This window comes from Xenopus laevis, chromosome 4L (genome assembly GCF_017654675.1).
Source record: "Xenopus laevis strain J_2021 chromosome 4L, Xenopus_laevis_v10.1, whole genome shotgun sequence".
Classification (NCBI taxonomy): domain Eukaryota; kingdom Metazoa; phylum Chordata; class Amphibia; order Anura; family Pipidae; genus Xenopus; species Xenopus laevis.
Window position 1 is genome coordinate 13,482,080 of NC_054377.1, and position 133,613 is coordinate 13,615,692.

The 133,613-nt window shown below is 39.7% G+C and overlaps 2 protein-coding genes and 1 long non-coding RNA gene across 3 annotated transcripts; 2 read left to right on the forward strand and 1 right to left on the reverse strand.

The window, feature by feature from the left end:
- Window positions 1–7,783: 7,783 nt before the first annotated feature.
- On the forward strand, window positions 7,784–54,459 carry LOC121402870. The gene is made up of 18 exons (XM_041589592.1): window positions 7,784–8,091; window positions 11,650–11,779; window positions 17,679–17,750; window positions 18,479–18,550; window positions 21,373–21,408; window positions 22,415–22,489; window positions 26,081–26,119; window positions 31,913–32,048; window positions 33,656–33,735; window positions 39,095–39,223; window positions 39,931–39,990; window positions 40,774–40,878; window positions 43,761–43,871; window positions 46,561–46,680; window positions 49,717–49,909; window positions 50,566–51,597; window positions 52,499–52,602; window positions 54,244–54,459. The coding sequence occupies exons 1-18, from the start codon at window positions 7,991–7,993 to the stop codon at window positions 54,418–54,420; spliced, it is 2,772 nt and encodes a 923-aa protein (XP_041445526.1). The 5' UTR covers window positions 7,784–7,990; the 3' UTR covers window positions 54,421–54,459.
- Window positions 54,460–56,901: 2,442 nt separating this feature from the next.
- On the reverse strand, window positions 56,902–78,406 carry eif3m.L (eukaryotic translation initiation factor 3 subunit M L homeolog). The gene is made up of 11 exons (XM_018257448.2): window positions 78,249–78,406; window positions 75,520–75,652; window positions 72,937–73,075; window positions 72,640–72,763; window positions 70,959–71,053; window positions 68,869–68,952; window positions 67,642–67,741; window positions 66,112–66,193; window positions 59,014–59,157; window positions 58,288–58,348; window positions 56,902–57,204 (listed from the first exon to the last, which is right to left on the reverse strand). Exons 1-11 carry the CDS (start codon window positions 78,288–78,290, stop codon window positions 57,084–57,086), a joined length of 1,125 nt encoding a protein of 374 aa, XP_018112937.1. The 5' UTR covers window positions 78,291–78,406; the 3' UTR covers window positions 56,902–57,083.
- Window positions 62,374–63,396, forward strand: LOC121402930. The gene is made up of 2 exons (XR_005966868.1): window positions 62,374–62,905; window positions 63,063–63,396. It is a non-coding gene; the product is annotated as an uncharacterized LOC121402930 (long non-coding RNA).
- Window positions 78,407–133,613: the final 55,207 nt, after the last annotated feature.

Sequence of the window (133,613 nt, forward strand, 5' to 3'; positions counted from 1 at the left end):
TTGTCTTGCTGAAATCTGGCGGCTGAACTAACACTCCCAAGTGCCAGGGAATAGAATGAGCAAAGCTGTGTGTTTAGCCAGCCCCAACTGAAGCCTTGGCTCCTGCATGTTTATCTTTGGGGGGGGGGGAGATCTATCTACCTTTAGTATACAGTAGGTATGGGATCTGTTATCCACAATGCTTGGCCCCTTGGAATTTCTGTAATTTGGAGCAAGGTTCTTTAAACGGCACGTAAAGGCAAAAAATAAAATCCCATTTTTACTTTCTTTAATGAAAAAGAAACCTATCTCCAATATACTTTAATTAAAAAACGTGTACTGTTTTTATAAAAAAAACCTGACTGTATGCAGTGAAATTCTCCCTTCATTTACTGCTGTGGATAGGAAATGTCAGACAGTCCCTAACTGCTCTGCAGGGAAACAATCATACTTATGAACAGCAGGGGGAGCCCCCGCCTTACTTCCCAGCCATGCAGAACTCAGCTTTGTTTGTTTCCCTGTAGAGCAGTCGGCGAATGTATAGAGATTTGTATTGGATTTTATTTTGCCTTTACATCCCCTTTACTGTTTCCAACTCCAGCTGCAGGGACAAAGATCATGGAGCCAGATTTAAACAGATAAACTGGGATTCTATTTGGAGAAGTATTTTGCTGCAGCCACTGCTTCTGCAGAGTTGGAGAAAGTTTGTATTAAACAATACAAAAACTATAAAATCCACATTAGATTACATGACAACACAGGACCCAGTGCAGTCTGTATATTCTGATTATTAATCAGTCTTGCTGTATCGGCTTCTGGCAGATATTATTTGACTTGTGCTGTTTTGAGAATTTATGACGATCCCTAAGCAGCCCAGACCGCACTGAGCATGTGCACAGTCTTGGTCTTGCAAAGATGTATAACAAAGTTACAAGATGGTGACCCCCTGTGGCCAACTTTGAAAGCATAAATCATGTTTTTGATTAGGCTTGTGGTGCAGTAAGTTCATGTTTATGTTTAGTATACAAAATACAGCATTTCTAACATTATTCTATTTTAGACTTTACTTCCCCTTTTAAGGGCACCTATAAGGGGAGTCGACCAATATGATGTCACATTCCTGCGTATAATGAGTGAGCTGGGACCAGTAAATAGCAAAACATTTTTTTAATTAGTATGCTATGAAAAAAAGACACCAACACATATTAAACTTTAAAGTTGCTAAGTCTTTATTAACAAATAACTTACCAAAACTCCGCTTTCGCTCCTCTTCAGAAAAGGTGATCGGCGATCCATCGTGCGGCTCTCCATTTCTCCTCCCTGCCTTCCTTATAGGAGATAGCCAGGGAGGAGAAATTGAGCGCTGCACAACGGATCATCACCCTGTCGCCAGGGGTGCTTCGCCAATGAGGCGAGTTGAGGCTGTCGCCTCAGGCGGCAGCGCCCCACTAGGTACCAGGGGCAGCAAAAATGCTGCTCCTGGTACTTTAAGAGCGAATTTCTGGGGGAGGGGGGGCAGCAGCAACTGCTGCTGCCTCAGGCGGCGGAGGGGCCAGGATCACCCCTGCCTGTCGCCATTTCTGAAGAGGAGCGTAAGTGGAGTTTCGGTAAGTTATTTCATGATAAAGACTTGGCGATTTTAAAGTTTAATATATGTTGGCGTCTTTTTTTCGTAGCATAGTAACGAATTTTTTAAAACATTTTTTTTGCTGTTACTGGTCCTTTAATATTTCATGAGCTTTTAGTGGACTATAGGTATAGAGATCTAAAGTAAGGAAAGATCCCTTATGCAGAAAACCCCAGGTCCTGAGTATTCTGGATAAATCCCATACCTGTACCATGCAATTGTATAACGTTTTAAAGTTTAATATGTGTTTATTATGTTATAAAGTTTAATATGTGTTGGGTCATAACATACTAACACATTTTTTTAGAAAACTTTTGCTGCTACTGGTCCTTTAAATAAAGGTTTTGCCTCTAATAAGGATTAATTATCTTAGTTGGGATCAAGTACAAGCTACTGTTTTATTATTACAGAGAAAACAGAAATAGTTTTTAAAATTTGAATTATTTGATTAAAATGGAGTCTATGGGGCAAATTCACTAAAATCCGAAGTTGCGCTCAGGAGAAGCGTAAGGTTGCGAAGTTGCGCTAGCGTTAATTCGCCAAGCAAAGTTACGCTAGCGATGCTTAATTTCCATACGGTGCCAAATTGAAGTTACAATGGAGGAATATGTAGCAGCACTACACAAGCCTGGGAAACCTTCAAAACAGCAAATAAAATTTTTATTTTGCCCTACACATGTGCCCACTGTATAGTTAAGTTGCCATGAGTTGGGAAATGTAGGGGGGAAGAAGGGGAGCCCCAAAAACTTTTTCGATCTTTTTCAGCCTATCACCCATAAAAAAGAAAAAACGCCAGCGTTTTATGGGACTTAGAAAAACTTTTAACTTTTTTTGAAGCAATCCCTATCTACTCTATTGCGCTTCGCCTGGTCTGAGGTGGCGAAGGAAGTCTGGCGTAAAAGGTAGCGTTCAGAAAAATTCGCGCGTCAGTGAATTTGCGTAGTTACGTCCGTTGCGCAAATTCGCCAGGCGTAAGGGTGCGAAGTAACACTTAATTACGCCAGCGTCCGTTAGTGAATCGGCGAATTAACGAAAATGTGCTACGTTAGCGAATTAACGCTTCGTCCTTTAGTGAATTTGCCCCTATGGGAGATGGCTTTCCTGTAATTCATGGATAACGGGTTTCCGGATAAAGATCCTATATCTGTATCTTTATTTAAATATATCCAATGATCAATCTCTCTATCTGTATCTATCGTTGAAGAGCATTTGTCGCTACACAGCAGTGCAGGGTCCAGTGAGAGTCGGAGTCGTGTATTTTATGAGCCCCTGCACCCCGCAGAAGTGACAAATTGCCGCATGCCATGTGATTAAATGCATATTAGCGTTGGCCCGGGGCATTTCATCATTACAATCTTTCCTTCATCACATTACGCCCACCGGACGGCCATATAATTTATAAGATAATCCAGACGTCACTTTGTTGATTATAGGAATTGTTCCCCCCCCCCTTTTTTTTTATGGATGGTGTCCTTTAATTTTGCCTTTCATGGATTATAAAATCAGTTAATATCTGGCGGAGTGAATGACTGGAGAAGCCCCGGGGGTCACCGTGTCATTTGTGATACTCCGGGAACCCGAGCAGCTTCATTTCTCCTGGCACATGATTGATAACGCTATGGCTTCCATTACAGGATCATCATGATGAAACCCTCCCACTGAATCCACGCATGAGGGGAACACAGAGACCCGGCTACAGGTCACTCAAAATGCCTTTAAATAATACAAGTGTCATTCGTTATGTCTTATGAACCCACCGGCCTAATTCTGCAGCCCCTATAATTCTTATACAGCTCCTCGCCGTGCATCATGGGTAGCCTCGGTTGTCTTTAAATCATTGTGGCAAAAATTACACATTTTAATCGATTCAGATTCAAGTTAAACATAATCAAAGGGCGATGATGATGACAGAACCCAGCAAATAGAGTTGCATTAACATGTGCCAGACAACACATTCTGGGTATTGTGTCATTTCTAGGGATGTAGCGAACGTCGGAAAAAAAGTTCGCGAACATGTTCGCGAACGTCCGGACAAAAATGCGAACGGTTCGCGAACGTTGCGAACCCCATAGACTTCAATGGGAAGGCGAATTTTAAAAGCTAGAAAAGACATTTCTGGCCAGAAAAATGATTTTAAAGTTGTTTAAAGGGTGCAACGACCTGGACAGTGGCATGCCAGAGGGGGATCAAGGGCAAATATGTTTCTAAAAAATCCATTGTTGACACAGCGCTGCATTTTGTGCTGTAAAGGGCAGAAATCACACTACGTCACTCAGGTGGTGTTTCTGGAGACGGTATTATTATTGATATTTAGACAGAATGTGAACAAGCTCACACAGCTAGGTGGCAGTGGTTTGAAGAACAGATGCAGATGAGAGATCAGCAGCAGGACAGACAGCTGCCCACAGCAGCTACATACAGAGCACTGCAGTAGAAGGTAGATTACTAGCCAGCAAAGCTACCTAACCTGAAATGTCCCTCAAATCCCTGCAGAGTTCTGTCCCTACAATACAGAGCAGTATCAAGTAGATTACTAGCCAGCAAACTTACTATCAACTGTCCCTCAAATCACTAACAGCTCTCTCCCTACACTAGCTCTTGCAAACACACACAGGCAGAATGAAAAAACGCTGCAGGGCTTCAGTTTATATATGGAAGGGGAGTGGTCCAGGGGGTGTGGGGGTGGTCCAGGAGGGAGAGCTTCCTGATTGGCTGCCATGTATCTGCTGGTCTGGGGTGAGAGGTCAAAAAAAAGCGCCAGGTAAGGCGAACCCGAAATGGCGAACGTCGCGCGACGTTCGCGAACATTCGGCGAGCGCGAACAGCCGATGTTCGCGCGAACAAGTTCGCCGGCGAACAGTCCGCGACATCCCTAGTCATTTCATCTTTAGTGGCTGCACTTACTATTATTATAAACCTGTATTTATATAGCGCCAACATTTTGCGTAGCGCTGTACTAAGCCACTTATGTTTAGATAATAGTCACCGTCTGATAAAACGTTTTTTTTTAAACCGTAGCTGCTGATCCTCTCTCTCAGCTGCACCCTAGCAAGGTGGCGGGGAAAGGTTACCCTCTCTGGTTTTCAGAAGGTCAAAACTGGCTGCCCAGAGGTGTAACTAAAAAGAAAGCAGACCCTGTGGTTGTAGGGGGGCCCAGAAGGTATTTAACATCTATTGGTAAAACAGGACAACCTCTAGATATGTTGGGGGTAGTGATATGCAGGTAGAGAATTTCTCGACCCGCACCCGACCCTAATCTGCCCCCTCTCAATCCGCACCCGGCCCGCTGCTGCCCCTCTATTCATAGACCTGCTTTGACCAGCAGTGATGTCACAAAAGGGGCGGGCGCAAGTCTATAAATTTTGGTGCCAGAAGTGTTAGGTCGCGGGCGGGGAGAGGAGGAGAAGAGCTCGACCCGGATCTGAAGATTTTGTGCAGGAGTCGGCCCGCACCTGCCCAACCCGCAAGATTCAGGCCGGCCCACAGCACACTAAATTATGCTGTGGGGCCCAGTAACATCTGTTTATGCCACTGTACCTGCCCAGTTATCCAAATTAGGAAAACCAGGCAGGACTTTCCTAGATTTGTATGGTTGGTCTGTCCTGTGATGTCACTGCCCTCCTGCCGGTCCCAAGCTCATGAAGTGGAAAGGTGGCTGCCGTCTGTCCGGTTTAGAAACGCCTGCCTGGTTTTTCAAATTACGAAAACTGGGCAGGATTCACATGGCGAATGGCCAATTGCCACCTCCCCTGATGTTACGACTCCGCCCCAGGTGCATCACAACCCCACTTCCATTATGACACAGACCAGCCCCATGCCTAGAGTTTGACGGGCCAAAAGGTGGCAACGCTATTCCATGTCCAAATGATTGATACGCAGGCAAAGCTGTCAACCTTTGATGATGTCGTATCGGGGGATCCCCAAAATTTTCTGGAGAGGTAGTGATGTCAGGCACGTACACACAATTCACCATGTAGCTACAGATTTTATGCTGTTCATGCACACGCATATTGCTCTGCTGAAGTCACTGGGGCTCATTTATCAACACTGGGCAAATTTGCCCATGGGCAGTACCCTATAGCAACCAATCAGTGATTAGCTTTTTAAAGCCAACTGTAAGAAGAACAATTAATGCAGCGATTTGATTGGTTGCCATGGGTTCCTGCCCATGGGCATATTTGCCCACTGTTGATAAATGACCCTCACTGTGTTGTACACAGCAGATTTTTGCCCAAAAATCATCCATGAAAAATCACCAGAAATCGGGGGGAATGTTTAGGAGTGATGGGACACTGGGGTACGGAGTCAGGGGAGATCCTTGCCCTCTGTCGCCCTGAGGCTGAGCCCCACCTCTCCCCCCCCCGCACTCATCTTTTTGGCACCTAGGGGGGTTGGGGAGGGTTCCAGGATGCTAGCACAGAGAAGCTCTTAAAGGAGAAGGAAACCTAGTCGGCGCAAAAACCCTCCCCCCCCTCCCGTGTGTTGCTCACCCTCCCTCCTCCCCCCTGGCTTACCCGTCCCGCTGGGCAAATGCCCCTAACTTGTTACTTACCCTTCTGCGCAGGTCCAGTCTACGGAGTTCACCGACGCCATCTTCTTCCAAGCGATCTTCTTCCTGCTTTGACTGGCGCATGCGTAGTAGGAGCAATTCACCAGTATGGATCTACTGCGCATGCGCCAAAAGTCACGAAGTGAAATCGGAAAACTTCATGACTTTTGGCGCATGCGCAGTAGATCCGTACCGGCGAAATGCTCCTACTGCGCATGAGCCAAAACGCCGTTCAAAGCAGGAAGAAGATCGCGTGGAAGAAGATGTCGTCTGTGAACTCTGTGGACTGGACCTGCGCAGAAGGGTAAGTAACAAGTTAGGGGCATTTGCCCAGTGGGACGGGTAGGCCAGGAGGGAGGGTTGGCAACACACGGGAGGGGGGGAGGGTTTTTGCGCCGACTAGGTTTCCTTCTCCTTTAAAGTAACCAGGAGCTGCATTTTTGTTGCCCTTGGTAACCAGTGCATACCTCCCAACATTTTGGAAATAAAAAGAGGGACAAAAAAGTTGCTGCGCGTAGCATGGCAATTTTTTTGATCACTCCCATTTTATGGCCACACCCTCTACTTAGCATGTTCATTTTACAAAATTTTGCAGGTTATAAAAGTTTGAACATATTTCTGTGGTTTTTTTCCAGTTATTACAGTTTTGCTAATGAAGGTGAATTGCCCTTTAAGCTGTGAGTCTAACTTCTCCCACGGGACCTGTTATCTTATATTGTTACAATTACTTATCTGCTTATCTAGATACATTTGAATTGTATCTTCTGTTGTGGCTGTTCTGAGCTCTCTGCCAAAAGCCAATTAAGTTAGAAACATTGTTTCGTTTTCTGGCTGTTCTGTGCATAGAAAAATGGGACTTTCCAGTACAAATGAGGGACTGCAGGTTGAGCTGTCAAAAGAGGGACTGTCCCTCTAAAAACGGGACAGTTTGGAGGTATGCCAATGGGGTGCAGCTGTCTGGGGTGACTTTCTGAATTTGCCTCATTGTCATGGGACAGTCCTGAACTTGACAGCTCAACCAGCAGTCCTGGATTGTTACTTATATGTCCCGACTTTCTCTTTGATCTGCACTGAACAGCCAGAAAAAGATACAAAGTTTCTAAAACATAGTTAAATAAGAGGCTTTTGGCAGAGAGCCCAGAATATGTGGCAGGTGCATGTAGATACAAGTGTAACAATTTAAGATAAGCAGAGATACAATACTATTTAAGATAAGCAGGTCTCTTGGGGAAACTGTGACTCGCAGCTTAAAGGGCAAGTCACCTTCATTAGCACCTTCATTCTGTAATAACACAGAAAAACCACAGAAACTTTCCATAACCTGCCAAATTTTATAAAATGTATATGGTAATTAGGGGGTGTGGCCATAAAATGGGCCTGACCAAAAATTCTGCTGCTCAGCAAATCTTTTTGTCCCTCTTTCTATTTTCCACATTGTTTCTGAAGTGAAAGTACCTGTTGATTTAAACGAGAGGATGGCTCGTGAGCAATTTCACTGTATTAGGGTTGCCACCTGGCCGGTATTTTGCCAGGCCCGTCAGGTAAAAAATATGGTTGATCCCAATGTTATTAATAGGGAAAAAAAGATAAATATGTAGGATTTTTTCCAGAAAAGGTGGCAACCCTAATTGTTTCTGAACACATAAATAACACAGACACACCTTCATCTTTATACACAGATTAAGGCATAAATAATATAAACATTATGTTAACTGTCATTCACTCCCTCACTCTACGTCCCACTGAGCCTTTACTGCTCCTCAGGGGCCTGTGGTGAAGCAACACTAGAGTCTTACAGGAAGTGGTGGATTCACAGGGCCATGTGACCAGGTGTGATGTCATGTAGGGGAGTGGCTATAGCTGGTACCGGTTCTAAGGACCCGCCCTCACAGCATCACTTGACAGGGAAAGTTGTTCCGTCCAGTGAAAGGAAGGGGTGAGTTGTGTGTGTGGAGACTTGTGGTATCTCATGAGTTGCTTCTCTCTTCCCTACAGAAAAACCATTAAAAGTCCGAATGGCTCCAAAAATTGTCCAATAGGATCAGCACATCTTCCATTGACTTCTACGGGCCCTCGACTGCTTTTACTTGGAGAAGTTTTGCTGAAGGGTTTTTTTTGTGGTTTTTACACTAAGGGGCAGATTTATCAAGGGTCAAATTTCGAAGTTGAAAATACTTCGAAATTCGACCATCGAATTTAAATACTTCGAAGTTTTTTCAGCAAATTTAGCAATCGGTCGATCGAATTAAAATCGTTCGATCGAACGATTAAATCCTTCGAATCGAACAATTCAGGATTTCAGCGATCGCTCGAAGGATTTTAATTCGATGTGTAAAGACTTGGCAAACGTTTGTAGAAGGTCCCCATAGGCGAACACAGCAATTCGGCAGGTTTAATTTGGCGAAGTATTGAAGTCGAAGTTTTTTTTAAAGAGACAGTACTTTGATTATCGAATATTCTAACTATTTTACTTCAAATCGAATTCTAAGTAAATTCGAAATCGTAGTATCCTATTCGATGGTCGAAGTATCCAAAAAATTACTTAGAATTTCGAATTTTTTTACTTCGAAAATTCCCTCTAATTCACTTCGACCCTTGATAAATCTGCCCCTTAATAAATCTTGCATGAAAAAAATGGCACTCACCTCTTCAGTGCCGGAGGGGGTCGGGCAGTCCACGTCACGCCGGAGGGGTTTGGGGCGGTCCATGTCACTAATGCAGAGAGCGCAATTGCACTAGAAGAGCCGAATTTCCAGGTTGAAAAGCGGAAATTTGTCTCTTAGTTACCAGGAGCGGCATTTTTGCCACCCCTGCCAACCCTATTCCTATTAGCATCTCAGATATTTAACACACAGCTTACCCCAGATCCGGAAAATGCTTATAGCTGGCCATAGACGCAAAGATCCGATCGTATGAATCATCGTACAATTGGACTTTCCCATCTCCCGACCTGCCACTAACCATTCCGATCAGCCGATGTTCTGCCCCTGACAGCAATCGTACGAAAGTTATGTCTGACCAAAGCTAGTGACAGTCTCCCACTGAAAATCATACGATCGGCAATACACACAGAGATATTATCAACAGCCGACAGAAATCTTTTAACCTGTCCGATCGACCAAACGACTGATCTCCGCTGGACGAAAAATGTCGGGACTCTCCACACACGGTCAGAAAATCGCACAAATCCTCGATTCTTACAATCAGATCTTTGCGTCTATGGCCAGTTTTACTCTGCCTTCCCTCTATGATACTCACTAAAATGCAGAACAAACTACTATCCCAACTTCTAGCAGCAACTAGATGAACAATAGCGTTTAAACTGGATATCACTATCCTTGTCAATAGCACAAATGAAATCCAGAGTGGATCACATACAATTAATAAGAGCACAAAAAAATTCTGCTGTGTGTAGTGCGGAGATGTGCGGAGAGTGCATTTTTTAACCACACCCCATTTTGTGGGCACACCCCTAAATACCATGTACATTTTACAAAATTTAGCAGGTTATGGAAAGTTTGAACACATCCAGTGTCGGACTAGCCCGGCGGGACACCGGGAAAAAACCCGGTGGGTCCCAACCCTTAATGGGCCCTGGACATTAGTCCCAGTGGGGCCCCGGTGCCCCCAGTCCGACCCTGAACACATTTCATATTTAGGGGCAGATTTATCAAAGGTCGAGGTGAATTTTCAAATGAAAATTTCGAGATATTTTTTGGGGCCCATTTACTTAGCTCGAGTGAAGGAATAGAATAAAAAAAACTTTGAATTTCGAATGTTTTTTTGGCTACTTCGACCATCGAATGGCCTACTTCAACCTTCGACCTCGAATTGAATGATTCGAAATAAAAATCGTTCGACTATTTGACCATTCGATAGTCGAAGTACTGTCTCTTTAAAAAAAAACTTCGACCCCCTAGTTCGCCACCTAAAACCTACCGAAGTCAATGTTAGCCTATGGGGAAGGTCCCCATAGTCTTTGCAATCTTTTTTTGGGTCGAAGAAAAATCGCTCGATCGATGAATTAAAATCCTTCGAAATCGAACGATTCTAAGGATTTTTCGTTCAATTGTTCGATCGAACGAATTGCGGTAAATCCTTCGACTTCGATATTCGAAGTTGAAGGATTTAACTTCGACAGTCGAATATCGAGGGTTAATTAACCCTCGATATTCGACCATAAGTAAGTTTGCCCATTTGTGTACTTCATCTAGGGAATAGGTCAAATGCTATTCGAATTTGAAAATTTTTTAAAAATTACAATATAGAAATGTATCATGTACTGTCTCTTTAAGAATTCGACTTCGAGCATTCGCCATCTAAAACCTGCAGAATTGCTGTTTTAGCCTATGGGGGACCTCCTAGAACCTATTTGGAGTCAATTGGTGGACTTGAGGGGTTTTGTTGGAAAAACTTCTAATTGAATGCGCTATTCCTTCAATTCATATGATTCGAATTCGGACAAATATAGACCTATTTGATCGAAAACCGACCTATTCGACCAAAAAAAACATTTGACTTAATTTCAGTTGGTCTTTTTGAATTTGAATTTCGACGTTTTTTCAAATCGAAATTCGACCCTTGATAAATATGCCCCTTAGTGTTATTACAGTTTTGCTAATGAAGGTGAATTGCCCTTTAAGCTGCAAGTCTACCAAGAGACCTGCTTATCTTAAATAGTTACAACTTGTATCTTTGCTTATCTTAAATAGTTACAATTGTATCTTTGCTTATCTTAAATAGTTACAAATGTATCCAAGGGCAGTGGAACACGGGATGATTTGCCAGCTGCGCTTTTTTATGCGCAGCTGCGGGCAACAAATCTCCCGAAAATGCCTCTCCATTGCCAGTAATTGAAATCGCTGGTAGTATGTCCAACTATGCACAATAATCTCTAAATTGCCCAAAGTTGCTCAATTTCTCTGGGGATACATGATGTAAGGTGAGGCATTGTCATACCTCCCAACATTTTGGAAGTAAAAAGAGGGACAAAAAATTTTTTCCCGCACGTAGCGCAGCAATTTTTTGACCACACCTCTTTCTGTGGCCACACCCCCTAATTACCATGTTTGTTTTACAAAATTTGGCAGGTTATGAAAGTTTGAAAATATTTCTCCTTATCTAAACTGTGTTTTTGTGTCTCAAAATTGTTACAAAGTATCTTATTTGCACCTGTTAGCTGTTCTGGGCTCTCTGCTAAAAGCCAATTAAGTGAGAAACTTTGTTTCTTTTTCTGGCTGTTCAGTGCAGAGAAAAGAGGGACTTTCCAGTACAAATGAGGGACTGCGGGTTGAGCTGTCAAAAGAGGGACTGTCCCTCCGAAAAAGGGACAGTTGGGAGGTATGCATTGTTAAAGACAGCTGTAAGGGTCAGGAGTATAAAATGAATAAAAGAATGTTTAAATAGTATATGGAACTGAGGAGAAGTGTAGCAGAGACACACAGTGTTATATACAACTTACCTGACGGAATTCTTCTTATCTTTTTATATAAAGGCAGCAGATTTCCAAAATGGACGCCACTCCTTACACCTTTCAAGCATCCTCCGAGACAATGTTTGCCAGCCAGCTTCTAGAATTTAAAACAAGTTTAATTGAAGCTGCTGCAGAACTTCATATGGGACGTGTAGGTATTTCTTTTAAACTGATTCACTATTCCATGCAGTGAAAGTATGGGGAGGAGATCAATAATAGTACAATTAAAATCATAAATATTCTGTAATCGGCCACTAGGTGGAGCCTGCAGTGGATACAGTTATAACTTGGCTAAAAGCATTGGAAAACAGCAGTGCTGCAAAGGATCCAAACATAAAAGAAATCAGCACTGTCAGCATTCTTATTAATCCTGTATAGATAAACTACAAGGAGCCAGGGATTATACACCATTTTGTTCTGCATTGGAGTTGGGAGCTCTCTGGCTGTAAAATATAAATTGTTTATTATATATCTGCTTATCTGTGGCAAGTGTATAGTTCATAGCTCCTTTTAATCAAAAGACATATACATATACTATACATATATCAGCACTAAAAGCACTTCCATGAAGTCAAAGTATACACTGAGTGGGTTATTTACTAAATCTAGAATTTTTCTGGGTGGGCTTTTTGGGGCAAAAACTTGCATTTTTTCGAGATTTATTATACCCCAATGCTGCAGAATCCGAAAAACCGCCATCTCAGATCCGTCGAGGTCTTGTATAAAGGTGGCCATGGATGTAACAATTACGATCTTTCTTGGAAAAGATCTTTCCAAGAAAGATCGTTCATTTCAATACACACGTGTAGAGCTGAATGGTCAGATATACAAGTAGAAACAATACAATTCTAACTATATCTGACAATTTGGCACTAACAATGGCCGATGTGTGGGTGCCGATCAAAATTTTCCATCCAGCCCGATCGACGAGCCGACCGATGTCTAAGTCTTCTGCCGATATCATTCGGCTCTTTTCCCACCATACACGCCTTCTATATCGTACGATATTATCTGTGCGTCTATGGCCACCTTAATCAAAATGAACCCGTTAATAGTGCTGCTCCAGCAGAATTCTGCACTGAAATCCATTTCTCAAAAGAGCAAACAGATTTTTTTTATATTCAATTTTAAAATCTGACATGGGGCTAGACATATTGTCAATTTCCCAGCTGCCCCAAGTCATGTGACTTGTGCTCTGATAAACTTCAATCACTCTTTACTGCTGTACTGCAAGTTGGAGTGATATCACCCCCTCCCTTTCCCCCCCAGCAGCCAAACAAAATAACAATGGGAAGGTAACCAGATAGCAGCTCCCTAACACAAGATAACAGCTGCCTGGTAGATCTAAGAACAACACTCAATAGTAAAAACCCATATCCCACTGAGACACATTCAGTTACATTGAGAAGGAAAAACAGCAGCCTGCCAGAAAGCATTTCTCTCCTGAAGTGCAGGCACAAGTCACATGACCAGGGGCAGCTGGGAAATTGACAAAATGTCTAGCCCCATGTCAGATTTCAAAATTGAATATAAAAAAATCTGTTTGCTCTTTCGAGAAATGGATTTCAGTGCAGAATTCTGCTGGAGTATCACTATTAACTGATTCATTTTGAAAAAAAAAAATTTTCCCATGAAAGTATCCCTTTAAGTCAATGGAAATGTCCCTATTCTATGTGTCTGCCCTGGGAAATTTGAAGAAGGAAGCCGATCACTCCATGTTGCTCGCTGGAAGAACCCCAGGACTGGTGCAATTTTCTGTTGATAGGAGCACTGACCTGGGGTGTGAGGTAAGTATATATAATAACTTGGAGTGCCTAACTTTTGGCACCCCCAATTAAGTAAGCCTTTCCTTCTCCTTTAAACATGAATCTCTGACCTTGAATTTTGATAAATCTGCCCCTTATGTCATAGAAGATGATCTGATACAGTAAGTCGACCTTGAATAGGTACGAGTCCTTGTGCTAATTGCTGAAACTTTTAATTGAATTTGTTGGAAATATCTTTATAAAGATGATAGTGTTTGGTGGTCATTTTCGAGAGGTCTGGGAACAGAGATTTCAGGGCAGAAAGCGTAACAGGTTTTGAGTGAGTGTAATCGAATACAAGTTTCTTTTGTAGGAGGCTGATTGAAAGTTAAACAAATAAATACATCTATATAAAAAACATTCATCATATTAGCCTCTGCCTGTTTTCTGTTCCTTAATCTTTTAGGGGTCAGTAACTAAGTGTCCTGAACTCCTGATCAAATCCCTGGCCACTTTGTTAATCTACAGCCTGCAGCGAAATGTTACAGGATGGCTGATACTTCTTAAAGGTTAAAATGGACAAAATAAACATTGAAAAACTCCTCTTTTTATTTTTATGGAAGTGTTTTTATGTAACAGTTTTTATGTGGTCCCAGGGCATATAATAAAAATATAATTTAAAAGCCTGAGTTGCTGTGTTCTTGTTGCTAACCTTCTTGTAATGCAACGCGCCTTTATTCAAAAGGGACAGTTTATTTATTCACATAAACGTCCAAATTATTATTGTCGTCTATTTATAAAAAGGCGACATATTGTGGAGTTCTGTGCAATAGAATTTGATGTTAGTCAAGGATCCCAATCAAGAAATGTAAAAATGTATATAATCATTTGAAACAAGGGCTGGGCAAGACACGTGGAAAATAAATAGGTCTTTGTAACTGTGTTTTGTAAATAAAACAAAGAGAATCCTTACACATATGAAAAAACACTCACTTTGGTTTTGTATGAAATTGCTATTGTATCAGGTATTATTTCATGTAATTATATGAGAACTCACCCTATGAAAAAGCACTTGCTGCGTAATTGTAGCTGGGCTTCATTGGAAAAAGTAAGGCCCACACCTTGTACATGAAACGGGTCAGGACCATGGTGCGAAATAAAATACATTTAGAGGCCTATTTATTAAAGGGATCCTGTCATCGGAAAACATGTTTTTTTTTCAAAACGCATCAGTTAATAGTGCTACTCCAGCAGAATTCTGCACTGAAATCCATTTCTCAAAAGAGCAAACAGATTTTTTTATATTCAATTTTGAAATCTGACATGGGGCTAGACATTTTGTCAGTTTCCCAGCTGCCTCTGGTCATGTGACTTGTGCCTGCACTTCAGGAGAGAAATGCTTTCTGTCAGGCTGCTGTTTTTCCTTCTCAATGTAACTGAAGGTGTCTCAGTGAGACATGGGTTTTTACTATTGAGTGTTGTTCTTAGATCTACCAGGCAGCTGTTATCTTGTGTTAGGGAGCTGCTATCTGGTTACCTTCCCATTGTTCTATTGTTTGGCTGCTGGGGGGGAAAGGGAGGGGGTGATATCACTCCAACTTGCAGTACAGCATTAAAGAGTGATTGAAGTTTATCAGAGCACAAGTCACATGACTTGGGGCAGCTGGGAAATTGACAATATGTCTAGCCCCATGTCAGATTTCAAAATTGAATATAAAATAATCTGTTTGCTCTTTTGAGAAATGGATTTCAGTGCATGACAGTATCCCTTTAAGGGGCAGATTTATTAAGTTTCAAGTTCTGTTTTCCTAATTGTCAGTGATTATCTGACACCCAACTCCTGCACGAAGACAGAACGAAGAGAAACAGATGACGAGAGAGCGATAGGGAAGATGATGATTTCAGAAACGATGCAGAATATTTAATTGATTGTATTTAGAAAGTTTCTTATGTCAGTATGCTGAAGTTTATATTAAATTTTCATTTTCGCAATAGTTCCCCCTTTAACAGGTATATACATAAGAGGACAACAGATTTCTTTCCAAGAGTATGGGATCTTTATGGCAATGGGACATTGAACTCATTATCACTTACCATGATGCCCTCCCTATGCACTGGGATCTCTACAAATTGCCACTTACTCAGAACAAGCAAAACTCTTGCAGTGCAAACTTATCTTGGTACGGCCGGCCATTTTTTGCATTAGTTCCCCTTTAAATATACCAACATCTGCTCTTGTGTTGTGCAAGGAGTTGTAGTGAGCAAATAACAAACACCGTGGCTAAAAAGATCCCATTAATCTTATTTTTCCTTGTAATCCATCTGCAGAATGGGCAGTCTGCATCACTGTAGCTCAGGTCAAGCATGGCCAATCAATCAGCCCTTGTATTCTGTAGCCCTGAATGGCAAAATATTGGGCGTCCCTGCCCGCTCAGCATGTTTGTACAAGATACAATGTTAATTGCTTAATTCATTCAAAAGCCAAGCCTACGTAGAAGTCCAAATACTTAGCAAATTACTCAGAACTTACTCTGTAATTAGTCATAAAACCAAAGAGGGGGTTAGCATAACACATGTAGGAAACTGCTAAAAACAGTACGGGGGAGCCCTCCATCCAAAAAATAGTTACTGGTTAACTATGGCCCAAATAATAGTGACTGTTTATGGAATCTTAAAGGAGCCCCTCCAGAATCCAAAGTTTGCCAGTCTGGGCCTGTTCTCTACACGTATCAACCTATGGCTGGCATAAAGCACAGGTTTTCCTAAATGCTTGGAACCTGGAGGTTTATGGATAAGGGGTCTTACTAAATTTTGATCGCCATACCTTAGGTTTGCTAATAAACATTTAGAGGCACTCAGGGGAGGATTTACATAGCGGGCACTCCTAGGCACGCTACCATTCGTTGCCACTGTCCCCTCCCTTTATTTGTGCAAATTTTCATCATCGGGACCTAGGGTTGCCACCTGGCCAGTATATTACCGGCTTGGCCGGTAAAAATTAGGCTTGATGCCAATGTTATTAATAGGAAAAAACAACAAGAATATAGGAAGGCCGGTATTTTTTTCCAGAAAAGGTGGCAACCCTATAGCGACCGGGGCAATGGGGATTGGCGCACAGGAAATTAAAAAAATGATTGTATCTCCTGCACATCCCCAGAGTGTTTGAACCAATGTGGGTGTATGCTGCCCCCCTAAAATTCTGCCACCCTAGGCCCGGGCCTTGATTTATGTGAGTTTTTTTAAACTATTTTAAATTCGAATATACTTGAAATTCGATTGGGGGTTATTTAATAAGAAAAATCGAATATCTAAAACTCACACAAATTCTACAGACTCGAAAACTAGAATCTAATTTGAATCGAATTTGACCAAACTCCGAAAAAAATGCTTGGGACCTGTCAGGAAGGCTACTAACATGTCCAAAATGGTCCCTGGCTGGACCTCTCCCATTGACTATTACATGAACTCGGCAGATTTTAGGTGGCGAATTATCGAATTTGAGTTCTTAAAGGTCCAGAGTATGATAAATTCTGAAATTCTAATTCGAATAAAACCGGAAACGAGTTTGGATAATAAAAAATATTAAAAAATTCATATTCGAATTTTCGATTCGACCCCTGATAAATCTGCCCTGTAAACATAAAATAAACCCAATAGGCTTGTTTTGCCACCAGTATGGACTCCTGTAGTGTAGCCAGGGTCGGACTGGCGCAGTCGGGGCCCACCGGTATGTGAACTTTGGGGGCCCCCGTGCGCATGTGCAAAAGCTTGTGCGCATACGTCAGGCCCAACTCGCGCATGCATGTGCAAGTGGCGATCAAACAGCGCCGCACAACTTTTATTTCCGTTCGGGGGGCCAATCTAGGACCGGAACTGGGCCGGCGGGGGCCCAAGAGGGCCGGGGCCCACCAGGTTTTTTCCCGATTTCCCGCCGGCCCACTCCGACACTGAGTGTAGCTGCAATCAAGTACAAGGTTCTGATTTTTTTAAAGAGAAAAGGAAAATTATTTTTGTGCGATCCCTTATCTGCAAACCCGTTATCCAGAAAGCTCCAAATTCCGAGAAGGTCCCGTATCATGTTTTATGGTTACAGAGAAAAAGGAAATACTTTTTTAAAAGTTGTAATTATTTGCGTAAAATGTACTTGTACTATGAGAGATGCCCTTTAATTCAGAGCTTTCTAGAGAACAGTTTTCTGGATACGTTTTCTGCTCATCACACATGCAACATTCAAAGTTTCTTTAAAAACATACAATTGAGGTTAATAGTATTGATCTGTACTAATTCTTAATTATTTCTCACCAGTCTGCTAAAATTCAGTATGAAGAACAAATGAGTAAAGTCATGATGGAAAAACAAGATCTTCTGTGGCAAAATGTATGTATGCTAAAGGGGTTATTTACTAAAGGTCAAGTTGTGTTGTGCCCAAAAAAGTTTTGAACTCTAACATGGGCTAGACATATTGTCAGTTTCCTAGGTGTCCCCAGTCATGTGACTTTTGCTCTAATAAAATTCGGTCACTCTTTACTGCTGTACTGCAAGACAGTATCCCTTTAAGTACATTGCAATGTTTTCCCTATGCGATGCGATTCATTTCAGGATTTGGCTGAATACTCAAAGAATGGCAAAATAGTGGATTCTGTGTATCCGTAATCCTTTCACTTTTCTCAGAATCTCTTAAGTTATGCAGTATAGAGAAATATCAGCAGTGTAACTGGGCCTCCTGCAAAAAAAACTTTGGAGGGGCACAGCGCACAGAGATCCCTACTTGGTCCCTGCCGGCCCACTCCCCGCCTTCTGCCCACCCACTCCCCACCTCCCTCCAGTTTCTTAATGTTGCTGCATCCTCCCTCTCCTCTGGCAGTTAGATTTTACAGTGTTAAAAGCCCTAGATATTAAAGAAATAAAGTAATGATGGATTTGACCTCTGCTCCTGATCTCTTAATTAATAGTTATCTACTGGTAACACTTTACTGGTCTGCTGCTTGAAAGCAAATATCTGTCAGGTTGCTGCGGGTTACTAGATCCAGTACAAATGGTGTGACGACGTATATATTTTAGTAGGCCATTAAGACTCAAATGTGCTCTATTTGGTTTGTTGTCAGGAAACTTTATCAAATCAGACAAAGAACCTGGACAAGCAGCACACAGAAGCGGTGGATGCTTTAAAAAAACAGGTACATGAGCTTATAAAGATTTTTAAAAATACATCTCTTCTATTTCACTTCACTTGTGTATCTGCCCTATGAACATAGAATGGCGTCCAAGGCCATCGATCCCACAGTTCCACAATACCCCTATGCCCGGTGATGAACACACACCCCCATGCTTGTCACTGATTGTGTGCAAATTAGCAGCCACTTGCTCTTCCAGTCTTCCACTGGTTCTCCTGGTCAACCAGGGCCCAAATTAGAGGTAAACATATAGACAAATCAAGTAGTTGTCTAGCTCCTCCCCCCACATTGCTCCAAGGCGCATACTTCTTCTGCTTACCCCTAGTTCCACCTATAAATTTGAACATTATAGTTTCCAAAATGGTCCTTGGTAGGTCATTGTCTTTAGGAAGGGTCTACCTGGTGGTGGAGGTCCACCAGGCCCAGATTTGTGGAGAGGCCACCAAGGCCCGGGCCTAGGGCGGCAGGATTTTAGGGGGCGGCATGCTTCCCAACCACACCCACATTGGTTCCAAAAACACTGGGGATGCACAAATGATACAATAATTTTGTAAATTTCCCGTGCCCAATCCACATTACTCAGGTCCCGATTATGAAAATTTGCATGAATAAAGGGGGGGCACGCGTGATGAACGGCAGTGGGCCTAGGGGCGCCCGCTATGTAAATCCGGCCCTGAGGTCCACACTTGATTATTGAGGTCTGAGTCAGTGTAGGTGCACACTAGAGGTTTTCAGTGGGCACAGACAAAGAAACCAACAGAACATGGCAAGTTCAATGCTTTTATTTGCCAGTGCCATAGAGGTACTTGTTACAAACATGTTCCCAAAATGTACTAGATGCTTAAAGGGGTTGTTCACTTTTAAATTAACTGTTTTATTTTTTATGATGTAGAGAGTGGTATTTTGAGACAATTTGCAATTGGTTTTCATTTTTTATTATTTGTGGTTTTTGAGTTATTTAGCTTTTTCTTCAGCAGCTCTCCAGTTTGCAGTTTCAGCAATCTGGTTTCTAGGGTCCATATTACCCGAGCAATCATGCATTGATTTGACTAAAAAACTGGAACATGAATAGAAAGATGAGTAATAAAAAGTAGCAATAACAATACATTTGTAGCCTTAAGGAGCATTTGTTTTTGGAGATGGGGATGAAAGTGACAGTGAAAAGTAAGAAGAAGAAGGCAAATAATTTAAAAACTATAAAAAAATAAAAAATGAAGACCAATTGAAAAGTTACTTGGAATTTAGAACAAACTAAAATTTAAAGGTGAACCACCCCATTAAAGGAGAAAGAAAGCTACCAAAGCAGTTTATTGCCAATAGATTAGCCACAGTAGTGCAAGCTATAACATTATAATTATTCTGCAGAATGCTTAACCATAGCTGAATAAACAGCTCTAGAAGCACTTCCTGTTTGTTTAGGATAGCAGCTGCCATATTAGCTTGCTGTGACATCACTTCCTGCCTGAGTCTCTCCCTGATGCTCATAGCTCTGGGTTTAGATTACAACAATGAGGGGAGGAGGTAGGGGGAAAGGGAGCAAACTGAGCATGCTCAAGCCCTAGCCCTGGAGTAGGGATGTCGCGAACTAATTCGCGCGAACATCGACCGTTCGCGTCCGCCGAATGTTCGCAAACGTTGCACAACGTTCGCCAATTTGGGTTCGCCTTAGCTGGCGCTTTTTTTTGCCATTTCTCCCCCAGACCAGCAGATACATGGCAGCCAATCAGGAAGCTCTCCCTCCTGGACCACCCCTACACCCCCTGGACCACTCCCCTTCCATATATAAACTGAAGCCCTGCAGCATTTTTTCATTCTGCCTGTGTGTGCTTGGAAGAGCTAGTGTAGGGAGAGAGCTGTTAGTGATTTGAGGGACAGTTGATAGTAACTTTGCTGGCTAGTAATCTACTTGATACTGCTCTGTATTGTAGGGACAGAAGTCTGCAGGGATTTGAGGGACATTTTAGGTTAGGTAGCTTTGCTGGCTAGTAATGCCACCTAGCTGTGTGAGCTTGTTCACATTCTGTCTAAATAATAACAATAATAATTCCGTGTCCGTAAACACCACCTGAGTGACGTTTTTCAAGCAGCAATAATATATTCCGTATCCACTACTGTATACGTTGACCTTGCAGGCATTGTTTGCCCAGTCTTTAACCAAGTGCCACCCAGCTGTGTGAGCTTTTTCACATTCCGTGTCCAGAAACATCACCTGAGTGACGTAGTGTGATTTCTGCCCTTTACAGCACAAAACGCAGCGCTGTGTCAACAATGTATTTTTCAGATACATTTTTGCCCTTGATCCCCCTCTGGCATGCCACTGTCCAGGTCGTTGCACCCTTTAAACAACTTTAAAATAATTTTTCTGGCCAGAAATGTCTTTTCTAGCTTTTAAAATTCGCCTTCCCATTGAAGTCTATGGGGTTCGCGACGTTCGCGAACCGTTCGCATTTTTGTCCGGACATTCGCGAACATGTTCGCGAACATTTTTTCCGACGTTCGCTACATCCCTACCCTGGAGGTTTAAGCTGAAAACAGGAAGTCTGATACAGAAGCCCATGAGTACACAATAGAAGGAAAGAAATGCTGTGTTTCTTTTGACAGAGGACCCAAAGCAGCTTTACTTTGTGCTTGTAGCCAGAAACTAATTGGTAGGTTGGGCAACAAAAGCAGCAAAACTTTTTTGAAATAAAAAAAAGCTAAGACAAAAAGAAAACATTCTGTACTATTTAGTCTGGTCCTGGATTCTCACCTACTTCTATTATTACTTTTCTGGCAAACAACTGTTATCCTTTATAAATAATAAAGTTTTAAAACTTCTCTTTTAGTTTCAGGCAAAGATGTGCGCTGTTGAACAGGAGAAGGTACAAAAGTGATGTAACGGTTGTATATATATTAATAAGCCCTTTGGCTCTCTTGTCTATGTTTTTAATTTGTATATCCTTTGATTTATTGCCATTCATTGAGACGTGCATCAGTTTTTATTACAGAAATGAATCTGTCAGTTTGCAAACTGGGTAAAAACCTTTCGTGACTGTTGGTAAAATCTTGGTCACAGTCAGGAGAGTTTTAGGGCTCTTACACAGTAGCGTTCGTTTCGGGGGGCGGGCCCTGGTGCGTGACGCGCAGCTGGGCCCCGCCCCCCTCTGTGCGGACGCATTTGGCCACATTTTCAATGGCGAACGGACTGCCGGGGGGCCCTGAGGGGGTGCGAGCCCTGGCCCGCTCGCACCCCCTGCTCCCCCGGTAGTTCTGCCACTGCTCTTACAGACGAGCGTTTTTACCTGCGCTCCCCTGCATTCCGTTTTTCTGCATTCAGCCGCAGGGGAGCGCAGGAATAGACGCATTACATTTTTTCCAATGGGGCTGTACTCACACAGGCGCGTGTAGGCGCCGAACGCAGGAAAAATGCAGCATGTTGCGTCTCAACCTGCGTTCAGCGCCTACACGCACCTGTGTGAGTACAGCCCCATTGGAAAAAATGTAATGCGTCTATTCCTGCACTCCCCTGCGGCTGAACGCAGAAAAACGGAAAGCAGGGGAGCGCAGGTAAAAACGCTCGTCTATAAGAGCCCTTATACTCAATTTGCACATTTCTTAAAGCCTTTCGGCCTATGTTGCATTTATCCAAGCATTTTTCGGCAAATCCGAGCAGCTGAAAGCTTTTATATTGTGTTTGAACCCAGTAGCAGATCTGAACTACAATCCAAAATAGCAAGTTCCCCTCCAAAAATAGATCATTGTGTTAATTGTAATGGCAACTTACCAAACTGGTACATAATTCTGCCCATAAATTCTATTACAAGGTTTGGGAAAAGTCACACTTCTGCTCTTATGAACTTAAATAAAATATCATATTTTTTCATAAAGGGGCAAATTCAACTTGCTGTAGAAGCTAAAGGGAAAGAAATTGGCAGCTTGAAAGAAGAATTGAAAGCATTACAGGTAAAATATTTTGTTGAAAGTCTCCCATTACTAATATCATACTGTTACAGGTATAGGATCAGTTATCCGGAAACCCGTTATCCAGAAAGCTCCGATTTATGGAAAGGCCGCCTCCCATAGATTCGATTTTATCAAAATTTTAAAACATTATTTTCTTTTTCTCTGTAGTAATAAAACAGTACCTTGTACAGGTACAGGACCTGTTATCCAGAATGCTGAGGACCTGAGGTCATCCGGATAATGGATTGTTCTGTAATTTGGACCTTCATACCTTAAGTCTACTAGAAAGTCCTTTAAACATTAAATAAACCCAATAGGCTGGTTTTGCTTCCAATAATTACAGTATATCTTAGTTGGGATCAAGTACAAGCTACTGTTTTATTATTACAAAGAAAAAGGAAATCTTTTTTTTTAAATTTGAATTTTTTGGATAAAAGGGAGTCTATGGGAGGCAGCTTTCTGGATAATAGGTTTCCGGATAACAGATCCCATACCTGTACTTGATCCAAACTAAAATATAATTAATCCTTATTGGAAGCAAACCCGCCTATTGGGTTTATTTAATGTTTACATGATTTTCTAGTAGACTTAAGGTATGGAGATCCAAATTACAGAAAGATCCCTTATGCAGAAAGCCCCAGGTCCCGAGCATTCTGGAAAACAGGTCCCATACCTGTATTACAAACACTGCAGAACCAACATATTCCCCAATCCTGTTCAACTTGGGGTACCACATATACAAAGAATGCTTCATATAAAGACTTTATTTACCCCGTTTATAGATTCTTAAAATCTACAGCCCCCTCAGTAGTTATCTTTCTGAATATACCAGGATGGGTGGCAGGCAGGAGTAAAGTCTCCTGCTAACAAAGCATTTCAGACCCCAATTAGTGCAGGTCAAAGGTGTTGTTCACCTTTAAATTCAATTTTAGTATGATCTAGAGAGAGAGATATTCTGAGACAATTTGCAATTGGTCTTCATTTTTTAGCTTTTTAGTCATCAGCTCTCCAGTTTTCGATTTCAGCAGTCAAGTTGCTAGGGTCTAAATTACCCTAGCAACCATGCACTGATGTGAATAAGAGACTGGGATATGGATGGGAGAGGGGCCTGAATAAAAAGATGGGTAATAAAAAGTAGCAATAACAATACATTTGTAGCCTTACAGAGCATTTGTTTTTTAGATGGGGTCAGTGACCCCCAATGGAAAACTGGAAAGAATTCAAAAACTAGAAAAAATTAAGCCCAATCGAATTGGCCATTCTAAAACATACCAAAGTTAACTTACAGGTGACTCGGTCCGGCAAGGGCACACCTGGAGATTTAGTCGCCCAGTGACTAATCGCCTCTTCTTTGGGGCGACTAATCTCCCAAACTGCTTCCCCATTGCTTCCGTCTGCTTCAATGAAAAAACGCCTACGCCAATGCACTCGCGGCACTTCGCTTTCCGAAGTCGCCTGAAGTTTCCTCACGAGTAAACGACTTTGGAAATCGAAGCGTCGCGAGTGCATTTTTTCATTGAAGCAGCAGAGTGCGTTTTTTCATTGAAGCAGACAGAAGCCATGGGGAAGCAGTTTGGGGAGATAAGTCACCCCAAAGAAGAAGCGATTAGTCTCCGGGCAACTAAATCTCCCCGAATCTCCAGGTGTGCCCTTAACTTTAAAGGGTGGTGAATTTTCCAGCCTATTATCTACAATAATACAAGGATATTACCTGTCAATTCTTAATCGATGCCAACTGATTTTTCTTGATTTTTTTTAACAAAAATATTAGCAGAGAAAATCCAATTATTGAATCTCTGAGAACGAACCAGGAACCACCACAAATACAAATTTTTCTCTTGAATTTATATGTTTCAATTCTCCATTTATCTCTACTGTAATTCCACCCTCTTCTATGTTTAAGCTGAACAGATAGATAGGACAGTTAATGGTATGCAGTGCATTTGATTCTTATTAAAATTCTTTAACCTTCACCCCTCCTTTATCATCTTCTTAATGCCGGCTGCATTTTGGAACCAAAATAAATTCCTACTCATCGCTGACCTTATGCGAGGGATCAGTTGGGGTTTGTTTTGCCTTGTTCAGCCCGTGACACAGCAGGAGTGATGTATTGTGCTCTCATGGTCCACTGCTCGTGATACATGGACAGATGAGAAATTGAAAAATACTATGTAGAGTTAAGGAATGGCATTTCATTCTAAATGATACTATGAACCAAGAGTCAAGAAAATCTCACCACGAAAACATATAAAGCTGCTAAATTCATACTTCATTCTTACAGCTTTCACTTCTTTTTGTTTTAAATAAACATATAACGCTGTTCTCCTGTCATTAAAGGAGAAGGAAAGCTACCAAGGCAGTTTATTGCCAATAGATTAGCCAAAACAGTACAAGTTAGAACACTATTTTTATTCTTTAGAATGTTTTTCCATACATGTGTAAACAGCTCTAGCCATTGTCTCTGTTTGTTTAGGATAGCAGCTGCCATATTAGCTTACTGTGACATAATTTTCTGCCTGAGTCTCTCCTTGTTCACTCATAGCTCTGAGCTCAAATTACAGCGGGGAGGGAGAGAGGAGCAAACTGAGCATGCTCAAGCCCTAGCCCTGGAGGTTTAAGCTGAAAACAGGAAGTCTGATACAGAAGCCCATGTGTACACAGAATTGTGTTTCTTTTGACAGAGGACTCAGAGCAGCATTACTTGTTTTACTGGTGTATTTTTACAGACCTTTCTGATAAAGCTTACTTAATTTTCACCTTTCCTTCTCCTTTAAAGCTTTCTCTCCATCTCTTTGGTTCCCTCCACTGGGTTTAATGCTGGAGATAGAGAAAATGGACCCCCAAATGCAGAAACAAATGGGTCTCTTCCTAGAGTTGGGATGATTAAAGTAATCAGGCATGTGTTCACTGTAGGTACCCCACTACTGTTATTTTATAAATCCCTGCACCCCACATGAAAAGGAGGTTATCAGACTATTTGAAAAAATTGGGGAAAACTTTTTATAAACCCAAGTTGCTGAGCTACATTGATCTCATGTAATATTTTCTACACAATTCCTTAAAATGATGTGCATCTATAGCTGTCCATAGTTTAAAGGGGTGGTTCGCCTTTAATTTAAATTTTAGTATGTTGTAGAATGCCCAATTTTAAGCTACTTTTCAATTGGTCTTCATTGTTTATAGTTTTTTTTAATTATTTGTCTTTTTCTTCCGACTCTTTCCAGCTTTCCAATGGGGGTCGCTGACCCCATCTAAAAACAAACGCTGCGTAAAGTGACAAACGTATTGTTATTGCTGCTGTTTGTTACTCATCTTTCTGCTCAGGTCATATTCCAGTCTCTTATTCAAATGAATGCATGGTTTCTGGGGTAATTTGTACCCTAGCAACCAACCAGCTGAAATTGCAAACTGAAGAGCTGCTGTATAAATAATAATAATAATTCCAAAAATCACAAATAATAAAAATTGAAAACCAATTGCAAATTGCAAAGTCTCAGAATATCACTCTCTACATCATACTGTAAGTGAACTCACAGTTAAATTAAGCAAGACAATATTTTATTTTGAAAAATGTGATTTGTTTTCTTGCAGATGCTAAATTCTAACTTACAGAAGAAACTACATGAAATGGTGAGAAGCTTCCTAAAATGGAATTCTGTTAAATGCTGTACTATTGCTATAAAACAGGCTCCTATTTGACTAGATAGGAATCGACTGGCTCTTAGGGGTAAATTCACTAAGATTCGTAGTTGCGCCAGACGTAACTTCGCCGCACTTCGCCGCACTTCGCCACATTTCGCCACACTTCGCCAGGCATAGTTTCGCCAGCGCTCCGCAAATTCACTAAAATCCGAAGTTGCGCACAGGGGTAGTGTAAGGTTGCGAAGTTGCGCTAGCATTGATTCGCTAAGAGAAGTGAAGTTACGCTAGCGATGGTAAATTTGCATACGGTGCCAAATTTCAGTGGAGGAATACGTAGAATCACTACAAATGCCTGGGAAACCTTCAAAACATCAAATAAATTTTTTTTTTTGCCCTACACATGTGCCCACTGTATAGTTAAGTTGCCATGAGTTAGGAAATGTAGGGGGGAAGGAGGGGAGCCCCAAAAATGTTTTCGATCTTTTTCAGCCTATCACCCATGATATAGATAAAACGCCAGCGTTTTTTGGGACTTAGAAAAAATGTGAACTTTTTTTGAAGCAATCCCAATCTACTCTCTACTCTCGCCTGGTGTAAGGGTGCGAAGTAACACTAGCGAATTTATGCCAGCGTTCGTTAATGAATTTGCAAAGTAACGAAAATGCCCAACGCTAGCGAATTGACGCTAGCATTCGGCGCTTCGGCGCTTAGTGAATTTGCCCCTTAGATGGGCCAAGGTCATAGAAGTGGTTGGAGTCATTATTACAGGGAAAGGTTTGGGATAAGCACAACAGGATAAAAATTAATGAAAATAAAAGTTTATGGACACCCAGGCTTGATAAAGAGTCAATATAGGCTGGAAACAGTGCTGGTATTTAGCCATGATGTATCAATAAAAGCATCTTATTCAACCAATTTATTTTGAACTCACCAAGGACAAATCTCAAGAAGAATGTGAGAATTCCCTTTTAGATGCAGAAGACCTCAAAGAAGTTTCTTGGATAGACATCCACAAGGCCTCTAGTAAAATTCATGGTGTTCCCTGCATGTCAAAGATATCAACAGATTGATACAGTAATGACCAGCCATGACTAGTTGCATTAGAAAACTATACACTATTAGAAATTAGTATGTCAAAAAAGGTAGACCCTATATCTAACATAATCGACCCTAAACCAGCCAGTGATATTAAAATAAACTCAAGGTGGGGAGGTTACACTGAAGGAAAAACGAGCAGATCTAGAATCTGCCAGCACACATCCAACTGCTTGTACAAGGAAACAGCAGATTAATTTATTAGCATGGACAGACTGCCATAAGTAGACATCTTTGAGGTGGAGTTGGAGTTGTCCATGAGTTGATCAAAGTTGGTCATACAAGGGCTGTCCCAGGTTGCTGATTGGGCTATGCTCAATTGAGTTGGCCTATGTATGGAGCTAAAACATGGCCCAATTATTAATATCTTTTTGTGGCTCAGTCAAATATAGATCATCTAACTGGAAAAATCCTATCAGGAGCTGGATGTGGTCTTCTCCAAATGGAATGCAAATTCCATATAATCCACTAATGTCACAGGAAACAAATGATCAGTTTGGTTAGGGCACCGCTTTGAAGTCCAAATTGAGCAAAGACGGCTAATTTGGCCCACTCACCAAACAAGCCGGTCTACCTATGTACTGCTAAATTCGGGGCAGATTTATTAAGGGTTGAGCCATCACGTTTATCTTGATTTTGACTAAAAATAAGTTCAAAAAGTGACAAACAAATAATGAAGTCAACCATTTCTTTAATTACACAATTCTAGGACTGGACTTACATTCTAAATTCTACAGTTGAGGCAGTAAATCAATATAAAAAGTGTCCAACACGAGACTTGCGCATCTCCTGAAAAGAAAATTGACATAAAAACAAGTCTACCCATGAAAATCCCACGGTGTGTCTAATCTCTTCTGGTAATGGAGAATGTGCACTGATGTAGACACACTGCCAAGCTTGATTGGATTGACGCTGCAGCTCTGGAAGAAAGAAAAACGATAATATTTTTGTACTATTATAAATAGGGATTTTTAATTAACAAACTGAAAATGAGACGTCCCACTAACATGGGGACTGAAAATCTTAAACGCTACAGTGATCTCTGGCCAAACAGGACGATACTGAATACTGTGACCCGAATGAACTTTCAATATTAACATGAGAAACAATCTTAACAATGACAGCGGTGCAATCCTTTCTCACTCACATAGAAGTTACTGACTCGATTCCATTTTTCACGTTGACCTTTGATATTGAGTCTTTGGATCTTTATGGTCTCCTGATGTAACCAGCCTCAGCGTTGATGTCGTCTGGTTTTGTCCCTTGTCAGTTGCTTTAACTGGATTAACCATAACTATTGACGGCAAGTGGGATGGGTCAATTTGACCCGCTTCGATTCGGCAAAAATTCATCGCCGGCGAAATGTCGTGACGGCCACTAAAGTCTATGGGTGTAAAAAATCTTTTGACGCAGGACGCCATACAAGTCTATGGGCTTCATTTCTGCGGCGAAACAAGGTGAAAAAATGTTATTGCCAACATACTTTGAAGGAACTTTGCCTTTCAGTTGGGCTAATGAGAATGGACTCTGTCCTCAACTGGACCCAAATGACATGACCTGAATGCAGATTTACATAGTAAAAATAGCTGTAGGATGGCCATACTTAAAGTCACTAAAACGCAGATCTTTTCCTGAATAGGAAACCCACGCAATGGACCAAAATCTGGCTGATCTGATGTTTTTTTTACATCACAGTTCAGACACATAGACCTTTTTGAAAAGGACAACATCTTTAAGGCAGTTGAGAACCACTTTTCCACTCATCCTGATTTGTATCCAACTGAGGCTCAGTTAGACATTGGTCAGGGAAGACCATTGTAGGAGCGTTTGGAAGGCCATTGTTGGAAGGTCCATGTATGGTGAGCAGACCCTGTGCACGTGGCTACTAGCCATATATGCACTTTTTTATGTTGCTTCTAGTACTCTGTGTGAGGACAGCATACTTCCATCTTGGAATAGTCCAAGATGTTGGATCCAAAAAAGAGGTTGAGCTTCAGGTGAATGGAAGAGGATGGAGTCTGAACCGGTCAAGGGAACATCAGAGCTTAACTGAGAATGTGTAGCAGGGGGCATGGACTCAATTGTCCCTCGTTTGATAGTTCAGATGTTGGGAGGTACAGCATAGTGCTTCTGGTGATGTGTGGCTTTCTATTGTTTTTTTTGGTTATGTAAGATATGTCTTGCTTCATGAATGCCTTCTCTGTAGAATGATTGCCTGCATAACCTTTTGTGTGCAACTGATTTTGGAAATATCTAATAGAATGAGATTGCCTGCAGCTGTTTCAATATATGGCACTCCATATACCTGGGACTAATTCTCTAGGCCCACACCCTAACTGGACTCACTGACACTAACTAGACTTGCTGACCCGCACATTATTGTCTTAATCATGTTAATAATCACGTTAATAATCACAGAACTTTAAGGGGTTTATTTACTAAACTCCGAATGCAAAAATCACGAAAAATTTGTGATTTTTTTTAATAAAATCGGACTTACAAATTTTTCAGAATTTATTAAAACCCTATAGATGGAAAAGTCTGAATCTGAAAATCCGACATCACAGACCTGTCGAAGTTGCATATAAGTCAATGGGAGAAGTCCCAATGATTTTTTGATCTGTGCACTGGGTTTCGTGCAACACCCCAAAGTTTTCGGGTGAAAATTCCGAAAAAAATCGTGAAAATCGGTTGAAAAAATCCACAAAATCGTGAAAATCAGATTTTTTCCTGCAAAGCAAATTTTCGTGAAAATGTAATAATAAATAAGCGTAAAAAATTAGAGCGGAGAGTTTGTAGCAGAAAATATTAATATAAATTCTGACTTTGATAAATAACCCCCTAAGTGTTGGATCTCTAAATAACGTAAAATATCCAAATTATACTATAATTTGATTCACACTAGGGCAAGATAAACATATTCTGAACATAGCATGGCTGCATGAATAAATACACTTTCCAATGAAACTGTAATCAGTTTCATTGTATTTTTGGTGCAGGAATGTACTCCACTGTTTTTCACTGTGTAGTGAGAATTGTGCTTTGTAGGAAGCAACTCATTTCCTAGATGATGTAATTGTTCCAAATACTGTATTGCCGGTTTTATTACGTAATTAAAACTTCGCAAAATGAGACCCGCTCTCGAGAGCCGGAAGTCATTTTAAATGACTTGTTATTTCTTTCCTTATTATGATAATCCATTTATTGTCCTGTGTTTAATTTCATACCTTATAAAGCTTGAAAAATGTCTGTTGTATATTCTGCTCTGCTCTCGTTGTTGCCCATTTTGATTACAGTCATCTTTTATTGTGTGCTGATGTTTATGCATGTTAAGCACTTGCAAATCCCAGGTACATGAAAAACAAAATATATGCCCTTTAAAAGAAAACTTAATAGAAAAGTGAAAGTGGTGCTTATTAAATGGAGGTAATTAGAATGAGAGTACAGTGTTATTTTAGAGCATATAAGGCAGACCTGGGAACTTGTAGCTGAGCTGATTCTGAGATCTACAGAGCAAAGAGACTTCTGCTGGAACTGCCCATCTAAAGGTAGATAGGAAGATCACCATATACCACCATATTTGGCCATCCAAGTAGACTGATCCCATCAGGTCCTGACTGAGAATTAAAATAGGCCCTGGCATTTCAGGTACACAGAGGCCCAATGAGCCCACACAGAGGCCCAAACAGCCCCACCAGCCTACTAAATACTGACTTTCTATGGGATCTTATAGCAGCCCCTCTGGCATTTGCCAGAACCCACAGATTGCCAGTCCGGGCCTGGATCCCATCATGTTGTGTAGAGCTGCCAGCCAAGGATTCCACCAATGGGTCTTCAGCCAACGGGATTTTCCAGCCTGCCTGACTGATAGTTCTATTAAAATGTCAATCAAGGAGGACATCGTTAGGACCCCTACACATGCCAGATCTGCCAATGTATGGTCAACCTTATTTAGAACACATGCAGCCAATCTGTTTATAGAAGGACAGTCAGATATAATATCCGAATTACGGAAGGTCGTCTCCCAAAGGCTCCGTACACAGTTTCCTTTTTCAGTGTAATAATAAAACAGTAGCTTGTACTGGATCCCAACTAAGATATTATTAATCCTTATTGAGGGTAAGATAATCATAATCTTAATCATAAACATAATTGTGTGTTTTTAATAGATTTAAGGTATGGAGATACGTGAAAAAAGTGGAAAAATGCGTATTTTCGCCGCAAATCCATGCCTGCCGAATTAATTCACCAATCGCTAATTATAAACTCTCCAGGGCAAAGTCAACTATTGGTAGACTTCCCTATCAAAGTGATATCCCTTCTTCCCCTGAGTATGACAGCGATTAGGCACTCCTGTATTTGTCTGTAATCTCTGTGTTTGGCACTGTCTCTTTTTGTTTTTCATGTTCAGTGATTTTGCAGTTTTGCATTATAACTTTTTAAAATATAAATAATAAAAGTTGGCTTTGAAACAGATGACTGCATTGCAGGTTGTTCAGTACCACCATTCCATTTTGTGCAACAAAGGATCACTCCTAAAATAGGTTCTTATACAATTTCATGAAACAATGTTATAAGATGTTGTAAGGCCAATATCCCTGCAAGTTTTTTTTAGTTTGTTTTTCATAATCCTAAATGTCATCTCTGTGTTAATCTAGTTTGTATTCATTTGTTTTTTGTACACAGGAGCAGAAAGCTCAGTTGCATATGGTGGCCAAGGAAGATCACATTAGGCAGCTCTCTGAATTTGAAAGATGCTATGCCAACATCACCTGCCAGTTTGCAATCGCAAAAGATATGCATGAAAAATTGGAGCAAAATGGTAATAATGCAGTATGTTTAACACTATTAGAGAAAGTGGAAAAAACACGGGTGGGGAAATTTTATGTCACCATTAGACATGTAAACCATCATGGAGGCCTATAGGAATATGCATCATAAAGTCTGCGTCAGGCACATCTCCTCCCTTTTGACCTCAATTACACTGGAATCATGGGGGAAGACGTGGGTACAAAAACATGGCAATCCCCCTTGATATTGGACTTAATCCTCTGCACTTGGCGACAAGGATTTTTAATGGAGGACATATACTGAGGATTGAATGGTTAGAGGAGTACTATATTTAACCATTAGAAGTCAGTAGATGATTCATTGAATGCATGATTAAAACAAGCTGTACATGTAATAATTGCAATAAATTGTTAATATGGGTTGGTGCGGGTTGGGGCCGACAAAAATAATCAGGCTGTGGGATGGTGTGGGCCAAGCTCTTCCATTTGCCATTGCACCCTCCCTGCCCACGACCTAACAGTCCCCCACCTTCCGTTTTAAGTTGTGACGCTCCCTACCCTGCCCCCTTCAGAGATGGTGATGGGTCGGACGCAGGTATAAAAGGAAGAACGGAACCACGGGTGGGTCAGGTGCGGGTCTAGTTGAGTCCTGTTCAGTTGGGTGTGGGTCGAGAATTTCTCGACCTGCACATCACTAATGGGTACAGGTATGGCACCTCTTATCTAAAATGCTTGGGACCTGGGGTTTTACTGATAAGGGATCTTTCTATAATTTGGATCTCCATACTTTAAGGGGGTTATTTAATAAAGGTTGAATTTGTGAGGTTTTTTTTCTACCTCAAATAAACTCGCAATTTAAACAAACTTGAAAAAATACAGATGTAAAAAACTCAATTAAATGCAATCAGGGAAAAAACTGGAATACCTCGAATTTATCGAGTTTATAGGCTAAAAAACCTTGAATTTATCAAACAGCGTAAAACACCTGAAAATTATGAAGGCAGAAAGCATCTTCAAATGGTTAAAGGGACCTCTGCTATTGACTTTTACATAAATTTAACAGGTTTTAGCTGGAGTATTTTCAGATTCGGCTTTTAGCAGCATTGGGTTCATAATAAATCTCAAAAAATTTGAGTTTTTTAGTGAAACCAACCTCAAAAAACATAAATTTGTAGAAAAAACACAACTTGACTTTTAATAAGTAACACCCTAAGTCTACTAAGAAATAATTGAAATATTAATTAAACCCAATTCGATTGTTCTGTATCCAATAAGGATCAATGCCTATGATTAAGGGAGTGATTCCCGAAACACGTAGAATCCTTGCATGAGCTTGGAATAAAAGTATATTCCATGTACCGGAGTGCCGTCCTTCTTTCTTGGTGTCTAATTCAATTATATCTTAGTTGGGATCAAATACAAGGTACTATTTTATTATTACAGAGAAAAGGGAAATAGTTTTTAAAAATTAGAATTACTTGATTAAAATTGAGTCTATGGGAGACGCCCTTCCCATAATCCACAGCTTTCTGGATAATGGGTTTCCAGATAACTGACCCCATACCCATAATAATGTGCATTTTATAGCTTCAGTTATTAATTTCAACCTTTAAAATGTTTATTTTTTTATGACATGAAGTACAGGAAGCCATACAGCAGAATCATAAACTGATGTCTGAAAATAAAGAGAAAAATTCAGAGTCAGATCATCTAAGAGAGGTATGTCTGATCTACGTGGACAATTAAACATGGGCTTCTCGTGGATTTGCTTAAATGTATGAGATGCCAAAGATTTATATGAAGGACCCTGGGCCTTTAATCCACTACTGTTGTGCCATAGCCAACATGTGACCAGTGGCAGAACTACCGGGGGAGCAGGGGGTGCCAGTGGGCCAGGGCCCGCACCCCCTTAGGGCAGCTCGCGCACCACTCAGTTCTGCGGTCGTTTCCGGCCGTACGGAGGGGGGCGTGGCCCAGCTACACTTCCCGCCCCCCTCTAGTTACGCCTCTGCATGTGACTGGCAGGTAGCTGGCAGCTAGTGATGAGCAAAACTGACAGAAAGTTTGCAAAACAGTGAAAATTTTCCTAGTGGTTAAGAGTTTTTTGTTGTGGTTTTTTCTAACGCCAAATTAGAAAAAAAAAACCTTCTTTGATTTTCTTCTTGTAGCAAATGCCGATGAGTTGTTTTCTATTGTGTATTTGATAGTCAGCGGGCCTATTTCTCTAACCAAATGAGTAAATTTGTGGGTTTTTTTGCTCGAAAAAACATTTTTATTTCTCAGCAATTGCAGTATCAGAAAAAACAAATTTGCTCAACCCCACCAGCTATAGTTTATTGAGATTCTGCATCGTTTTTTTGAAGTTCAGCATTCAGTAAATGTTTTGCTAAATATACTAAATACAATTTTGTTTTCCATTCTGTATGTTATTGCACTGAAAATCTCAGTTACTGCTGACCCCAACCTTCTTATCCTAGAGGCGATGAATTTGCTGACATTTGTGGCTAAATGAACGATAACCCAGATACTACCATGGGTTATTTTTCAAACAAAGAAACGATAAATCTCCGTTTTTTTAGGTTTATATCAAAATATAAATGAATCCCTCGTAATTAGGCAAAAGCCTCCAACTCCGACTTTCTTAAACTTTTCTGAATTTTTTTAAAGATTTTTTTTTTTTGTAATCGGTTCCATAAAAATGTGTTTTATTGACGCAGCCAACTAAAAAGCTTACATTACTAAGCAAAGCTTTATGTTTATGAATTTTCAGCCACTAGACTATCTCCATTCTAGTTTATATCATTATTTGAGTTTGTCCAGAACAGTTGAGCCACAGGTCCATGATAAGATGGAATTCCTGTTTTGCAGAGAAAAGTTAAACAGACCTAAGTTTGTGGCTAGATAAAAACTATTACTCCGCTAAATGCTTGCTTACCACTATGGCATTATTGAAGAATTCTTGATACTATCGTCAAACGGCATTCATAAGTTCTGCTGTGTGTCTAGGAGAACGTCAGAGCACTCAAGGAGAGAGAGATATTAAACAGACTACCCCTGCAAGTGAAGAGAGAGAGAGGGGGGGTTGCAGAAGAAAAGGGCACAATATTTATGGTTGTGGAATCTATAACTTATAAAAACAGATGAAAGTGTATTCTTCATTATCTTGTTTGCCAGAGAATGTCATGCACATATTTCTAAATTTCCAAAAAAAAAAAAGAAAAAAAATCCCCTGTGTTTATATAAATAAAACCAGGGCCCTTCGCTGCTTCCCTTTAAAATGACGTGCCCTTGATGTGCATGATTGGTCATCAGTTTGGAAATCGGGCTGGGAATATTTTCATTTCTCTTCTTGATAAAATAATAAACGAAAAGGTTTGAAACTCAATGAAATAATGGCTGCTTAAAAAATATCAGTTATTTGACATTGTAAAAACAAGGCGAAATTGAGCAAAGGCAAACTAAAACCATCGCAAGAACTGTATGTATGATGTGTGCAGGAATTTAAATGTGCGGCTTCCTAGACCAACGTGGTGTTTTAGGATTCACTGAGCAATAATATTTATGACCATCTGAATCAACGTTTAAAAAAAGCAACACGGAAAGGCAGAGAGCATGCAAGGAGAGGAGACCGAGGGATAGCATTGCTGATAGACAACACATGTTTGAATGCATGGCTTTTTGGAGCATCAATATCCAACAATGGACATTTTGAAACAAGCTGGGAAAGATGTCTATAGCCAGATCCGCGAATAATTATCTCACGTGGCCCTTCCATGTGTGGCTGGAACCAATGCCTTTTGACAGATCCATGAATAAGTATCTCAAGTCGCCCTTCTTTGTGTGGCCGGCACCATAGATGCTGTTAGTTTTGGCACTAACCATATTGCAGGCCTCATCATCCCATCCCCAACATTTGATCAAAAGTATTCCAACAGGGCAATTTTTACGCCTCAGGCGTTTATGCTCCAATTTTCAGGAATTTGTAAAACAGTCTTGCGGTCTGAGAGATGGACTACTCTCGAGGGGTTATCACCTGTCCATACTCACCAAAGCGTTTGAGAAAGCTTCAAAATATTCGCATCAACCACAATTACAACAACCAGGAGCAGCACTTTGCAGACTCACCTTTAGCCCTCAACTTTCCAGTATTAAAAACATTATCAACAAACACCTGCCCATATTACAGACAGACGATAAACTTAAAATCATTTTGGGTGCAAATTTGTCACCAGAAAAAAGTGATACGCTAGGGAAGAGTTTATCACAAAGGGGCCGATTCATTAACTTCGAGTGAAGGATTCGAAGGTAAAAAGCTTCGAATTTCGAAGTTTTTTTGGGCTACTTCGACCATCGAATGGGCTACTTCGACCTTCGACTACGACTTCGAATTGAAGGATTCGAACTAAAAATCGTTCGACTATTCGACCATTCGATAGTCGAAGTACTGCCTCTTTAAAAAAAACTTCGACCCCCTACTTCGGCAGCTAAAAGCTACCGAAGTCAATGTTAGCCTATGGGGAAGGTCCCCATAGGCTTGCCTAAGTTTTTTTGATCGAAGGATATTCCTTCGATCGTTGTATTAAAATCCTTCGAATCGTTCGATTCGAAGGATTTAATCGTTCGATCGAAGGAATAACCCTTCGATCGTTCGATCGCAGCATTTGCGCTAAATCCTTCGACTTTGATATTCGAAGTCGAAGGATTTTAGTTCCTAGTCGAATATCGAGGGTTAATTAACCCTCGATATTCGACCCTTCATACATCTGCCCCCTAGTGTGGTTTGTGATAAGAAAGATCAAATCCCCACCTGGCTGTCCCATCAAATCAAATTTATTTTAAACAAGTTGGCCAAATTTCAAATTTGTTATGAAAACTTTAATTAAAAAAATAAAAATTGACTTCTACACGAAACAGACAGATTTTAGATGGAGAATTTTTATACTCCAGTTTTTTGTTGTTATAAAATATTTGATTATATAAAAATGTAAAATTCAATTGTTTGAAACTGAAATTTCAATTCTCGATTTGTGCCACAAAAATACTTGATTTCTTGTAAAAAAAAAAAAACAACACAAATTTGATGTAAATAAATCTGCCTGTTTGTGTATAAGGAATTATTTTTTCATTGTTTTATTACTATTGGGAATTAAAATAATAACATTGAAAAATGGTCCCACCATGAGGCCCCCTTTGTCTCTAACCTAGTCTTTAAATCATATTATCTTTTATTTATAAAGAACTCAGTGCTTTACAAACAGTGTTCAGCCCTTCAAATCAGTCACTGTCCTGTAGAAGTAGGAAATCCAAGCAAACCACATCCACAATGTCACAAAGATAGTGTTGTAGTCGGAAGATAACCAGAAACCTCAGACCTGAAAAGCAACAACATTTATAAAAACATGGTATAAAAGCTGAGAACTTTTGCACCCTAGATTTTGTTTGTTAAGGAATGCCCTTCAATAATTTGTTTTCCCCAAGAGCTGAAAAAATCAGTGTTGAAATGAGCCTACAAATATGCAAAATTTTGCATGGACAGCTCCTAGGCCAATGGCACACAGCTTCTGACTGCCACTGGGCGTGGTTAAAATGTCCGATATTAACTTGCTTTTGAATTTCCTTGTTCCCTTCTTTGCTATGGGAAGCAGGTACAGGTGATTTGAGGGTTTATTATACCCCAAGGATGGAAAAAGTCTGAATCTGAAAATCCGGCATCTCAGACCTGCCAAGGTTGTATATGAGTCAATGGGAGAGGTCCCTCTCCTATTTGGAAGTTTATTTTCAGGCCAAAATCTGAAAAATTCAGCCTTTTCCAGGGAAAAAGTCTGAAAAAATTGAGCGATTTGAGGAAGAAATCTAAGAAAAATGGACAATTTCGGATTTTTTTTAATAATAAATAAGGTTAAATCGTGGATTCTAGTTTGCGCTGACTTTTTTTGTTGAAATTATCAGAAAAATTCAGATTTTGATAAATAAGGCCCCCTGTGTGCCATAGCACAGCACCCACCAAGTATCCCAGGCCAATACATTGTTTAGAAATGTCAGCTCACGCCTAGATGCTTATTTATCAACATTCAAATTTGCAAATTTTAGGGGCAGATTTACTAAGGGTCGAATTTCAAAGTTAAAAAAACTTTGACCCTCGAGTTGAAATCCTTCGACTTTGAATATCGAAGTCGAAGGATTTTTCACTGAATTTAGCGTTGGAACGATCAAAGGAAAATCGAACAATTCGAACGATTTTATAGTACGATCGAAGGATTTTCCTATGATGTACAAAGACTTAGAAAATAGTTGTAGAAGGTCTTCATAGGCTAACATAGCACTTCCGCAGGTTTAATTTCGCGAGGTATTGAAGTCGAAGTTTTTTAAAGAGACCGTACTTCAATTTTCGAAGTCGAACGATTTTACTTCGAATCGAACGATCGAATGGTCAAAGTAGCCTATTCAATGGTCGAATTATCCTATTCGATGGTCGAAGTATCCAAAAAATTACTTCGAAATTCAAAGTTTTTTAACGAAAATTTTCTCAAACCTTAGTTAATCTGCCCCTTAGAGTTTGTAAGTTTTTTTAAATTCTAACAAACTTAGATGTTTGCATATTCATTAGAAACTTTGATCTAAAAACTTTTGAACAAAACCAATCTTTGAACAAAACCATGACAAGTAACTTAATTGAATCAGATTCATATTCTATTTATCAGTTTTAAAGGTTCGGCAAACTCTCAAAAAATTTAGAAAAATATGAATTGTAAAAAAAAAGTGCTTAGGCATAGGACAACTCCCATTGATTTCTACAAATGCTGAAGTTTTGCATTTTTGGAATTTTTATGCCCTTATTGAACATTTCTAAACCATACAAACCATACATTTGTAAGTTCTAGTGCAAAAAACTTCAAATGGCTATAAAAATTTTAATTTGATGTTAATAAATCAGCCCAATTTTTTTTTTTGGCTCATTGCAGGATGCAAGCACCCCACAATGATTTAATAGGGATTTAAGCTCTTCTTGTCCTTCAAATATAAATATTTATGAAACAGTTTGGAATTAAAATAAAAAAAAGTATTTTTTTTTTTCAAGGAACTAAGGGAAAATTCTGTTGAGCTGATGAAATATAAGGTGATGTGCGAGAAACAGGCAGATGAGGAGAAACACATCCTTACTGAAAAAGAACAGCAACTGAGAGAGCTACAAAACAAGCTTTTAATGGTACAACTGGGCCAATTTCTTTAGTCTTAAATTCTGTGCATTTGGCAAAAGTCACGATAAGCGTTTTTTTTGTGCACAAGATTTGTAGTCTAAGTTATTTGTAGTCTATGCAGACTAGGGAGCAGATTGGAAAAACTTGCTCCAGTAAAAAAAAACTTAGATTTCTCATATTTATCATTATTTTGTCACATTTCCCAATATGTGAAAACATTTGAAAAAATATTGTTGAGTTCTCATTATAATCCCACTGAATCCCATCCGAATTTATTCGCTAGGTGCGAATTCATGGTGAATTTCCGCGTTTCGCAGCAGGCGAATAAATTTGCAAATTTCGAAAATTCGCCGGCGTCAATTTTATTTTTGACGCCAACGAAAGTTTGGACACCAGCAACAGTTCTGACGCCGGCGACAATTAAACGGATGCCCATTGACTTTAATGTGCGTCAGAAGTCGCCAGCGTCAAATAGTTGCCACCAATGGATTTTAGTCATCGGCGATTTGTCGTAGGCGTTAAATTCACATTTCGCAATTTTTTTGCCCATTTCAACGATTTCGCATGAAATTCACGAAATACGTGGCGAAACGGGACAAATTTGCCCATCACTAATGAACACTTTATTACACAATATTGTTAAAGCACCATGACATATCACACTGGGGACTTATTTGATTTTGTGTTTCTTTCCTTTTGTCTCTTTCCTTTTAAGGAAACTGAAGTAAACAAAAAGCTCTCAGAGGCCAATCTTAGTCTCAAGGATGAGAAGCAGGTAACAGTTTCTACTGTTTGGGTAATTTACACTATTTATTATATTATAATCAGGTATCTATAGAGCATCAATATAGTTATGTCATTGTATGGATCTATTTAGAAGAGGGGTTCTGATCTCTTTCCTGAGCAGAGCAACATCAGAACACTTCTCTGTTTTTCTTCTGAACGTATATCACTTTGACTGGACAGTTCCAGCAGGTGGCAGTGTGTTATTAAATTCATTATACTGGCAGTTAATAAAAAGTTAAATCGCTCTGAAACTGAAAAATTGCAAACGTGCTTCCAAAAGCACCCTAAGCAATGCCTCATTCATTTTTTTAAAGGAAAACTATACCCCCCAAACAATGTAGGTCTCTATAAAAAGATATCGCATAAAACAGCTCATATGTAAAACCCTGCTTCATGTAAATAAACCATTTTCATAATAATATACTTTTTAGTAGTATGTGCCATTGGGTAATCATAAACTTTAAAAAATAAGGGCCGCCGCCTGAGATCGTACGATTCACGGGTGCACACAAACAAACCATACATGTTAGGTCACATGAGCCAATTAACAGACAGAGTTGTGTCTTTTCCTCCCACACTTCTTCCTGTTACAGTTAGAGCTGCAGTATTTCTGGTCAGGTGATCTCTGAGGCAGCACACAGACCATCACCAAATGGTGGCTCAAGGCAAGAGATGTAAAAGGGCAATATTTACTTAATATTATTTACGCAATATTATATTTTAATCTGACACATGTTCATTTGTATTTTTCCTTTACATGCCACTTTCTTAGGAGGCGTTAAGATCATTATTTAATATGATGGAGCTAATTCAGAGGTACTCTCAAACCATCCAGCACTTGGAAATTCAACTGACTTCAGTAGAAAAAGACTATCAGGTTATACTGTTTATATCTGTGCCTCTTATGCGTTGGTCGGGAATATTAAGCGGGTTATTTACTAAACTCTGAATGCAAAAATCCCGAAAGATTTTTTAAAATTTTTTTTATAAAATATGACTTTTAAAAAATCATGACGTTTTCAGAATTTATTATACCCCGAGGATGGAAAAGTCTGAATCAGAAAATCCAGCATCTCAGATCTGTCGAGGTTGCATATAAGTCAATGGGAGAAGTCCCAATGATTTTTTGATGTGCGCTGGGTTTTGTGCAATACCCCAAAGTTTTCAGAGTTTATGGGCAAAAAAGCATAAGAAATCTGAGTTTCTGGGTGAAATCTGATTTTTTTCACAGCAAATTTTTCGTAAAAATTTAATAATAAATAAGCATAAAAAACCCGAGCGGATTTTATCGGAGTTTATAGTAGAAAATGTTGAGATAAAATCGGACTTTAGTAAATAACCCCCTAACGGTTTCCAAACAGTAGTCTGAGGGCCACCATCAGGGTGACATAGGTGGGACAGTCGCTCCGGATCCAGTGGATTTCAAGTTTTAAGGGGTTCATGGGAAGTTAGGGGGAGCCTGTCCTCCAATGTTTTTTTAACTGGGGGGAACCCTTCCCACCAATGGATTTGTTCACTAGAGCTTTGTGAATTTTTTGTCCAGTTTTGCTCATAGTTTTAAGAAGCCCCTGGGAGCAACAGCATTGAGTTTATATATGAATTCCTGCTTTATATTCCGTATTTCATAGTGTTCTTTCCCCTTTTGACTCATGTTTATGTATCTCCGACATAAAGATTGAAGTGTGATATTTCCTTCCTACAAGAGGCGGCTGTAGTTCACCGGTCTGTGGCAGGAGTAAATGTACATTTTTTTTTAATAATTATATTTATTGAGTTTTTCCAAGTAAATGTACATATTTATGCTTCTTACTGGTAGGCCAAAGATTAAAAGAACTTTTTCTAACCGAAACGATTCCCCGCTTGACTGGTTGCTCTGAAGGAAAGCCAAAAAATGAAGGCCATAAATACAACGGATCTCCCTTTCTATGCATTGTCATCTATTGTCTGCTAGCACATTGCTTACATCTCGTATTCGCTGAAATGAGTTCTGTGCCAAGGATTCAAGCCTTTCATCCTTTTCCTCTATTAAAAGGGCTGTTCACCTTTGAGTTGACTTTCAGTATGATGTAGAGAGGGATATTCTGAGACAATTTGCAACTGGTTTTCATGTTTTATTATTTGTGGTTTTTGAGTTATTTAGCTTTTTATTCAGCAGCTTTCCAGTTTGCAGTTTTAGCAATCTTATTGCTAGGGTCCAAAGTACCCTAGCAACCATGCACTGATGTGACTAAGAGACTGGAATATGAATAGGAGAGGCCTGAATATAAGATGAGTAATAAAAATAAGCAATAACAATACATTTGTAGCTTTACAGAGCATTTGTTTTTTACATGGGGTCAGTGACCCCCATTTCAAAAGCTGGAAAGAGTCAGAAGAAAAAGGCAAATACTTCAAAGACCATATAAAAGAAAAGTTGCTTAGAATTAGCCATTCTATAACATACTAACAGTTAACTTAAAGGTGAACCACCCCTTTAAAAAAAAAACATGATTTAGTGAAAATAATTCCAAGGAAACCTGAAATGGGTGTGCTATCGACTCATAGGGCTTTATTTACTAAAATCCAAATTTATCTCAAATTTTATTTAAAAAAAAAAAAACAACCAAACTCTCATGCTCAATTTGATCTTATTAATTAATAAAATAACCCGAATTAAACGGATTGCGGAAAAACTCGACAAGACCGAGTGAAAACTGGAATCGCTCAAATTTTTCAGGATTCTTTCCCCAAATCACCAAAAACCTTGAAAAAGTCGGATTTTCGGGCAAACCCCCCCCCCCTGAAGATCCCGATAATTTCAGTTTGAGATACAGTAGGTGCCTCTCCCTTTGACTTATACAGGACCTTGACAGGTCTGAGGTGGTGGATTTTCGGATTCAGGCTTTTTGCAGCATCAGGGTAGAATACATTTTGAGTTTTATAGTAAAAAAAAAAACTTGAATTTTCCGACTATATAGTTAGGGCGAAATTCACGAAATTCGCAAAATGGTGAAAAATTTGTGAAACGTGAACAATTCCGACACCAGCGACAATTCTGGTGCCAGTGATAATTCCAATGCACATTAAAGTCAATGGTCGTCTATTAATTGTCGCAGGGGTCGGAATTGTCGCAGGGGTCGGCACTGAGTCAAAAAAAGTTGCCGCTGGCGAATTTTCATGGCGATTTCGCAAATTCGCCCATCACTATATATAATAATAAAAAACCCCATAAAAAAACCCCCATAGAGAATGATCTTCATAGAGTAAAAGCAGGAATAATGGTCTCTCCTTGGGCTTCGTTGTACATCATAAGGAGAGATCTTCAATCTAAGGCATCAAGAGCAAGACGTAAATCTTGGATGTAGTCGTTCCACTCAGCATTCTGGTAATAAGGACAGAGAAATAATTTCAGCTATTACCCTCTTTTCCCTGTTCTTTCCATTATTCTAAGGCTGCACTGCGCTACATTTCAGCTCCCAGCCCAGGCACCTCATATTAGTTTTCTCTGGACATTAAAAGGCACGCAGTGAATCTGAGTAATGGCAAGTGTTTTTATATCCTTTTATAGCCGTTTCTTTTCTGTAAACTCCCCCCTGTTTGCTGTTCGCTAAACTATAAGCACCTTTCTGTTAATTTATGAAAATGATTGTTGATGGCGCATTATCACTGATCTGTGTGGCACTTCCAGCATGTTAGAAACAAAGGTCCAAGCTACATAAAACACATCAACATTCATTAATGTACTATTGATTATTTTTTGGATAATTAATTTTATTGCAGGCCCTGGAGAGAGATAATGAGCTGCAGAGGGCGAAGGCAAAAGAAAATGAGGAAAAGTTCCTGGCTCTGCAGAGTGAGCACGAGAAAGCCCTGGAAATGCAGAAGAAACAGGTAACGCTACCAGGCTTTATACAATTTTCCTAAAAATGGCCACTATGGAAATGAGTTTTACTACCTACTCCTCCGTAAACAGCAGGGGTCATTTATAAACACTGGGCACCTGGGCAGTAACCTATGGTAACCAATCAGCTTAATAATATTATTTAATTATATTATTAAGATTATTATTATTATTAGTCTTTTAGGGGATTATATATCATTATTTATTTAAGTCCGAATGACAAAAACTCGAAAAATTCACTTTTTTTTTAACTATAAAATCTGAATTTGTAGTGGAAAAAAACCCTCAAATCTTTCGGGATTTATTATACCCTGAGGATGGAATCCGAAAATCTGGCATCTCAGACCTCCGAAGATTTCATGGTTTTTGGGCAAAAATCGAGGAAAATGGAAAAAATTTGTATGACCCAAATTTTTCCAGATTTTTTTTCGAGTTTTTTCCCCGCACAGAATATTTTCGGAAAAATGTCTTAAATAAATGGAAAAATCTGTGCGGATCTGGTCGGAGTAGTTTAAAGAAAATACTTTTCGGAATTTATTAAACCCAAGGGTGTTAAAAGTCTGAATTAAAAAGTATTCCAACTCAGACCTGCCAGGTTCATGTAGAAGTCAATGGAAGAAGTCCCAAAGATATCCTGACCTGCTCTGAGTTTTGTAATCCAAAGATTTCGTGGTTTTTGGGCAAAAATCTAAAAAATTAGCATGATTTGATTTTTTCAAGAGATTTTTTTCCAACACAGGAATTTTCAGGAAAATGTATTGGTAAATAAGGTTAAAAACCCGTGCGGGTTTGGTCGGAGTAGTTTTCAGAAAATACGGATTTTGATAAATAACCACCCTAAAAAAAAGCTAATCACTGATTGGTTGATATGGGTTACTGCCCAGGAGCAAATATGCCCAGTATTTATACATGAGCCCCAGTGACTTTGCAGAACCAGGAAGTTCTTGCTTAGTTCAAGAAATAATATATTGCCCTAATGCTACAATGGAAATGCAATAAATGGTCTCAAGTCTCCTGCTTGTCTTGTAACCAATAGCAGCCAATGACTAGGTAGCGTTTACTGATCGACTATTTGAAAACAAGCATTTGATTGGTTGATGTGGGTTTCTAGATGTGGGCAGACTTTGTGTTACATTACAACCAGGAATTAGTAGAGCAGGCACTCAAATGAAGGCAATCTTCCCCAGGCAGCAGAATTCAGTAAAAATATTTATGTTATTAGCCTTACGCGTTTCATGTTATACACACTTAGTCATAGGCTAGTGTCCCTAGCAACCATGCATTGATTTGAATAAGAAACTGGAATATGAATAGGAGAGGCCTGAATAGAAAGATGAGTAATAAAAAATAGCAATAACAATAAAATAAAATATAAATGTGTAGCCTTACAGAGCATTTGTTTTTTTTAGGTGGGGTCAGTGACCCCCATTTGAAAGCTGGAGAGAGTCAGAAGAAGGCAATTTATTCAAAAATTATACCAAATAAATAATGAAGACCAACTGAAAAGCTGTTTAGGATTAGCCATTCTATAACATACTAAAATTTAACTTGAAGGTGAACCACCCCTTTAAGATCTGCCCTATCATTAGTACAGAACATCAATGCACCTATGTGTTTTTAGGTAGCCATTGTCTCACCCTTCGGGGCAAATTCACTAACCTGCGGAGTTGCGCTAGCGCAGACTTCGCCACACTTCGCCAGGGCGCCGCTAATTCACTAAAATCCGAAATTGCGCTCAGGGAGGCGAAAGGTAGCCAAGTTGCTCTAGCGTTAATTCGTCAAGGTCAGCACAGTTACGCTAGCGATGCTTAATTTGCATACGGCGCCAAGTTAAAGTACAATGGACGTATATGTAGCAGCAAATACATTACACTACACAAGCCTGGGAAAGCTTCATAAAATAAAACAGAGTTGTTATATTGCCCTATACATGTGCCCACTTTATAGTTTAGGTGCCATATGTTAGGAAATGTAGGGGGGAAGGAGGGTACCCCCAAAAAAATGTACGATCTTTTTCAGCCTATCACCCTTAAAAAAGGAAAAGACGCCAGCATTTTTTGGGACTTAGAAAGAATTTCAACTTTTTTTGAAGCAATCCCTATCTACTCTATTGCACTTCGCCTGGTCTGAGGTGGCGAAGGCAAGTCTGGCGCAAGAGGTAACGTTCAGTAAAATGCGCAAGTTAGTGAATTAGCGTAGTTACGTCCCATCGCCATAGCACAACTTCGCCTGGCATAAGGGTGCGAAGTAGCGCTAGAGTAGGTCCACTTCGCTAGCGAATTTACGCCAGCACCCGTTAGTAAATTGGCGAAGTAACGAATTGACGTCACGCTGGCGAATTTGCGCTAGCGTTAGCCGCTTCGCCCTTTTAGTGAATTTGCCCCTTCATGTTCATCATCTGTCGGGAACCTATATTATTCTTTAAAAAACATAAGTTATGATAAATAGCTTTTCTTCACACTTACAGGGTTCTATCAGAATGGGAAAATATTTTATGATATTGGGTATTTAAATATTAGTGTACCAGCATGTCTTTGGCCTAAGACCTAAAGATAAGATGACACTGCCTAGTAGCGTCTGTAGGAAGAGATATCTAAACATGCACAAAGCTTTACTGGAGATAACCTTAACCTTTCTGGCTCACCCATCCCCAACTTCTGTTTTGTGTATTGATTTTAGGACGAGACTGTGACACTTCAGACTGACACAAAAAGTAACGAGCAGGAATCAGCCAATAAGAAACATAAAGACAGTCCTGAACTTGAAAGTGAAGATATGAGAACTATTGTATTGTCACAGGTAATGTCGTATGTTTGTAGGTAATACATTTAGGGGGTTATTTACTAAACCTCAATTTTTATCTGGTTGGGCTTTACATTTTTTGAGATTTATTTTACCTTAATGCTGCCAGAATCAGAAAACCAAGCACCTCAAACCTGTTGAGGTCATGTATTAGTCAACGGCAGATGTTCCTATCTCAATTTGAAGATACAGTATCCTAGCCCGACAATAAGAAAAATTCAGGGTTTTTGGGCGATAACCCGAAAACAACCAAATGATTCGGGAGTAAAGTCCGATAAATTTGTACGATTCGAGTTTGTACGATAGAGTTTATTCCTGACGCGAGTAATTATATTGATAAATAAGATACAATTGTAGATGGGAGTTTGGTCGAGCTTCGTTTAATAAAAATAGGAGATAAATTCGAGTTTTAGTAAGTAACCCCCATAGTAGATATAACTTCAAGTACTGATGGGCTTGCTCATATTGAACTACAGAAGGAGTTTACACTAAGTGCCTGTAAAACTCAGCTTAGTGTAGTAGTACCTGTAGTATATAGCACAAACAATAATAATCGGTAAGGAGAGAATCCAATGGGATGCAGGGCTCTAAATTGTTGCAGTTACTCTGTACTCAAAATATTTTAAGCAATATAAGGGGCTGTTCAACTTTAAATTGACTTTACCAGGCCCATTTATCAAAGTCTGAATTTATGTCATTATTTTCTGAAAAATACTCACACCAAATCCACACAGGTTTTTTTCCGCTTATTTATCAATACATTTTCCAGAAAATTTTCTGTGCAGGAAAAAAACCTGAAAAAAAAGCGAATTGTTCACATTTTTTGGATTTTCCACCCAAAAACTCTTTCTCAATTTTTGCCTGAAAACCACAACATTTTCGGATTATTGCAGGAAACCCAGCGCAAATCAGGATATCGTTGGGACTTCTCCCATTAACTTATATGCAACCTTGACAGGTCTGAGATGCTGGACTTTTGGATTCGGACTTTTTCCATCCTTGGGGTATAACAAATCCCGAAAAAATTGTGTTTTTTTTCCACTAAAAATTTGGATTTTATAGTAAAAAAAACATTTTTGGGGGTTTTGGCATTCTTAGTTTAATAAATAACCCCCTTAGTGTGGTGTAGGGTGGGATCATTTGAGACAATTTGCAATAGGTTTTCATATTTTATTATTTGTCAGCTTTTTCTACAGCAGATTTTATTTGTCAGCTTTTTCTACAGCAGCCCTTCAGTTTGCAGTTTCAGCAATCTGGTTGCTAGGGTCCAAATTACCAACCTAGCAACCATGCATTTGATGTGACTTAGAGACTGGAATATGAATAGGAGAGGCCTGAATAGAAAGATGAAAGATGAGTAATAAAAATTAGCAATAACAATACATCTGTAGCTTTACACAGCATTTGTTTTTATATGGGGTCAGTGACCCCCATTTGAGTCAGAAGAAAATGGCAAATAATTAAAAAACTAAAAAAAAACAAATAATGAAGACCAAATGAAAAGTTGCTTAGAATTAGCCATTCTATAACATACGGTTAACTTAAAAATGAGCAACCCCTTTAAGGCAAAGACTTCCAGGTGGAGGTTAAAGGGGTAGTCGTCTTCAAGTTAATGTTTAGTATGTTATAGAATGGATAATTCTATGCAATTTTTCAGTTGGTCTTCATTATTTTTTCTTTTTTTTTTTTACAGTTTTTGAATGAATGGTCTTCTCTGTAAGGCGACACATTTAGGGGGTTAATTACTAAGCTCCGAATACCCGAAATTCTCTGAAATCCGAAAAATTTGTGATTTTTTTATTATAAAATCTGACTTTTAAAAAAATCACAAATTTTTTGGAATTTATTAAACCCCGAGGGCTAAAAAGCCCGAATATAAAACCACGGCATCTCAAACCTGTCGAGGTTGCATAAAAGTCAATGGGAACAGTCCCATTGATTTTTGGTTGTGTCTGGGGTTTCGGACAATTTCACGCTGTTTTCTGAGCTTTCGGAGGAAAACTCCAAAAAATTCGAAGTTTTTGGGGAAAAATGCACGAAAAAATCGTGAAATTCAGAGCTTTCCCCGCAAAGCAAATTTTCGGGAAAATGTAATAAAAAATAAGCGCGGAAAACCCGAGCTGGTTAGATCAGAGTTTGTAGCAGCCGATATTGAGATAAATTGATAAATAACCCCCCTAATTGTTATTGCAAATCTTTCTATTCAGGCCTTTCCTAATAATAGTTCACTCTCCCATCAACCATCAATGCATGGCTGCTAGGGTCATTTGGACCCTAGCAACCAGAAATTGCAAACCTGAGAGCTGCTGAATAAAAAGCTAAATAACTCAAAAGCAAAAACCAATTGCAAAATTGTCTCAGATTATCACTCTCTACATCATACTAAGGGGCAGATTTACATAGGGTTGAATATCGAGGGTTAATTAGCCCTCGATATTCGACTGCCGAAGGTAAATCCTTTGACTTCGATTTTCGAATGATTTACCGCAATTAGTTTGGTCGAACGAAAAATCCTTCGAATCGAACGATTCGAAGGATTTTAATCCATCGATCGAGCGATTTTTCTACAATCAAAAAAAAGCTTAGAAAGCCTATGGGGACCTTCCCCATAGGCTAACATTGCACCTCGGTAGGTTTTACTTGCCGAAGTTTTTTTTAAAGAGACAGTACTTCGACTATTGAATGGTCGAATAGTCGAACGTCGTAGTCGAAGGTCGAAGTAGCCAATTCGATGGTCGAAGTAGCCAAAAAAATCATTTGAAATTTGAAGTTTTTTTTATTCTATTCCTTCACTCGAACTAAGTAAATGGGCCCCTAAAAGTTCATTGAAAAGTGAAAAATACCCTTTATGTCTAACCAGCTCTAGTAGCTAACTGCAACCACAAAGCCATTAGTATTTACTGCTATTTTATAGCACTAACAAAGTGCATCATGTGGGTAAATGAACTGGTTCAGAGCCTAATATTCAACAACGAGGTTTACTCTCCCTTTAAAATGATGAAAATGACTGGCCTGTGTGTGTTTTGTGCTAAGGATCAACCGCATCCCTCCTCAATGATACCTGACTTGAAAGAGAATCTATGTAAATCGGAATATCTGCAATCGGAAAATACAGCCGAGCTTGCTCAAGTTAAGAGCATGGAAGAAATCCCATTGGAAAACTGTTCTTCAAGCTCTACTGCCGTGAAAGAGATCTTGGCCAAAAAAGCGATCGCTTCACTTTCTGGTATGTCATATCACTAATTATTGCTGCATTAAAAAATTGCTTTATGTATAACCTGTGTACATAATCATCAAGTACAACAGAAATAAAAACATTATTGGAAAAAAAAAAAAAAAAAATTAAAAAAAAAATTTCAGTCATTTCTGTGCATGTCAAAAGTTTATTTCAGCATGATAAATAGACAACTGTGAGAATTGAGAAACATAACATCTGAAATTATACAGGTATGGGATCCGTTATCCAGAAAACTCTGAATTAAGAGTAGGTCATCTCCTATATATTATATCCAAATTCTCTACATTTTTTTTTATAAATCAGATTTTCACGTTTTTTGCGGATTTTTCCATCCGATTTTCACGATTTTTTCGGAATTTTCAGCCGAAAACTCTGAAAACTTTGGGGTATTGCACGAAACCAGCGCACATCAAAAAATCATTGGGACTTCTCCCATTGACTTATATGCAACCTCGACAGATTCTGACTTTTCCATCCTCTGGGTTAAATAAATTCCAAAATATTGGTGATTTTATAAAAATTCGGAGTTTAGTAAATAACCGCCTTAGTGTTGGTGACCAAATGGAATTCATTCATCTCTTTCGCTTTCCTTTTAATAACCTCCTTTATTACTGTTGCTTCAGCTTTATTCATTTATGTTTAAGATCCCGGCGATGATCCGAATGGATCTCAACGTGTTTACAACAAAGGTCTTGGTGAAGAACAAAAAGATGAATTCAACTTCAGCAAAGTCAAGTTTCCAGCATCTCAGGACTTTGCAAAGCAATCGTGTGAGGTTGAATTCATGGAAGAAACCCCTACAAATGAAATCAATGTGAAATCAGCAAAAGTTCCCCCAGACAATAATAAACGTCCAAGTCAACCAGAAGACTCCTGCAATGATGTATATGGGGATGATAGGAGTAATATGGTGCATAATGCGGAAAATGGAAGAAGCGTAGATTCACAATTATTTCCTCCGTTAAAAAAAATACTTAGGAGTGAGAATTTTTCAGCTAAAGCAAAGGTTACGTCTGGAAAAAGCATAAGCTGTTTGATCCAGGCTGGAAATCCTTATCAATCACACGCTCAGAACTGGAGCCCACCAAAGTTCCACATGGTTTCTAGCAGGAGTCTTGTATATAAACAGTATCAGAAAGATCTTGAAGACGAAAATCCCACGGTGCTCTTTTCTGATATTCCTGCAGCTAAAGAGACATGCACAGATGATAGGAACACACTTATTAATGAGGAGAACCCCAATAAACAAGTGTTAAATGTAGAGGAGAGTCCTTTGACCCCGCCAATAACAGTTCAGAAGGAGGAGAATGGAAATTTGCAGAATACTCCGGTTTATTCGCCTAAGAGTCACAGTTTGTCAACAGATGGACCCACAGTTGGTACCGCAAGAAGAAACTTGGATAATTCAGAGCATGGAGACACATTGAAATCAAATCTAAGTGAAACAAATGAAACTTTGGCAAGTGGGTATAATTCCACTGCTTGCCATGAAGTCAAAAATGGTGAATGGGGAAATCCCAACCTTGTTGGGGAGGAGACAAAGGAGTCCGTTGTTAGTTATAACGCCCAAGAAACGACTGGTGGGAATGTTCCAGGGGAATCCTGTCCAACATTAGACAGCGGAAAGTCTAACAGCGCAATAAATACGTGTTCTGGAGAAATACTAGAGGAAACAGGTGAGCGCAGTCAGTGGCAGATTAATTAAAGGGGACCCGTCACCCAAAAAAATAATTCCAAATCCTATGTTATCACATTAGTCAAGCAAAATGAACTTAAATTACACTGTATAAATTATTTGAATCTTGTTTCCATCAGTCTGGGAATTAATAATTACAGCAAGCAGGCAGGAGCCATTTTGTGGACACTGTTATCAAAACAAGCCTTGTATCATCTCAGAATCTTGTTTGTGCACCAGAATGGGGGACCTGATGTCCATCCCCATGTCCTGGCTACACAATTAAACGGTGAAGAGAATGGGGGAATGTGGGGAGAGCAGTGACATCTAGGAAGTGCTGAATGGAAAGTGAAAGTAATTGCCTGCCCCGCCTCTATGCCTAAGTCATAGAGGAGGGGCAGGCAATATTTGATTGACAGCTGAGATTTTTAAATGAGTTTCCATCAGCTATGAACACTTAAATAAAAAAAAGAATTTGGATTTCATACTTAATTTAAAAAATACTTTTATATACAGCTTTTTATGTCTGGGTGCACAGGTCCACTTTAACTCTCACATGTTTAGAAATATACAATTATTTTAAAAAATTGAATTTGTAGTTCAAGCTGTGCTTAGATTTTCTCCTAGGATTTTACTATTTGGATATACAAATGAGGGTGCAGATTGAGTTTAGCACTTGCTCAAAGATATAAAATAACATTTTAGCACCTAACCGTTATTCAGAAAACAGAGAATCGGTTAAATGTCAGTATAAAGGTGCACAGCCCTGTGACTGTTTCTCGGTGCATTTTGCCCACCAAGACTTATCCAAACAGTCCATTTCTGTTCTCTCTCTGAAATAAAAGTATAAAAAATTAGAAATTTACAAAAATTATTTTATCTTTTTGTACTTATCCTTTTAGATATTATGAGACCTCCGGCTGACGCTTCAGCCTTACGTGATCATCCCACTCTCAAGAGCTATCACAGTGCAGAATGGAGTGCGGTTGCTCAGATCTATCAAGATGTAAGCCAATCAAAATCATTTGGGCCATCTTTAGTGACTTAAAGGGGTTGTTCACCTTTAAATTAACTTTTAGTATGATGTAGAGAGTGATATTCTGAGATAATTTGTAATTGGTTTTCATTTTTTTTTTGTGTTTTAATTATTTAGCTTTTTATTCAGCAGCTCTCCAGTTTGAAATTTCAGCCATCTGGTTACTAGGGTCCAAATTACCCTAGCAACCATGCATTGATTTGAATAAGAGACTGGAATGTGAATAGGAGAGGCCTGAATAAGATAAGTAATAAAAAGTAACAATAACAATACATTTGTAGCCTTACAGAGTATTTCTTTTTAGATGGGGTCAGTGACCCCATTTGAGAGCTGGAAAAAGTCAGAAGAAGAAGGCAATTCATTCAAAAACTATTAAAAATAAAAAATTAATAGCCATTTTATAAGATACTAAAAGTTAACTTAAATGCAAACCACACATTTTACATCTATGCAGATTCAGTCTTTTATAGTGTAAATTAGTAAATTTGCATTAAAATATTATAGGAAACATGGTTACATTTGTATGAACAGTATGGAAAATGTTTGTAAACCACTGAAAAATGTCTTTTCAAATCTGTTCTTGCAGAAGAATATACTTAGATGTAGGAAATAGGGATTCACCGAGTCCACTATTTTGGATTCGGACGAACCCACAAATCCTTCACGAAAGATTCAGCCAAATGCCGAACCAAATCAGAATTTGCATATGCAAATTAGGGGTGGGAAGGGGAAAAAAAAAATGTTACTTCCTTGTTTTGTGACAAAAAGTCACGCAATTTCCATCCCCACCCCTAATTTGCATGTGCAAATTAGGATTCGGTTCGGCTGGACAGAAGGATTCAGCCGAATCCTGCTGAAAAAGGCCGAATCCTGGCTGAATCCCGAACTGAATCCTGGATTCTGTGCATCCCTAGTAGAAAACTTAGGAGATCATATAGGATGAAGGTTTTTAACTTATCCTTAGTAAATGGTGGATATTAGTGTGGATGGGAGGACAATAAAATAATGGAAGGAGTAAATCCAAAGGGGGATAATTCACCTTTAAATTAACTTTTAGTAAAACGTATAGAGTGCAATTCTGAGATATTTTGCAATTGGTCTTATTTAAAAAAATTATTTAGCCACTTTCCAGTTTGGAATTTCAGATGAATTCTCGTTGCCAGGGGATAATTTACCCTAGAAACTAGGCAGTGGTTTGAATGAGAAACTGGAGATGAATAGGCGAGGGTCTGAATTGACTTACTTCCCAGCCATGCAGAAGCAGCTTTGTTTGTTTCCCTGTAGAGCAGTCAGTGACTGTGTAGAGATTTGTATTGGAAAGATAAGTAATAAATAGTAACAATGGCAATACAATTGTAGGCCCACAGAAAGGCAGAAGAGGAAAGCAAATAATTAAAAATAAAAAACTTAAAAAAAAACAATTGAAAAGCTGAAGAACTAAGAACAGGACTTTTCATAACATGCTAAAAGTTACTAGGCGGTGCATTTTAAAATGAATGAATCCGTGGCATATTCAATTTAATATTTCTATGAATTGGGCAAAGACTAAAATTCTCTCCACACTTTATTTCGGACAAAGTGATGTTGCATTTATCACCCGTCTCTTTTCAGGTTTCCAAAAGGCAGCCTCCAGCCTCGCCCGAGTTACCATCGGAGGGAAAAGTGGGCCGATCCTGCTCCAAATTACAGGATAAAGTCAGTGAGATTGAGAAGCTGTTATTTACCCAAAGACTCAGCGGAGTCATGAAAAGAAAATTAGCAGAGGACATACAAATGGCTGGGGAATAAGTACTTCCTGTTAGTTTTTCTATATTATTTTAGCTCAGGCTGAACTGTCCAATCACAATCTGCTCCTGTAGAAAATGTTCTATTTTTGGGAAAGTGGGGTTCTATTTTTGGGGGGTGGGAAAGGTGTTACATTTATTTATTTTTTTTACCTTTCCCAGACAACTTTGTTCAATATTTTTGATTACAAAAGTTACTTTATTCAAAACATTCACGGCAACCCACATAAAACAGCATCTATACAAGTATAGTCCATACCCGCTGTTGTTACGAAGAAACGTTAAATGCTTGTTTCGAACATCATTTCCAAATGTTAAACGTATTAAATACTTCATCCTGATAAGTGGAAGCCATGTTTTGACTGCCGGCCCAAATGTGTCGTTTCTGCCAAATCAATGGGTTATACAACATTGACATGAGCCTACAGTATATTGCACCCGTTAAACGTACAGTATTGTTATTTCAATAGTAAAGGGGTTGACACTATGGGGCAGATTTATCAAAGTGTAAGATTAGAACTCGCCATAGAAAAACTCACTCACTTTCTATTTATTCCTATGGGATTTTTAGAATCGTATTTGATAAATAAAGTATTAAAAATCCCGTAGGAATGAATAGAAAGTGAATCTCACACTTTGATAAATCTGCCACTACTCCGGTAATCCTCCAACATCATCTATTATTTGCAAAGTGCGAACAAGCACAGACCACGGACACATGAAATGACCAAGTGCATTGGAATTTGGAAGTGAAAGGGGGCAGTTTTGTTCGTCACTTCCCAGCAAGCCCCCCGTAAACCAATTGATCATGGGATAGGAGTGTACACATTGGACTACAATTCCCAGCATGCTCTATAAACAGTACATAACAGGAGGCGCTAATAAAAGTTGGCTATGCTTCCCAGCAAGCCCCATGAACCAAATGATTCAAAATCAACTTGTTTGGAAACTGTGCCATGCAAGTGAGTCATCTGGTGTAGGACTGTCTTAAAGGAGAATTCAACCTGTAACATAAAAAAACCCTATCCTACGTAGACTCGCCTCCCCCCCAGCCTACCTGATACCCCGGGGCAAATGCCCCTAATTTTTTACTTACCCCTCGGTGCAGATTCTGTCCTTGGGAGTTCACGGCCGCCTTCTTCTTTTCTTCGTTAATCTTTGGACGCAGACCGTCGTTTTTGGCGCATGCGCAGTTGAAATAATATTTCAGTCCCTAACAACTGCACATGCTCCGAAAGTCACAAAAATTTCCTAAAGTCATGAAAAAATTTTTGGGACCAGAAAATTACTCCAACTGCGCATGCGCCAAAAACAACGGTCTGCTTCCGAAGTTTAACGAAGAAAAGAAGATGGGGGCCGTGAACTCCCGAGGACAGAATCTGCACCGAGGGGTAAGTAAAAAATTAGGGGCATTTGCCCCGAGTACCAGGTAGGCTGGGGGGGAGGCAAGTCTACGTAGGGTAGGGTTTTTTTATGTTACGGGTTAAATTCTCCTTTAAGACAGTTCTACACCGGATGATCCACTTGCATGGCACAGTTTCCAAACAAGTAATTATTTGGTCCATGGGGCTTGCTGGGAAGCATAGCCTACTTTTATTAGTGCCTCCTGTTATGTACTGTTTATAGAGCATGCTGGGAATGTAGTCCAATGTGTACACTCATATCCCATGATCATTTGGTTTATGGGGGCCTTGCTGGGAAGCATAGCCAACTTTCTAAAATAAAAAAGTCCACCATATCCAATCATCCTCCAATTTGTATAAATTCTTCAAGTTATACACTGGATTATACAGCATGCTCAGAAATGGAGTGCAATGTGTTCATCCATTCCCAATTATTTTGTTTAGGGAGTTTGCCTGGAAACATAACCCAACTTGGTATTAGTTATCAGGTTAGATCAGTTATTCCCTTATTTATAGAGCATGCTGGGAAATGTAGTTCAGTGTCAATCATGATTTCCCATTATCCTTTTGTTTATGAAGTTGCTGGGAAACATGGTCTGCATTCATTCATATTTTGGCCCAAACCATATGGGAGCTTCGTACATACCCACCAAGGGAGGACCAAATCCCTGGCCAGAAGCTTCCTTTGCCTGATGGAAATATTCAGACTTTAGTCGATATCTGGCTGAACTTTTGGACAGGGAAATGCCTTGGTCTGGTCTTTCTTTTTTGCGCCTGTGTTTACTCTGCAAGAAAATAACCGAGCATTCTCTTACTAGGAGTAGAGTAATAACAGTCTGCAATCTCTAGTAACCCAAACAACCAATCAGCAGGAAGCTTTTAGTCTGCCCTCCAGAAGAAAACATCAGTTGGTTTCTAGACTGGAGCAAACACTGCGGCTGTCATTTTGGTGGGAATTCCATTTAAAAGGTTTGGAGAAAGCAGAGTACGTAGCTGTAGCATTCAACGGGGCACATTATTTACAGGATATAAACCTTTCAGTAAATACATATTTTTTTAAAAAAACACACACAATAGCCAAGTTATATTTTTTTGGTTTAATTATTGGATGACCTAGAAACAATTTCCTTCCATCGTAAAGTTGAACTGCGAATGGGCTTTGTCCGACATAACTGGATCCAGAAGAGGTAAAACTTGAAGGATTTTATAAAGCGTCCCAAAAACTGCTGTTTTTTCACCGGATTAAAAAAAAAACGAATTATGATCAAGCATCAGAGATACTGTAGAGGCTGTTCTTCACTTTGTTTAAGTTCAGCTTCCAAGTGTTGAGAGTGTCGTACAATTGCTGCCACTGCTGCTTGCCGAAGGTCCTGTGTGTGCTGTGACTGAGGAAAAACAAATATATCTGTGTTAAAATATGGCCCCTCTATTTTTTAGAACATGGCTAGGCCCGTAAATAGCCTGGAGAAGCCCAAAACACATGAATTAATCAGGTCTGCAGTATGTCTGCTAAGTCTTCCTAATCTCCTGTACAGGTACAGGACCTGTTATCCAGAATGCTCAGGACCTGGGGGTTTTCTGTAGAACAGATCTTTCCAAACTTAAACCTAAATAAATACATTATCACATTATTTCATTCAAATGTGAAACTAATATCCAGGCACGTGATTGAACAGAGATGGAGAGAATCCGAGAGAGAGAGAGAGAATCCGAGAGAGAGAGAGAGAGAGAGAGAGAATCCGAGAGAGAGAGAGAGAGAGAGAGAATCCGAGAGAGAGAGAGAGAGAGAGAGAATCCGAGAGAGAGAGAGAGAGAGAGAATCCGAGAGAGAGAGAGAGAGAGAGAGAGAATCCGAGAGAGAGAGAGAGAGAGAGAGAGAGAATCCGAGAGAGAGAGAGAGAGAGAGAGAGAGAGAATCCGAGAGAGAGAGAGAGAGAGAGAGAGAGAATCCGAGAGAGAGAGAGAGAGAGAGAGAGAATCCGAGAGAGAGAGAGAAGAGAGAGAGAGAGAGAGAGAGAGAGAGAGAGAGAATGAGAGAGAGAGAGAGAGAGAGAGAGAGAGAGAGAGAGAGAGAGAGAGAGAGAGAGAGAGAGAGAGAGAGAGAGAGAGAGAGAGAGAGAGAGAGAGAGAGAGAGAGAGAGAGAGAGAATATCCCTCATTGGTTAAATCGCTCCCTGGCGGTTATTGCAGGCACACAGCTAATTAGCATTCAAGCCATTACTGTGCCCATTAAGTGAAATGTGCTGGAAAATAGGACATTTTCATTAAATAAGCTAATCACATTCAGGCCTGGGCTTTAATAAAATTATGATAAATAGCCAGTATTTAACTACAGGCACAGGATAGGAACCATCCTCACTTCTGAACACATTAAACCCATAAGATTACGTGAAATAATTAAAACCCGATAAATTGTTTTGCCAATGTGCTGCGGGGAAAAAAAAAACAATATGTAGAAAAGCTTTTACCTGACGACAACCTTCTTCTGCGTCTGGTCGATCTTGCAGTACACCATCTTGGTTTTTACAGCTGAAGGGAGAAATAGATATGAGGCTTTTTCATTTGTCTGGGTTATGATTCCAAGAGGCAAAGCCAATGGGTTACAGTAGTATTTCTGCTTATCAAAGACTGGAAGTATATGTCTGATGCCCACGCAATAAGCCATTGGAAATATCATATACAGGTACAGGATCCATTATTTGGGAACCTGTTATCCAGAAAGAGCAGAATTACAGGATCGCCATCTCCCATAGACTCCATTAAAATCAAATAATTAAAATTTTTAAAAAGGATTAACTTTTTCTGTGTAATAATAAAACAGTAGCTTGTACTTGATCCCAACTAAGATATAATTAATCCTTATTGGAAGCAGAACCAGCCTATTGGGTTTATTTCGATTTTACATGATTTTCTAGTAGACTTAAAGGGATACTGTCATGGGAAAAAATGTTTTTTTCAAAACACATCAGTTAATAGTGCTGCTCCAGCAGAATTCTGCACTGAAATACATTTTTCAAAAGAGCAAACAGATTTTTTTTATATTCAGTTTTGAAATCTGACATGGGGCTAGACATATTGTCAATTTCCCAGCTGCCCACAGTCATGTGACTTGTGCTCTGATAAACTTTAGTCACTCTTTACTATCTATATATATATGTCCCCCAATGAAAAAGAGATACAAGAGAATGACTTGCCATCTATAATGAACGCTTCCACCTCGTCTGCGCCGATCTGCAGCTCCTGCTGGATAGTATCAAATGAGATTTCCTTGTTGTCCACGGCCATTCCCATAAAGGTAAGGAGCCTCATCTTCTCCATGTTTTGCTCGTGAGACAGACCTGCAATATATGTAAAAAAAGGGGTTGAGTCAATTTTTAGTATGATGTAGAGAGTGATATTCTGAGACCATTTGCAATTGGTTTTCATTTTTTATTATTTGTGGCTTTTGAGTTATTTAGCTTTTTATTCAGCAGCTCTGCCGTTACAGCAATGTGGTTGCTAGGGTCCAAATGACCCCAACAACCATGCACGGATATGAATAAGAGACTGGAATATGAATAGGAAAGGCCTGAATATAAAGATGAGCAATAAAAAGTACCAATAACAAAACATTTGTAGCCTCAAAGAGCATTTGTTTTTCGGTTGACTGAGCTTTCAGCTAAAAAAAAAAAAAATACTCAAATTGATCAAGTTTTCGGCAAAAAAAACCCGAAACCCGAAAAAATTTATCATGAAGGCTACACACATTTTCAAATGGTTCAAGGGACCTCAACAGGTTTTAGATGGTGTATTTTCAGATTTCAGCTATTTCCAGCTTCGGGGTATGCTAAATCTTGAAAAATTCATTTTTTTTTAATAAAAAAAAAATAGATTTTTGAATCTAAAATAACCTTCAACGCTCTAATTTATAAATAAATCTGCCCCTAAATGTCCAGTTGCCTTTGACTTAAATCTACTAGATACTTATAAATTGTGACCTGGATAAATGAGAATCTTCAGACATAAAGCAATGTGTTAATTAGCAGTAATTCTAATGAGCATTCATTAACCGGCACAGAAACAGCGGCCGTAACTCAAGCCAATGAGGTGCATCGACGAGGTGTGGTCATGTGGCTTCAAAATTAAAATGATCAGAATCAATTAGCGCACATTAATTAGCGAATTAATAAAAGGAGGCGCATTAACTTCCTGTTGGAGGGGGGGAGTGAGTTTGTGCATGGGATAATGGAGTTAAATGTGAGGGCGTTTTTGATGACAATAGTGGTCTAGCAATTGAAAAGAAGGGGGGGGGGAAAAACGATTGGCGTTCGGAATGCTTGCCGACTTCTTACACACTCGTAATTTAAAAGGCAACTTTATTTCAGTAGATTAAAACCATTAATCCTGACGCGTTTCGTATCTCAGATACGTAGTCATAGGGGGGAAAAAAAAACAAACAAAGTGATATAGGAGGTGCCCGTTATTGTTCCTAGTCTTATGCTATTTGTCATTTCTAAAGGTGCAAAGTTTGGCTGGAAATTAAAGGAAAACTATACCCCCCAAAATGAATACTTGAGCAACAGGCAGTTTATATCAAATTAAGTGACATATTAAAGAATCTGATCAAACTGGAAAATATATTTAAGTACATTTTGCTCTTTTACATCTCTTGCCTTGAGCCACCATTTGGTAATGGTCTGTGTGCTGCCTCAGTGATCACCTGACCAGAAATACTGCAGCTCTAACTGTAACAGGAAGAGATCACCTGACCAGAAATACTGCAGCTCTAACTGTAACAGGAAGAAGTGTGGAAGCAAAAGACACAACTCTGTCTGTTAATTGGCTCATGTGACCTAACATGTATGGTTTGTTTGGATGCACCGTGAATCCTACGATCCCAGGGGGCGGCCATTATTTGTTAAAATGCCAATTTTCTATTTATGATTACCCAATGGCACATACTGCTAAAAAAGTATATTATTATGAAAATGGTTTATTTACATGAAGCAGGGTTTTACATATGAGCTGTTTTATGCAATATCTTTTTAGAGAGACCTACATTGTTTACGGGGTATAGTTTTCCTGACAGTGAGCCGATCCTGTAGAAAACTAGTATTAGACCTGTAAAGCACATAAAAGGCCAGACTTAACCAATTTAACAAGTTTTAGCTCGGCACGGCCATCAGAACCTTATTGTGGAATTAAAGGAACGCATCATTTAACATCACATCTGTTTAAACATTGATTCACCTCCAAATTAGACCACTTCTTACTGCTTCCGTCCTTTGAAGCCTTGTATCCACAATTAAATATAAGGTAAGAAAAAGGTCATACGCAGAATTACTGCAAAAATTCCAGGTACTCTTTTATTCCACTACATGTTTCGAGCTGGCGCTCTTTGTCAAGTGTTACAAAATCTACACAGTTGTGAACATTTAAACCATTAGCCCCTCCCCTTCCATTCATGGTGCAGGTGGCAACTGCTAAGGGATCCAATTTTGTTTGCCTAGCCACCAAATAGATTCTGTCCATATTAAAACAGATCAAGTGAACAAACATTTCCAGTGAAAAAGATATAAAATATAAAAAGTGTATAAAAAGTCCCGTTTCGTGCGTCTCTCCATCCTCCTCGTTTCCAGTGTAAAAGTTCATAATTAAAAGTCCACATTTGTACCTAAAAAATGGGAAAGAGGATAAACGGTACAAAATACACTTGCGTCCCTGGCACTGCCTCGTGAAAGCCTGCCTAGAGTAACCTTGCCCTTAATTATACAAAAAATTGCAACCACATCGCTGTAACATCAGCAAATATAAGGGAAAAATTCTCTTACCCTTATGCCTTGTTGCAAAAACCATTATTCAGAATATTATTTTTCTGTTATCTAGAAGAAAGGAAGAGTGTGTTAAATACATCATGTATAGTCGCAACTATTAAGTTTCAAGTAAAATGTTGCAATATATTCAATCCTAGCAACATTGTTTAAAGAAAACTACTCACACTCCAATAGTCGTTTAGACCTTCTGGTTTCAAGCTATTCAGTTTTTTAATCCACCTGGCTTCTTGTTGGAGTAGTACCTTGGTTAAACTCCCCCCTCTTTCGGGTCTACGTACCACTTCCAATACCTGCCATTTTAGTTGGGCCTGATTGTGTACTTTGTCATGAAAGTGGTGAGATACTGACGTGTCTGTTTGTGTGTTAGGTTTAAAGTTACGAATGTCAGCCTTATGTTCTTTAATTCGCTCTTTCACTTGCCTGGACGTTTGACCTACGTACACCATTCCGCAGGGACACTTTAAAAGATATACCACCCCCGCCGTATCACAAGTGGCATAGGAATACAACTTGTATTTCTTTCCAGTGATGGGATGGTACACTGTGTCTCCTTTGGTCACAGACGAACAACAGACACATCCCATACAGGGAAAGGTACCTTTCTTCGAACTCCTTAATAACCAAGATGTAGGAACTATCCTACATCTTGGTTATTAAGGAGTTCGAAGAAAGGTACCTTTCCCTGTATGGGATGTGTCTGTTGTTCGTCTGTGACCAAAGGAGACACAGTGTACCATCCCATCACTGGAAAGAAATACAAGTTGTATTCCTATGCCACTTGTGATACGGCGGGGGTGGTATATCTTTTAAAGTGTCCCTGCGGAATGGTGTACGTAGGTCAAACGTCCAGGCAAGTGAAAGAGCGAATTAAAGAACATAAGGCTGACATTCGTAACTTTAAACCTAACACACAAACAGACACGTCAGTATCTCACCACTTTCATGACAAAGTACACAATCAGGCCCAACTAAAATGGCAGGTATTGGAAGTGGTACGTAGACCCGAAAGAGGGGGGAGTTTAACCAAGGTACTACTCCAACAAGAAGCCAGGTGGATTAAAAAACTGAATAGCTTGAAACCAGAAGGTCTAAACGACTATTGGAGTGTGAGTAGTTTTCTTTAAACAATGTTGCTAGGATTGAATATATTGCAACATTTTACTTGAAACTTAATAGTTGCGACTATACATGATGTATTTAACACACTCTTCCTTTCTTCTAGATAACAGAAAAATAATATTCTGAATAATGGTTTTTGCAACAAGGCATAAGGGTAAGAGAATTTTTCCCTTATATTTGCTGATGTTACAGCGATGTGGTTGCAATTTTTTGTATAATTAAGGGCAAGGTTACTCTAGGCAGGCTTTCACGAGGCAGTGCCAGGGACGCAAGTGTATTTTGTACCGTTTATCCTCTTTCCCATTTTTTAGGTACAAATGTGGACTTTTAATTATGAACTTTTACACTGGAAACGAGGAGGATGGAGAGACGCACGAAACGGGACTTTTTATACACTTTTTATATTTTATATCTTTTTCACTGGAAATGTTTGTTCACTTGATCTGTTTTAATATGGACAGAATCTATTTGGTGGCTAGGCAAACAAAATTGGATCCCTTAGCAGTTGCCACCTGCACCATGAATGGAAGGGGAGGGGCTAATGGTTTAAATGTTCACAACTGTGTAGATTTTGTAACACTTGACAAAGAGCGCCAGCTCGAAACATGTAGTGGAATAAAAGAGCACCTGGAATTTTTGCAGTAATTCTGCGTATGACCTTTTTCTTACCTTATATTTAATTGTGCATCATTTAACATGTCTGCCATTGGCTGCAACCCCCGGCCGAAGGGGGCAGGAATAATAATAATAAAATAAAAAAAACGCAATATGGAAAATGTAATTTTAATGCATTCAATAGCTGATGGACCTCTGCTCCTTTGAAACAGTCAATTACACATGAATGGGGGAGTGTTGGTGTGTTAATGACTTCTCCCTTTTCCCTTAGTGTGTAAATAAAGGAGCTGCTGACAGTAACATTCCATCACACACGTCCCAGCCAGGAACAAAATGAATGGGAAAGAGAGTAGGATAGCGGCCCTAGTCTTGCCCTCTCTATGGATAACGTGTGTGATGTTCTGCTGGTAATACACAGCTATAGGGTCTGTTATCCTGAAATATTAAATACCTAAAAGAAAGGAACTGCCAGAAGAGTAAGGGCAGAGACACTCAGATTCGGGGAGATTAGTCATTCAGCGACAATTCTCCTCTTCTTCAGGGCGACTAATCTCCCCGAACTGCCTCCCACCGACTAGAATGTAAATCGCCAGCGGGATGGCACTCGGAGCAATTCGTTTTCTGAAGTCGCCTGAAGTTTCCGCGACGGTTTACATTCTAGCCGGCGGGAAGGCAGTTGGGGGAGATTAGTCGCCCGAAGAAGAGGGGAATTGTCACCGGCCGACTAATCTCCCCAAATCTGAGCTTGTGTCTCTGCTCTTATTGGGGTCGCACAATCCAATCATTGTTAGTGCAAAGTACATTGTGCGAAGAAAAAAAAGGAAACAAAAAAAAAAAGGGGAAAAATCACCTAAATTCATGTGTCAAATTAATCGTCACTCGGATAAATTACATGTATGAATAACAATGAATTTTAAATTGTTTAAAGTGATTTTACCCCTTTTTTTCTTCATACAATGTACTTTACACTAACAATTATTGGATTGCGCGACACCAATAACTCTTCTGGCAGTTCCTTTCTTTTGGGTATTTAATATTTGTTATTTATGGAGTTATGGAGCACGTCTATAATGTTGGACTTCTAATTTGGCAAAGGTGATGTGTTAGGAGGTGAGGAAAATACAAATATCGTAGATTTCAGTTATCCGGAAACCCATTATTCAGAAAGCTCAGAATTATGGAAAGGCCGTGTCCCGTAGGCTCCATTATATAGTGAATAAAGTTCCCCCATCTTGTAAAATATAAGGATATTATAAGTTACTGAGGAGTTTCATGACCATATAAAAGTACGAGGCCGAAGGCCGAGTGTTTTTATACAGGTCATGGAACTCCGAGGTAACTTATAATATCCTCATATTTTACAACTGGGGGTACTTTATTTATTATAATACACAAATTTCAGTGAGTCATGTGACAGAAATGACATCAGAACTCACCGTTTATAATGATATAATTTACAGGATATTCATGGCTTCTGTGTATTATATAGTGAATAAAGTACCCCCTCTTGTAAAATATAAGGATATTATTAGTTACCGAGGAGTTTCATGACCATATAAAAACACGAGGCCAAAGGCCGAGTGTTTTTATACAGGTCATGGAACTCCGAGGTAACTTCTAATATCCTCATATTTTACAACTGGGGGTACTTTATTTATTATAATACACAAATTTTAGTGAGTCATGTGACAGAAATTACATCACTACTCACCGTTTATAACTGATGACATCACTACTCACCGTTTATAAGGATATAATTTACAGGATATTCATGGCTTTTGTGTATTATAATGAAATAATTCACATTTTTAAAAACGATTTCCCTTTTCTCTAGGATAAAACAGTAACTTGAACTTAAAGGGGTTGTTTGCCTTTAAATTAACTTTTAGAAGGACGCAGAGAGTGATATTCGGAGACAATTTGCAATTGGTTTTCATTTTTTATTATTTGTGACTTGAGTTATTTAGCTTTTTAATTCAGCAGTTCTTCAGTTTGCAGTTTCAGCCATCTGGTTGCTAGGGTTCAAATTACCCTAGAAACCATTGATTTGAATAAGAGACTGCGATATGAATAGGAGAGGCCTGAATAGAAACGTGAGTAATAATACATTTGTAGCCTTACAGAGCATTTGTTTTTTAATGGGCAGATTTATCAAGGGTCGAAGTGAAAATTCGAATTCAAATTTCCGAGATTTTATATGGTCAAATTCGACTAGGAAATTGTTAAAATTCGATTTGAGTGTTTTAAAAAATTCTACTTCGATTTTCGAGATCTATCATCCTTTGAATTAGACTATTCGCCACCTAAAACCTGCCGAATTGCTGTTTTAGCCTATGGGATGACGTCCTGGGATCAATTTGGAGTTGTTTGCAGCCTTCAGAGTTTTTTGTGCAGAAAAAAACTCGATTTGAGGTTTTGGGTCGGTCCTATTCACCCAACATTGAAAATTCGTTTTTTTTTTTAAATAAATTTCGATTGGTCGAATTTAAAAAAAAAAAAAAAAAAAAAACTCCCATAAACTTGAAATTCGACCGTTGATAAATCTGCCCCTGTATGTCCAATAGCGATTTATGTAATTATCTCTACATTGTTTACCTTTCTAAATAGCAAAACAATGCAGCAAAGTGGCCCATATAGGCCGACACTCAAATTACCTGACAGTTGCATCATATGCCAGAAACAGCCCTGTGACTTGTGATAATACCACAAAGTGAATTTTATGTGGAATTGTAGCGTTCGGCTTACCCAGGGAGTCAATGAAATCCTTGTTGTTCTGGTAAAACCTGACGTAGGACGACAGTTTGGCACTCACAAATATGGTCAAAAGCTTATGGGAAAAACAAAAAGAAGGGGAAATTATTTCTAATGCCAAAATGAACACCGACAAATTCTATCTGCAGGTACAGGTATGGGATCAATTACCCAGAAAGTTCCGAATTACCAGAGAGGCAGTCTCCCAAATAATATTTTTTAAAATGATTTCCATTTTCTGTGTAATAATAAAATAGTATCTTGTATTTGATCCCAACTAAGATATAATTAGGGATGCGCGGAATCCAGGATTGGGTTTGGGATTCTACCTTTAACAGCAGGATTCGGATTTGGCTGAACCGAATCCAAATTTGCATTTACAAATTAGAGACGGGGAGGGAAATCGTGTGACTTGTCACAAAACAAGGAAGTAAAAATGCTTTCCCCTTCCCACATGCAAATTAGGATTCGGTTTGGCCGAATCTTTCGTGAAGGATTCAGGGGTTCGGCCGAATCCAAAATAGTGGATTTGGTGCATCCCTAAATATAATTAATCCTTATTGGAAGCAGAACAATTCCAATGGTTTATTTAAAGGGATCCTGTCATCGGAAAACATGTTTTTTTCAGAACGCATCAGTTAATAGTGCTACTCCAGCAGAATTCTGCACTGAAATCCATTTCTCAAAAGAGCAAACAGATTTTTTATATTTAATTTTGAAATCTGACATGGGGCTAGACATTTTGTCAATTTCCCAGCTGCTCCCAGTCATGTGACTTGTGCCTGCACTTTAGGAGAGAAATGCTTTCTGGCAGGCTGCTGTTTTTCCTTCTCAATGTAACTGAATGTGTCTCAGTGGGACATGGGTTTTTACTATTGAGTGTTGTTCTTAGATCTACCAGGCAGCTGTTATCTTGTGTTAGGGAGCTGCTATCTGGTTACCTTCCCATTGTTCTTTTGTTTGGCTGCTGGGGGTGATATCACTCCAACTTGCAGTGCAGCAGTAAAGAGTGACTGAAGTTTATCTGAGCACAAGTCACATGACTTGGGGCAGCTGGGAAATTGACAGTATCCCTTTAATGTTTACATTTTTTTTCTTTTTGGCAAACTAGGGGATGCACCGAATCCAGGATTCGGCCTTTTTCAGCAGTATTCGACGGAATCCTTCTGCCCGGTTGAACAGAACCCTAATTTGCATATGCAAATTAGGGACAGGGAGGGAAACCGTGTAACGTTTTGTCGCAAAACAAGGAAGTAAAAAATGTTTTCCCCTCCCCACAACTAATATGCATATGCAAATTAGCATTTGGATTTGGCTCAGTATTCACTCAAATCTTTCACGAAGGATTCGGCCAAATTCAAAATAGTGGATTTGGTGCATCCCTAGGTCTAAATTACAGAAAGATCCCAGGTCCCCAGCATTCTGGATAACAGGTCCCATAACTGAACCACAGAATTGCTTACTCGCATAGAATTTTGGAAACTACAGTAGTGAAACATTGTTGTCAGGGAATGAAGGACTTACATCATGAATCAGTTCTCCCTCCAGGAATTTGACAGGCTTTAAAGCAAGAAGGTGATCAAGCAAGAATGCTTTGGGATCTTTCAAGGCCCTCACGATGCACCTAAAGCAAAGATGAACCAATCAGGTACTGCATTTAGAATTACATTTTCTTTAATTCAAATTATATACTCAATTCAAATGTCAAGGCCTCATTTTAGTCTTATTTAAAGTTTCCAGCAGAGATGCCCTTTGGCTTCAGCTAGAGTCCAACACTGGGTTGGGCGCCCACAAAGCGGTCTGGTTTTGGTCAGAAAATCCCTGATCTCCTGACTATGCGGCCAGTCTGTGGTTAACCTGTCTGGGTACCCGGCTATGCTGCGGGATTTGGCCCTGCAACCTCCCTACAGGCAATTTTTGTCTTCCTTTTGTTGCTGAATCAGTGCTGGAGTGATGTCACCCAGTATGGGTTGTGTGATGGTCGGGTTAGGGGTCAGCAGATCTGATCAGATTTGGGCCAGCCCGATATCCGCGGGTTTACCAATCGGGTTCAGCCCAATCTCGCACAAATCATCTATATCAAAGGTATAAATCAATATTTTGGCAATATTATGCATGGAGCAGTATGCTAACAATGCTTTTATGGATGTAGATCATAAAGGGAAATCATGACTAAAAGTAGACCTCGCATTAGTAAAGTATGGGCCCTCCTGCACTAGAGACATTCAGGGTTATAGAAGATAGCTCATAGTACAAGTTGATCCAGTGATTGGTCTGATTTTGGAGTCAGGAAGGAATTTTTCCCCCTCTGAAGCAAATTGGAGAGGCTTCAAATGGGTTTTTTTTTCCGCCTTCCTCTGGATCAACTGGCAGTTAGGGAGGTTAAAAAGAGTTAAAAGTTTGAACTTGATGGGCATGTGTCTTTTTTTCAACCTAACTACTGTGATCACTACTGTGATGTAAAGAATCTTTCAAAGCCCTCAGCCTGTCTCATAATTCATAGGATGCCAACATGGGGCACAGCCTTGTACCCACGGAGGCAAATCCGGACAACACCAACGATGGTCAGATGGAAATGAATGACCATTAAACTAGACGAGCATCACTCGTCTGCTCAAAGACTGTATGTGGCGATAAAATTAAACTAAAGATAGGAATTCTCAGTGTCTTGGAGAATGCTGCCTTCATATGATTTGGCTAAATCATGTCCTATCAACCCATGGAGGCAAAAAGTAAGGTTACAGGAATTACTTGTGAGCGTCCAGACGAGCCTGTGAAGCGTTATCATCCGTGTAACTCCCCAACAGCTCCACCATCACCTTCGCTGCTTCATCGCTGTAAAGAAAAACAAAAAAACATGACATCAGATTCAAACAAATTAGAAGAATGTCAAATATTTAACACGGGATCTGTCTTGTAACGGCCAGTTTGGTAGAACATGGCAATTTTGGGGGGAACTTTCTACATGGAACCATTTGTCTCTACTTTAGAAGGACCCGCAGCAAACAGTTTCAGTTCTGGTTAGAGAAATGTTTCCACTGGAGCAGCACCAAATAGCTGAACCTGTTCATGCACAATATATCAATGTATAATATCAAAATGTGTATTTATGCCCTGGAAATAGCTCCTTAAATCATTTATTAGCCAAAGATAACAGAGAAAGCACCTGGCCAGTATGAAGGGCATGTGGATTTAGAGGGGGGATTTATGATATGCAGCTGCTACGCAAGAGTCAATGTTAAAGGGGAAGTTATGTGTAAATTAGAATAAGGCTAGAAATGCTGTATTTTGTATACTAAATATAAACATAAACATTACTGCAGCACAAGCCTAATCAAACAAATGATTTATGCTTTCAAAGTTGGCCACAAGGGGTCACCATCTTGTAACTTTGTTATACATCTTTGCAAGACCAAGACTGTGCACATGCTCAGTGTGGTCTGGGCGGCTTAGGGATCGTCATAAATGATCAAAACAGCACAAGTCAAATAATATCTGCCAGAAGCCGATACAGCAAGACTGATTAATAATCAGAATATACAGACTGCACTGGGTCCTGTGTTGTCATGTAATCTAATGTGGATTTTATAGTTTTTGTATTGTTTAATACAAACTTTCTCCAACTCTGCAGAACCAGTGGTTGCAGCAAAATAATCCTCCAAATAGAATCCCAGTTTATCTGTTTAAATCTGGCTCCATGATCTTTGTCCCTACAGCTGGAAACAGTAAAGGGGATGTAAAGGCAAAATAAAATCTAATACAAATCTCTACACAGTCGCTGACTGCTCTACAGGGAAACAAACAAAGGTGCTTGAGTTCTGCATGGCTGGGAAGTAAGGCAGGGGCTCCCCCTGCTGTTCATAAGTATGATTGTTTCCCTGCAGAGCAGTTAGGGACCGTCTGACAATTCCTATCCACAGCAGTAAATGAAGGGAGAATTTCACTGCATACAGTCAGGTTTCTTATAAAAACAGTGCACATTTCTTTTATTAAAGTATATTGGAGATAGGTTTCTTTTTCATTAAAGAATATTTTTTTTGCCTTTACATGCCCTTTAATCACAGACTGATTCCCCCATTAGACATATTGTTTGAGCAGGATTGATGCGGTTTGCAAGCTTATCCTAGTGAATGGAGAATGATATCTATTGACGCACAAGGATGAACAAACTGCCCAGTATAATTTAAGTTCTATTAAAACCATCAAGCTATGTGCACATGGATTGAAGCTCGGGCTGTTGTCGGCCTGCGTATTTTTGCAGTCAGAGAAAGAGATCTGTTCCCTGCTCCATTCATTTGAATCTGATCAGCCCAAATTCATGAAAGGAGGCACCTCCAGGCTGAACTCAGCTTTAGCTCCATTTAAAGGAATTGCTCAGTATAAAAATAAAAACGGATACATCTAATACATCTTCTAGGCAAAAGGAGCCCCCCCCTATAAGATATATTGGATCTAACTGTCAATGAATATCTGACACCCAACTGCTGCATGAAGAGAGAATGAAGAGAAACAGAAGCTGAGAGCGGAATAGTGAATATAAACTTGATTATTTCAGAAACAATGCAGAATTTTTAATGGATTGTATTTAGAAAGTTTCTGATTTCAGTATACTGGAGCTTATATTAAATTTTCATTTTGGTGATAGTTCCCCTTTAAGGAAACGATACACATATTTTAATAAATGTGCTGATCAGTGAATGTTTTATATATATATGGATAGTTTTAGGGAACTTACTGGGGCAATGTATAAGCAGCAGAGCTAATCAAATGGAACAGAATTGAGCCTCTCTGCTCCCCTATACAGACAAATAAAAAGCCATATTACTAAGCAGCCAACGCACCTTTTCTTGCTGTCGACAAGAGCTTCATACAGAAGCCTGAGCACAATGTGTTTCTTCTCTGTGCTGAGGGTCCAGTCAGAAATCCACTTGCGAACCTTACATGGAACAAATGACATTGGAAGAAATAAGCGTCATTATTTATAAACTATTATTATTATTATTCCCACTGTGCATGTATCTGCAGTTCTAACATGTAACGTTTGCTACAGGTACAGGTATGGGACTTGTAATCCAGAATGCTTGGGATATGGGGGTTTCCAGATAATGGATCTTTCCATAATTTGGATCTTCATACCTTAAAGGGATTCGGTCATGATTTTTATGATGTAGTTTTTATTTCTAAATGACACTATACACTGCAAATAATTCACTGTACAATATAAAATGTCATTCCTGAACCAGCAAGTGTATTTTTTAGTAGGGATGGACTGAATTCAGGATTCGGTTCGGGATTCGGCCTTTTTCAGCAGAATTCGGATTCGGCCGAATCCTTCTGCCCGGGCCGAACCCGAATCCTAATTTGCATATGTAAATTAGGGGCAGGAGGGAAATCGCGTGACTTTTTGTCACAAAACATGGAAGTAAAAAAGGTTTTCCCCTTCTCACCCCTAATTTGCATTTGCAAATTAGGATTCAGATTCGGTTCGGTATTCGGCCGAATCTATCGGTAAGGATTCGGAGGTTCGGCCGAATCCAAAATAGTGGATTCGGTGCATCCCTATTTTTTAGTTGTAATATTGGTGTGTAGGTGCATCTCAGGTCATTTTGCCTGGTCATGTGCTTTCAGAAAGAGCCAGCACTTTAGGATGGAACTGCTTTCTGGCAGGCTGTTGTTTCTCCTACTCAATGTAACTGAATGTGTCTTAGTGGGACCTGGATTTTACTATTGAGTGTTGTTCTTAGATCTACCAGGCAGCTGTTATCTTGTGTTAGGGAGCTGTTATCTGGTTACCTCCCCATTGTTCTTTTGTTTGGCTGCTGGGGGGGGGGGTGATATCACTCCAGTACAGCAGTAAAAAAAAAAAAAAAAAAAAAGACTATAGTTTATCAGCGCACAAGTCACATGACTGGGGGCAGCTGGGAAACCGACAATATGTCTAGCCCCATGTCAGATTTCAAAATTAAATATAAGAAAATCTGTTTGCTCTTTTAAAAAATGGATTTCAGTGCAGAATTCTACTGGAGCAGCACTATTAACTGATGCGTTTTGAAAAAAATGTTCCCCCCCCCCCATGAAAGCATCCCTTTAAGTCTACTAACTAGAAAATCATGTAAACATTAAATAAACCCAATAGGATGATTTTGCCTCCAAAAAGGATTAATTATATCTTAGTTGGGATCAAGTACAAACTACTGTTTTATTATTACAGAGATAAAGGAAATCATTTTTAAAACTGTGGATTATTTGGATAAAATGGTAGTCTATGGCATTATTCAGAGCATTTTGGATAAGGGATCCCAGACCTGTATAATCATCTATAACAACCAATCAGCAAGTAGCGTGTATGCGGAACCTGTATAAAAGCAAACTGACTGATTTTTATGGGTTACTGCGTCAGGGCAAACTGTCTCTTTCTTACATACAAGGAGGAGTTCATTATCCCTTAATTCTAGGTAACTACCTGCACCAGTAAGCTGAATAACGAGCAACGCTAGCAATGAACTGCAGAAGGGAACTGACCTGGTCAAGATCTGTGGGAATGTAGACGATGGCTCCGCAGGTGGCTGCGACTTTTATAAGGGCGCAGTATACGGTGTACCTCGCCGGGATACTTTTATCCATGCCGTGGAAGAGATTACTCAGCCTAAAAAAAAGTCGATAATCAAAATGATGCTTAAAACAACAATCACAGTAACAGTACAAAACAGAAGAAAATTGCTTTTAAGACAAAAATGTTAAACATATGGAGAAGTGGTTTGGAACGACAGTTTCTATCATTCTGCAAAAAAAAAAAAAAAAAAAAGGGGGCGGACTTACAGCTGAAGCCTTAACGATGGCCGTTCCCCTTCCCGGAACTTGACCAGCTTTTCGCACAGGCTTTCGATTAATGCCTCCTGCTTATCCGGCTCCAGAATCAGGACGAGTGAGACCACGCTATTCATAATACTCTCCACATCTAGGAAACAAGTATTTCGTTCAAGGGGTAGTTTAACTTTAAAGGGGAACCATCACGAAAATGAAAATTTAATATAAGCTTCAGCATACTGAAATAAGACACTTTCTAAATACAATCAAAGAATTATTCTGGATTGTTTCTGAAATAATTAAGTTTATGTTCACTATCCCTCTCTCAGCTTCTGTTTCTCTTCATTCTGTCTTCATGCAGCAGTTGGGTGTCAGATATTTATTGACAGTTAGATCCAATATATCTTATAGGGGGGCTCCTTTTGCCTAGAAGATGTATTAGAGCTCTTCTATTAAATCACTAGATATCATGGGGTATATTTATCAAAGAGTGAAGTTAATAGTGAAGTTCCGCCACTCTCCATTCATTTCTATGGGATTTTTAAAGGCGTATTTATCAAAGGATGAACTTTCACTTTCACCGAATGATAAATACGCCTTTCAAAATCCCATAGAAATGAATTGAGAGCTGCGGAATTTCACTCTAGTGGCGGAACTTCACTCTTTGATAAATTTACCCACCATGTCTCTCTACATGCAGAATTTATGCAATTTTGTTAGATTTTGTTTGTACTGGAATCAGTTATTTGAGTGAGCTCTAATACATCTGCTAGGAAGGAAGCCCCCCCTATAAGATATATTGGATCTAACTGTCAATGATTATCTGACACCCAACTGCTGAATGAAGAGAAACAGATGCGGATAGTGAACATAAACTTGTACTGTTACTGTGACTATGAAGTAGGGATGCACCGAATCCACTTTTTGGATTCGGCCGAACCCCCGAATCCTTCGCGAAAGATTCGGCCGAACAGCGAACCCTAATTTGCATATGCAAATTAGGGGTGGGAAGGGGAAAACATTTTTACTTCCTTATTTTCTGACAAAAAGTCATGAAATTTCCCTCCCGCCCCTAATTTGTATATGCAAATTAGGATTCGGATTCTGTTCGGCCGAATCCCGAACCAAATCCAGGATTCGGTGCATCCCTACTATGAAGCAATTTTTACGTGGAGAATAATCACTTCCAGGTCAGATGATATTTCGGGTGGGTTCGGGCAATGGGTCTGACAGATGCAGGACTGTCCCACCAGACCTACGCACAACTCTATTATAGGGTGAACTGTTCATAGCAACTTTTTTTTTTAAATAAGGCTACAATGTTATTGCTGTTACTACTATTTATTTTTGTATTACTTATCTTTCTATTCAGTCTCTCTCCTATTCATCTCCCGGTTGCTAAGGTAAATTTGATGCTAGCAACCAGAAAGCTGCTGAAGTTCCAAACTGCGGAACTGCCAAACAAACACTTCTACAAAGATTAATCAGATCACTGTCTCCATTATACAAAAAGCGAATTTGAAGGATAGACTCATTTTTTTAAAAGGGTGGTTCACCGTTAATATACATTTTAGTATGTTATAGAACGGCCAATTCTAAGCAACTTTTCAATTGGTCTTCATTATTTTTTTAAAGCGTGAATTATTTGCTTTCTTGTTACTCTTTCCAGCTTTCAAATGGGGGTCACTGACTCCATCTAAAAACATCATAGCTCTGTAAGGCTACAAATGTATTGTTATTGCAACTTTGTATTGCTCATCTTTCTATTCAGGCCTCTCCTATTCATATTCCAGTCTCTTATTCACATCAATTCATGGTTGCTAGGGGAATTTGGACCCTAGAAACTAGACTGCTAAAACTGCAAACTGGAGAGCCGCTGAATAAAAAGCTAAATCACTCAAAAAACACAAATAATAAAAAATGAAAACCAATTGAAAATTGTCTCACTCTCTACTCTATCCTTAGGGGGTCATTTATCAAAGTCCGAATTGATCTCAATATTTGCTGCTACAAACTCCAATCAAATCCGCTTGGGTTTTTTACGCTTATTTATGATTAGATTTTCCCAAAAATTTGCTTTGCGGAAAAAAGTCCGTTTTTTTTTTCATCCGATTTTCATGTTTTTTCCGTAATTTTCATCTGAAAACTCAGATGAAACCCAGCACAAAAATCATTGGGACTTCATCCATTGACTTATATGCAACCTCGACAGGTCTGAGATGCCGGATTTTCTGATTCAGACTTTTCCATCCTCGGGGTTTAATAAATATTTGAAAAATTTGTGATTTTTTTTTTTAAAAGTCAGATTTTTGAATTTTTTTGAATTTTTTTTGCATTCGGAGTGTAGTAAATAACCCCCTAAAAGTTAATTTAAAGGTGAACAACCACTTTATCAGATGGCTTGGTACCTGCATAACCCAGTAAAACTCTAATAAATAACATTGTGCTGACATTTGCCGTAAGGGATTAAACAGGCTCCACTATAAACCCTCCTACACTCCTTACAGGGTCATTTATTACTAAGAATTTCTTCCTCTGTGCAATATATCTCAATGCTGAGCACCTGTGGGGATTCGCTCATCTCTAAATACAAACCTTTATCATCATCTTTTAAACAGACATCGCAGGCTTCGATGATCTGGGCCAAGTCAATGTGAAGCCCCCCTTCTGAATTCTCCTCCGAGATCTCTGCTCCTTTAGACTTCAGGTAGGCCCGTAGCTCAGCTGCCTGTAGAGAGAGCCCAGTATGACAGTTTTGTTATTGAGTGGAATAAACACATTGTATTATATAGAGGGAGATGTGGGGAGAATCAGGTCTGAAAGCTGCAGCACGGCTGTTCCTTATCTGTATGGAGCAGGCACCAAAGAAATACAGACTCATTCTGTAGCAGAATGTTATTATACAGAGCCACACACAGCTTAAACACTGCCCCAGTGGATATAAGATACAGTATGGGACCTGTTAACGAAAACGTTCAGGACCTGGGGATTGCCGGATAAGGGATCTTTCCATCATTTGGATATTCAAACATTAGGGGTCTTATTTATCAAGGGTCCAATTTCGAATTGAAAAAAACTTCGAAATTCTAATTCAAAAAGACCAACCGAAATTAAGTCAAAGACAAACAGGTCTGTATTCGGCCGAATTAGAAGTCCACCTATTAACTCCAAATAGGTTGTAGGAGCTCCCCCATAGGCTAAAACAGCAATTTGGTAGGTTTTAGAAGTCACAGAGAAGTTTACAGAGACAATTTTGAATTTTTTTCAAATTCTAATCAAATTCGGACTACTATTCCCTAGTTGACGTACACAAAAATTAGCTCAAAATTCGTATTTTTTTTTCATTTGAAAACTCACCTTAACCTTTTATAAATCTGCCCCTAAGTCTACTAGAAAATCATGTAAACATGAAATAAACACAATAGGCTGGTTCTGCCTCCAATAAGGATTAATTACTGTATATATTAGTTGGGATCAAGTAAAAGCGACTGCTCTATTACAGAGAAAAAAAAGAAATCATTTAAAAAATTTGGATTATTTGCATAAAATTGAGTCTATGGGAGACGGCCTTTCCGTAATTCGGATCTTTCTGGATAAGGGGTTTCCAGATAACAGATCTCATACCTGTTACACTTACAAAAACACTATGGTCACATGGCCAAATAACTAGGGATGCACCGAATCACTATTTTGGAATTGGCCGAACCCCAGAATTCTTCGCAAAAATCCAGCCGAATACCGAACCGAATCCTTATTTGCATATGCAAATTAGGGGTGGGAAGGGGAAACTTTTTTTTACTTCCTTGTTATGAGACAAAAAGTCACGCGATTTCCCTCCCCGCCCCTAATTTGCATATTCGGATTGCATCCCTACAAATAACCTGCCTATAGTTTTTGTTGGAGTGTGCGAGGCAACGGGAGTACCTGGGGGAAACCCAGCTGACATGGGGAACATCATACAAACTCCTTACAGATAATGCAGAGAACAGCAACACACGTTACAACTACAGATGGGAGGGCTCCTGTAGTATTTATCCACTGACACCTCTCATGCTGTGAGTAACCCCCGAGTAACTACACTGAGCTCCCAGCTACGTTCTTGGAAGGAAAATAATGTGGCCCATTAAACATCACTGATCACACTTTGGAAATTAAAAGAAAAGTCTGTCTCTTCAGGCCTTAATAAATAGGTCCCCACCCTGAGATCCTTCAGTGGTCATTGCATCAAAATTTCACAATTGCGGGAATTGCAAACTGGAGAGCCGCTGAATAAAAAGCTAAATAGCTAAAAAAATGAAGACCCTAAGCTCAGTAAGTGACAACAGCAGCACAGAGCATGTGCAGTGATTCGGCAGAAAAGAAGATGGGGAGCTACTGGGGCATCTTTGGAGACAGATCTTTACTGCTAAAGGGCTGTGGTTGCCTTGGGCTGGTACAGAAGCACAAAACATACATTTCTAGCTACTTCTTTAGGCTTTAGTTCTCCTTTAAAGCACAAGTTCCTGCACCTAATTCTGCTGATAACAATCTATTACACTGCTGCCTTTCTAGATGCCCTGCTTAGCAGCCTGTGCCCCAATACCTCCTTGGCCCCCCAGCTGTTGAGGCGTCTGTTTCCTCTATAGTTACACTGTCGGAGGCCATGCTTATAATGTGACAGTTTAAGAACTATAAAATGACATTTAAATACCAGTTTACTATAACACTAAGTTAGAAAGTGAGACGGGGACACTGGAAACCATATAGGTGGCCGGAAGACCAGCGAATTACTTCTATGCAGTTGGTCAGTTTTAAAACCACTAGGAAGACCAGCGAATTACTTCTATGCAGGTGGTCACATTTTAAAAAAAACAGGAGTGGAAACAGTATAGGTGACTGGAAGACCAGCAAATTACTTCCATGCAGTTGGTCAGTTTTAAAACACCAGGAAGACCAGCAAATTACTTCTATGCAGTTGGTCAGTTTTAAAACCAGCAGGAGTGGGATGAAAATAAAAGGCAGGGACTGAGTAGGGACCCCTAGTTACTGTACATGAGAACTGTAGGAGGGGGGGGAGATACAGAAATGAAACATGAAGCTTTAGCAGCTGTTACACTGCAGCTCCCAACACTCACAGCCCTGCCCCCCCCCCGTGGGATTCTGGGAAGTTTATTTCAATCAAGCAATAGAATTAAAGTCACGTGTGTGGCTCTCTATTAATTTAGTCCAGGGTCTATTGATTAAGGCTCATATGAGGGGCGCTGGCAGAACCAGAACAAAGCAGGGCAGCGACCCGAGACCACAGCACAGTTTCCCCCCAAATCATTAGATTGAAGTGGTCGCACCTGATCCTCCTCGGTAACATCGATAAACGCCGGGACACTCATAGCGGCGCCACACTGTCCCAATCACACGCCGCGGCTGCACCGGAAAAAGAAGAAAGAGAGGAGCCGGCGAGCACTTCCGGGTCAGGCGAATCTCCGGTGACGTCAGAAAAGAGATGCCGCGGCTGCTAGACACGTGACAAGGCATCCAAAGACGCCCGGTGTAATGACTGTGTCCGCCATTGTATTGGTGGGTTTTTTCATGAGATCAATGAATGTGATTATCAGTTGTGGGAATGTATGGTTTACGCACCTGCTTGGAATTGTGTGTTAAAGGGGATTGTTCACCTTTGAGTTAACGTTCAGTATGATGTAGAGAGGGATATTCTGAGACAATTTGTTATTGGTTCCATTTTTTATTATTTGTGGGTTTTGTATTTTTATTCAGCAGCTCTCCAGTTTGCAGTTTTAGCAGTCAGGTTGCTAGGGTCCAAATTCCCCTAGCAACCATGCATTGATTTGAATAAGAGACTGGAATATGAATAGGCAAGGGACTAAAAAGTAACAATAACAATACATGTGTAGCCTTGCAGAGCATTTGTTGTTCAGATGGGGTCAGTGACCCCCATTTGAAAGCTGGAAAGCATCCGAAGAAAAAGTCAAAACTCTAAAAGATAATTAATGAAGACCAATTGAAAAGTTGCTTAGAATAGGCCATTTTATAACCTAATAAAAGTTAACTCAGTGCGACTTCTGTTTCCTTAGATAGAGGCTGGCGGGGGCTCATGCGAGGGATGGGGCACAACTGCGCACAATTTATACTATAATAAAGGACAAGTAACGCCAACGTCTAACCACCCATTTGTTATGTGCAGCAGCCTCCTCGATCCAAGCCTTTAAATTTAGTTTGTCCGCCTATAGCGCTAAACATGTCCTTTTGTTTTTTCTGCACTGGTAGAACGGATGTTTGGGCCGTATTCAGGCGTGTGCATCGTTCAAATGGTCCAAAATAACAACATTGTTGGCAGATGAGCCCTTTAGGATTTCACTGTTGCATTACATGTTATAATACAAATAGTAAAGCAGCTTATGTCTTGATTGATACTGATCACGGGTTTCATGCTGAGAAAGGGAATTTGTGCAGGGCCAGGAAGGCAGCAGATGCAGCGATTACTTAGTGGAAGAGGAATTCTGAGGCTGGTACTGCTAACCTGCTGGCGATATGTTTATACAAAGAATTGTGAATCATCCCTTGGAAGAGCAGCTGGAGCAGAACGAGAAAACATGAGAAGGGGCCTGATTTATATTAAGGTGAAGGTTAAATAAAGGACCATTGATTGGGTGTGCAAAATATACAAGCTTTCCTTCTTCCATGTTTCATATGAAGTCACATTAATAAAATGCACTTAAAGCAACGCAGGCTATGAAATGTATATTTGTATTATTGCAAAAATCCAAAATAATTCTCTAGGGGCGACTGCGGCAAAATGTGACCCTCTAGAAGATTTTTATGGTCCCCCATCTGCTCAGATGCTCCGCAGTTTAATTGAATTCCACCCTCCGGCATGTAGTATGACATATAATTGGCCGACTACATGTAATAAATTGGATAGAACTGCCATAGGGAATTCAATTCTTCTCTGTTGTCATGTCCCCAGTTATGTGCAAATCCGAACTATGCTTCCTCTAGAACCCTGAACTTCGTGGTTGCTACTACTAGTTAGTGCGCTTTCTTGTTGAGAAACTGAAGGCTTTTTGAGGACTCTGGCCGTCGGACTATATAGGAACCTTACATTATAAATATGCCAAGAGTGGAGGCTGTTGTTAAGGCCAAGCCTCCAGGGAGGAAGAAGATACACCGGCCAGTGACAACACAGTCTAGGGTTCTACATGGAGCTCTCTATACTTAAAGGAGAAGAAAAGGCTAAAAGTAAGTCAGCTTTATCAGAAAGGTCTATATAAATACACCAGTAAAACCTTAATGTAATGCTGCTCTGAGTCCTCTGTCAAAAGAAGCAATTTCTTTCCTTCTATTGTGTACTCATGGGCTTCTGTATCAGACTTCCTGTTTTCATCTTAAACCTCCTTGCCCCGGGGCGTGAGCATGCTCAGTTTGCTCCTCTCCCCTCTTCTCTGCTGTAATCTGAGCCCAGAGCTATAAGTGAGCAGGGAGAAACTCAGGCAGGAAGTGATGTCACACCAAGCTAAAATGGCAGCTGCTATCCTAAACAAACACGGAGAGCTTCTAGAGCTGTTTACTCAGGTATGGGAAAGCATTCTACAAAATAAATAGTGTTATAGCTTGCACTATTGTGGCATATCTATTGGCAATAAACTGCTTTGCTAGCTTTCCTTCTCCTTTAAAGGGATGATTCACCTGTAGGTTAGCTTTTAGCATGCTAAAGAATGGCCAATTCAAAGCAACTTTTCATATGATCTTCATTATTTCTTTTTTATAGTTTTTGAATTATGTGCCTTCTTTTTTTGACTCTTTCCAGCTTTCAAATGGGGGTCACCGACCCCATCCAAAAGCAATTGCTCTATAAGGATACTCATCTTTCTATTCAGTCCATCTCCTATTCATATTCCAGTCTCTTATTCAAATCAATGCATGGTTGCTAGGGTAGTTTGGAGCCTAGCAACCAGACTGCTGAAACTGCAAACTGAAGAGCTGCTGAATAAAAAGCTAAATAGCTCAAAAACCCACAAATAATAAAAAATGAAAACCAATTGCAAATTGTCTCAGACTGTCGCTCTCTACATCATAATAAAAGTTAATTTAAAGGTAAACAATCCCCTTTAAAGCTGTCTGTTTCATTTGAGGAAGACAAATCCGCCGGTGCTTGTAAAACTGAAATCTCCATAACAAAAAGAGCGGTTATTTATATTCGGCCGTATAGATGAAGAGATGTAATGAGGCCAGCGCGAGGTTACTACACTTAAACAGAACCGGATGTGCGGCTGTTTCTGGAAAATCCCTTTCATGAAAGATTCTATCAATTCCCATTAAACGGACCATTTGATGATCATAAACTTCCTTCTCATTACAACTTACTGGATACACTCAAGCCTCGCGCTTCAAAGACCCCAAAACGAGGCTCCGTTTCCATAAATAATACAGTTAAAGCAATGTTTAACCTCCATGGACGAGAGGAGCTAAATCAGTTAGAAGAGAACAATCTGCAGGGCAGGGAACGGGGGCAAAACAAGTGGACAAATCGGCATCAGGAAAGTTTCCGATAACTAAAACTGTGGAATTATTAGCATTTCCTTAATTGTGTCCTATAAATGTGCCCCCTCTGTGTTAGTGGGAAAACAACAGCACTTTATATATCAAGGCTCAACACTTCTGTATCAGCCTAAAGGAAACGATCCTTTCGTTATAATGAGGTTGTGTTTACTGATCCCCATGCGCCTATTTGTTTCCTTTCAGCAGGCCCATCTTGCTTTATGGCAGGGATCCAAGGTCAGGATCAGGAGCTATTGCCCCAAGAGCCCAAGAAGCCTCACTATTCTTATGTCGCTCATAATACGCAATGGGGTTTACTCGAATATTTCCTGGAAAAAAATGTTGATTTTTTCAAGATTTATTATACCCCGATGCTGCAAACAGCTCGAATCCAAAAATCAGCCATCTCAGACCTGTTGAGGTTCTGTAAAAGTCAATGGGAGAGGCACCTTCCCAATTTGAAGTTATCGTGGTCTGCGCTGGGTTTAGCCCAAAAAATCCAACATTTTCAGGGTTTTCAAAAACAAAAAAAAATCGAGGTATTTAGGGGAATATTTATTAAACTCCAGTCTGCTTTTTTGGGTAAAACTCGATTTTTTTTTCAGATTTATTAAAACCTGATGCAGCAAAAAGGCAGAATCCGAAAATTCACCATCTCACTCCTGCCTATGGTTGTCAATGGCAGAGGTCCATATCCTAGTTCGAAGTTTCTGTGGCCTGCGCTGGAATTAGCCTGAAAATCCGACCGTTTCGGGTACAAATCTGAAAAATTCTGTTTTTCGGGAAAAAGCCAGACAAAAAATCGAGCGATTCGGGAAAAAACTCAGAAAAAGTTGTACGATACGTGTTTTCACTAGTTTTTCACGAGTTTTTACCCGAACCAGTTAAATCGAGCCTTTTAATAATTAGGGATGCACTGAATCCAGGATTCGGTTCGGGAATCGGCCAGGATTCTGCCTTTTTCAGCAGGATTCGGCCGAATCCTTCTGCCCGGCTGAACCAAATCCTAATTTGCATATGCAAATTAGGGTCTGGGAGGGAAATCGTGTGACGTTTTTGTCACAAAACAAGGAAGTAAAAAATGTTTTCCCCTTTCCCACCCCTAATTTGTATATGCAAATTCGGTTCGGTATTCGGCCGAATCTTTTGCAAAGAGTTCGGACGAATCCAAAATAATGGATTCGGTGCATCCCTATTAATAATAAATAAGGTCAAATTGGGTATTAGAGTCAGTCGTGTTTTTTTTTATTTAAAAAACAAGATAGATTCATATTTAGTAAATTACCCTCCCCATGTTAAAGTTCTCTTCTGCGAGCTTTGCAATTTGCACTGTTTTTTTTTTAGTTTTCATGAGAGTAACAGTTGTACAGAGCTACATGAACATGAGCTCCCCCTGCTGTTCTGTCCATCAGTCCATACATAAAGCTGAAAGTTACTGATGGGGGAAGGTGTCTCCTGATGCTTCTCTGATCAGTTCTATCACACTTATGGGGTTGTTTAATAAAAGGCACTAAGTTTGCCCAGGTGCAGTAACTCATAGCAACCAATCAACAAGTAGCTTTGGGTTAGTGCTCCTGGGCAAACTTAGTGCCTTTTATTACATATCGGGGTGAGGGTTGCCACATGGACGGCATTTTATCGGCTAAGCAGTTAAATCACCAACAAGACCAGGGATTAGATTTACTAAAGGGCAAAGGCAAAGCAGACAATTTGCTAGCGAAAAAGCTCAGCGATAGAGAAGTTTTGAACTGTTTCGCCAGCGAATTTTCACTCAGGTGAAAGATTGTTACTCTGCAAATGTATCAAAGTGCGAGCTTTCCAATCCATTACCCTTTTTACTGGAGTCTGTTTCGCCAGATTCTTCGTGGCGAATTGATAAAATGAATTTACATCCTCAACATTTTAATGTCAGTGACATCATATCCTGTAAAAGTCATGAAAAATTACAAAATGCTGGTGTTTTTGTCATATTCTAATGTGGGATTATGGTTTCAAGTAGGGATGCACCGAATCCACTATTTTGGATTCAGCCAAACCCCTGAATCCTTTGCGAAAGATTCGGGTGAATACTGAACCAAATCCTAATTTGCATATGCAAATTAGGGGTAGGGAGGTGGAAATTTTTTTTACTTCCTTGCTTTGTGACAAGAAGTCACGCAATTTCCCTCCCTGTCCCTAATTTGCATATGCTAATTAGTATTCGGTCCAGCCAGGCAGAAGGATTCGGGCGAATCCGAATCCTGCTGAAAAAGGCCGAATCCCGAACCAAATCCTGGATTTTCAAGAGTTTCAAGTTGTAACTGTTAAATATATATATATATGTTAGTAAATGAGCTTTCAAATATCCTGCTCATGACACCTTACTAACTGGGGTGCAACCTTTTCTAGCTTGTTGGTCAGTTATCCATAACATCTCATATTTGGGCAGGCTGTGCGGGTCATAGAGCAAATTTACTCCACTAGCCTTCATATGAAGGGGGTTATTTACCAAAATTGAATTTATCTCATTGTTTCAATAAAAACATCTCGACAAAACTCCCATCCCCGATTTATTAATAAAATAACCCGATCTAATTGGACCGGTAAAAAAACTCAATAAAATCGAGTAAAAACTCAAACGTACGTTTTGTTCTGACTTTTCTCCTGAATCATTCGATTTTTTTTGCCAGAATACCCTGAATTTATTGGATTATCAGGCTAAATCCAGCGCAGACTACAATATTTTCCATTTGGAATAGGGACATCTCCCATTGACATAACCTCGACAGGACTGAGATGGGATTTCTTTTTGGATTCAGGCATTTTGCAGCATCAGGGGTATAATAAATGTTGAAATTATAGTTTTTGCCCCAAAAAGCCCAACCAGATAAATACGAGATTTAGTAAATAGCCCCCTTACAGTCCTGATGTAGGGGATTAGGGGAATGAGTGATGCAAGCCACCAGTCCAATTTCCAGGGGGTTGGACAGTGGGATCTGCTGTATAGTAGTCCCCATCATTGGCCACCAGGACCGCCATCAGAAATCGCAGGGCCCCATACGACAAAATTTCCTGGGCTGTGCCCACCGCAAGCCCCACCTACAGGTCCGCCCTCCCCACCACACAGTAAAAAAACAAAAAAAATATTGGTGGCTAGGGTTCCCACATGTTAATAAAAAATAAAAAGATATTGGTGGTCAGGGCCCCCCATAAAAAAACATTTGTGGCCAGGGCCCCCCCCCCATTAAAAAATATTGGTGGCCAGGCCCCCCACACACATTATAAGATGTCAGCAGCTCTCAGAAAGATGGGGGGCCCGGCTAATCAAGTAAGTGTGGCATGGCCGGGGCCCCCCTTACCCTCAGGGCCCCCTACAACTCTCCGCCCTGTTCCCCCCTGATGGCTGCCCTGTTGGCCACATCTACTCCTTTAACTTGGCTTACAACAACCAGACCTAAAGATTTTGCAAGGGATTCTTGTGCCTTGACATTACACCATTGATCCCAGAGGTAGGGATTTGCCACTGAGTTGCAAAAGGAATATTATATTAGCAGTGGAGGTGAAAGTGGAATGGAAATAGGTTTCTTTGAAGAGCACATCCTTAAGGGACTTTTTGGAGGTTGGCTAAATGTTATGGGATATGTCGGTGGACTCAAAATGGGGCAATTCTGGAAACATTTTGGAAGCGCCATCAGAGGAATTTGAAGTCCTGGTTTTTGTGCATGTATACTTTCTTCAAAGTCTCCACCATGACTCAAAAACAGCCTCTTAATTGTCTGGAGTAAATTCCATGTTGGATACAGTTAATGGTCCTCCATTCTGTTCATTCATTTAAAAGTCCCACTAGTTCTCTCTCTTGTGCCCTTCCTGTCCCATAGTCTCGTTACTTCTTTATAAATTATAGTCTCGATGATAATAATCTCCATGACCAGCAAAAATACTTCCATTTTTTTTTAATTCTTGGTTTGTTTATTTTTTAACAGCCAGGAATTAGAGGGTGATGCTCCAAGATAAGAGCGAGCAGCTTGTCTATGTAATCAGGAACTCGTTTGTTTCTATACTTTAAAACTGATTGATCGGCAGTGTTTGGATTTCTAGGGGAGCTGCCAACAAGGCCAGTGATGGATGAATTGCTTTTGGGTTTTCACTTTTGCTAAGGATTTACAAGATTCCCATACGGATAAGGATGTCAAACTCTTGACTTCCCCAGATTGGGGAACTATGCAAATCCCAGCATCCTCAGTGAGACAGTGACAATCTATGAACACCATGAGTTGGTTCTCAACAGCCCAATAACTGCAAGCTTGATGCTTCTACCCTAGAAGGTTGAGAACTCAATAACATTCTAGAAACATCTTTCTCATACCTAACTGTTTAGTATCTTGTACTTAAATATGATCCAAGCTAAACTAATGCTAGTGTGGAGGCTTTGCATGTGTATGTGCCCAAAAAATGGCTATTAGGGTTGTTTGGCCAATTTTGTTCATGCAGTTTTTACGGTTGCAGTGTTACCCGGAAGACATATGTCTTCATGTTTGAAGTTCCAGTTAGGAACTGACCTTAGGCTAGAACTTAATTATATTACTTGCATTCCTAGCTATGTCTAAGGGAATTTAATGGCATTAGGTGGATGTCCAGGGTAACTGGTTTCTAAGATACACAGGTCCTACAACAAGTTCTTCTATAGTGGATCCAGGACTACTTTTTATGTTTATGCAGTTTAAGTTTCAGATCTTAGTTTGTAACCCATTGTGACATTATAGACATTACCTAAGCCTGGAATTCAAAAAGAAGCACCTCCTTTGAGGCCACTGGGAGCAACATCCAAGGGGTTGGTGAGTAACATGTTGCTCCTGAGCCACTGGTTGGCGATCACAGCCTTAAACAGAGAGGATAATCAATTATCAGGAAGACCACAGTCAAGAATTTGTAGTAGGGCTATTACCTTGGTGGCAGAGGCATTTATATAGGAACCCCAAGTATGAAGTCACTTTGTAGGACCCATGAAAGTTTATATACAGGGCCCATGTATACAAGGATTGTCCACATTCGGCCTTGATTCACAGTTGAGATTCTTCAAAAGATAGTGAGATAACCTTGCGGTAGATTAAGAGCAACACTGAGGATTTGCAGTGGGGTTAGTACTTTGGTGGAAGAGGCACCATTATAGGGATCCCAGGTATGTAGTAACAGGACAGAAAACCAGTGTCTAACACTTAAAGTGATGGTTGACCTTTAAGTTAACGTTGAGTATATTATAGAATGGCTAGATCTGAGCAATATTTCAATTGGACTTCATTATTTATTTTTTTATAGTTTTTTTTTAAATTCATTTGCCTTCTTCTTCTGACTCTTTCCAGCCTTCAAATGGGGGTCACTGACCCCATCTAAAAAAAACAACTCTGTAAGGCTTCAAATGTATTGTTATTGCTGCTTTTTATTACTCCTCTTTCTATTCAGGCCTCTCCTATTCATATTCCAGTCTCTTATTCAAATCGATGCATGGTTGCTAGGGGTAATTTGGACCTTAGCTACCAAATGGCTGAAATTGCAAAGTGGAGAGCTGCTGAATAAAAATCTAAATAACTCAAAAACCAGAAATAATAAAAAATGAAAACCAATTGCAAATTGTCTCAGAATATCCCTCTCTACGTCATACTAGAAGATAACTCAAAGGTGAACAACTCCTTTAAGATACTGCATTTAAGGTCCATGTATTCCACACTCCTTTATTAAAGCACACATGCTATAGACGGATATTTATAATAAATGGGATATCTTTCTCAATCAAATGAATTTGTTTTTTTTTTATTGGAAATTGTTTGAATTTAACAAATAGTAAAAATAAAAATGGCAATTTTTTTCGGGGAGGAAAAAAAAAAGGAATTTGGAGCTTTTTATCTAAATTTCCTGAGATTAAAACAAAGAACACTTCACGGAATAACTTCTCTGTTCCACAAAACTCTCTCCATAAATTACAGAGGGAGATCTTATTAAAAGTCAGTAAGGAGATGCCATTAAGCGTGCTTGGGTTGCAGTGTAGGCCATCACGCAGATCTTTTTCAGCTTTCTCTGAAATGCCACAGCTGTCACTGAGAAATATTGTGCCAGACAAAAGGTTTTGTTTTCTCAGCAATAAATAATTGTCCCCGATATCTCCAAGTGAGATAAAACTTTCACTTATGCTTGAGTGAATGGAGATGATAATGATAGCTGCCTAGAAAATCTATAAAAAGAAAATATGAATGGGCACCGAGATAAGCGCATTAAAATCCGGTCTCCATCAACGGTTGGAAAGCAATTACTGCGAGATTGTTACTGCGGATAATGGAATGACTGGAAAAACATATGAAAAGCACTTAGAAAAGTGAGAAAGTGCAGTTATTTTAACTTTATAAATGTATTCGGACATTGTTAAAGGTATTTTTTTTGTATCAGGTTGTTTACTGGGTACAGGGATGGGATCCGTTATCTGGAAAACCCAAGGCTTTTTTCCCATAAGGGCAAATTCAGTAAAGGGCGAATTTTCGCCAGGGAACCACCGCCACACTTCACCAGATGAAAATTCGCTACCACTATGCTAATTCACTAAAATGCGAAGTTGCGTCTGGGCAGACGAACGCTAGCGACGTTTCCAAAAGTCACGAAGTTTTCCGTACCGGCGAAATGCTCCTACTGCGCATGCGCTGGTCAAAGCAGGAAGAAGATGGCGTGGAAGAAGATGGCGTCGGTGAACTCCGTAGACTGGACCTGCGCAGAAGGGTAAGTAACAAGTTAGGGGCATTTGCCCAGCGGGACGGGTAGGCCAGGGGGGAGGAGGGAGGGTGGGCAGCACACGGGAGGGGGGGAGGGTTTTTGCGCCGACTAGGTTTCCTTCTCCTTTAATTCGTCAGCACAAGCATTTTCATCAATCAAAATGAGCACGCACTCCAGTCATTTGAAGTAAAAACGACGTTTATTCCATTATACTAAAACTTGCATGGCCCAATGCGTTTCGTATCCGCCGATACGTAATCATAGGCAGACATAAGATTGAGGAGGATGCAGCTTCATCTTATCAATTCACCAGGTCTAAGCTGGCGATGGAAACTCTGGCGAAAGAGGTAACGTTCTGTAAAATTCACACTTTAGGGAATTTGGGGAGTAACGATCGTTCGAGTGAGCGAAAATTCGCCTGGTGATATGGCGCAAAACCGCGCTAGCAAATTGTACACTACGCCTGTTAAGGTGGCCATAGACGCAAAGATCCTATCATACGAATCGAGGATTCGTACGATTTTCGGATCGTGTGTGGAGAGTCCCGAAATTTTATGTCCGGCGGAGATCGGTCGTTTGGTCGATTGGACAGGTTTGATTTTTTCACGACCGATCCCGCCGGAGCCCATTGCGCTCTCATCCTAATCTGATCGTTCGGCCATGGAGCCGAACGTTCAGATTACCCCCGATATAGCCATGCCCGTTAGTGGCATATCGGGGAAAGATCGGCTCGTTTGGCGATGTTGCCAAACGAGCGGATCTTTTCAATCTTTAGTAAATTGCTGATGTCCCTGAGGATGAGATTTCTGATGAATTTTCACTTGCGACGGCGACTTCGCCCTTTAGTAAATCTGCCCCATAGACTCCATTTAATCAAAATTATCCAAATTTTTAAACTGATTCCCTTTCCTCTGTAATAATAAAACAGTAGCTTGTACTTGATCCCAACTAAGATATAATTAATCCTTATTGGAAGCAAAACCAGCCTATTGGGTTTATTTAATGTTTACATGGTTTTCTAGTAGACTTAAAGGGGTAGTTCACCTTCAAGTTAACTTTTAGTATGTTATAGAACGGCCAATTCTAAGCAATTTTTCAATTGGCCTTCATTATTTCTTTTGTATAGTTTTAGAATTATTTGCCTTCTTCTTTTGACTTTTTCCAGCTTTCAAATGGGGGTCACTGACCCCATCTAAAAAACAAATGCTCTGTAAGGCTACCAATGTATTGTTATTGCTACTTTTTATTACTCATCTTTCTATTCAGTGCCTCCCCTATTCATAGTCCAGCCTCTTATTCATATGAATGCATGGTTGCTAGGGGAATTTGAGCGTAGCAACCAGATTGCTGAATAAAAAGCTTAATAACTCAAAAACGACAAATAATAAAAAAGTAAAACAAATTGCAAATTTTCTCAGAATATCCCTCTCTGAATCATACTATCAGTTAAATTAAAGGGGAACAACCCCCTTAAGGTATAAAGATCCAAATTAATTTGGCACCCCCAAGTGCTAAACGACTTTCCTTCTCCTTTAATTCTAATAAATCATCCTAGAAGTGTCAGATGAAAGGTTTTCTGATGTAGCTATTGATAGATGTCTTTAAAAAAAAATAGAAAACCTCATGTGTGCCATAAATCAAGTAGTGTATCTTGTATAGAAGTGGATAACATGTTTATTATATTCAGTACCCATTGTCTGGTTGTGTATATTATATTGGGGTTAGTGGGCCTTTAAATGCTCTAGGTTTCTGGTTTATAGAAAAGAGGTTCACCCCCTAAATATCTAAATGGTTTGATCCAACATGGACCATCTCCCAAGCCCTAAATAACACATACATTACGGAGTGTCAGTTCTCAACAGTAGAAATAGACACACACAGTATGTTTCTCTTCCCACAGGCTGGAAATGTTAAAAAGAAATAAATCACTAAAACAAGGTCACAAGAAACAAAGGCCACCGCAGGTTCAGAGTTTACAGGTCTGTGCACTTAATGGGTAAAAATATGCTACTTTTCACTCTTTCATAAAATATCCCCCTTTTCTTTTTTTTATAAAAAACTATTCTGTCTCTGGGTGTCTGCTCGGGCTATGATTCCTGAAATGAAAACAGTGAACGATGACACTATGAAAAGTGGGAACAAGAACTTTACGAGATGAAATGTGGTGGACCACCATGGGCTGAACATGAGTTTTCAATTTGCACAAAGATGTTGTAGGTTATGGGTTTTGCTAGACTCCCACTGCTTTGCCTGCTTGTCGGAAGAACTTTCTTGTCTGCTGCCTGAGACACTTTATATATTTACACTTTTAATTGTCCGATTTGGGTGCAATTTGGCACTTGGTTGTTTACAGTAACGGAGGGAGATATAACAGGAGCAGCATGATGGACTTGAATGACTTCTATGGATAGTCCCAGTGCTGTTATTTGCCCTCCCTTATACAAACTGTATTACTTCATGTGAAGACTGGCCAATTAAGAGCAAGAGTATGGTCCTCTACTACGTTAGCAGGATTTGAGTCTTGTCTTAATGATGGACAATGGTAAATAACTTGCCTTTTGGGGGCATGTAGTACTGATACTACTCAATATTGGCCAAAACACAACTTCCTGCATTGGGTCCAACGTTGGACAAGTTTTCCACATAGTTGGGCCTTGAAGACCAGGAGTTGCAGGTAGCAATAAGGAGGTTATCCCAACTCATGGCATTTGTGGCTGAAGTATGTCTCCATGCTCCTGGAGCAATGCAGATTGTTTTCATCAACAGAGTCAAACATTTGAATATCCTGCAGAGTCTCTTTTGCCCGAGGTCTCTAAAGATGGCCTACTTTGACTACAGCAGCACAGTCAAATACAATGCATATTTTCTGCTCAGTCTTTCCTTTTTCATGGTTGGAAGGTCTTCTATTTTCTGTACTTGCTTGGAAAAAAAGGTAACCCTCCAAAATATTTCTCCATCCCCTTTAGTGTTGTTCCCATAGGTCTCAAAACAGAGGCTCATCTTGAAATGTCTGCCTTAGAATGAACATTTGGAGGCATAGGGGCAAATTCACTATGCGCCAAGTCGCTAGCGTTGGGCATTTTCGTTACTTCGCAAATTCTCTAACGGACGCTGGCGTAACTTCGCTAGTGTAACTTCGCGCCCTTACGCCTGGCGAATTTGCACAACGGACGTAACTACGCAAATTCACTAACGGGCACATTGTTCTGAACGCTACCTTTTACGCTAGACTTCCTTCGCCACCTCAGACCAGGCGAAGCGCAATAGAGTAGATAGGGATTTCTTCAAAAAAAGTTAAATTTGTTTCGAAGTCCCAAAAAACGCTGGCGTTTTTTCTAAATTATGGGTGATAGGCTGAAAAAGATCGAACATTTTTTTGGGGCTCCCCTCCTTACCCCCTACATTTCCTAACTCATGGCAACTTAACTATACAGTGGGCACATGTGTAGGGCAAAATACATTTTTTATTTGATGTTTTGAAGGTTTCCCAGGCATTTGTAGTGCTGCTACATATTCCTCCATTGAAATTTGAATTTGGCGCCGTATGCAAATTAACCATTGCTAGCGTAACTTCGATTCGCTTAGCGAATAAACGCTAGCGCAACTTCGCAACCTTACTCTTCCCCTGAGTGCAACTTTGGATTTTAGTGAATTTGCGAAGCGCTGGCGAAACTACGCCTGGCAAAGTGCGGCGAAGTTACGTCTGGCGCAACTACGAATCTTAGTGAATTTGCCCCATAAAGTCCAAAGCGTTCTGTTTAACAGAGCCTCCTGAAAGGTGGAGCTAAGAAATGTCCAGTCAGGGCTCCTCCAGAAATATTGTTGGCTCCCCAACAATACATCCATTTTAATGTGGCTCGCTGTTAAAAATAACGTTGGAGACCTCTTACTGCTCCGACATTCCCCTGGTGCCTAAGTGGAGTCAGATCTTTGTAGGTACCACTGGAGGGTCCAATATCCTGGTGACGGCACTTCATTTTGTCCAAAGCACTCTATTTTGGAGCTACATCAGTCCCACTACTTTTGGAGCACTGGAAGTTAGTGATGTGGGAGGTAGACAAAAAGTCAACCCACACCAGTTCGCTCTTAACCCACACCCGAACCATGCCGGCACTTCTATTCATAGACCCGCACCCAAATCGTATGATGTCACGAAAGGGGGTGAGGCAGGCGCGTTTCCATAAATAGTGGCTGCCAGAAGCAGAAGACGGCACAGTAAGGTCAAGGGCAGATAGAGTAGAAAGAAGAGCTCAACCAGTGGAGCTACTGGAAGTTATTATGGTGGTGCATTTCTTATGGCATTTCTGTATTATTTACAAATATAAAATGTTGATGTCCATTTCATCTGCCACTGAGTCTTTAAATTATGAACTGATTCTAAAATTGTAATATGATATATTCCTTCCCAGAATTTAGATGCAGAATCACTTGATAATGGTAAGTTAAACTTTTAAACTGGTAAGTTAAACTTTTGAGTTAAATTTTTTGGTATAAAACAGAGGAAGTTGCAAACATGATTGTTTTTATCCGTTGACTTATTACTGAGCAATGTAAGCTTCCCCTTTAAATAGATGTACAAAATCGAGGACATTTGGCCCGCGTCTGTTTTTCCAGTTAGTATGTGATTGGCTAGCAGTTATGTGAATAATCCGAGGTGAGACATTTATCTGTTGATTATGTGAAGTGGAAAGCTGAACCGAGCAAAGGCAATATATTGAAACATTAATATCTTCTTTTTATTTCAGTTTCTCTTAAAATAACCTGCCAGTTCAGAATGCCAAGAATTATTATATCCTACGTCCAATCTGGAAAGTATTTGGAAGTATTTATGTTTTTTCACTTGGGTTTTCGCCATTGGATTTATTAGAACAATGACTTTCCAGAAACTCTATAGTTAGTACATAATGTTAAGAAAAATCTTATCTGCATTTCATGAAACGTTGCTCGTTACCTCTATCTCTTGTTAATTGTATGAACAGGGGTCGCTCATCATTCGCATCAGTTTTTGCCCTTTGGAGCTTACAGGCTAAGGTCCCTACCACTGGCAGTAGAGTTAATGTTTTTTTAGGAGATAGTTAACCTCTATATACTATAGAGTGGTGCGTGCCCTGGCCTGTCTTGCTATCTGCTCCAGTCCTGTCTTGCTATCCGCTCCAGTCCTGTCTTGCTATCCGCTCCAGTCCTGTCTTGCTATCCACTCCAGTCCTGTCTTGCTATCCGCTCCAGTCCTGTCTTGCTATCGGCTCCAGTCCTGTCTTGCTATCCACTCCAGTCCTGTCTTGCTATCCACTCCAGTCCTGTCTTGCTATCCGCTCCAGTCCTATCTTGCTATCGGCTCCAGTCCTGTCTTGCTATCGGCTCCAGTCCTGTCTTTCTATCCGCTCCAGTCCTGTCTTTCTATCCGCTCGAGTCCTGTCTTGCTATCCACTCCAGTCCTGTCTTTCTATCCGCTCCAGTCCTGTCTTGCTATCCGCTCCAGTCCTGTCTTGCTATCGGCTCCAGTCCTGTCTTGCTATCGGCTCCAGTCCTGTCTTGCTATCCGCTCCAGTCCTGTCTTGCTATCCGCTCCAGTCCTGTCTTGCTATCTGCTCCAGCCTCTCTTGCTATTTGTGCCAGTCCTCTCCTGCTATCCTGCTCTAGTCTCCTTCTGCACTCTATCCCCAGTTTGATCTGATCTACGCCTGCACCGTCCTGTCCCATCCAGCCTGTTCCTGTCCTGAGTCGTTGCCCTCTTCATCCAGCCTAGTCCAGTCCTGATCTTCGCCCTCTCCGTCCTGTTCTGCTCTGCACCTGATCCAGACTGACTCTTCACCCTCATCAACCTGTTCCTTCCTCCCCTTTAAGTGTTCCCTAGGCACATACAGCTCCTGCCTCAAGGACTCGCCCCTTCCCTATCAGTCTCCACAGCGCCCCCTACCTAATCCTTGACAGTATATAAGGAATTGTGTTGTATTGTCCAAGGTTGGGAGAGGACGTTGTTTGGGTTGGCCCAGTTTATTAACCTATACAAGGAACCCATGCATAAAAACTGTTGTTGGATTAGAACCCAAAAACCACAGTACTGAAACGCAGTAGTTCTAACCATTGTACCACCACACTATATTGTGTATCTAGTTTGGCTGTATTATCCTCCTTTTTCAAGTTATATGGATGTTCCCCATGAAAAATGTGAGAAGCTTTGAGCAAACATGTTGTCCTATTATGAGATCAACTGGAACAGGAATATAGTTTACACCTTCCTTTCGAATTCTAATGGACCAAAATGTCCAGGAGCTTGCTGGGTACAGAATTACAGAGAGACGTAGGTCAACTTTAACTACTGGTGTTGCATGAAAGTCAGATAAATGGTGTCTCAAGCTGCTCAAGTTTGGGGTCAGATCATTGGAATTCTTGCAAAATGAATCCCTCCAACCATTACATAGCCCCCTAGATGTAAAACACAAGTAATCTGAGACAAATGCATTGGCCAATGGCACTTGGCTGATACTGCAACTCAGTCTGACATAGAGTCATTATTGCAGTAAACTGATTGGTTGCATGTCTATTCAGCTGCTGTATGGAGCCTACTCTAAGGGTGGTGGCACACGTAGCATTCCGGGGAGATTAGTTGCCTAGCGACAAATCACCTCTTCCTTGGGCGACTAATGTCCCCGAAATGCCTTCCCAGCAGCTAGAATGTGAATCGCAGGCGGGATGTCACTCGGATCACTTGTAAAGCAAATTCGGGATGACTTCGGAAAACGAATCGATCTGAGTGCCATCCTGCCGATGAAGTCGCCCGAAGTTGCCTCACAAGGAAACTTCGGAAAACCGAAGTGATCCGAGTGCCATCCTGCTTGTGGGAAGGTATTTCGGGGATATTAATTGCCCGAAGAAGAGGAGATTTGTCGCTGGGTGACTAATCTCTCCGGAACGCTACGTGTGACACCACCCTTAAAGGCAATTCCTCCACATCATCTATCAACATCTTCAAGCATCAAAACCACCAGTGGGAAGGTTCACCTTCAATTGCCCTCAGTTTTGTTTTCTCCAGAATTCCAGGGCGACTACAGCCCTGCAAGAATATTTGAATGCACAGTATTGTGCACAAACATGCCCTTCAATTGGTGGTGCAATGCTCAAAGAAAGCCCTGAACTCATTGACTGCTCAATGGCCTTCATATTCATTCACCAATTGCATGATCATTTTGGGCCATTTACTCCTAAATTTAGGACATTTACACCCATTTATCCATGAATATACACAAGGCTAACAACTTTACATTACAGCCTGGGCCTCTCTTATCCTTTAGAGAAGGCCTGCATTTCTTGGACAACCCATACAGCTTCTGTAGATCATTTTGCACGTCAACTTGCATTGGGATAGTCAGCACTCAATATCATATTCTGGCCCCATCTTGCTAAAAAGCCTGATCATAAAACAGTCTTCAGCAGAATGCCATCATATTCCGCTGTAAATCAACGTGTCTTTAAGGCCAAAGAGTAACTACTACAAATTAAAGTCATCTCTTGGCAATAATTCAACAGAGATTTGGTTGCCGCCTGGGCTAAAATTTTTCTTCCCCTTTTCCAAATGCTTCTGTTTGCTTTTCCCGAGTTTTGTACGAAAAGCTCTTAATTCATTCACTTGAATTTTTCTTGCCTTGTCTTATTAAGTAGAACCAGCTGTGGCTTTTTAAGATATGACAAGTATGAAAGCAGGAGAGAAGCCGAGCAGTACAGTATGTTAACATGTGCAGTACATCAGCTTCGAGAAGGACTCTGAGGCACAATGCAGACAGATCTCGCCCTCGGCTCAAGTCAGCAACATTTTATTTGTACGTTTACAATGCACCAGAGAGCAGAGAATATATATTTCTATGGAGGAGATGTGTTCTGATCAGGAGATACAATGCAGAAGACGGTAACTAACCTCAGGGGTAGGACTCTGGGGATACGCTAATAATCACTGTCAAGGTTAACTTCTCCTTGGGAAACTTTAAACACACTCTAAAAGTATTTGCAATAGTTGGGGTGAAAAGTTAAAAAGAAATGCTTGATCTCTAATAGTCCTCTTGAAGGCACTGCTTGAAGAGAAGTTCTGAATGGTGCCTCCACCCATAATGCAACAGTGCTGCCTGCACCCTATTTTTTCACTTTACACCTAGCCCACTCCCATAGACTCAATTTTATCCAAATATTCCAATTTTTTTTAAAATGATTGCCTTTTTCTGTGTATTAATAAAACAGTACCTCGTACTTTATCCCAACTAAGATATAATTAATCCTTATTGGAAGCAAAACCAGCCTATTGTGCTTATTTAATGTTTATTTACATGATTTTCTAGTATACTTAAGGTACGAAGATCCAAATTATGGAAAGATCCATTATCCGGAAAGCCCCAGGTCCCAAGCATTCTGGATCACAGGTCCCATACCTGTATTACCATTTTTATAGAAGAGTAACCCCCTACCAGCTGATTGGGAAATGGTTCCTTGAGAGGTTCCCTGCAGTTCTTCTTCCCTCCCCAATAAAACCGTTATTTGAGATGTTTTCTCTCAGCTATGAGATAAGTCAATTATGCCGTGAATTCGAACTTTTCCCCACCAGTTCCCGACAGGGCGCATATGAAATCCAGAGAGACGGGACAGATTGTTGTAATATATCAGAACACTTAGAATTCCTTCCCCGCTTATCGATATCAGACTAGCGAGGCCATGAACTTTAAATGGAAGTGATCTGTTCTTGTGGAAAACATTAGGTAGTGTCTCTTGCTGGCAGGATAATCACAGAATGCTACAGTAATCCAAATCATTAGTAAAGGGGAACTAAGCCTGCACAAAAGTGCTCCTTTGACCACTAATAACTTTTAATTCTTTAAAATGAACCAATTATTATATTACAAGGAGAGCAGCCAGTGGTTATTAACTATGCCAGAGAGTTTCTCCAATCAGAAGCCTCCTGCATCAAGGCTATAGTGCACCACAGAAATGCGCCTCTTGTTCTGTCTTCTACCACCCCAGTCCAACCTTTAGGAACATTCTGTAGATAAGATCTTTTACAAAATGGTTTTATTTCTTCATAGGGTAGGAAGTGTCTAGTTCAGCTGTGAGGAACCTGTATAAAGTAACTGTTAGCTAACTGCAGTAGAAGGGTGAACCCATAGTGGAGCACCTATAGTGGAAATAGAATAAGTGTGAGCTTTCTTCCAAGAATTCTTGCTCAATCCTACTACTCTTTAATTAGCGCTGTATGTTCTATGCACCTAGGGAAGGGATCTTCAGACATATTCAGTTTAAGACTCTCTCTGAGGGCCAACACCAGTGATCCCCAACCAGTGGCTCAACATATTGCTTGCTCCCCAACCCCTTGCATTTTGCACCCTGTCCAGTGGCCTTAAATCAGGTGCTAATTTATTAATTCTTGGCTTGAAGGCAAATGTTAATTGCATAAAACCCATGGGTACTGCCAAACAGAGCCTCCTGTATGCTCCACATAAGGGCCTCCAATAGCCAATCATAACCCTTATTTGGCACCCCCAGGAACATTTTGCATGCTTGTATTGCTCTCTAACTTTTTTTTTTACATATGAATGTAACTCACGGGTAAATAAGGTTGGGGACACCTGCCCAACATTTGGCGAGGGCTCCTCTTAGCCCATAAGAACAGCACTAAGAATATATAAGATATAATATATAAGATATGACACAAGTTTTCACTCAATAGTATGATCTAATTGTCCTTCAGGATGGGCTTCCCAGATTATCCGGGTCAGCAAAAGACATTCTACCCTTAATAATTGCTCTTCAGGCTAGGTCTCCCAGTGAAGGTTCTGAGCCATCCAAGGGGACTTCCCCTTAGTTTGGGAGCCACTATCTTTGCTGTATAACACCCTAAGCCCTAACCAACATGGCACCATAGGACATTAAAAAAACATGGAATTTGTTGATCATTTTCTGGACCTTGGCCCTATATTGGCTCAGCTTCTGGCTGATTCACAGAGCTGCCCAGAGCATGTCCAATTCTCTCTCAGACACCTGCATCAGTTGGACGCACATACGAAACCAGAGGGTCAGCATTTTCCTTAAATTAATGGGGAATTTCCTGTATACAAAGATATCTCCGTGGTTGCCAAAACTGCAGAAAGATGCATATAATAAAAACAGCACTTATTCAATAAGATTATTATTTGTTCTACAGGAGAACGTCCGCCAAACACAATTCCTGGGCTCAGACAACCAGAGGTCAACTCCCATTTTTAATTGTTAAAAAGTCCACAATGTAGTTGAGTCAGCGGCTGTTCCACAAAGATTCCCTTTTTAATCAATATACCCCTGTAGAATGTGTACAGATGCCTCTAAATCTTGCGATTTCTGCACCTTCTCAAATGTAGCTGGTGGTTTCTCTTTAAATTCTTCTTTTTTTACCTCTTTAGACCAAACATTTATCCTTTCAGTACATAATCACACTGAAATGTAGCAGGTGTTGGTCAAAAATGAAAGATCTCTAGTGAATGAATTTCGATGACTTTTTTTTCCCCTTTTTACTTGGCCTTGATTATGCTCTCAGTACTGATTCCAAAAAAACAAAATCGCTCTCTCTCCCCCACTTCTGTGTCCTTCACCTCAGGAATGAAACTGTAAGAGCGCCTGGAAATGAAATGCGCCTACAAGAAAGAACAAACTTGTTCAGAGTCGGCATGAACTCATTATATGATGTTAGAAAGACAGTAGCACGAGAATTAAACGTTTTTGTTTTTTACTTTAAACCAAATTGAGGGGGGGGGTCATTTTTACGTGCAGGCAATGTGCAAAGTGTAATCCACCGTGGTTTTTTTTTTTTTGCACTTCGGCCCCTGTCCTACACTAAGGGGCACATTTACTTAGTTTGAGTGAAGGAATAGAATAAAAAAAACTTTGAATTTCGAATGATTTTTTTGGCTACTTCGACCATCGACTACGACTTCGAATCGAACGATTCGAACTATAAATCGTTCAACTATTCGACTATTCGATAGTCGAAGTACTGTCTCTTTAAGAAAAACTTCGACCCCCTACTTCGGCAAGTAAAACCTACCGAGGTGCAATATTAGCCTATGGGGGTGGTCCCCAAAGGCTTTCTAACAATTTTCTGGTCGAAGAAAAATCGATTGTTTCAAAGGATTTAATTGTTCGAACGAATTGCGGTAAATCCTTCGACTTCGATATTCGAAGTCGAAGGATTTAACTTCAACAGTCGAATATCGAGGGTTAATTAACCCTCGTTATTCGACTCTAAGTAAATGTTTTTTGTTAAACAAAACTTGCAAAATTCAATTTTTTTTAACTATAAAATCCAAATTTTTAGTGGGAAAAAACCTTACATTTTTTCGTGATTTATTATACCCCGAGGCTGCTAAAAGTCAGAATCCGAAAATACTCCATCTCCAAGCTGTCCGGGTCCAATAGAAGTCAATGGCAATGTTCCTGTCTTAAATTTGAAGATATCATGGTCTACGCTGAGTTTCAGGCCAAAAATAAAAAAAAATCAGGAGTTTCCATCAAAAAATGTGAGCTTTTTGGGCATAAAACGCAAAAAATTCTTTTTTTTTTTTTTTATTTGCAAAAACCGGAATTTTTCTAGTTTTCTTCCAAACCGATTTTATCGAATTTTTTAAATGATAAATAAGGTCAAATAGTGGATTCTAGTTTGGTCGGACATTTTTTACTCAAAAAATCAGGATTTTGATCAATAGCTCCCAAAGGTCTCTGTGCTCTGTTTTGAAGTTTACCCGAAAGCACCCCCTTAGTACCTTTGTCTTTGTGTCCAGGGTCACATTGGCCACTTGTAATCTATTCTTCTGCCTCCTTGAAAGAATTTAGCATGTTCCTAAGATGCAGATTCTGCCTTTGAGAAAAGTAACAGTAAAAGTATTGTAATGTTTTCCAGTAGAGGTGCCATTGTCCACTGTCTGCAACGAATTGTCGTAAGCAGGGCCGCCATTAGAAATCACGGGGCCCCGTACAACATTTTTGGGGCCCGCCCACACTAGCGCCCAGGGGCCCGCCCATACTAGCACCCAAGCCCCACCCAGATCCCATTGGTTGGAGTCGTTTTCAGAAAATACTCAGATATTTTTGGATTTTGATAAATAACCCCCTAAATGTGTAAGGGAAGGGGCACTAATGGGGATTTCAACGATGGGGGTTCATGGGCTACAAGGGGAAGCATAGTTCATAATTCTGAAGTGTATTTTTGTTTCTTTGCACAAATTGTATTTACAATGTAGGCAACTGAGAACAACCCCCTTAAGCTGCCACCCTCAGGTGCCTACTTGTAAATCCAGTTCCGACTGCTGAATTGCCACTGAATGTGGTATCTATTTTCTGCCCACCTGAAAGAATGTAGCAAACCTGGAGAAGAATTGATTTTTAAGTTATTTCAAGAGTCAGAACCAGAGAACAGTCCTGACCCGAACCCGCAGCCGCATATTTATCCACTATGATTCGCTACCCGACCTGGACCCGCAACTGCCTTATCCGCAACCCGCCGTCCACTATCAAACAGGAAGTGATGTTACTGCAACCCGGAAGTGATATAGTCAAAAGTGGGTGGGGACAGAAACATGTTTTGTAAAATATAGACAATATTACATAAGATGAGACCTGCAACCCGCAGACCCACATCTATACCCGCACTTGATAATCCTCCCCTCATTTCGCAGGGTGCCCGCTTTTTTTTGCAGGTACCCAACCAGTGTTGGACTGGCCCACCGGGATACCAGGAAAACTCCGGTGGGCCCAGGTGTCAGTGGCTCTCATGCTGCTAAACATTTGGCCTATTTCATGGCCATTCCCTATTTCTATGAGAAAAAAGAGGCTAAATAGATGGAATAATAGATTATAGTATGTAAAGAAAAGAGACTAGGAAAATAGAGGTTGAGTGAGGAGAGGAAAAATAATAGTACTGAGAGTGGGCCCTTGGTCTAAGGTTTTCGGTGGGCCCCTGGTGTCCCAATGCGACACTGTACCCTGCAGGACTCTAACTTGTACACCAATGAAAATGAGTAATGAATGTATATTGTCAAGTTGCTTAAGATTACAATTTATTATTCCTTTATTCCTTGTTATTTTATTACTATTACTTTTTTTTATTTCAGTTTTCATTATTTAATTATTATTATGTATTCATTATGTTTATGTCATTATTCATGAATTCATTGTTATTTTGTTTTCATTATTATTTTATTTAAGATTCGATTTTTTTATCTCATTGTTATTATTATTCGCTTTAGGGCGGACTTGTCCTTTAAACAGTTTCTATTTTGTGCAATTTATCATTCGTTCTAAATGTACTTGTTTTGTGGTGGACGCAAGTGAACACAATACAGAGCTGTTCATACACGTTCATTTGCCGGAGCTTGAGATTTTGGCCTCGGTACAGGTAGCATTTTTCAAACTCGCTGGAATCAAAGGAACGTTCCATCACCCTACGCACCGGCACAAGGAATGTCCTGGGAATCGTTGCCGACATAGAATATATTTTAATCTGGCACTTTATGATTAAAGGGACTCAGTGGGTTCATTTTTTATTTCCTCTTTGTATTTGTTTAACTGATGTACTGTATTAAGAGGTGAATGTGTTATTGTTGTTTCCCCTAGCATCTAAGAAGGTTTGGCAGTTTCAGCCTTGTATAAGCCTCCATTATATATTAGCTTCCTGGAAACCTTACTTATCAGCACCCATAGGTCTCCTGCTTAATACCTCCTGCAGGTCACATGCCTATTATTAATCAAGGGAGTGTGGCAATGTTCTCTGTGTGTTGTGTAGGTTACTATGGGTTAATGCTCATGGGCAAACTTAGTACCTTTTGTTGCATAACCCCCATAATATTTTGTAATCAAACCAATAATTTAGAAAAATCCTCCTTACTGTGCCCACAGGAGCGAATTTCAAAGAAATCGTACAGTATGGGGCCCATTCACTAAGCTCGAGTGAAGGAATAGAGGAAAATAGAGGAAAAAAACTTCGAATTTTGAATGTTTTTTTTGGCTACTTCGACCATCGAATTGGCTACTTTGATGGTCGACTACGACCTTCGACTTCGAATCGAACGATTCGAACTAAAAATCGTTCGACTATTCGATAGTCGAAGTACTGTCTCTTTATAAAAAACTTCGACCCCCTAGTTCGCCACCTAAAACCTACCAAGGCCAATGTTAGCCTATGGGGAAGGTCCCCATAGGCTTTACAAGGTTGTTTTGATCGAAGGAATTTCGTTCGTTCGATGGATTAAAATCCTTCGAATCGTTCGATCGAATGAATTGCGCTAAATCCTTCGACTTCGATATTCGAAGTCGAAGGATGTCGAATATCGAGGGTTAATTAACCCTCGATATTCGACCCTAGGTAAATGTGCCCCTATGTCTTTAAACTGGGCCCAGTAACCCATAACAACCAATCAAATGTTTGCTTTTAAATAGCTGACCTGTTTAATAGTCGTTTTCTGAGTATTTAAATAAAAAAGGTCTGACCAGTCCGAATAGAATCCACAAGTGGACTATTAAAAAAATTTCTTCTTCCACGCGATCTTCTTCCTCCTTTGACCGGCGTTTTGGCGCATGCGCAGTAGGATCATTTCGCCGGTACGGATCTACTGCGCATGCGCCAAAAGTCACGCGCATGCGCAGTAGATCGTACCGGCGAAATGATCCTACTGCGCATGCGCCGGTCAAAGCAGGAAGAAGATCGTGTGGAAGAAGATGTCGCCTGTGAACTCCCTGGACTGGACCTGCGCAGAAGGGTAAGTAACAAGTTAGGGGCATTTGCCCAGCGGGAGGGGTAGGCCAGGGGGAGGAGGGAGGGGGGGCAATACACGGGAGGGGGGAGGGGGGTTAGCGCCGACGAGCTTTCCTTCTCCTTTAAACCTACCGAGGTGCAATGTTAGCCTATGTGGACCTTCCCCAGCACTTTTCTAAGCTTTTTTTTGATCGAATAAAAATCCTTCGATCGATCGCTTAAAATCGGTCGATTCATTCGATTCGAACGATTTTATCATTCGATCAAACAATTTTTATTCGATCGTTCGATCGAAGCATTTGCGCTAAAATCCTTCGAATTCGATATTCGAATTCGAAGGATTTTACTTCGAGGGTCGAATTCGAGGGTTTATTAACCCTCGAAATATGACCCGTGATAATTATCCAGCAGAAAATGAGGTAATATAAGCGGATGCTACAGGTTTGCTGATTATTAAATTCTGATGCTAATTGCATTGGTTTCTGTGCTGCCATGTACTAATTATCTGTATCAATGACTTATATTGTGACATTTCTTTTCTATGGGAATTATTTATCTAAGTCCGATTTTATCTCAACATTTTCTGCTTCAAACTCCGATCAAATCCTCTTGGGTTTTTTATCCTTAATTATTATGACATTTTCCTGAAATTTGCTTTGCGGGAAAAATCTGATTTTCACAATTCTTTCTAATTTTCACCCAAAAACTCAGATTTCTTATGCTTTTTGCCCGAAAACTTTGAGGTATTGCCCGAAACCCATCACATATCAAAAAATCATTGGGACTTCTCCCATTGATTTATATGCAACCTCGACAGGTCTGAGATGCCGGATATTCTGATTCTGACTTTTTTCATCCTCTTGGTTTAATAAATTCCGAAATATTTGTCTGATTTTATTTTAAAAAAATCACGTATTTTTGCATTCGGAGTTTAGTTAATAACCCCCTATGAGTACTGTATATTGTGAGTGGGTCCCTAAGCTCAGTAAGTGACAGCAGCACAGAGCATGTGCAGTGAATCAGCAGAAAAGAAGATGGGGAGCTACTGGGGCATCTTTGGAGACACAGATCTTTACTGCTAAAGGGCTGTGGTTGCCTTGGGCTGGTACAGAAGCACAAAACATACTGTACAACATTTCTAGTCTACTTCTTTAGTTAGGCTTTAGTTCTCTTTAAACCACAACCACCAATTCCAACTCAGGGGCTACATGTCTGGTCTGCAGTGACCTAACCTCAAATGGAATGGAAATAAACCCACCCAACACACGGAGAGTCTTCCCAGAGAGGTAAATGCTTTATAACAGCAAAAGTAGGACCAAAGGCACATTAATCCCCTTGTTTTCAGAATAAGATGTTGGACAGGCAGGTGTCTGGATACTTTTGGCCATGCAGAGTATTTGATATGGTAGGCCTTTGAATTGTCCTTGTGGTCATCAACCTCATTTTCCTTTATCTTAATACTGAGCACAAGAACAGGAGAAAGCTAAGGGTTTCCCCAGTGTACCCAACTAATAAATGCACAAAGCAAACCCATGAACCATTTTGGGCCACTGTACCAGTGACTGTCCCATGGTGGGGCTCAGATTTAGAAGGAGATGTTTTCTGTGTATGAACATGGGGAATGTGTGTTTCCTTTGCACAATGCTGTAAGAACAGAGAACAGGCAGTCAGAACAGACAGTTAGAACTTGCCTGAAAGTGCATTAGTAGAACGGAGCTGTAGGATTAGTGCCTGTAATTGTCCCTGTCAGTGTGATAAAAGACAGTGCAGAAAATACAGAGGGAATGCTCTACAGGCCAAAGCAGAGCAGGGCGTTTGCCAAACGCAAAGTGAATTTTGAAAACAAATTCTTGGATGGGAACATAAAAGGATAGGTGTGGAATGTTATCTGGAAGTACAAGGTCTTTCCTCAATGAAAAAAAACTTCCTTTCTCATTCAGACGCTCGTGGTTACAATTTACAGGACCCTCTGGCTCAAAGTCAAAGTTGGTAGAACTTATATTAGTATTAAAGGAGACACAAACCTTCCCTAACTTTGTTGTTCCACTGAAATGTTAATTTTCTTTCTTTCTTTCTTTCTTTCTTTCTTTCTTTCTTTCTTTCTTTCTTTCTTTCTTTCTTTCTTTCTTTCTTTCTTTCTTTCTTTCTTTCTTTCTTTCTTTCTTATTAAGCTGCAAGTTTTTGGCAGAAAAATGGGGGAATTTTGTTTTTGCTACACAGGCACCCAAGGGTCACCCCTAAAGCTTCTCCCTAGGCATGATCCGGGTGCCTGTATAGGAACTACAGCCCTGAGTAGGGATAGAGACAACCTATAGTTACACAGAATGCTAATTGCGCTCGTTACCATGTAACTGTATTATCTGTATTATCTGTATTAATTACTAATCAGCCTTATAGTGTGACATTTATATTCTAAGGGGGTTATTTATCAAAGTCCGAATTTATCTCAACATTTTCTGCTACAAAGTCTGATCAAATCGTCTCAGGGTTTTTACGCTTATTTATTATTGCATTTTACCAAAAATTTGCTTTGCAGGAAAAAAACAAACAGATTTTCAAATTTTTTTAGGATTTTTCACCCGAAACTTGCACGAAGCTCAGCGCACATCAAAAGATCATTGGGACTTCTCCAATAGAATTCAACCTCGACAGGTCTGTGTGCCAGATTTTCTGATTCGGACTTTTCCATCCTCGGGGTTTAATAAATTCTGAAAAATTCGTGATTTTTTTAAAAGTCCAATTTTATAAAAAAAAAATCAAGATTTTTTTGGGATTTTTGCTTTCTTTCTTTCTTTCTTTCTTTCTTTCTTTCTTTCTTTCTTTCTTTCTTTCTTTCTTTCTTTCTTATTAAGCTGCAAGTTTTTGGCAGAAAAATGGGGGAGTTTTGTTTTTGCTACACAGGCACCCAAGGGTCACCCCTAAAGCTTCTCCCTAGGCATGATCCGGGTGCCTGTCTATAGGAACTACAGCCCTGAGTAGGGATAGAGACAACCTATAGTTACACAGAACATTACAATGTATTGTACTCTTCATTCATCTTTCCTGTTTAGGGTTCTAGAGATCATTTTCGTCCACCAATGTCCATATGGGAGGTCTCCCTGAATTAGGGTAAATCCAGGCAGGGACTGGGCTGGTGGGATACAGGGAAAAATCCTGGGGTTCCTGCTGCCCCAGACCCACTACCTGCCTGAGGCTGAGACCTGCCTGACTACTGGCCCCTCCCCGGCCTCAATAATAGCCTCCAGGAGAGAAGGTACGAGATGTGAGGGGGAAGCAGGGGTGCCGTAGGAAGGCTGCAAATAGTGTGGGGGGTTAGGTGCCCCTGATGTTGAAAGATGGTGGGCCCCCGGCCCTCCAGGTCAATGCTGAGTTCAGGCAAAATCTATTTGGAATACAGAAAATCCTACTCCCCCCCACCAAAACCTTTTAGTGAAACTCATACATTCTCAAAAAGGAGAGAATTTAATATCCAGCGAGTTTAAGATCAAACTCAATACCTGTTGCTAGGGTATATCTGATGCTAGCAACCAGATGACTTGTGAATTGAGATTATACACAGCAAAAAAATGTAAAATGAAGACCAATGACATATTGCCTTGGTGATTTTTGCATTCTGAGTTTAGTCAATAACCCCCTTAGTGTCACTGTCAACAGCATGCCAAAATGTCACCCTCCCCAAGAGTCTATTTGTTGCTAAAAGGGAAACTGTAGCCCTGAACATTGCAAGTCTATAGAAAAATATATCACATAAAACAGCCTATGTGCTAAACACTTGTTCATATTAATAATGTCTTTGCATAAAAATTATAGTTTAGCATAGCATGTGCCATTGGATAATCCCATATTGAAAGGTCACCATATCAAGGACTCTGTCTGTCCCCATGGCTGGTATGAGGCCCTGCGCTCTTCTGATATTTAGGGGGTTATTTACTAAACTCTGAATGCAAAAATCAGACTTATGGGTGCCGATTCATCAAGAGTCGAATATCGAGGGTTAATTAACCCTCGATATTCGACTAGGAACTAAAATCATTCGACTTCGAATATCGAAGTCAAACGATTTAGCACAAATCCTGCGATCGAATGATCGAAGGATTAATCCTTCGATCGAACAATTAAATCCTTCGAATTGAACGATTCGAAGGATTTTAATCCAACGATCGAAGGAATATCCTTCGATCAAAAAATCGAAACCTTCCCCATAGGCTAACATTGACTTCGGTAGCTTTTAGCTGCCGAAGTAGGGGGTCGAAGTTTTTCTTAAAGAGACAGTACTTCGACTATCGAATGGTCGAATAGTCGAACGATTTTTAGTTCGAATCGTTCGATTCGAAGTCGAAGTAGTAGTCGAAGGTCGAAGTAGCCCATTCGATGGTCGAAGTAGCCCAAAAAACACTTCGAAATTCGAAGTTTTTTTAATTTGAATCCTTCACTCGAGCTTTGTAAATGTGCCCCTTAAAAAATAAATTTTTCAGAATTTATTAAACTCAGAGCATGGAATTCCGATTCAGAAAATCAAAAATTTAATTTTTTTTTTAACTATAAAATCTGAATTTTTAGTGGGAAAAAAAAACCTTGAGTTTTTCAAGATTTATTAAACTCCCGAGGATGGAAAAAGTCAGAATCTGAAAATCCGACATCTCAGACCTGTTGAGGTTGTGTATAAGTCAATGGGAGAGAACGTTGGAAGTTCTGTAGTCTGCCCTGGAATTAGCCTGAAAATCCGACTATTTCGGACCTTTCCGGGAAAAAAGCAAAAAAATGCTGGCCCCAAAAAGTGGAGTGATTTGGATTTTCACTTGATTTTTTTCTTGTTTGTCCCCAATCCGATTAAATCATGATTTTTAAATAATAAATTAAATCCAATTGTGGATTCTAGTTTGGTCAGACTAATATCATTAAAAAATTCTGACTTTGATAAATAAGGCCTCTCAATTCCAGTTTGATAAGATTCCTTAACAGGACACTTTATAAAAACTAAATTATCGGTCAATTAAGTATTTACAGAACTTATAGATTTACTTTAATGAAACTTTCTTGTGTGAAATTGGTTATATGGTAAAACGGTTGCCTGATCTATACCGAAATCAGGAATGATTATCAACCTTTTTTATAAAACAATTTTCACCTTGAGTAAAGGGCGCCTTGTTTGCTCCAACTAGGAATTCAAGATGGCAGAATACAGTATGTGGGGCAATTTATTTCCGTGGCTCATTCTTCAAACATAGAGCAGTTTTGACAAATGTGGGAAAAAGTTAAAAGGTTCACTCAATTGGCAATCTGATAAATACAGGTATAGGATCCCTTATCCGGAAACCCGATATCCAGAAAGCTCCGAATTAAGGAATGGCTGTCTCCCATTTTATCCAAATAATCCAAATTTTTAAAAATGATTTCCTTTTTCTGTGTAATAATAAAACAGTAGCTTGTACTTGATCCCAACTAAGATATAATTAATCCTTATTGGAAGCAAAACCAGCCTATTGGGTTTATTTAATGTTTAAATGAATTTCTAGTAGACGTAAGGCATGAAGACCCAAATTACGGAAAGATCCGTTATCCGGAAAACCCCAGGTCCCGAGCATTCTGGATAACAGGTCCCATACCTGTAATTGGCTCCTCCTATTGAGCCTTTAAAAATACCTTAAAATCTGGTGCAAATGGAAAGAGATGAACTGTTTTAAAACGGTGTCTTAAGAAGGCGAATTCGACCTGAGGTTTATGCAGATGTTTTAATAACGTTTCAGTCCTTCTATTTGACACGGTAATCCAATAGTGATGGGTGAATCTGTCCCGTTTGCTTCGGCCAAAAACTTGCAAAATGGCGAAAAGATGTTCGAAACGCATTGAAGTCAATAGGCGTCAAAATTATTTTGACACGTGACAATTTTGAAGCGAGCGACAATTTTTATATGCGCGACTATGTTGTCCGACAAAATATTTGTGGGTAGCGAAACGTGGAAATTTGCAGCAAATTCATGCCTGACGAATAAATTCGCCCATCAATAGAATCCAAGCGTAAATTCTGAACTTTAACATCAAAGGGGAACGCCACCCAAAAACTGTTCTTTGCACAATAAAAGAGCCAATATAACTTAAAGTAGATGCAAACTTGCATGGTTCCCTGAGCACTGTTGTCATTTATATTCATTTTCTATTTTTAATGGTATCAGAGATGTTTGCACTTTTAAGCTCCCACTAACAGATAATGTGTGTTATTCTTAGGGTTGCCACCCGGCCGGTATTTTACCGGCCTAGTCGGTAAAACACCTGCCAAGGCCGGGCCGGTATTACAAGTTTACCGGCAATGTATCTGCCGGTAAATTTGTAATACCCTTGAAAAGACCCCCCCAATCCCCTTTAAACTTACCTTGTCCTTCGGTTTTTGTCTTGGCCGCACCGTGGCCCCACCCCTTTACATCACAACCCCGCCCCCTTTGACGTCACACCACACCCCTTTTTGTACCCGCCCCCCACCAGCCGGAATTTTTTTTTGCAAAAGGTGGCAACCCTAGTTATTCTCTAAGTTCTTTGGATAAACCCATTTATTGTACAGCGATGTGGAATATGTTGGCGCTCTAAAAATACACGTTAATAATAATACTGTATAGATATAGCAATAGTAATTGCTTCTGAAAGCAGCACCTATCTAGTGATTTATAATCTCTGTCCACTAAACCAAACAGCAGAAGGCCGGCTGATATAACAGACCTTGAGGCGATCCGACTTTAGCTACATTGTTTCGAGAGTCAGAACCAGAGAACAGAAAGGGATAAACAAACACTACTTTCGATTGCAATTCCGTTTAAAAAAAAAACAGATATGGGACCAGTTATCCAGAATGCTTGGAACCTGATGTTTTCTGGATAAGGGATCTTTCTGTAATTTAGATCTCCATACTAAGGGGCAGATTTATCAAGGGTCGAATTTCGAATAAAAAAAACTTCGACATTCGAATACAAAAAGACCAACTGAAATCTATTTTAAAAAATCAAAGTTTTTTTTTCCGGGTGAATAGGCCGTTTTTGTTCGATTCAAAGTTTTTTCCAAAAAAACCTTTGATTTTTCAAAGTACACCAATTGACTCCAAGTAGGTTCTAGGAGGTCCCCCATTAGGGATGCACCGAATCCAGAATACGGTTCAGGATTCGGCCAGGATTCAGCCATTTTCAGCAGGATTCGGCCGAATCCTTGAGCCTGGCCGAACCAAATCCGAATTCTTAAAATTATGTTATTATTTTCGTGACAAAACATGGAAGTAAAAATTTAGTGAGCAGCACTATTTTTCCCTCCCCCTCGCTGATTTGCATATGCAAATTAAGGTTCGGATTCTGTTCGGTATGCGGCCGAATCTTTTACGAAGGATTCGGGGGTTTGGCTGGATTCGGGGGTTTGGCTGAATCCAAAAAAAGTTTTATATGGCGAATGGTCGCTAGTCTAAGTTTTAAAGAGACAGTACATGATAAATTTCGATATTCACATTTTTTAATTATTTTCAAATTCGAATTTTCACTTCGACCTTTGATAAATCTGCCTCTTAAAGTCTACTAATAAATGATTTAAACATACATTTATTTAATAAAGTCTGAATGCTAAAAACTCGAAAAAATCTTTAATATAAAATCCGAATTTTTAATGAAAAAAACTCCCTTTTTCACACTTTTTTTTTTTTTTTTAGGTTTTCCCCTGATTTTTTTTAAATTAAATTATCAGAAAAAATTGGATTTTGATAAATAACCCCCAAAATAAACCCAACAGGCTTGTTTTGCCTCTAATAAGTATTAATAAGATCTTAGTTGGGATCAAGAAATCCCCTTTAGATGATGCACCTTAAATCCATGTTGATGAGAGAGGTATATATACACTAAGGGGGTTATTTATCAAAGTCCGAATTTATCTCAATATTTTCTGCTACAAAATCCGCTCTGGTTTCTTACGCTTACTTATTATTACATTTTCCCAAAAATTTGCTTTGCAAGAAAAAAATCAAATTTTCATGATTTTTTCATTTTTTTCATCCGATTTTCAAAATTTTTCGGATTTTTCACCCGAAAACTTCAAAAACTTCGGGGTATTGCACGAAACCCAGCGCACATCAAAAATCATTGGGACTTCTCCCATTGACTTATATCATGCAACCTCGACAGGTCTGACTGAGATGCCGGATTTTCTTATTCAGACTTTTCCATCCTCGAGGTTTAATAAATTCTGAAAAATTCTAGATTTTTTAAAAGTCTGATTTTTTGCATTCGAGTTTAGTAAATAACCCGCTAATATACAAGCAGCCATAGCAAGGCCGGGTATCTGAATAAATAATGCTTCTGTTTTTCATCGCTATTTATTCACAGTGCAAGTCCAGTCATTACATTATATTTTAAGCAATTATAAATGTATTTTTCCTCTTTTTTTTCCCCTATGTACTCGCCTGGCGAATACATAATTAAACCTGAGTTCTCACGCTCATTATCTTATCTGTTATTTGTGATCGTTTTGTATTGTGGTGTCATGGTCTGTATTTTCCTCTTAAATTGTATTTTGCCACCGAATAGGTTGGGAGATTCGTAAAGCTATTTACAGAATTCCAATAATTTTATAATCCTTATTTTAAGCCAATTTACTCCCCCTCTCCCTATATACTGTATACACTATAATGTATGTCAGAGCAGTTGGGAGGGGGGGGAATTTATTCGGAAGAAGAGGAAGAAAATCTTGGTTTCTCAGATTTCAGTTTTAGCACCAAGGTCGTTTGTGCTGCTTCATGGTCCAGGACGTTAATGTTTCTGCAGCTGGTGGTACCACTTTGGCTGTTTTGTCTGCCCTCTCCGTTCCATAATTCTTCCGTTTGTATAACCAGTATTGGATACAGTCCCATTCTTCTTCCCAGTACACAAAGTAATTCAATCCCAGATGGAAAAATGCCAGTGCTTTAGAAGAAAGGTGACGGCTTGTTTATTCTCAATTGTTTGTTTCTAAATCTCTGCCCATTTTACTTTTTCCCCTTTTAAATATAAAAATCTGTTTGTCTTGGGTATTTTGTTGTTCAAGCCTGGAAAATAGCAATTTTATAGACTGCAAATGAACACGTAGTTGGGACAGAGCTTGTGGTTTTCAGAAACAAGAGCAAGGGGGTTATTTATCAAAATCCGAAAATATCTCATTATTTTCTGAAATCGACTCCAACCAAATCTGCACGTTTTTTCCCCCCTTATTTATCAATACATTTCCTGTGCAGGAAAAAACTCTAAAAATTGTGAAAAGTTCAAATCTTACAAATGTTTTGGATTTGACACCCGAAAATGCAGATTTTTTTTCCCCACAAACTATTTGGAATATTGCATGAAACCCAGCGCAGATCAGGATATCTTCGGGACTTCTAAAAAACTGGGCAGGTCTGAGTTGGTGTACTTTTTTATTCAGAATTTTAACACCCTAGGGGGTTATTTACTAAACTCCTAATGCAAAAATCACGAAAAATTTGTGATTTTTTTAAAAAAACGGATTTTTAGAAAATCACGATTTTTTCAGAATTTATTAAACCCAGAGGATGGAAAAGTCTGAATCAGAAAATCCAGCATCTCAGACCTGTTGTGGTTGTATATAAGTAATGGGAGAAGTCCTAATGTTTTTTTAAAGTGCGCTGGGTTTTGTGCAATACCCTGCAGTTTTCGGTTAAAAAAATTGGAAAAAATCATGAAAATCAGATGAAAAATCCGAAAAAATCGTGAAAACCAGATTTTTTTCCTGCAAAGCAAATTTTCATGAAAATGCAATAATAAATAAGCGTGAAAAACCCGAGCGGATTTGATCGGAGTTTGTAGCAGAAAATATTGAAATAAATCTGGACTTTGATTAATAACCCCCTAGGGGTTTAATAAATTATGGGGAAAAAATGTTCCCTCTAAAAATTTGGATTTTATAGTAAAAAAAACTTTTGGCATCTGGACTTTAATAAACAAAACCCTAAAAGTTAAAAACAACAAACAGAACCAAGCTTTGGGCCACCCAATCACATTGTTTAAAGTTCTGTCCAAATTTCCCTTCTCTGTTAAAAAAAGAAAACCAAAGCAATTATTTCTTTTTGGCTTTTTTTGGATTTAAATATCAAAGGGTATAAAGAAGACATTTTAGAATATTAATTCTGTTTTCAATAGACAATAATTACAGGTAGGGGATCCGTTATACAGAAACCCTTTTACTTCCTAATTACAGGTAGGCTATCTCCCACAGACATCATTTTAATAAAATAATTAACATTTTTATAAATGATTTCCTTTTTCTCTGTAATAATAAAACAGTAGCTTGTACTTGATCCCAACTAAAATATAATTAATCTTTATTGGAAGCAAAACCAGCCTATTGGGTTTATTTTTCAAAACGCTGCTCCAGCAGAATTCTGCACTGAAATCCATTTCTCAAAAGAGCAAACAGGTTTTTTTATATTTAATTTTGAAATCTGACATGGGGCTAGACATATTGTCTGTTTCCCAGCTGCCCCCAGTCATGTGCTCTGATGAATTTCAGTCAATCTTTACTGCTGTACTGCAAGTTGGAGTGATGTCTACCCCCAGCAGCCGAAACAACAGAATGATTTAATCGGATTGGGGACAAACTGAGTTTTCTTCCCTAACCATACGATTTTTTCTGCCTTTTGACCTGAAAAGCCTGAATTTTTCAAATTCTCCCATTGACTTATATACAACCTCGGCAGGTCTGAGATGCCTGATTTCCGGCCTAAAAAATCCCTAAATTTTTCTTTTTTTTTCCCACTAAAAATTCAGATTTTATAGTAAAGAACTATGTTTTTTTCCATTTGGACTTTAATATATAACCCCCAGAAATTCACACATTATTTCATAAGTTTGAACAGCTCTCTCAACAGCTCTCCAGCACATTCAGCAGTTATCTGGTTGCAAGAGTCCCATTTACCTTAGCAACCAGCATGTGGTTTAAATGACAGACTAGAAGAAAAGTAACCCCCAACAACCAGATCACATTTTCTATTGCAAACTAAAAAAAAAAAGAGAAGCAGAAGGCAAATAAATGATAAACTATGATAATAGGGATTAATAATAATTGACCCCAATTCACAGGCCCAGCAGATGCAAATGGGCGAATTTGCCAAAAAATTTGCGAAACGGCAAAAAGTTTGCGAAACGGTACCGGTGTCTCGTAAATTCGGGCATCACTAAAGAGAATCCACCTGTTCTTTGAAAAAGTAGCTCATTGTTCCCACTGGAGACATTAAAAACATATTCTTTTTAGCACCACCATGTCTGAATATTTAATTATTTCATTTATAAGGCAATAAATGTGAGAGTAAAAAGCCAATGAGTATTGCACAGTAATCTCCCTATGTTAGTAAGCAGCAGGCGACTTAGCTTATAATTAGCTTACGGCTTCCTACTTTGTAGCTGAAAATAGGTGAATTTGGTGGAAGTTATATTTCCCCTTAAACTATTTTTTTAAATTCGGGAGTACTTGGCAGTAGAAATTTTTTTTGCGTACAATTGTCGGAACTAGGAGGAAGTGCAAGGAGCGGCTTGATGCAGAACCTTTAATAAATGAAGTATAGAGTAGTCGGTCAACTCTGTTGTGTTTTCTCTCTCTTTTTTTTTTCAAGCATATTTGCGGAATCAGGCAAAAAAAAAAAATCACTTTTGTAACTCACAGTTAAAAAGTCGACAAACGTGAAGGAAAGGACCTGTTACCCGACCAAATTGCTGGCTAAAACGATGCAAAAACTAGAAGATTTAGGGGGTTGTTTATCAAAATCCAAATGTTAAAATCTTGAACATTTTTTAGATTTTTTCATTAGAGAACTCGAATTTTTAGAGGGGAAAAAAACTAGATTTTTTCGAGATTCATTATACCCCGATTCTGAAAAAACCTGAATCCAAAAATCCGCCATCTCAGACCTGTCAAGATCCGGTATAAGTCAATGGGCGAGGCACCTATCTCAATTCGAAGTTTTCATGGTCTGCGCTGGGTTTAGCGCGAAAATCCGACTTTTTCTAGGTTTTTCAGGCAAAAACTCGAAAAATTCAAACAACTTCTGGGTTTTGCTAGTTTTTATCAAGTTTTTCCGCAATCTGATGAAATCAAGTTTTTTCATCATTAAATAAGCTCAAATCGTTGGTTGTGGGGTTTTTTTTTAAAATAAAATTTGAGATAAATTAGGATTTTAGTAAAGAACCCCTTAAGTGATACAGTTGTTTGGCCCTTGTGACACCATAAAGTGTAAATAAATAAATAAGCCCCTATAGCAACCAATAAGATTAGGATTGACACCTGTCCGCTTTTGACCCAGAAGGCCCGGTTTTTCCGGTGGGTCAAAACTACCTGCCAGTCTTTCCAAACTATAAAACCATGCAGGATTTTCCTAGATTGATGCAGCAATCCAATCTCTGATCGCCATGTCATTCCTCAACCCCGTGACATCAGCAGTCAGCCCCATGATGTCATCCACACACATGGCCCCAAAAGGTGCAAACTTTGCACCTTTTATTACATAACTTAACATAAATTTGGGTACAAGTAGAGCAGGGGTCCCCAACCTTTTTTACTCGTGAGCCACATTTAAATGTAAAAAGAGTTGGAGAGCAACACAAGCATGAGAAAGTCCACGGGGATGTCAAATAAGGCCTTTGATTGGCTGTTTGGTAGCCCCTATATGGACTGACAGCCTACAGGAGAGTCAGTTTGGCAGTACACGTGGTTTTTATGCAACCAAAATTTGCCTCTAAGCCAGGAATTCAAAAATAAGCTCCTGCTTTGAGGCCACTGGGAGCAACATCCAAGGGGTTGGAGAGCAACATGTTGCTCGCGAGCTACTGGTTGGGGACCACTGAAGTAGAGGAACATGGACTTGGTGGGTGTCCCTAGGGCAGGTTAGGCGAGGGGTTGGGTCACATGATTTATGACCTGAAAATCAGTCACTTTTTACAAGACACGTAAAACCCAATACTTTGCCTTAGTGAAAAGGGAAGCAAAGACCTCAATACATGTTACAGATATTTTACAAAGCCTATAGGGTGGCAGGCCCTCAAAATATTCAGACTCCAGACCTCGGCAGCTTATTGACCTGTGTATGAGCCCCTCTTAACAGATACAGGTATGGGACCTCTTATCCAGAATGCTCAGGACCTGGGATTTTCCATATAAGGGATCTTTCCGTAATTTGGATCTTCATACTTTAAGGGGGTTATTTACTGAACTGCGAATGCAAAAATCATGAAAACTTCGTGATTTTTTTAAAATAAAATTGGACTTTTAAAAAATCACTAATTTTTCAGAATTTGTTAAACCCCGAAGATGGAAAAGTCTGAATCTGAAAATCCAGAATCTCAGATCAGTGATAGTTAGTTCTTGTTAGTTTCTATTTTGTTTTACATATTACTTCATTGTAAATTATACATTCTGTATAATATGTCATTGTATTAATCTTCTTATTCTGCATACTATTTGTTATCATATTGATTTTTACGGTTTATTGTGAAAACCAAATAAAATATTTCAAACCAGAATGTCAGACCTGTCGAGGTTGCATATACTGTAAGTCAATGGGAGAAGTCCCCATGATTTCTTGATGTGCGCCGGGTTTCGTGCAATACTCCAAAGTTTTCAGAGTTTTCGGGTTAAAATTCAGAAAAAAATCATGAAAAACATGTAAACATTAATTAAACCCAATAGGATTATTATTCTGCCTCCAATAAGGATTAATTATATCTTAGTTTGGATCAAGTACAAGCGACTGTTTTTTTATTGCAGAGAAAAAGGAAAACATTTTTAAAAAGTTGGATTATTTGGATAAAATAGAGTCTATGGGAGACAGCCTTGCCGTACTTCGGAGCTTTCTGGTTAACAGGATTCTGGAACCTGAAATCCTGGATACCTGTACCTGGATAATCCAGATGGGTTTGAAAATCATGTTGCATCTGAGCTTTGATGTTTTCCTCTCCCAACAGATCAGCATGGGATCAGATCACTGGCCTGGGGTCCATGGGCCGGCACATAAGTGCCCAAATCTGGTAAAGGCTGAGGAGCGGATCTGTTAGTGGAGGGGCATCTTTCTTACTCATCTGGACCCCCCTCTGCCTTCCGCATTCATTTTAATTAAAGATTTCTCGGAGAGGCTCCTCAATTGGGCTTGACATAATTAATTACAGGCCACCTGAGAAAGAATTTCCTTGGAAAACAAAATCTCTCGGAGCTAATTAGATTCTTCTAATTTGGCCAGCCAGAGCCAGTCACTCATTCATTGCGAGGGGGAGGACAAAGTAAAAAGGTTACGGTGAAACAAATTAGGCTTCAGTGTTGTGAAGACCAGAGCCCGCGGCCCCCTTTCTACTGCTTTGTCATCACAACGATAATGATGAGGGTCGTTTTTTTCAGATGAGTTTTGTGTCTTAACGGGAAACATGCTGAACGCAAAAAAGAACGATGAATATTATAACAGTAGTCTGCATCAATTTATCTGTATAAGGGGTGGATCACCTTTCAGTTAACTCTTAGTTATAGAATGGCTAATTATAAGCAACTTTTCAATTGGTCATTGTTTTTGTTCTTTTTAATTATTTGCCTTCTTCTTCAGACTGCTTCATCTGGTGAAGGATTCCCATTGGTGGATTCTCTACAATAAGTCAGTTGCTGACCAAGGAGACCTGTAAAAATGTTTATTATAGGGGTGGTTCACCCCCTTAACTTTTGTGGGGTTATTTATTAAAGTCCTGGAAAATTTTGAGGTTTTTTACTATAAAATCCGAATTTTTAGTGGAAAAAAAAAGCTTGAATTTGTTCAGATTTTTTTTACTCTGAGGATGGAAAAAGTTTGATTCCAAAAATCCGGCATCTCAGACCTGCCGAGGTTGTATATAAGTCATTGTGAGAGGTCCTTATCCTATTTGGAAGTTTCTGTGGTCTGTGCTGAATTTAGCCCAAAAATCCAACTTTTATGGGCTTTTTGGGCAAAAATCTGAAAAATTCAGTCTTTTCAGGAAAAAGCCAGAAAAATCGAGAAAAAAAGCTGAAAAAAAAACCTATGGTTTGAATTTTCGCTTGATTTCATCGAGTTTGTCCCCAATCCGATTAAATCGTGCTTTTTTAATAATAAATTAGGTCCAAGACTTTGGTCAGACTTTTTTACTTAAATATTGATAAATAAGGCCCTTCGTATTTTATAGAATGGCTAATTCTCAGCAGCTTTTTTTAATTGGCCTTCATTTTTTCATTATTCTAATTCTTTCCAGCTTTCAAAGTGGGGGGGGGGGGTCACTGACCCAATCGAAAAAAACAAATGCTTTGTAAGGCTGCAAATGTATTGTTATTAATGATGCACCGAATCCAGGATTTGGTTTGGGATTTGGCCTTTTTCAGCAGGAATCCTTCTGCCCGGCCGAATCAAATCCGAATCCTAATTTGCATATGCAAATTAGAGGCGGGGAGGGAAATCGTGTGACTTTTTGGCAAAAAACAAGTAAGTAAAAAACGTTTTTCCCTTTCCCTTGCATGTGCAAATTAGGATTTGGTCCGGTATTTGGCCGAATCTTTCGCGAAGGATTCGTGGGTTTTGCCAAATCCAAAATAGTGGATTTGGTTTATCCCTAATTGTTATTGCTTATTTTTATTATTCATCTTTCTATTCAGCTCCTCTCCTATTCATATCACAGTCTCTTTTTCAAATCAACGCATGATTGCTAGGGTAATTTGGACCTGATGAAATTGCAAACTGGAGAGCTGCTGAATTTAAAGCTAAATAACTCAAAAACCTCAAATAATGGAATTATTACTATGTCACTCTCTACATCATACTAGCAGTTTTTTTTTTAAAGATAAAGAACCCCTATAATCTCTAACAAATTAGTGTAACTACAGAGGGCGCAGACCCCGCAACAATGACGGACAACACAGGACCCATAATGGGCAGATTTTGTTTCCTGCAGCTAAAAATAAAATATTTTCCCTTTTTAACATTTACATGAAGAGATACAAATTGGGCGTAGAAATGAAGTTGGAATATTTGACATATTTACAGTCGAATCTATTAGCCGTTTCTCATCAGATTCAAATTATGCCATTTTTATTGGGCTTTTTATATCATTTTTTATAAAACAAAAAATGTTTTGGAGCATTTCACACACCTGACCGCCGGCCAAACGGAAAAGGACATAAAATACGGACAGAAATGAACACGTATAAATCAGAGGGATTTGTGGGGGAAAGAGAAATACAAGAGGTCCAAAATTTACATCGATTGCACTTTATGTGGTCCAGTCCTGAGAATCCCCGCTGATTAATGGTTGTGTTTTTTAAGAATAAGGGAAAAAATGCCATAATTCTAGGCAGATGGCAGCTCTTCACTGAGATACAAAATGCAATTTTTGGGGGGATAAATAACATATAGAACATGACAAATGATATCACAGGTAGATATATCATTCCCTTACATGTACAGCTCCAGCCCATAACTCACTGCCAGAGGAACTTGTACTTTTGCTTTAAACAGATCTTTCCTTTATCTTTCCTCAAACTTTTCCTTTTTCTTTTTAACCGTTTGGGTGGTACAGGCGGTGCTTTGAAACGCTGTCAGCGCCCTCGATCTTACAGGACATTTATCTTTCCTTTAAGCAGTTCCATTAACAGTTAAGCACAGCTTCAAAAAGGGATCAGTTTCCCTAAATATTCCACTTACCTTGAACTTTCTGTAGTTTTACCTGATATTTATTAGTGATGGGCGAATTTCTCCTGTTTCGCCAAAAATTAGCGAATTTCCCGCAAAATTTGCAAAATGCCGAAAAATCACAAAAAAATTGTGATACTCAAAAATTGAAACTTGCGTCAACTGTGGAGGCGCATCCGAAAAGTCGCTCGCGTCAATTTAGAAGCAGGCGTTTAAGTCAATGCGCGGCGTCTGAATAGTGTTGACGCATAGCGATTTTGACGTGAACGGCTTTTCTTTGACGCAGCAAATTTTTGACAAAACATTCTCTGCAAATTTGCGCTAGGCGAATCCTATCGCTAATATTTATTTATTCATTTACATTGATCAAAAATCAAAAATATTTTAGAAGTCAGTTATTACAAGAGGGTAGTGTGCACCTGCCTCCTCAGATGTTGCTCCTATCTGGAATAGGATGCAAAAGGTATGGGATCCGTTATCTGGAAAACCGTTATCCAGAAAGCTCCCAAGTACAGTAAGGCCTGTCTACCATAGACTCCATTTTAATAATCCAAATTTTTACAAATTATTTTCTTTTTGTCTGTAATAATAAAACAGTTACTTGTACTTGATCCCAACTAAAATATAATTAATCTTTATTAGAGGCAAAACCAGCCGATTGGGTTTATTTAATGTTTATAGGATTTTCTAGAAGACTTAAAGGAGAAGCAAACCCAAAAGTTAAAAAACCCTACCCCCCTACCCTACATAGACCCCCCTCCCTCCCCCCCCAGCCTAAATGTTGCCCCTAACTCTTTACTTACCCCTCGGTGCAGTTTCAGGCATCGGAGTTCACAGGCGCCATCTTCAGCCGCTTCGGTAATCTTCGGAATGAGACCGGCGCTTCTGCAATTTCCGTGAGTTTCGGCACATGGGCAGTTGTCGCGAAACAGAAAGTTACTCCAACTGCGCTTGTGCCGCTTCGCCGGTCTCATTCCGAAGATTTCCGAAGAGAAGAAGATGTTGGGTAAGTAAAGATTTAGGAGCATTTGCCTGGGGTAATACTTTGGGGGTTATTTATCAAAGTTCCGATTTTATCTCAACATTTTCTGCTACAAACTGATCAAATCCGCTCGGGTTTTTTTATGCTTATTTATAATTACATTTTCCGGAAAATTTGCTTTGCAGGAAAAAATCAGATTTTCATGTTTTTTTCTGATTTTTTCCCCCGAAAACTCAGATTTCTTATGCTTTTTTGTCCAAAAACTTTGGGGTATTACACGAAATTCAGCACACATCAAAAAATCATTGGGACTTCTCCCATTGACTTATATGCAACCTCGACAGGTCTGAGATGCTGGAATTTTAATTCAGACTTTTCCATCCTCGGGGTTTAATAAATTCTGAAAAATTTGTGATTTAAAAAAAAAAAAAAAAAAAAATCACACATTTTTCGGGATTTTTGCATTCTGGGTTTAGTAAATAACCCCCTTATCCTCGGGGGAGGAGGGAGGGGGGTCTATGTAGGGTAGGGGGCAGGGTTTTTTTTAACTTTTGGGTTTGCTTCTCCTTTAAGGTATGAAAATCCAAACTACAAAAAGATCCATTATCTGCAGGTCCCAAGCATTCTGGATAACAGGTCCCATACCTGTATATATATCTAGGGCAGCTGATGTTTTCTTGGAGGAGCTAAGCCTCCCTAAACTTGTATTATCCACCACCTATGGAGAGAACTATATTTGGGTCCAGGTCCCGGTCCCGCCAGGAGATAGATCTCCAATCATCACCCTCTTGTCATTCAATTAATGTTCTCTCTATGCATGTGCCTATAGTAAGGGTAGGGACACACTGGGCGATTTGGGGAGATTTAGTCGCCTGGCGACTAATCGCAGCGACTTTTCTCCCCGAATGCTTCCCCTCTCTCTGCGCCTGGCTAAAATGAAAAATCGCCTGCGCTAATCACACGCAGCGATTCGTTTTCCGAAGTCGCCCGAAGTTGCCTCACGAGGAAACTTCGGGCGACTTCGGAAAACGAATCGCCGCGTGTGATTAGCGCAGGCGATTTTTCATTTTAGCCAGGCGCAGAGAGAGGGGAAGCATTCGGGGAAGATTGGTCGTGGAAAGTCGCGATGATTAGTCGCCAGGCGACTAAATCTCCCCAAATCGCCCAGTGTGTCCCAGCCCTAAAAGAGAGTCCAACCCCCATCCCCCTCAGCTCTTCACTGACCCCGGCAACTAAAAAACAATTGCTCCATGAGGCTACAGTTTTAGAGGCAAATTCATCAAGGGTCGAATATCGAGGGTTAATTAACCCTCGATATTCGACTGGGAATTAAAATCCTTCGACTTCGAATATCGAAGTCGAAGGATTTTTGCGCAAATAGTTAGATCAAACGATCGAAGGAATAATTGTTCGATCAAACCATTAAATCCTTTGAATCGAACGATTCGAAGGATTTTAATCCAACGATCGAAGGATTATCCTTCGACCAAAAAAATTTAGCCAAGCCTATGAGGACCTTCCCCATAGGCTAACATTGGGTTCGGTAGCTTTTAGGTGGCGAACTAGGAGGTCGAAGTTTTTTCTTAAAGAGACAGTACTTCGAAGTCGTAGTCGAAGGTTGAAGTAGCCCATTCGATGGTCGAAGTAGCCAAAAAAACACTTCGAAATTCGAAGTTTTTTTACTTCGAATCCATCACTCGAGCTTGGTGAATGGGCCCCTTATTGTTATTGTTACTTTTTTGTAACTTCTCTTTCTATCTTTCTTTGCTGGCCCTCTCCTGTACATCATTCAAACCACAGCCTGGTTGCTAGAGTAATTTAGACCCTGGCAACCAGATTATCTGCTGAAATTCCTAGCTGGAGAGCTGCTGAACACAAAAAAACATAATTAAGAAAAATACAAATAATTAAAAATTAAGATCAATGGCAAATTGTTGCAGAATATCAACCTCTAGCTCATACTAAGAGTTAAATTTAAGGTGAACAACAACCCCTTTTACAAAGAGAAATGTAGACAAAAATACTTTCCAATGATCCAGGGACCTGTATATCTTGTTTCTAACGTCTCCACTTGACATATATGAACTGGAGTCCAATCCCAGGGGCAGCTGCGGAAATGTCTCTGCCTGTTTTACCTTTTGTCTTGTACCATTTATCAGCTTCCCCGAATCCCTTAGCCTGGCCAGGATTCTTTCAATATGAGAAAACATATATATATATATATATTTATATATATATATATATATATATATATATATATATATATATATATATATATATATATATATATATATATGGTCAGAATAAGCCTTATTAGCAGACAATGCAGTTGCAGTGTTCATTAGTGATTTGTGGGTTGACCCTTAAACATTTGCAAATTGTGCTGAGTGTACAAATTACCTATACAGGTATGGGACCTGTTATCCAGAATGCTCGGGACCTGCAGCTTTCTGGATAACAGATCTTTCCATAATTTGGATTTTCATACCTTAAATCTACCAGAAAATCATGTAAACATTAAATAAACCCAATAGGCTGGTTTTGCTTCCAATAAGGATTAATTATATCTTAGTTGGGATCAAGTACAAGCTACTGTTTTATTATTACACCGAAAAAGGAAATCATTTTTAAAAACATGGATAATTTGGATAAAATGGAGTCAATGAGAGATGGCTATTCCATAATTTGGAGCTTTCTGGATAATGGGTTTTTCAGATGACGGATCCCATACTTGTACTGCCATTGACTTTATGGTATGCCTCTGTATAAGTGGTTGTGAAAAAGACAGCGAGTGTTATGGGGGAATGTTATTCATGAACACGTTGGCTGTGCTTCTAGTGACACCATTCCTATGGACAGTCAGTCTATGAACCATTCCGATCTCATGTAACAGGGTAATGACACAGTAGGCAGCCTGTGAGAAGTGATGAGGAAGGCTGTGGGTAGCCTGCCTGAGAGACAATGGCTGCTTAGTAAATTCCAATACTGAAATCTGGAAAAAATTCAAAAATATTTAGTACAGGTATGGGACCTGTTATCCAAAATACTCGGGACCTGGGGTTTCTGGATAATGGATCTTTCCATAATTTGGATCGTCATATATTCTAGAAATCTACTAGAAAATCATGGCGACATTAAATAAACCCAGTAGACTGGTTTTGCCTCCAAAAAGGATTAATCATATCTTAAGGCCGATAAAAGCTGCCGACAGACCGAGTCGGCAGCTCATCGGCCCGTGTGTGGGGTCATCTGATGGGCGTCCACGATCGATATCTGACCAAAAGTCGCCCAGATGACAATCGGGCAGGGTTAAAAATTCCGTCTATTCGTTGATGCAGTCCCGCAATCCGACCACCCGTTTGGCCTCCTTTCTGAGCCGACTGTTTGGGCCCTATGGCCCACGATCGGATCAGCCCGATGTTGCCCACTTCAATGTGGGCATATCGGAGAGAGATATGTCGCCAAACAAGCGGATCTCTCTGTGTATGGCCAGGGATCAAGTACAAGCTACTGTTTTATTACTACAGGGAAAAAGAAAATCGTTTTTAAAAATTTGGATTATTTGCATAAAATGGAGCCTATGGGAGGCTGCCTTTCTGTAATTGGGAGCTTTCAGGGTAACGGGTTTCCGGATAACGGATCCCATCCGTTTAATAGTTGCTATCTCCATGAACACACACCACAATGTTACATCTGGCAATGACCCCTCCTCTGTGCCTCCAATTGGTGGACCTTTCTTGCGCTGCTGTAACTCCCCTCTGCCCTAGGGGAGGCAGTTCTTATGTTAGACTGTATAAGCAATGCAGGACAGAAGAAGTGCACACTTTAAGGAAGCCAAATGGTTAAATCAGCATTACACGGTCATCTTTCTTTCTAAGTGAAAGTAATGTATTCTGACAGTTGCACTTTATCTTCCGTCCATCTCAGGTCAGCCTTTGTAACTGCAACTGCCCGCAACCAAACAAACAGTAACCATGGAGAGTTGACTCCATATGATAGAGTGCCAGCATGGTGGCTGCTTCATGAATTATGTTCTTGTTTTATATGAAGTCAGACTTTGCTATGTGAGCGTCTCCTGCATCACCTCCTCTACCCATAATGCCATAGACTAGGGGTTCTAAGGGCCACACTCTAGCATTACCCCAGCAACCATGCATTGATTTAAATAAGAGACTGGAATATGAATAGAAGACGCCTGAACAGAAAGGAGTAATAAAAAGTAGCAATAACATTACATTCATAGCCTTACAGAGCATTTGTTTTTTAGATGGGGTCAGTGACCCTCATTTGAAAGTTGGAAAGAATCAGAAGAAGAAGCCAAATAATCCAAAAACTATAACAAAGAAAGAATGAGGGCTGGTTGAAAAAGTTGCTTAGACTTGGTCATTCTATAACATGCTAAGGAGGTTATTTAGTAAACTCCGAATGCAAAAATCCTGAAAATCTGTTTTTTTTAATAAAACCAGACTTTTAAATTTTTTTTCGGGTTTTATTATACCCCGAGCATGGAAAAAGTCAGAATCTGATAATCCGGCATCACAGACCTGTCGAGGTTGTTTATGAGTCAATGGGAGACGACCCAATGATTTTTTGATGTGGGCTGGGTTTCATGCAATACCCCAAAGTTTTATGGAGTTTTCGGGCAAAAATGCTTAAGAAATCTGAGTTTTTGGGTGAAAAATCCAAAAAAAAAAACGTGAAAATCTGATTTTTTTCCTGCAAACCAAATTTTCGGGAAAATGTAATAATAAATATACGTAAAAAACCTGAGCAGATATTATCGGAGTTTGTAGCAGAAAATGCTGGATAAAATCGGACTTTGATAAATAACCCCCCAAATATTAACTTAAAGGGATTCTGTTATGATTTTTATGATGTACAGTAGTTTTTATTTCTAAATGACACTGTTTACACTGCAAATAATTCATTCTACAGTATAAAATGTCAATGTATTTTTTTAGTTGTAATATTGGTGTGTAGGTGCATCTCAGGTCATTTTGCCTGGTCATGTGATTTCAGCAAGAGCCAGCACTTTAGGATGGAACTGCTTTCTGGCTGTTGTTTCTCCTACTCAATGTAACTGAATGTGTCTCAGTGGGACCTGGATTTTACTATTGAGTGCTGTTCTTATATCTACCAGACAGCTGTTATCTTGTGTTAGGGAGCTGCTATCTGATTACCTTCCCATTGTTCTGTTGTTAGGCTGCTGGGGGTGAGAAGCGAGGAGGGTGATATCACTCCAACTTGCAGTACAGGAGTAAAGAGTGACTGAAGTTTATCAGAGCACAAGTCACATGACTGGGGCAGCTGGGAAACTGACAATATGTCAAATTTCAAAATTAAACATAAAAAAAAAATCTGTTTGCTCTTTTGAAAAACGGATTTCTATGCAGAATTCTGCTGGAGCAGCACTATTAACTGATGCATTTTTTTTAAAAAAAAAATCCCATTACAGTATCCCTTTAAAGGCAAAGCATGCTGGGAGTTGTAGTCTTGGTAGATTTTTAAAGAAGCTTCGCTCCATAATCTCTCAACCACATCTCTATGACCAGTGGGCAGGATTTACATTGCTGTTTTGTATCACATTTACATTATTCGTTTTGTATCTACTCTAAAGAATAAGTTGGCGTAATGGGACAGGTTAGTTTCCCTTTAAGCAAATGGAGCTGCCCTGATTTGAGCATGTTTGGAACCCAATGGAGCTCACAGTTACTTGATATTGAATATCCATATTATAGATATAGATCTAGAAGTACTTTGTGCCAGGGGGTTGTAAATAAAAGAGATAAGAGGCATTGAATTCCACTCATTACATCAGGGATTATTTGAGATTGGGCAAGAGCCGTCAAGTCTATAAATCTGGCCCAGGGGGGGAAATGTGTGATCAGTGTTCCGCATCCCGATGATGTGGAAATGAGAAAAGGAGTGTCAGATGTATGTACCAGGGGACGATAATGTTACTCACACTGATGAGGAGGAAGATGATGATGATGGTTTTACCATAGTCAAATTGCACCAACTCATTTCATAGATTTCCATTTTTTTATAGCAGTGTTACTGGCGGACAACTCCCAGCACGCTCCAACATGTTGCCTTATTTATTATAATCCGAATTTTTCTGACTATTTTAATTAAAAAAGTCTGACCAAACTAGAATCCACCACTGGAGCTTATTTATTATTAAAAAATCAGGGGAGAACCCCCGGAAAAATCAAGTGAAAATCCTAATACGTACGTTTTTTTCCCTAAATCGCTCGCTTCTTTTCGCCCGAAAAGTCCGAAATAGTCGCATATTTGTTCTAATTCCAACACAGACCACAGAAAATTCCAAATAGGATAGGGACCTTTCCCATTGACTTATAAACATCCTCGGTAGGTCTGAGATGCCGGGTTTTCGGATTCAAACATTTTCCATCTTCGAAGTACAGGTGCAGGATCCCTTATCCGGAAACCCGATATCCAGAAAGCTCCAAATTACGGAATAGACTCCATTTTATCCAAATAATCCAAATTTTTAAAAATGATTTCCTTTTTCTCTGTAATAATAAAACAGCATCTTGTACTTGATCCCAACTAAGATATAATTAATCCTTATTGGAAGCAAAACCAGCCTATTGGATTTATTTAATGTTTACATGATTTTCTAGTAGACTTAAGGCATGAAGACCCAAATTACAGAAAGATCCGTTATCCGGAAAACCCCAGGTCCCGAGCATTCTGGATAACAGGTCCCATACCTGTATAATAAATCTTGAATAATTTGAGTTTTTGTTTTCCCCTAAAAATTCAGATTTTATAGTTCAAAAAACTCAAAATGTTTGGCATTCGGACTTTAATAAATAACCCCCTCAATGTGTAGTCTTACACAGCATTTGGTTTTTCAGATGGTGGTCATTCCAAAGCTGGGAAAAGCCAGAAGAAGAAAGCAAATAACACAAAGTAAAAAATGAAGGCCAATTGAAAAATTGCTTAGATTAGGGATGCACTGAATCAAGGATTCAATTTGGGATTTGACCTTTTTCCGCAGGATTCAGATTTGGCCGAACCTAATCGAATCCTAATCTGCATATGCAAATTACCAGCGGGAAGGGAAATCATGTAACCGCTTTTTGTCATAAAACAAGGTAAAAAATCTTTTTTGCATATGCAAATTAGGATTCAGATTCGGCCGAATATTTCATGAAGGATTCGGGGGTCCGGCTGAATCCCAAATAGTGGATTTGGTGTATCCCTAGATTAGAATCTGTCCTGTTTCCTTCAACCTCTATATAATAAGCTTTAATATGGGTCTCACAGCTCGCAGGGGACCAAGCAGTAGGGCAGCTCCATCCCATCTTCCATTGTGCAGGTGCAGAGAAATTAGACTCTCCCCTCTCAGGAAAGTTGAGCGTGGGGTCAGGGGCTCTCCTGGTAACCTCAGCCTGGAATTCCATATGGTTATTTAGGACTCACTTCATCAATTTCATGATGCTGAGAATCAGCTCTGCTGGTGACTCTGACTGCGGCATTAAAGCAGAACAAATTGAGACATATCCCTGGTGTAATTAGTTCCAGAATGTAGAAGATTTACAGTAAAATAATAGAGTGGGCTACAAGTAACCGCTCAGTTCTTTTGGCTCAAGTTTAAGGTGATCTAATGTGATCTATTTACTGTAACCCCCAGTCCCGGGACTCTCTCTGTACGACAAACACTGTATATAAATTAACTGTGTTATTATTACGTATTCACCAGTGATGTTTTGCCTTTAGTACAGTGAATATAAGGCACATTGTTTACCTTTGTGCCCAGTCCACATGTCAGAATTAATCTCACAGCCTCACAGTTGCCCCTTTTCAGATCCTGCATCAGAATTAACCTCCAACCATACAGTTAACCCCTCTTTGTCATTCCTTGCAGCAGGATCAGACTCTAGCCTCACAGTTGCTGGATTAGGGGTGGGTGAAACAGGGAAGGTACATGCCTGGCACCCCAAGCTTTGCACCCTAGGCAAGTGTCTCTTCTGTCTAACCCTAGTTCTGACCCTGCTTAAACCTCACAGTTGCCCCTCCCCAACAATCAGCCCCTGCAGCAAGATTAACCATCAACCTCCCAGTTTCCCCTCTCTCCATCCCTGTAGCAGGATTAATCTCCATCCTCACAGTTGCCCCTCTCTCTCCGTCCCTGCAGCAGGATTAACCTTCAGCCTCACAATTGCCCCTTTTTCCCAGTCCCTGCAGCAGGATTAATCTCTGTCCTTACAGTTGCCCTTCTCTCCCCATCCCTGCAGCAGGATTAACCTACAGCCTCACAGTTGCCCCTCTCCCTCCATCCTTGCAGCAGGAATAATCTACATTCTCACAGTTGCTCCTCTCTCCATCCTTGCAGCAGGATTAATCTCCATCCTTGCAATTGCCCCTTTTTCCCAGTCCCTGCAGCAGGATTAATCTCCATCCTCACAATTGCCCCTTTTTCCCTGTCCCTGCAGCAGGATTAATCTCTGTCCTTACAGTTGCCCTTCTCTCCCCATCCCTACAGCAGGATTAATCTTCAGCCTCATAGTTGCCCCTTTCTCCCAGTCCCTGCAGCAGAATTAATTGCTAGCCTCACAGTTGCCCCGTCTATCAGATCCAGCAGCAGGATTAACCTTTAGGCTCATGGTCTATCGGTTCCTAAAGATGAATCAGTTTTTATCCATAAACTGACGCCGATCCACTGGGATCTAGAAGCCACTACACAGTATTTCTATGTAAGTCAGAAGTTCACCTTTATATTCCAACATGAATTCCTCTTTCTAATTGGTCACCTCTCTTTCTGCCACTCTGGTTGCTATGGGCAGTGGAAACAGGTTTGTCAAACTGAATGCACCAATCCAGGCAAAGATCTCATTTAAATGAAATTTAAATGTTATTTTAAATTTAAATGAATGAAAGATATTTCTTCTAAGGAAAGAGCTATATTTTCCCTTTCAATCTGGTGTCGTTTTGAAGACAGTCATGTAATAACTAACGACTCCCCACCGGTAGAGTAGAGAACATACTCTGGGGTATGTTTGGGGGTTTATCTCTGTAGGATTGGCTGGTTCATTTTTGACAGTGACCCTGCAAGTCTGTGACTTTTATCAGCAACTCTCGGTATTTGTTTCTTTATCTGCAGCTTCTTGGAGAATCAACATCAAAGAATCCCCAGCACTGACTGATAGAAAGGCCCAGATAAAGCAACGGCGCATTTGTTTCATCACTCATCCTTCTACACAAAATGATGCCCACCTTCCAACCAGCTGCTGCCATGGCATGTCTTTCACCAGATATTGGAGGACTACAACTCCCAGCATGCTCCGCTGGCAGCCATAATCTCACAGTGCCAGGGCTGGTGTCTTAAACCAACACTGCTCAGTAAAAGGGGTTGTCCACCTTTAAATTTAGTATGATGCACACAGTGATATATCAAGACAATTTGCAATGAGTCTTCATTTTTTATGGTTTTTCAATTATTTCGCTTTTTGTTCAGCAGCTCTTCAGTGGCTATCTGGTTGCTAGGTTCTTATTTTCCCTAGCAACCAGGGGGTTGTTTTAAATGAGAGACTGCAATATGTATAGGAGGGGGGTGGAAGAATAGGAGGATAAGTAATAAAATGTAACTATAACTATGAAATTGTAGCCCCACAGAGCAATAGTTATTTGGCTGCCGGGGTCAGTGACCCTCTTTTAAAAGTCAGAAAAAGATAGAGGAGGAAGTAAAGTAACTCTATAAATAAATAATAAAGTGGAATCGGAATCTGTGCCAAATCCTGCTCCTTCTCTGGCTTACAGAATGGCTCCGGGTGCAGACACAGAAGTTTTAAAGGAGAACTAAAGCCTAACTAAAGAAGTAGCTAGAAATGTTGTACATTATGTTTTGTGCTTCTGTACCAGCCCAAGGCAACCACAGCCCTTAAGCAGTAAAGATCTGTGTCTCCAAAGATGCCCCAGTAGCTCCCCATCTTCTTTTCTGCTGATTCACTGCACATGCTCTGTGCTGCTGTCACTTACTGAGCTTAGGGACTCACTTTTGGCGAACAACCCCTTTTGAAAACTTGACTTACCACAGAATTGCCCTTTTATTTCTGAACTATGGAGTAAACTTGAAAATTTGTAAAAAATTGAATATTAACCTTAAGTTATTTCCTAAATTTGCACTGCTTGATTATCAGCTATTTGTATTCCGAAGATAAAACATTGGAACAAGTATAAATATTTCGTGCATGTGGCCATTGCAGCTACTACCCGAAAATCAATTTTTTTGCACTGGATTCAGGAAACATCCCCGGATTTAAGGGTTATTTTATCTTATCTTAGGTCTCTCTGCATGGATGAAGCAATAGGTTTTACATATGGTAACATGGGCTTTAGAGAAAATTTTCTAAAGCTTTGGTCTCCCTAATTTAAAATTCTGGAGTCTGAGAATAAAGTCTTTATGGAGAAGTTTATTTATTTATTTTTTGGTCAGTAGAGAGGAAGATCTCCTTTTATATAACTTTATTGTTCTTAATTGTTTTTTTTTTTATTTCATTTTTATTTTATTTGTAATGGATTGCTATGTAATAATTCTTTTCTTTTATTATGTAAACTGACAAACGTCATGGTGAGCTATTGCTTTGCTATTTTTGCTCTTACTGTCTATGCAAAATGGCAATAAATATAATTGGAAAAGAAAGGAAAAACGCACAGAGAAATAACACAAGACGTGCTCACACTGATGATGCCCGTCCTGCAAGCACTTGCTCATTAACTGCCTGTTTTTATTAAGTCACTTCCATTTTTCAGGCAGTTACAGGTTGGAATTTGCAGCACTTGGAAGTCCAATAACATTCACTGTAGGAAGGAGTGTGTTCTTGGTTTGGGACTGTTCGGGGCCACAAGGAGGTCACTGGTGCCATTTATTACCCTGCTGGGTTCCCTCTCTGAGACTGACACATTGCTGCTCCCCTGTGTGTTTGTACAGTTGTACATTACTAGTGACGTTACACACAGACAGACAGACAGACAGACAGACAGGCTGCCATTGAATCAACCCCCCAACAAGAGCTGACTCTGCCCTTCCCACAGGCTGATGACAAGATGACAAGTAATGGGGCGCACTCCCTAAAAGTTTTTTTCCCTTGGTTCCAGTAATTATATAGGAACCCTGAATTCACACATCTCTCTTGTAATGAAACTATCAGCGATACCTGTCATCACTTCTTGGTATAAAATCCCATTAAATTTTTTCTTTTCGTTGCAAGAGATTTAATTATTTTATATTGCGTTAAAGGTTCCGACTTCATATAATTACAGTTTAATGGTTTTATTTTCTCCGTCTCAGCTAAGCTTTTTTATCTCATAATAAAGATAAAAAGAATTTAATAAGGCAAAATTTTATTACATTTACAACAATACACTTACATTTTCAGCTATGGCCCAATATTGGCCCATGACCCAGTATTGGCCCTACGCGTTTCGACCACTAACGTGGTCTTCATCAGGGGCAAAATTCATAAATTATTGCAAAAAAGATAAAAAGGCAGGAAGCTTTTTCATCTCATCTATTTCCATAGATGGTTGCTATCAGTATTCATGGGGTCTCATTCTATTAAAGGGGAACTATCGGGAAAATGAAAATTTTAATATAAGCTTCAGCATACTGAAATGAGAAACTTTTTAAATACAATCAATTAAAAAATTCTGTACTGTTTCTGAAATAATCAAGTTTATCTTTATTAGCTTTACCTTAGTTATAACAAACAGGGAATAAATGGTGGATAACAAACAAGGGTTACAGAGTAAAATAGGATTAGAGGGCCCTACAAATTAGAGTTTACAAAGTAAAGATTTGGGTACAATTGAAACAATTTTATGATTTTTGATACTGCAATGATTGATTAATTAAGGTACATTGAATACAGGTGGGTCTTTAACAAGTGTTTGAAAGTTTGGAAAGAAGGAGAAAGTCTTGACAGCTCGAGGCAGAGAGTTCCAGAGAAAAGCAGAAGCCTGAGAGAAGTCTTGTAGATGAGAATGAGCAGAAGTGATGAGAGGAGAAGTGAAGCAAAGATCAGAAGCAGAGCGAAGGCTTCGTGAAGGAGTGTATTTGGAGATCAGAGATGAAATATAGGGAGGGGTTTCATTATAAAGGGCATTGAATGTGAGTGTAAGTAATTTGAATTTGATTCTAGAAGAGATTGGGAGCCAGTGAAGGGACATACATATGGGAGCAGCTGATGTTGAGCGGCGAGATGGATGAATGAGTCTAGCGGCCGCGTTTAGAACAGATTGGAGTTGTGAAAGGTGACTTGTTGGAATACCTGTGAGGAGTAAGTTGCAATAATCAAGGCGGGAGATGATGAGAGACTGATTAAGTGTTTTAGTTGATTCTGAACTGAGATATGGTCGTATTCGGGCAATGTTGTGCAGCTGAATACAACAAGATTTTGCAAGTGTTTGATGTGGTGGAAAAGACAGATGTGAGTCTAGGATAACTCCAAAGCAGCGTGCCTGTGTGGTGGAATGAATGGTGGTGTTGTTTACGGTGAGTGATATCTGAGGGACAGGGGGAGATCTTGGAGGAAATATAATGAGTTCTGTTTTAGAAAGGTTCAGTTTCAGGTGGCGCTGTGACATCCAGGAGGAGACAGCAGAGAGACAGTCTGTAAGGGTGAGGCTACACTGGGCGTTTTGGGGAGATTTGGTCGCCTGGTGACTAATCGCCTCGTCTTTGCTGAATATATATCTAGAATCATGGCCATAAAGCAGGTCAGGACTGCTGTAATATTGCCAGAAAGGAAGTAGACATACTCTGCCACTAAAAGTAGAAAGGCCCTGGCCTCATGAGCTTGCAGTCTGCAAGGCTAATGATGCAAGGAAAACATAATATTCATTATAGATACATTCTAAAGAGGAGCTTAACCTTTAAATATTTTAGCTTTTAATATGTTATATAATCATACCTGCCAAGTGCCCCTATCTGTGTCAGACTTCTATAGCCTTCATCCAATCCCTTAAAAAGGGACATA

What these genes read in the sequence shown, in the direction of transcription:
- LOC121402870 (XM_041589592.1), top strand. Translation starts at nt 7,991, where the DNA reads ATGTCATGTAGGGGAGTGGCTATAGCTGGTACCGGTTCTAAGGACCCG. An exon ending in AGTCAGATCATCTAAGAGAG is followed by an intron (nt 33,736 to 39,094) that starts GTATGTCTGATC and finishes TTTTTTTTCAAG; the next exon opens with GAACTAAGGGAAAATTCTGT. An exon ending in TACAAAACAAGCTTTTAATG is followed by an intron (nt 39,224 to 39,930) that starts GTACAACTGGGC and finishes TTTCCTTTTAAG; the next exon opens with GAAACTGAAGTAAACAAAAA.
- eif3m.L (XM_018257448.2), bottom strand. Translation starts at nt 78,290, where the DNA reads ATGAGTGTCCCGGCGTTTATCGATGTTACCGAGGAGGATCAG. An exon ending in CCATCGTTAAGGCTTCAGCT is followed by an intron (nt 72,764 to 72,936) that starts GTAAGTCCGCCC and finishes ACTTTTTTTTAG; the next exon opens with GCTGAGTAATCTCTTCCACG. An exon ending in AGGGAGAACTGATTCATGAT is followed by an intron (nt 66,194 to 67,641) that starts GTAAGTCCTTCA and finishes TTTTCCCATAAG; the next exon opens with CTTTTGACCATATTTGTGAG.